This window comes from Choloepus didactylus, chromosome 10 (genome assembly GCF_015220235.1).
Source record: "Choloepus didactylus isolate mChoDid1 chromosome 10, mChoDid1.pri, whole genome shotgun sequence".
Taxonomy (NCBI): domain Eukaryota; kingdom Metazoa; phylum Chordata; class Mammalia; order Pilosa; family Megalonychidae; genus Choloepus; species Choloepus didactylus.
This window is the reverse complement of record NC_051316.1, coordinates 11,125,148-11,269,326: the sequence shown is the minus strand read 5'-3', so window position 1 is coordinate 11,269,326 and position 144,179 is coordinate 11,125,148. Positions and strand designations below refer to the sequence as shown.

Below are 144,179 nucleotides of genomic sequence, written 5' to 3'. Positions count from 1 at the left end.
CATCACTCTCCTGTCGGCATGTGAATGAGAACTCTGGCTAAGAATGATCCATTCTCTCCCAAAGGAAATCGACAATATCTACAAATTATGAGTCAGAAATTCCACAAGATGACCACTTAATTACTTCAACCCAATTTTCAGAAGAAACGATGGCCCACTTCCCAAGATTGGAAATGGATACTGTTTCAACAGTGACTTTTTAAATAAAATCTTAGAACTGTAAGCAAGCAGGAAATTGTAAAGTAGCCTTAAAATGTAACCTTTAGGAGGCAGGGCAAGATGGTGGCAATAGAAAAGTGTGGAATTTAGTTAGTCCTCTGGAGTAGTAAATAGCCAGGAACAATAAGTAAATAGTTTGGAACAACTGCTGGGGGACAACCATGGCTGTCCACACGTCATACACCAGCCTGGAATGGGTGCAGTCGCTGAGATTGCAGCATAAAAGCTGTAAGTAAAAATTGTGGAACTGATACCCCTCTCCCCATGGCATGCTAAGCTGCAAAACTTTGCTGTGGGAGAAAGAAGCAGTCCCTGCCAGAAGTAAGCAAGTATAGCTCAACCAAGTCCAAGTACGGTTTCAATTAACAAATGTGGGCTGCTGAATACAAGCTACAAACACAAACCCCTAATAAGCAGCAAAGTACCCTGAGGTCACTCCCACTGGAGAGGTGGTGGGGCTGATGGAAAAAAAAAAATACAGAGGCTACTGGAGATGAATGAGCTTAGAATACTGGAAAAGGGCTGTGTCCCAAGAAAAGGAGCACAGAGCACCAGGTATTATCTCTGGCCAACAGGCGAAACTAGGGGGCTGGGACTGGCTCTGAAAAGGGGCTTTCTCTCTTTCTCCTTTTTTTCCTCTCTCAATCTGAGCGGCTCAGTGGAGAACTCCTCAGGCATTTTCAGTTCTTGATGCATTGACCCAGGCAGGGGTGGAGTTAACAGAGTCAGAGAGACAAAGGGAATTCAATGACAACTTGAAGCACATGAATGTACATGTCATGGGTGTCCCAGAAGGAGAAGAGAAGGGAAAGGGGCAGAAGCAATAATGGAGGAAATAATCACTGAAAATTTCCCACCTCTTATGAAAGACATAAAATTACAGATCCAAGAAGCGCAGCATACCCCAGAGTAGATCTGAATAAGACCTATGCCAAGACATGTAATCAGTTTATCAAAAGTCAAAGACAAAGGGAGAATTCTGAAAGCAGCAAGAGAAAAGCGATCCATCACATACAAGGGAAGCTTGAAAGACTATATGCAGATTTCTCAGTAGAAACCATGGAGGCAAGAGGAACGTGGTGTGATATATTTAAGATACTGAAAGAGAAAAATTGCCAACCAAGAATTTTGTATCTGGCAAAACTGTTCTTCAAATATAAAGGCGAGCATCGTGGGACGGAGAACATCTTCTTGACCAAAAGGGGGATGTGAAAGGAAATGAAATAAGCTTCAGTGGCAGAGAGATTCCAAAACGAGCCGAGAGGTAACTCTGGAGGGCAGTCTTACGCACACTTTAGACAACCCTTTTTAGGTTCTAAAGAATTGGGGTAGCTGGTGGTGGATACCTGAAACTATCAAACTACAACCCAGAACCCATGAATCTCGAAGACAGTTGTATAAAAATGTAGCTTATGAGGGGTGACAATGGGATTGGGAAAGCCATAAGGACCACACTCCACTTTGTCTAGTTTATGGATGGATGAGTAGAAAAATAGGGGAAGGAAACAAACAGACAAAGGTACCCAGTGTTCTTTTTTACTTCAATTGCTCTTTTTCACTCTAATTATTATTCTTGTTATTTTTGTATGTGTGCTAATGAAGGTGTCAGGGATTGATTTAGGTGATGAATGTACAACTATGTAATGGTACTGTAAACAATCGAAAGTACGATTTGTTTTGTATGACTGCGTGGTATGTGAATATATCTCAATAAAATGATGATTTAAAAAAATATGAAGGCGAGTTTAAAATATTCTCTGAAAAACAGACAATGAATACTTGTGAACAAGATAACTGCTCTACAAGAAATACTAAAGGGAGCACTACAGACAGATAGGAAAAGACAGGAGTAAGAGGTTTGGAACACAATTTTGGGTGATGGCAGCACAACAATGTAAGTACAATGAACAAAGGTGACAGTGAGTATGGATGAAAGAGGATGGTTAGGGGCAAGTGGGACACCAGAAGGAAAAGGGAAGATAAAGACTGGGACTGTATAACTTAGTGAAACCTAGAGTGGTCAACGATTGTGATAAAATGTACAAATATTTTTTTACACGAAGGAGAACAAATGAATGGAAACCTTGCAAGGTGTTAAAAATGGGGTGGTATTGGGGAAAAAAAATACAACCAATGCAAACTGGAGTCTATAGTTAACAGAAACATTGTATTATGCTTCCTTTAATGTAACAAAGGCAATATACCAAAGCTAAATGTCTGTAAGAGGGGGATATAAGAGAGGGGTATGGGATTCTTGGCACTGGTGATGTTGTCTGCTTTGTTATTGTACTTTAATTTTATTTTTTCTTTTGTTGCTTTTTAGCTGCCATTTTTTTCTTTTATCTTTCTACTTTTTTTTTTCTTTTTTTTGACTCTTCCTCTTTCTTTGTGGAAGAAATGGAAATGTCCTTATATATATAGTGGTGGTGGTGGTGAATGCATAACTACATGATTATAAAGGGAACCATCAATTGTTTACTTAGGATGGAATGTATGATGCATGAACAAAACTGTATAAAAAAAAAGGTTGATGGATGAACCTTGAGGATAATATGTTGAGTTAAATAAGTCAGACACAAAAGGACAAATATTGTATGATCTCACTGATATGAACTACTTATAAGATGTAAACTCATAGACATGAAATATAAGTTACCAGGATACAGAATGAGGCTAAAGAATGGGGAGCAGATGCTTAATATGTGCAGAATCTTTAACTAAGTTGAACTTAAGCATTTGGAAATGGACTGACATGACGGTAGCACGTTATTGTGAAAATAACTAACAGCGCTTAATGGTGTGTAAATGTGGTGGAAAGGGGAAGTTTAGAGTTATGTATGTCACCAGAAAGAAAGTTGGAGGTTAAAACATGGGAATGTAAAACACAGTGAATCTTGTGGTGGACAATGTCTGCAATTAACTGTACAAATATTAGAAATTTCTTTCATGAACTAGAACAAATGTATGACACTATAACTAGAAGTTAATAATCGAGGGGCAAATGGGGAAAAAATGTACCTACTGCAAACTATGTACTACAGTTAGTAATATTTTCATATTCTGTCATCAACAGTAACAAATGTACTATACCAATACTATAAATCTGTAATGGAGTGGGGCAGTGTTTAGGGGTGTGGGAGGATTTGAGTTTTCTTTTTTCTATTTATTTTTTCTAGAGTAATGAAAATCTTCCAAAATTGGAAAACAAAATTGTGATGATAAATGCGCAACTATATAGTGGTACTATACAATTGATTGTATACTTTGGATGACTGTATGGTATGTGAATCTCAATAAAATTGAATTTAAAAAAAAAAAAAAACACTAGAGATGGATTGGCTTTTATAAAAGGGGGTTTATTTGGTTACACAGTTACAGTCTTAAGGCCATAAAGTGTCCCAAGGTAAAGCATCAACAATCGGGTACCTCCACTGAAGGATGGCTAATGGTGTCCAGAAAACCTCTGTTAGCTGGGAAGGCACGTGGCTGGCTTCGGCTCCTGAGTTCTGGTTTCAAAATGGCTTTCTCCCAGGACATTCCTCTCTAGGCTGCAGTTCCTCAAAAATGTCAGTCTCAGTTGCTTTTGGGGCATTTGTCCTTTCTTAGCTTCTCTGGAGCAAAAGTCTGCTTTCAAAGGCCATCTCCAAAATGTCTCTGTAAGTTGCAGCTTCTCTCTCAGCTCCTGTGCATTCTTCAAAGTGTCCCTCTTGGCTGTAGCAAGCTTGCTCCTTCTGTCTGAGCTTATATACTGCTCCAGTGAATTAATCAAGGCCCATGCTGAATGGGCGGGACCACACCTCCATGGAAATTATCCAATGAAAGATCTTGCCTATGGTTGAGTGACCACATCTCCATAGAAACAACCAATCAAATGTCTCCAACCCAATCAACACCAGTAAGTTTCCTGCCCACACAAGACTGCATCAAAGATAATAGTGTTTGGGGGGACATAATACATCCAAACCAGCACACTGTGTTTCAATAAAACTTTATTTACAATAGCAAGCAGCAGCAGCATATAGATGGCGTCACATGGGGTTTAAACAGCTGTACATGGGTATCAAAGGACTGACAACGGCCAAGAACAAACTAAGAGGGATGCATGTCACATAGCCAGACAACACAAACACAAACAAACAAACAAAAATGTTAAGGCTAAAAACAAAGCAAAACCAGCTACTACAGATCTTCAGAAGATAAACACCTGTGGATGATACAAAAGTTAAGAGCAAATAAAGCTTTCGTAGATACACAAAAGAAATGTATACACTTCTCAAAAGGCCTTTCCCTTGAAGCTCTGCAGAAACAGCTGATTCCTTAGCAGCCTCGTGAAAGCAAGCCAGTTAACATTGATGAGGCTACAAGATTAACAACTGAGTTGTAAAATAGTGCTGATGCATCAAATTTGAAAAAAACACCAAGAAATTATAAGCTTTATCCAAAAAACAACAGTGAAAAACAGGCAGCAGCTTGGATGTGGCCTGTGGGCTGGAGCTTGCCAAATCTTGCCATAGGACAATCCTCTGAACCAACAAGAGTGGACTAAGTTCCCAGAAGAGTCACCCTTTTCCATGCCCAACTCAGATGTGACCTGGAGATTCATGGATAGAAGAGAGCTTCCCAGGGAGCCAAAGCAGGGGCAGTGTATTAGTTAGCTACTGCTGCGTAACAAATCATCCCCCAAATCAGTGGATTAAAATGACAACCATTTATTTAGCCACATGTAGGTAAGTCAATTCAATGGTTCTGTTGATCTGGACCAAGCTGGGCTGACCTTGGCTCATTTGTTCCCATTTCTGGGTCTAGGATGACCTCACTCCTATGGCTGTCCATCTGTGTGGTGATGGGGATGATGGACCAGTGTTTATCATCATCTAGCACAGGCTTGACTTTATAAGGGCAGGGCCAGTTTCAGACAGAGTGCGAAAGCCTTCAAGGCATCTTGAGTCTCAAGCTTGAAACTAGCACAAAATCACTTTTGCCCCATCCTATTGACAAAAGCAAGTCAAGTGTCCAGCCTGGATTCAGGGGGTGGGGGAATGGACTCCACTGCTTGCTGGGAGGAGCTGCAAAGTCACATTGCAAAGGGCGTGGCTAGAGGTGGGGAGGGGGAGAGAGCTGTGAAGCATCGTGTCCATTTTTGAAGTCCATAAGCAGCCTGTTTGGGAAATTAAGAAAGGAGAAAGCCATGCTGACAGACAGGGAAGACTTGTGGCCACCAAGGCATTTCCTTTTCTTTCTTTTGCCAAATGGGATTTTTAAACAGATTTCTTGAGGTATAAAAACCCACCCATTGCAAGTGTGCATTTGCCTTTTTTTCTTTTTTTTTTTTTTTGGATATTTAATGTAAATAGAACCATGCAATAGGTAGTCTTTTGCATCTGGCTTCTTTCATACTTCATAATACTTTTTAGGTTCATACATGTTGTAGTTTTTGTTTGTTTGTTTGTTTGTTTTGGCAGAAGAGTATTCTGTTGTATGGACATACCACATTTTATTTTATCTATTCACCAGTTGACAGACCAACACCACAATCAAGACAATACAATTCAGGGGTGGGGGTTGGGGTTTAGAGAGGAATAGGTGTGACTATAAAGAAGTAGCACAATATGATGGGATAGAATTGTATTGTCTTGATTGTGGTGTTGGTCTGTCAACTGGTGAATAGATAGAATAAAATGTGGTATGTCCATACCATTTTATAAATACCATTTATAAAAGCCAAAAAATAAAGATGGTTATATAAAACAAATTAGACTATATGTAACCTTTGTAGATTGGATTTTTTCACTTAGCATAATGCCCTTGAGATCCACCCAGTTGTTGAATGTACCAACTCATTTGTTCCTTTTTATTTGAGTAGTATTCCACAGTGTTCCACTTTGCTAATGCTGCCAGAATGCAAAACACCAGAGATGGATTGGCTTTCATAAAAGGGGGTTTATTTGGTTACACAGTTATAGTCTTAAGGCCATAAAGTGTCCAAGGTAAGGCATCGACAATCAGGTACCTTCACTGGAGGATGGCCAATGGCATCCGGAAAACCTGTTAGCTGGGAAGGCATGTGGCTGGTGTCTGCTCCAGAGTTCTGGTTTCAAAATGGCTTTCTCCCAGGACATTCCTCTCCAGGCTGCAGTTCCTCAAAAAGGTCACTCTTAGTTGCTCTTGGGGTGTTTGTCCTCTCTTGGCTTCTCTGGAGCAAGAGTCTGCTTTCAACAGCCATCTCCAAAATGTCTCTCATCTGCAGCGCCTGTGCTTTCTTCAAAGGGTCCCTCTTGGCTGTAGCAAGCTCACTCCTTCTGTCTGAGCTTATATAGTGTTCCAGTGAACTAATCAAGGCCCGCGCTGAATGGATGGGGCCATACTTCCATGGAAATTATCCAATCAGAGTCATCACCCACAGCTGAGTGGGGCCCATCTCCATGGAAACAAAGAATTACAATCTAATCAACACCGATACATCTGCCCACACAAGATTGCATCAAAGATAATGGTGTTTTGGGGGACATAATACATTCAAACCAGCACACATGGTTTGAATGTACCACAGTTTGTTTAACCATTCACCTAATGAGGGGCATTTCAGCTGTTTCTATTTTGGGGCAAATATAAACAAAGCTGTGATAAACAAATGAAACAGTTGTTTGTGTAGACGTAAGTGTATGTTTAATTTTTTAAGAAATGCAAAACTATTTTCCAAAGTGGCTGTACCATCTTACATTCCACCAACAACAGATGAAAAATTCACTTTCTCTACGTCTTTGCCAGCATGTGGTATTGTCACTATAATTTTTAGTGAATGGTTTAATAGGGATGCACTCATATCTGTCCATGGTGTTAATTTGAATTTCCCTAATGGCTATTGACTAACATTTTTCACGTGCTTATCTGCCATTGGTATATACACATCAGTAAAATTTCATTTCTTTTGTCCACCTTCTAATTGAATTTTTTTTACTGTTGAGTTTTTGAGCATTTAGAAAATATTCTAGATATGAGTCCTTTGTCAGATATGTGGTTTGCAAATACTTTATTCTAGCCTTCAGCTTGGTTTTTTTTTTTATTCTCTTAATTTTTTAAAGAGCAAATTTTAAAATTTTGATGAAGTCCAATTTATCAATTTTTTCATTGATGGATAACATTTTTGGTGTTATGTCTAAGAACTAGAGCCTGAGGACTTTCATCTATGCTTTATTCTGAAAGGTTTATAACTTAACATTTAAATCTATAAGATTAACCATTTTCAACTGAACAATTCAGTGACATTTAAGACATTCACAATACTATGCAACCACCACCTCTATTTAGTTCCAAAATATTTTCATAGCTCCAAAAGAAAACCTGTCTTGGTTTCCTGGTTATTATGTCAAATACCACACAATGGGTTGCCTGAACCAATGGGAATTTATTGGCTCATGGTTTCAAAGGCTGGAAGGCTTGCATCCTCCAGGCATCAGTAGCTGTGATGGTTAGGTTCATGTGTCAACTTGGCCAGATGATGGTGTCCAGCTGTCTGGTCAAGCAAACACAGGCCTAACCATTGCTGTGAGAATGTTTGTTGCTGGTTAATAAACTAACAGGCTGGTTTATTAAATCATCAGTCAGTTGGACGCAGCTGTGACTGATGACTCAGTGGAGGGTGTGTCTTCCACAATGAGAGAATGCAGTCAGCTGGATTTAATCCAATCTGTTGAAGGCTTTTAAGCAAGACAGAGGATCTTCACTTCTTCCGCTGCCCAGCAAAGCATTTCCTGAGGAGTTCATCAAAGTTGCCAGTTTGTTTCCTGAGGAGTTCATTGAACATGTTTGTTGAAGATCCCAGTTCATTTCCTGAGGAGTGCGTCGAAGTTGCCAGTTTGTTTCCTGAGTTCATCGAACATCTTCATTGGAGTTGCCAGTTTGCTGATTGCCCTATGGAATTTGGACTCATGCATATGCACAGTTGCATGAGTCACTTTTATAAATCTTATATTCATAGATACCTCTCCTTGATTCTGTTTCCCTAGAGAACCCTAACTAATATAGTAGTGTTCTAGCTGCTGGAAATCCTTGGGTTCCTTGGCTTTCCCATCACATGGTGATGTCCTCTATTTCTCTTCTGGGTTCTGCTTACTTCCAGCTTCAAGCTCCTCCCCATGGCTTTTTCCAGTAATAGGATTAGACCCATCCTGATTCATTGGCCACACCTTCACCAAAAATAATATCCTCAAAAGGTCCTATTTACAATGGGCCCAGACTCACGGGATTGGGATTGAGATAAAGAACATGTTTTATTCTGAGGTACCTAACCTACCACAACCCTACACCCACTAAGCAGTTACTCCCCACTTCCCCCTCAACCCAGCCCCTAGCAACCATCATCTGTATGCTGTTTCTATGGATTTACCTATTCTGGATATTTCATATAAGTGAAACCATACAATATGTGAGCTTTTGGTCTGGCTTCTTTCACTTAGCCTAAAGTTTTGAGGATCATCCCTATTGTAGCATGCATCAGCATTTCATTCCTTTATATGGCTAAATGATATTCCATCATATGTTTACACCATAATTTGTTAATCCATTCCTCTATTGATGAATAGTTGGGTTGCTTCCAAACATTTGGCTATGGTGAATAATGCTACTATGAACATGTGTGTACATGTATTTTGGGGGTAATTGTTTACATTCTTTGTGGTATATATTTAGGAGTTGAATTGATGGGTCATGTGGTAATGTTCTAGTGAACATTTTGAGAACTGCCAAACTATATTCCACAGCAGCTAAACCATTTTACATTCCCACCAGCAATGTACAAGGATACCAATTTCTCTACATCTTTGCCATAATTTTTTAATTTTACATACACACACACATTCTAGTGGTTGTGAAGTGACACCTAATTGTGGATTTGACTTGCAATTACCTAATGACTAATGATGAGGAACATCTTTTCATGTCTTATTGGCCGCTTCTACATCTTCTTTGGAGAAATGCCTGTTCAAGTCCTTTGCCCATTTTTTGATTGGGTTGTCTTTTTGTTGTTGATGTGTAAGAGTTTTTTTTAATATATATATATATTCTGGATACCATATTCTTATCAGATGCAAGATTTGCAAATACTTGATGCAGAAAAGGATTTAACTTTAATGAAGTCTAATTTATCTTTTGTTTCTTTTGTTTGGTATCATATCTAGGAATCCATTCTGAGACCAAGTCTTGTTTTTGCTTTGTTTGTTTTTTGTTGAAGTCTGTCTCCCCTGTAATGGGTGGCTGCTGACACACCTGCTCAATAATTCTTACATTATTTTTAAGCCCAGTTTCCCAGCTTTACATTTGGGCAAAGATTAGTCAGAGACTATGTCAGCCACTGACTGAGTCAGCGAGGTATCCACTCTGCTGATGGATCTGCTGATGGCAGGGGAGCACATTCCAAACTCAGGGTTGTTGAAAATCTACATCCACTTTTACTTTCCACTAGGACCTCTTGTATCTTCTCTGCATGAGCACGCATACTCTATTGGCTAGGGACATGGGGGTGGTATGGGTTTGCTCCAGTCTTTGCACATATGTGCAAAACCCTCCAGTAAATCTGGGATATGTGGAGAACTTACCAAAGCTGCTACTGCTGTCTCACCTCCTGAAACTCCCTACGAAATCTCTGGCTAATCCACCAGTCTGTTACTTATCCCAAACAGGACCAGAAACTCAGGCTGGCAGAGCTGCTGGCTCTCTCTTTCAACTGGCCAATGAAATCTACTTTAACTGACAACACTCCATGTCAAGTGAGATCCCTCTGGCAGTGGAAGCAAAGATGAGAGTTTTCTCGGCATGCCCCACCATCACTGAACAGTGGAAGAGACAGCATTTGTCCCAGGAAACCATATTAAGGACTACTACTGTTGGTACCCAGAGTTCATTAGTTTTCATGTACAAACACTTCTCAGTTGGATGTATGCATTTAGTGAATTTCCAGAGGGCTCAAATGGTTGATTTTGACCATCTTCTCTAGTTTCCTAGCTAATTTTTAAGGGAGCAGATTTTTGCACCCACTCATTCCATTATGCCAAATGTAAATCTCTCCAAGTATGATTTTTTGTTGCAAGGATTGTCTTTCACTATTGCAGTGCTAGGGGTTGACTATTTCACTCACCATCCATTTCTATTACAATTAATTTCCTCACTCCCTAGGTTCCAAGGACCGAAGTCTAAAAACAACATTTCCCAGGGAACTATTCTGTTAGTGTTCTAGATGATTGACTTAGGTTCTGCTAATGAGATGTGATTGCATGAGATATGGAAGGCAGAAAGGAGGAGGACGCCAGTGTTCTGGAAGTGGTGGCAAGCGATACGCAGGCTCCGGCTGATGTAAATTTTTCAATGACCTGATTCCATTTTTCACTAACTTGTCATCCAGCTTCATGGGTGTGGGCAGCTGTGACCTTGGCAATGGTTTTCTGCAGCTTTTCTTCTTTTTATGTTAGAGAACTTGTGGATTTCATAACAATCATGCATAAAATGCAGGATTCCCATATACTACTCCATTAACAACTTGCATTGGTGGGGTACATTTGTTGCAATTCATGAAAGCACATTTTTATAATTGTACTACCATTTATAGTCCATGGTTTAACTTAGGTTCACCATTTATGTTATAAAGTTCCATGGATTTTTTTAAAAATTTTATTCTAGTAACATATATAAAACCTAAAATTTCCCCCTTTTAACCACACTCAAATATAATATTCTGTGTTGTTAATCACATTCACAAGATAGAGCTACCGTCAACAAAACTTTTCCATTATTCCAAATAAAAACTCTGTACATTTTAAAGCTTATTCCATATTTCCTACCACCATCTCGTCCCCTGGTAACCTAGATTCTGACTCCATGAGTTTGCTAATTATAATTATTTCATATCAGTGAGTTCATACTATACTTATCATTTTGTGTCTGCCTTATTTCATTCAACATGGCGTCTTCAAGGTTCATCCATGTTGTTGGATGTATCAGATTTTCATTCTTTCTTATGGCCAAATAATATTCCATTGTGTGTATATAGCATATTTTATTTATCCATTCAATGGTTGATGGTCCCATGAATTGCTTCCATTTTTGGCAACGGTGACTAATGCCATTATGAACATAGATATGCAAGGTATGTTCGAGTCCCTGCTTTCAGTTCTTTTGGTTATATACCTACAAGTAAATCTGGGCTAAAGTTTCTGAGGAACTGCCAAACTGTCGTCCACAGGGCCTGTACCATTTTACATTCCCACCAGCATGAATGAGGGTTCCTATTTCTCAATACCGTCTCCAACACTTGCAATTTTCTATTTTGTTTTTTAGTAGTAGCCATTTCTAGAGTGTGTGAAATGGTATCTCATGGTCTTTATTTGTATTTCCTTAATGGCTAATGATCTTCAGCATCTCTTCATATGTTTGTTTGCCATTTGGATATCTTTCTTGGAAAAATGTCTATTCAAGATTTTTGCCCATTTTTAAATTGGGTTGTCTTTTTATTGAGTTGAAGGATTTCTTAATCTATTCTGAGTATTAAACCATTATTGGAGGCGGGGCAAGATGGCAGACTGGTGAGCTGTATGTTTTAGTTACTCCTCCAGGAAAGTAGGTAAAAAGCCAGGAACTGCGTGGACTGGACACCACAGAGCAATCTGTCTTTGGGCATACTTCATACAACACTCATGAAAACGTGGAACTGCTGAGATCACCGAAATCTGTAAGTTTTTGCGGCCAGGGGACCCGCGCCCCTCCCTGCCAGGCTCAGTCCCGGGGGAGGAGGGGCTGTCAGCTCCAGGAAGGAGAAGGGAGAATTGCAGTGGCTGCTCTCATCGGAAACTCATTCTACTGATTCAAACTCCAACCATAGATAGACTGAGGCCAGACACCAGAGACTCTGAGAGCAGCCAGCCCAGCAGAGAGGAGACGGGCATAGAAGGAAAACAACACGAGAAGCTCCAAAGTAAAAGCAGAGGATTTTTGGAGTTCTGGTGAACACAGAAAGGGGAAGGGCGGAGATCAGGCCTTGAGGCGCATATGCAAATCCCGAAGCAAGGCTGATCTCTCTGCCCAGGGCACCTTTCCTTAATGGCCCTGGTTGCTTTGTCTATTAGCATTTCAATAACCCATTAGATCTCTGAGGAGGGCCGTTTTTTTTTTTTTTTTTTTTTTTTTTTTTTTTTTTTAAATCCTTTTTGCTTTTTCTAAAACAATTACTCTAAGAAGCTCAATACAGAAAGCTTCAAAGAATTGAAATTTGGGCACATCAAGTCAAGAGCAGAAATAAGAGAGCTCTGAGACAAAAGGCAATAATCCAGTGGCTGAGAAAATTCACTAAACAACACAACTTCCCAAGAAAAGGGGGGTGTCCGCTCACAGCCACCATCCTGGTGGACAGGAAACACTCCTGCCCATCGCCAGCCCCATAGCCCAGAGCTGCCCCAGACAACCCAGTGTGACGGAAGTGCTTCAAATAACAGGCACACACCACAAAACTGGGCGTGGACATTAGCCTTCCCTGCAACCTCAGCTGAATGTCCCAGAGCTGGGAAGGGGGAGCAGTGTGAATTAACAGAGCCCCATTCAGCCATCATTTGAGCAGACTGGGAGCCTCCCAACACAGCCCAGCAGCCCAGAACTGCCCTGGGGGGACGGCACTCACCTGTGACATAGCACAGTCATCCCTCAACAGAGGACCCGGGGTGCACAGCCTGGAAGAGGGGCCCACTTGCAAGTCTCAGGAGCCATACGCCAATACCAAAGACTTGTGGGTCAGTGGCAGAGACAAACTGTGGCAGGACTGAACTGAAGGATTAGACTATTGCAGTAGCTTTAAAAACTCTAGGATCATCAGGGAGATTTGATTGTTAGGGGCCACCCCCCCTCCCCGACTGCCCAGAAACACGCCCCACATACAGGGCAGGCAACACCAACTACACACGCAAGCTTGGGACACCAATTGGGCCCCACAAGACTCACTCCCCCACTCACCAAAAAGGCTAAGCAGGGGAGATCTGGCTTGTAGAGAACAGGTGGCTCGTGGACGCCACCTGCTGGTTAGTTAGAGAAAGTGTACTCCACGAAGCTGTAGATCTGATAAATTAGAGATAAGGACTTCAACTGGTCTACAAACCCTAAAAGAACCCTATCAAGTTCAGCAAATGCCACGAGGCCAAAAACAACAGAAAATTATAAAGCATATGAAAAAACCAGACGATATGGATAACCCAAGCCCAAGCACCCAAATCAAAAGACCAGAAGAGACACACCTAGAGCAGCTACTCAAAGAACTAAAGATGAACAATGAGACCCTAGTACGGGATATGAAGGAAATCAAGAAGACCCTAGAAGAGCATAAAGAAGACATTGCAAGACTAAATAAAAAAATGGATGATCTTATGGAAATTAAAGAAACTGTTGACCAAATTAAAAAGATTCTGGACACTCATAGTACAAGACTAGAGGAAGTTGAACAACGAATCAGTGACCTGGAAGATGACAGAATGGAAAATGAAAGCATAAAAGAAAGAATGGGGAAAAAAAATTGAAAAACTCGAAATGGACCTCAGGGATATGATAGATAATATGAAGCGTCCGAATATAAGACTCATTGGTGTCCCAGAAGGGGAAGAAAAGGGTAAAGGTCTAGGAAGAGTATTCAAAGAAATTGTTGGGGAAAACTTCCCAAATCTTCTAAACAACATAAATACACAAATCATAAATGCTCAGCGAACTCCAAATAGAATAAATCCAAAAAAACCCACTCCGAGACATATACTGATCACACTGTCAAACATAGAAGAGAAGGAGCAAGTTCTGAAAGCAGCAAGAGAAAAGCAATTCACCACATACAAAGGAAACAGCATAAGACTAAGTAGTGACTACTCAGCAGCCACCATGGAGGCGAGAAGGCAATGGCACGATATATTTAAAATTCTGAGAGAGAGGAATTTCCAGCCAAGAATACTTTATCCAGCAAAGCTCTCCTTCAAATTTGAGGGAGAGCTTAAATTTTCACAGACAAAGAAATGCTGAGAGAATTTGCTAACAAGAGACCTGCCCTACTGGAGATACTAAAGGGAGCCCTACAGACAGAGAAACAAAGACAGGACAGAGAGACTTGGAGAAAGGTTCAGTACTAAAGAGATTCGGTATGGGTACAATAAAGGATATTAATAGAGAGAGGGAAAAATATGGCAAACATAATCCAAAGGATAAGATGGCCGATTCAAGAAATGCCTTCACGGTTTTAACGTTGAATGTAAATGGATTAAACTCCCCAATTAAAAGATATAGATTCGCAGAATGGATCAAAAAAAATGAACCATCAATATGTTGCATACAAGAGACTCATCTTAGACACAGGGACACAAAGAAATTGAAAGTGAAAGGATGGAAAAAAATATTTCATGCAAGCTACAGCCAAAAGAAAGCAGGTGTAGCAATATTAATCTCAGATAAAATAGACTTCAAATGCAGGGATGTTTTGAGAGACAAAGAAGGCCACTACATACTAATAAAAGGGGCAATTCAGCAAGAAGAAATAACAATCGTAAATGTCTATGCACCCAATCAAGGTGCCACAAAATACATGAGAGAAACATTGGCAAAACTAAAGGAAGCAATTGATGTTTCCACAATAATTGTGGGAGACTTCAACACATCACTCTCTCCTATAGATAGATCAACCAGACAGAAGACCAATAAGGAAATTGAAAACCTAAACAATCTGATAAATGAATTAGATTTAACAGACATCTACAGGACATTACATCCCAAATCACCAGGATACACATACTTTTCTAGTGCTCACGGAACTTTCTCCAGAATAGATCATATGCTGGGACATAAAACAAGCCTCAATAAATTTAAAAAGATTGAAATTATTCAAAGCACATTCTCTGACCACAATGGAATACAATTAGAAGTCAATAACCATCAGAGACTTAGAAAATTCACAAATACCTGGAGGTTAAACAACACACTCCTAAACAATCAGTGGGTTAAAGAAGAAATAGCAAGAGAAATTGCTAAATATATAGAGACGAATGAAAATGAGAACACAACATACCAAAACCTATGGGATGCAGCAAAAGCAGTGCTAAGGGGGAAATTTATAGCACTAAACACATATATTAAAAAGGAAGAAAGAGCCAAAATCAAAGAACTAATGGATCAACTGAAGAAGCTAGAAAATGAACAGCAAACCAATCCTAAACCAAGTACAAGAAAAGAAATAACAAGGATTAAAGCAGAAATAAATGACATAGAGAACAAAAAAACAATAGAAAGGATAAATATCACCAAAAGTTGGTTCTTTGAGAAGATCAACAAGATTGACAAGCCCCTAGCTAGACTGACAAAATCAAAAAGAGAGAAGACCCATATAAACAAAATAATGAATGAAAAAGGTGACATAACTGCAGATCCTGAAGAAATTAAAAAAATTATAAGAGGATATTATGAACAACTGTATGGCAACAAACTGGATAATGTAGAAGAAATGGACAATTTCCTGGAAACATATGAACAACCTAGACTGACCAGAGAAGAAATAGAAGACCTCAACCAACCCATCACAAGCAAAGAGATCCAATCAGTCATCAAAAATCTTCCCACAAATAAATGCCCAGGGCCAGATGGCTTCACAGGGGAATTCTACCAAACTTTCCAGAAAGAACTGACACCAATCTTACTCAAACTCTTTCAAAACATTGAAAAAAATGGAACACTACCTAACTCATTTTATGAAGCTAACATCAATCTAATACCAAAACCAGGCAAAGATGCTACAAAAAAGGAAAACTACCGGCCAATCTCCCTAATGAATATAGATGCAAAAATCCTCAACAAAATACTTGCAAATCGAATCCAAAGACACATTAAAAAAATCATACACCATGACCAAGTGGGGTTCATTCCAGGCATGCAAGGATGGTTCAACATCAGAAAAACAATCAATGTATTACAACACATTAAAAACTCGAAAGGGAAAAATCAATTGATCATCTCAATAGATGCTGAAAAAGCATTTGACAAAATCCAACATCCCTTTTTGATAAAAACACTTCAAAAGGTAGGAATTGAAGGAAACTTCCTCAACATGATAAAGAGCATATATGAAAAACCCACAGCCAGCATAGTACTCAATGGTGAGAGACTGAAAGCCTTCCCTCTAAGATCAGGAACAAGACAAGGATGCCCGCTGTCACCACTGTTATTCAACATTGTGCTGGAAGTGCTAGCCAGGGCAATCCGGCAAGACAAAGAAATAAAAGGCATCCAAATTGGAAAAGAAGAAGTAAAACTGTCATTGTTTGCAGATGATATGATCTTATATCTAGAAAACCCTGAGAAATCAACGATACACCTACTAGAGCTAATAAACAAATTTAGCAAAGTAGCGGGATACAAGATTAATGCACATAAGTCAGTAATGTTTCTATATGCTAGAAATGAACAAACTGAAGAGACACTCAAGAAAAAGATACCATTTTCAATAGCAACTAAAAAAATCAAGTACCTAGGAATCAACTTAACCAAAGATGTAAAAGACCTATACAAAGAGAACTACATAACTCTACTAAAAGAAATAGAAGGGGACCTTAAAAGATGGAAAAATATTCCATGTTCATGGATAGGAAGGCTAAATGTCATTAAGATGTCAATTCTACCCAAACTCATCTACAGATTCAATGCAATCCCAATCAAAATTCCAACAACCTACTTTGCAGACTTGGAAAAGCTAGTTATCAAATTTATTTGGAAAGGGAAGATGCCTCGAATTGCTAAAGACACTCTAAAAAAGAAAAACGAAGTGGGAGGACTTACACTCCCTGACTTTGAAGCTTATTATAAAGCCACAGTTGCCAAGACAGCATGGTACTGGCACAAAGATAGACATATAGATCAATGGAATCGAATTGAGAATTCAGAGATAGACCCTCAGATCTATGGCCGACTGATCTTTGATAAGGCCCCCAAAGTCACCGAACTGAGCCATAATGGTCTTTTCAACAAATGGGGCTGGGAGAGTTGGATATCCATATCCAAAAGAATGAAAGAGGACCCCTACCTCACCCCCTACACAAAAATTAACTCAAAATGGACCAAAGATCTCAATATAAAAGAAAGTACCATAAAACTCCTAGAAGATAATGTAGGAAAACATCTTCAAGACCTTGTAGTAGGAGGCCACTTCCTAGACTTTACACCCAAAGCACAAGCAACAAAAGAGAAAATAGATAAATGGGAACTCCTCAAGCTTAGAAGTTTCTGCACCTCAAAGGAATTTCTCAAAAAGGTAAAGAGGCAGCCAACTCAATGGGAAAAAATTTTTGGAAACCATGTATCTGACAAAAGACTGATATCTTGCATATACAAAGAAATCCTACAACTCAATGACAATAGTACAGACAGCCCAATTATAAAATGGGCAAAAGATATGAAAAGACAGTTCTCTGAAGAGGAAATACAAATGACCAAGAAACACATGAAAAAATGTTCAGCTTCACTAGCTATTAGAGAGATGCAAATTAAGACCACAATGAGATACCATCTAACACCGGTTAGAATGGCTGCCATTAAACAAACAGGAAACTACAAATGCTGGAGGGGATGTGGAGAAATTGGAACTCTTATTCATTGTTGGTGGGACTGTATAATGGTTCAGCCACTCTGGAAGTCAGTCTGGCAGTTCCTTAGAAAACTAGATATAGAGCTACCATTCGATCCAGCGATTGCACTCCTCGGTATATACCCGGAAGATCGGAAAGCAGTGACACGAACAGATATCTGCACGCCAATGTTCATAGCAGCATTATTCACAATTGCCAAGAGATGGAAACAACCCAAATGTCCTTCAACAGATGAGTGGATAAATAAAATGTGGTATATACACACGATGGAATACTACGCGGCAGTAAGAAGGAACGATCTGGTGAAACATATGACAACATGGATGAACCTTGAAGACATAATGCTGAGCGAAATAAGCCAGGCACAAAAAGAGAAATATTATATGCTACCACTAATGTGAACTTTGAAAAATGTAAAACAAATGGTTTATAATGTAGAATGTAGGGGCACTAGCAGTAGAGAGCAATTAAGGAAGGGGGAACAATAATCCAGGAAGAACAGATAAGCTATTTAACGTTCTGGGGATGCCCAGAAATGACTATGGTCTGTTAATTTCTGATGGTTGTAGTAGGAACAAGTTCACTGAAATGTTGCTATATTATGTAACTTTCTTGGGGTAAAGTAGGAACATGTTGGAAGTTAAGCAGTTATCTTAGGTTAGTTGTCTTTTTCTTACTCCCTTGCTATGGTCTCTTTGAAATGCTCTTTTATTGTATGTTTGTTTTCTTTTTAACTTTTTTTTTTCATAGAGGTGATTTGAAAAAAGAAGGGAAAGTTAAAAAAAAAAAAAAAAAAAAAAAAAAGAAAAAAGACCAACAAGGGGAAAAAAAAAAAAAAAAAAAGATTTAGTGCCCCCTTGAGGAGCCTGTGGAGAATGCAGGGGTATTCGCCAACCCCACCACCATGGTTGCTAAAATGACCACAGACATAGGGGACTGGTGGTTTGATGGGTTGAGCCCTCTACCATAAGTTTACCCTTGGGAAGACGGTTGCTGCAAAGGAGAGGCTAGGCCTCCCTGTATTTGTGCCTAAGAGTCTCCTCCTGAATGCCTCTTTGTTGCTCAGATGTGGCCCTCTCTCTCTGGCTAAGCCAACTTGAAAGGTGAAATCACTGCCCTCCCCCCTACGTGGGATCAGACACCCAGGGAAGTGAATCTCCCTGGCAACGTGGAATATGACTCCCGGGGAGGAATGTAGACCTGGCACCGTGGGACGGAGAACATCTTCTTGACCAAAAGGGGGATGTGAAAGGAAATGAAATAAGCTTCAGTGGCAGAGAGATTCCAAAAGGAGCCGAGAGGTCACTCTGGTGGGCACTCTTATGCACACTTTAGACAACCCTTTTTAGGTTCTAAAGAATTGGGGTAGCTGGTGGTGGATACCTGAAACTATCAAACTACAACCCAGAACCCATGAATCTCGAAGACAGTTGTATAAAAATGTAGCTTATGAGGGGTGACAATGGGATTGGGAAAGCCATAAGGACCAAACACCACTTTGTCTAGTTTATGGATGGATGTGTAGAAAAGTAGGGGAGGGAAACAGACAGACAAAGGTACCCAGTGTTCTTTTTTACTTCAATTGCTCTTTTTCACTCTAATTATTATTCTTGTTATTTTTGTGTGTGTGCTAATGAAGGTGTCAGGGATTGATTTAGGTGATGAATGTACAACTATGTAATGGTACTGTAAACAATCGAAAGTACAATTTGTTTTGTATGACTGCGTGGTATGTGAATATATCTCAATAAAATGATGATTTAAAAAAAAAAAAAAAAAAAAAACCATTATTGGATACATGGTTTCCAATTATTTTCTCTCATTAGGTAGCTTGACATTTTGCTTTCATGATAAAGTCCTCTGATGCACAAAAGATTTTAATTTTGACAAGTTCCCATTTATCTATATTTTCTTTTGTTGCTTGTGCTTTAGGTGTAAAGTCTAAGAAACCACTGCCTAACACAAGGTACTGAAGAAGCTTCCCTATATTTTATTCCAGGAGTATGATGGTTTGGGCTTCTATATTAGGTCTTTGATCCATTTTGAGTTGATTCTTGCATATGGAGATCTCTTTTGCAAATGGAGAACCATTATTCCCAGCACTACTTATTGAAAAGACTGTTCTTTCCCAATTAAGTAGTCTTTGCCTCCTTGTCAAAATTCAGTTGACCATGAATGTAAGAGTTGATTTCAGTGCTCTCAACACAACTCTTTATGCCAGCATCATGCTGTTTTGATTACCATGGCTTTGTAGTAAGTTTAACATCAGGAAGTGTGAGCCTTCTAACTTTGTTTTCTTGTTTTTTGTTTTTTTCAAGATAGATTTGGCTATATGGGCCCTCTAAACTTTCCACATACATTTGAGGATTGGCTTTTCCATTTCTGCAGAGAAGGTTGTTGGAATTTTGATTGGAATTTCATTGAATCGCTAAATCGCTCTGGGTAGAACTGACATCTTAACAATATTTAGTCTTGCAATCCATGAACACTGAATATCTTTCCATTTATTTGGGTCTTCTTTGACTACTTTCAGCAATGTTTTGTAGTTTTCTGTATATAAGTCCTTTACATTCTGGGTTAGATTTATTCCTAGGTATTTAATTCTTTTAGTTGCTATGGTAGATGGATCTTTTTTCCCTTGATTTCTTCTTCTGATTGTTCATTGTTGGTGTATAGAAACACTACTGATTTTTGGGTGTTGCTCTTGTACCCTATCACTGTTCTGACTTCATTTACAAGCTCTAGGAGCTTTGTTGTGGATTTTTCAGGATTTTCTGTATACAGGATTGAGGGAGGCTAGAATAGGGCATCGGGGCATGGTCTCTGGTCTTCTATTCAGCTTCGCAAACCTCATAGGACAAAAATTTCCCCTAAGTCCCCAAAACCTCCTCAAACCATAAAATCTTGTAAAATCATGGGCCCAAAGCAAATTCTTAATTCACAGAAAGCATGGGGTCATAAAAGTTGCTAAACATCTGCCCAAAGACAAATTTTAGATATGTGAGGGCTGGTCACAAGTTCCGATAACTGTGATAACTATCTCCTTCTAGAACAAAGAAGACACCTGGTGTTCAAAGGCTGAGATAGTGTTATCTCTTTATAAATGTATTCTTTCTTTCTTTTTAAATAAACTTTACTACTTATTCCTACTGGCCCTTCTCATCTCTGAATTCCTTCCCTGGTGAGAGTCCCAAACCTGAAACTGGGTACTGCCCGGCACTGTTGCCAGCAGGGTATCAGTTACAGGATCATGTAATCTGCAAATAGGGTAAGTTTTACTTCCTTTCCAATAAGGATGCTTTTTATTTCTTTACCTTGCCTAACCATGCTAGCTAGAACTTCCAGTACAATGTTTAATAACAGTGGGCATCCTTTTCTTTTCTTTTTCTGGCTCTTCCAGTTTTGAGGTTAGTTCTTTGATTTGAAGTCTTTCTTCTTTTTTAATGTAAGTGTTTAGAGCTATACATTTTACTGCATCCCATACATTTTGGTATGTCATATTTTCATTTTCATTAACATCAAGATATTTCCTAATTTCCCTTATAATTTCCTCTTTAATCCATTGGTTGTTTAAAAATATGTTGTTTAATTTCTGTATTTTTTTATTTCTCCCACTGTTATTAAAAATTTTTTTTATTAGAGAAGCTGTGGGTTTACAGACCAATTATGGAAAAAATGCAGTGTTCCCATATACCCACTCCACCACCAATACCTTGAATTCATGTGGAATATTTGTTACAATTGATAACACTTTTATTGTAATTGTACTAATTTTTTAACACTAGTTACCTTTGCTACAATTGATGAAAAATAGTTAAAATACTACTATTAACTATTGTCCATACTTTACACTTGGTGTATGTTTTCCATATACCACCCTATTATTATCACCTTGTATTAGTGCCATATGTGTTTTGTGAAATATGATAGAACATCTTACACTTGTACCATAAACTATAGTCCATGCTCTACAATAGGGTTCACTGTGTTATACAGTCCTGTTTTACCTTTTAATTTTTATTCTAGTAACAGATACTCCTTTTAGCAACTTTAAACTATGTAATTCAGCTCTGCTAATTACACTAACAATAATGTGCTACCATCACCATCATCCAGTTCCAAAGCTTTACAACCAACCTAGAGATTCTTCACAAATTAGACATCAACTCCCCATTCTCTAACCCCAATCTATCCCCTGATAACCTTTACTCCAGATTCTAACACTATGAGTTTACTTATAATTTAGTTCACATCAGCAAGATCATATAACATGGTTTGTAGTTTTTGCTGATGTCTGGGCATCTGATTATTCTGACGTGTTATCTCTGAAAGTCAGTACCTCCCTTTTGCCTACAGTTTTATTGCTTGATTGGCTTTAAGTCTCTTCTGTGATGCTTGGATCAACTTATTCTGGACCTTCAGAGTAGCCTGTGTTTAACCATTCAGATTTTCTCAGCTTTTCTCTATGTGTTTCTTGCCCTGGATGTACAGTATAATTTTTAAGATTGCCTGTTTTGAGTGCAATTGTTTCACCTCCAAGAGAAAATTTCCTTTCCTCTGTTCCTTCTCTGGGAATCTTGATCTGTTCTGTTTTGTGGAGAATTTTCTCCCTAGTTCTTATGATTTGTTTCCATTCTCTCCCTCTCTCACTGTCCCCTTTTCATTACACTTTTCAGTTCAGGGACCCAGCTTGTTTCACAGTCGTTCAGTCCCTGATCCCCAACCCTGACCTTGAAAACTTTTTCTATGAGGCTTTTCTGTCTCGGGATTCTTCCCCATTAGGGTATCCCAACCCAGACAGTGTCAATCTAGAAGTGTCCGTTTTGCATTTAGGTGGTCCAGCAAACAGAGACTGGACTGAGTGTGTGCTGTCTTGCCAACAGTTCTTTGGTGGTTTCTTTCTTCCCCTGAGGACCCTTTTGCATGTGGCTCTCCTTAGTGGCTTGTGTTCCACCCTGGGTCTCTGCAGACTTGCCTCTCTGTGCCTGGATACGTGTGGGACTCTAACTCCCTGCTGTGGTGACTCTAGGGTCTGCATCCACAGCTGGAAGGTCCCAGGCTGTGCTGTCTCTGTGCAACGCCCAACTAGCACAGGACCCAGTGAGGGGAGAGGTTCGGACTGACAGGTCCTGGAGGCAAATCTCCTGATTTTGTAGTTTGTTTTTCCTTTTCTCCGGTTCTGTGTTTGTGGAGTCCTTCTCCAGTCTCTATTGTACTCCAGAGATCCAAGCAACTGGGATTTGCCCTTTTGGAGTAGGTTCTGAGGGGAGACTTCCAGGGGATGTCTTATATTGCCATGTTGAAGACATCACTCTTTCTTTTAGTTCATGTCCACGTTTCCTTTAGCCCTTTGAGAATATTTAGGACCATTTTTTAAAAAGTCTTTGGAATGTCACAGGTTGATGATCCTCCATGATGGGTTTCTAATGTTTTAATCTTCTCTGCCTGGACCATTGCTTCCTGTTTTGTAATCTTAAACCTGGACATTTTGATAATTAATTGTGTCATCACAGGAATTTTGACTCTGATGTGTCTTTTTCTTAAGAGTGTATAAAAAATGCACAGCTGTATGGTGGTGCTGTGGGCAACTGATTGTACACTTTGGATCTTTGGATAGTTGTATGGTATCTGAACAATCTCAATTAAAAAAAAAACTAAACCCATACATAAAAATACTCATTTGTGTAATTTCATTAGGTCTATCTTGATGAAAATCAAGTTTTATGAGGAATAAAGACATGTTTATGAATAAATTAAAAAAACAAAACAAAAAAGTGATTCAAAAAACAAGAAAAAATAAAAACAAAAAAAAAACAAAAAACAAAAAAACAAAAAAAGGAAAAAAAAAAAAACAAAAACAAACAAACAAAAAAAAAACAAAAAAATGAAAAGAAAAGGAAGAGGAGAAAATAAAGAAAGAAAACACTCCTTTCCCTCCTTTCCCAGTGTTTGCCAATTGACTGGGCAAGCCCTCTCCTTTGGGGCCACCCAGACGATGAATTTGGAGAATAGCTCCAGGTCAGAGAATCTCCACATTCTTTCTGCTCATGTATCTTGTCTTTGGTCTGTGCACGTGACCTCAGGAATTCCCCTACTTACACGGTTCTGAATGTCCTTCTTCCCTAGGAGACAGTTTCCTCAAGTTCCCGGCATGGCACTGTACATCCTATAGCTAGCAATCCCTTGTATCAGTTAGTACGACTTGACTGCCCAAGGATTCTGCAGGAGAGTTCCGTGAACTAACTTCTACACACAGGGCAAGTTCTGGGGAAGATGCCCTCAGGCCACCACCAGACATAGGGACCAGACATACATGCTCCCAGTATGTGCAGGAGGGTTATCTGCTCCCCGTGGAACCAGAACCAGGGATGCATGCTTGGAGCAAGCCAAGCTGATGAGATGATGCAGGAGACATCAACCAGGTGCCATGAGGGCTTACTGCTTTTAAGGGGCCCTTTCCTTTATCTGGTACTCACCCTGTAACTGCAGCCCCTTATTTCTTTGCACTTTTAGAAATTGTTTCTGCCAGTTCTTGCTGGTTGTTCAAAGCGTCTGTGGGAGAATGAGCCCTGAAGCATTTCATTCCATCAGCGTCATCAGGGTGGGGTCTGGCTGTCAGGATTTTAAAATAGTGAATCTTCCCCCCACCTTTTTTCTTGTAGGATTGTTCCTTCAGAACCTTTTATTTCTCCGAAAATTAGTATCTTTAAGTCTCTAACTGTAATGGGGCCAATTTTGGTCATCTGTATTTCCTTAGAAAATTATGTTTTTTTGTTCAGGTTTCCAAATTTTCTTGCATAGGACTCTGCAAAATGGTCACATAATTAAGAGACTTTCATTTCATAGCTACTTACTTCTTCTCATTTATTCTGTATTTGCACAGTTTCTCCCTTATTTTTAAGTTAGTTTTTTGTGTTCTGATAATTTTTTAAAAAATCAGAATTTTTAAAAAGCTTATTTAAAAAAATTATATATACTGTTTTTCTATTTTCTGCCTCATTATTTTCTGAATTTATCATTACTTTTCCCTTCCTTGTTGCTTACTTTGTCCTTTTTCAGACGTTTTTTTTTAAGGTTGGAGTGTAATCACTTCTCCCTATTCTATTGATTTGATTTTTTTTTGTACAATTTAGTGGTTTTCAGTCATTCACAATGTTATGCAACCACCACCGTTACTTAATTCCAGATTATTTTTATCATTTTATCACATACATTCTTTAAGTGGCCACTCCCTATTCCTCTTTTCCCCAGGCCCTGCCTACCACTGAGGTACTTTGTTTCTATAGATTTTCCTATTCTGGACATTCATATAAATGGAATCATACGTATCTGGCCATCTAAGATTGGCTTCTTCCACTCAACATAATGTTTTCAAGGTTCATCCAAGTTGTAGTATATATCAGTACTTTACTCCTTTTATTTTTTATTTTTTAAAGTTTTATTCACACACCATACACTTTTTGTTTTTTAATGTGATAATAGTCACATAAAATAAAATGCAATATTTTAGACATTTTGAAGTGTAAAACTAAGGGGTTTAGTATATTTGCAATGCTGTGCAACCATCACAATGATCTAATTCCAGAACATTTTTATCATCACCTCCGAAATAAATTGCCATACCCATTAAGTGGTCACTCCTCATTACCCCTCCTCAAACCCTAGGCAACTGTGCCTTAATCCCTTTGGATTTGTCTATTCATATATGAAAAGACAAATGTAAATGGAATCATATATGACTTTCAGCATCTGGCTTCTTTCCTTGAGAATGTTTTCAAGGTTGATCCATGATGTAGAATGTATCAATACTTCATTCTTTTATATGGTTGAAAAATATTCCATCATATGGGTATGCCATATTTATCCTCCCATTTGATGGATATTTGGATTGGCTAATAAGAATAATGCTGCTACAATTTTTCTTGTGTGAGTTTTTGTGTGAACATGCATTGCAATTCTCTTGAATATATATCTGGCAGTGGAATCGCTAGGTTATATGGCAACTTTCCAATTAATTTACTCTAATTTTTATGGAAAAGTGTTTATTGTACTGATATTCCCGTGATGCTGATATATATATATGTACACACCATAGTTTGACAAGTAGTTTTTTCATTCTCATTGCTTTTCAAATTCTGTATCTTTAGTTTGACCTTCTCCTTAAGCCCATGAGTTTTTTTAATAGGAGAGTTTTACATTTCCAGATGAAATCCCTTTATTGTTTTTATTTGTAAAATCTGATTTTATTGCATTGTGAACAGAGAGTCTTGTTTGAAATATTTCCACTTTATGGAGGGGACTGTTGTTTTCTTTGTGACTTAATATATGATCAACTTTGTGCATATGCCATGGCTATAAGAAGAATGTGTATTTTCTATTAGGGTGAATTCAGTACACAACCATAAGATTTACCCTACTCGTTCACCTTCTTTTCCTTTTTTTTTTTTTGTCCACTAGATTCATCATGTACTGAGAATGTATTAAAGCTTTCTATTATTACTGTGTTCCTATGTTTCCTTGCATCTCCTGTAGCTTTCTCTATATAAATTTACTTCCTATGTTATTTGGTGCATAAGTATTCATAAATTTTAAATAGTCATAAATTGTGGCTTTTAGCACTAAAGGGTCCTTCTTTGTCTTATTTAATGCTTTTAGACTTGACCTCTACTTTCTCTAGTACTGGGATCACTACTCTTTTTTTCTTTTTTTCTTATATAATTTTATCCATAGTTCTTAAAACTTTTTGTTTTTCCTTCATTTTATTGTGAAAATTTTGAAGCATCCAGCAAATTTAAAGGACACCCAGCATACAGTACCATTAAGATTTATATCTAATGGTTTTATTTAGTTTTAAGTGCCTAATGATGAGCTCTTGCCTCCTTAAAGATTTTAATCCTATATGTGTTGGTTTGAATCTATTATGTCCCCCACAAAAGCCATGTTCTTTAATGCAGTCTTGTGGGGGCAGACTTATTAGTTTTTTTGATTAAGGTGGGACCTTTTGATTAGGTTGTTTCGATGGAGATGTGACCCATCCAACTGTAGTGAGATCTTTTGATTAGATTATTTCCATGGAGGTGTGATCCCACCCACCCAGTGATTAGTTCGCTTGAGTACTTTAAAAGAGCTCTGGAGAGAAGGAGTGCAGAGAAGCTGAGAGAGACATTTTGGAGAGAAGCCAAGATATATACCCCAGAGTCTGCACTTGGGAGAAGCTAAGAGCTGACACAGACCCAAACGCTTGAAGACACTTAAGGCTTTCTGTAACCTTGAAATTTGAAGGCCAGCTGGACAGAACTTCCTTGTTCACACTTTATTTCATTGAGCATTTTAAAAAAATGTTGCAATGGGAGTGACGTCATCAACATGGTGATGTAAACCGCTACTGAAAACTTCTCTCCAGAGATTCAAAGAATTAAAGGACAATTCTGAACTGTCTGAAACTCTGGAGGAGGATATAGAATGGAGTAAGACCCTGCAAATGCCGAATTCAAGAGAGAGACTATCAGGTAGGAATTTTCCGTACGAGACCAGCCGGTCATCTCCTCTCCCCCTTACTTGGTATCCAGGTAGGAAAACCTCAGAAGCAACAAACAGACAGGACCCCTCCTACCAGGGACACAGATTTAAAAATCTCACAGTGAAAAATACCCTGTTTGAAGACCCAGTGGACAGGGGAACATCTCAAGGCTCAGATCAGTGAGGCACAAAGAGACTGAGAAAATGCAGACAGAGACACATTTCCAGCCCTGAGTGTGAAAGCCCTTCCCCCAATCATGAGGGAAGCAACAGCCAGCAGCCTTCTCCTTGCCTTGCAGACAGCTGTTATGCTGGACCAGCTGAAGGCATACTTTGTCACAGAGAGGCAGCAGCCAGCAGCCAGCTCCTTGCCTTGGGGGAAGGGCTGTGTTGGGGATAGAGCTTCACTTCGAGCCAGGCAAAATCTGAAGTAAACAGAGCCGTCTGCTGGACAGTCTGGAAAGTGCAAGGACTCTTTAAAACAGCATCCCTGGAAGCCAGTGGATTTGTATTACCACACACAGTGAACTTGCTGGGTGCCCAGTGCCTACCTCCCATCCCTGTGGCAGGCCACAGTGGGTGCCTAATTTGGGGGGGAAGACTAGGGGGCAGAGCCAATCTGACAACTGGCCAGGGAGAGAAACAAAGAAAAGATAGATATCAAAGTCAACCAACAAAAGAGACTTATGCAAAAGGGAGAAAACCTCCAGAGTAAACCAATCAAGAAAACCACATGCCAAGATAGCAGAAAATCATAAGCCACATCAGGAAACAGGAAGATATGGCTCAGTCAAAGGAAGAAACTAATATTTCAACTGAGATTCAGGAGTTAAAACAACTATAGCTGTCCAAACAAATCTTTTAAATCGAATCAACGAGGTAAGTGAAAATGTGACAAAAGAGATAAAGGATATAAAGAAAACACTGTGTGACCAGAAGGAAGAATCTGTAAGCTTTAAAAATCAAATGGCAGAACTCATGGGAATGAAAGGCACAATAGAAGAGATGAAAAACACAATGAGACATACAACAGCTGACTTGGAGAGGCAGAAGAAAACATCAGTGAGATAGAAGACAAGACATCTGAAATCCTGCACACAAAGGAACAGATAGGGAAAAGAACAGAAAAATATGAGCAGGGTCTCAGGGAACTGAAGGACAACATGAAGTACATGAATATATGTGTTACAGGTGTCCCAGAAGAAGGGAAAAGTGGCAGAAGGAATAATAGCGGAAATAATCAATGAAAATTTCCCAACTCTCATGAAAGACATAAAATTACAGATCCAAGAAAGCACAGTGTACCCCAAACAGAAATGATCCAAATAGACCTACTTCAAGACACTTACTAATCAGATTTTCAAATATCAAAGACAAAGAGAGAATTCTGAAAGCAGCAAGAGAAAAGCAATTTATCACACAGAAGGGAAGCTCAATTAAGACTAAGTGTGGATCTCTCAGCAGAAACCATGCAGTTGAGAAGGAAGTGGTATGACATATACACGATACCAAAAGAGAAAAACTGCCAACCAAGAATCCTATATCTGGCAAAACTGTCCTTCAAAAATGAGGGAGAGTTTAAAATATTTACAGATAAACAGACTGAAGAGAGTTTGTGAACAGGAGACCTCCTCTACAGGAAATACTAAAGGGAGTGCTACAGACAGAAAGACAGGAGAGAGAGTTTTGGAGAAGAGTGTAGAAATGAACATATCAGAACATAGTAGAGATTGGACATTTGATGTTGAAGGAGTATAAAATGCTCTAGAAGATTGTGTTGATCTAGAAATGGATAGCACACTACTGTGTGATGGTAGCACAATATTGTAAGCACACTGAAAAAAATGTCTGTGAAGACAGTTGAAAGAGGAAGGTTAGGGGCATGTAGGACACCAGAAGGAAAGACAGATAAAGGCTGGGACTGTATATCTTAGTGAAACTTAGCCAATGTGTGTGTGATTAGATGTACAAATATAGGAATGTTTTTGCATGAGGGAGCAGCAAGAAAGAATGAAGTTATGAGGTATGCAATGAAGTGAATGGACCACGAGGACAGTAGGTTGAGTGAAATAAACCAGAAATGAAACAATAATCATTATAATGCCTCACTAATATAGTCTAATAACAATGTATAAACTCTGAGAATTGAATCTGGGAGCATGGACTATAAGGGGAAGGCTTATGTAAAGGTTCCTAGATTGTAAACTCTTAGAGCAGTCACATTTATTCATGAGTTGTAAGTTATTTCTAAATTTTGAGATCCTGAGCTGTTTGTGTGTGACATGGTTGCTCCCTGAAGCTTTGGGTGTCTGTGTGGCACCTGGGACTCAGAGCCAGAGTTTGGCAGCTCTAAGTGTCAGCATTGCCCCATAAACCTAAAGAGGCTGAAAAGGAGATCAGATTTTGATGGGAGATATAAAACGAAATGGTTACGATTGGGGTAGATCAGACTAAAGGGTACAGGATGATACTGTGTTTTAAAACTTTGACTTCTGTGTGGGACCAAACTCTATATGAATGTTCATTTCTTGAACCTGACAACTGCACTTAAGGTTACATAATCGAATATGCTTGTTCTTAGGGAAGATACATGGCAGAAAAATGTGTTCAAGAAGCATGTACACAACCTGCATTCATGTGTTCAGAAAACGGGTTTACAAACAGGGAGTCACATGGACAGAGAGATGGACAGATACATGGCAAATGTGGCAAAATGTTAAAATTGGTGGATCCAGGTATCTGGGGGGATTGGGGTATGTTGGAATTCTCTGTACAGGGTTTCTATTATTTTTGGAACTGTCCTGTTATATTTGAAAGTGTTTCAAAATAAAAAGTTAAGAAAACAAATTTCTCATCCTGCCAACTACTGACCACTGCTGCCTTGTGGGCTGTCTCGAGGCCTCCTCACGTCTGGCCTGTGTGTGCAGGGACATTGCACACGTGCAGGTGCTAACTTAAGGCCGTGGAGGGCGGTGGGCAGCTGAGCACCCAGGCAGCCAGCCGTGGGCTGCCGAGATGGCGTGCAGGGTATCCACACCCAAACAAGCCCGGGGTGGGAGAGCTCCAGGGCCCGGGCCTCCTGCCGAGCCGCAGACAGAATCTGCAGGACAGAGGCCTCGCTGGTCTGAGAGAGCCCACATGCACCCAGCCTGCTGCCTCCTGTCCCTGGTTACAGACTCACGCATGGCTGCAAATGCTCAGGCCAGGGTTTCCAGTCCTGGAAGCCTGCCTCGGGTGGAGAGGACCCCAAGGCGAAGCCACTGTGGGGAGACGACAGAGGCCTCCCGTGGCTTCCCTCCCACAGGCTGCTGACACACGCTTGCTTGTCATCCAAGGGTGAGGTATGTGGGCTCTGGAGTTGCATGTGGACACACTCAGCGCCCAGGTTCTCTGGGCAAATCAAACTCGCCAGCAGGGCGGTGCTGAGGGGTCCCACAGCCCCCCTCCTCCACCTGGGGCTCCACCGGATTAGCCAGGCACCCTGACTATGTCCATCCACTCTCAGACACCTGCTGGGACAACATGGACCAACAGGCGGGGAGCTGACTTCTAGTGTCCCCCCTCCCTGCGAAGGGCGTCTGATGCCACATAGGACCCTGGGGCTGCACCCATGCCTCACCTCCCCACACCCCGCCCTGGACTCCAGGGTGCTTTCAGCCCCCACACCGAGACTCTCCAATATGGGAGTTTTGCTGTTGCGTTGTTCTTTTGTGTTTTTTCTTAGGCACTGAAATTCCTCGCCGCTGGGACCGCAGCCATCTGCAGGGGTCAGGGCAGCCACAGAGAACAAGATGTGTGTTTTTGTCTTTTTATTCTTCTTTTTTATTTACTGGTCCTACCACGTGACTCTTTACACAGGCCCACTGTTCCTATGCAGACATTCAAGTCATATTTATGTCCCAATTAATTTCTCTGTCCTATTCCTTTTCTGTGCTTTGCCCCATTTTTTCAGAAACCAAAGGCATTTGTTTATTATTATACTTTTGTTTGTTGGGTCTGTGTAAAGGTTCTTCGGCAGGAAAACATGCATATGACCTTAAAATAAAGACCAACATTCTAGGATAATGCACAGAAAAAAAAATACAGTACTCAGACATCATTGCAAATAAATACCCCATACAGATGAAGTTATCTCAAATGTAACAACATTTCTTATGAATCAATACTGTAAAAGAAGGTAAAAATAGGAGGCCCTTATAACTAGGAATAAGAAATGCTTATTCCAGGAAACAGAATTCTCTCATTCTTGTCATTTATATTATTATGATTTGTACTTGTTTTTTTCTTTTGGAGGTGGGAGGACCCTTTATTTGTGTTCCTCCTGAAATACCAATTTGCCTATTCACCGGAGCCTCGGCAACACAGCACGGGCGGGCTGGCCTGGTTTGCCGAGGAGCTCTGACGACTTCTGTTTCCTGAAATTAACAGTGATTAGTTTACACTAAGCAAGAGTGGGTATTAACGTCCCGTTTCCACATTTGCAAAGAATCCCAGGGCTCACCCTTGCCCACCTCCGCACAAAGAGAACATTCCTGACGCCTTCTCGGGCCCTCGCAAATGTGTTTTGATATCGCTTGCTCAGTCTGTCCCACAGAAGTCCATTTGGTTCCCAAAGCACACTCAGTGTTTCGTGTTTGCTTTCGTTTTCTAAGCCCCTGAATTTGCAAGGATCTGTGCAGGTAAAGAATCACTGACTAACAGAATTTTGTACAATCCCTGTCCTCCTCTCAGTGAAGAGCCTCTCACTTATTGCTCCATGCTGGCCTTAGAGATCCCAAACTAGCTCTTCACTGTCTGCTTTTGAGAATAAACTACTCAGGGACACATCCCTTAGACGATGAAGGCACTACTGGCAATGATTACTAACAAAAAAGGTGCTGAAATCAAACACCCTAAAAAATTGACGGCTGGAGAAATTTTCTAAGTGTACCACAATTTGGCACAACAACCAGAGTAACAAAACAATTCCAATTTGGAATTTCACTGGTACAGTTGTATAAAATTCTGTTAATCAGTCATGCCTCACAATGTCCTAAAACCCAGACAGTTCTGGAATTTGTAGGTTAATACTACTCATTCAATAATTTATCAGTTTTTTTTTTCAAGTGCCTATTACTGTTTTAACCAGAGCAAAGGTCAAGTTTTCTCCTTGTTACATTGAACTATTCCTAAGAATAATAATAATACAATATGAAAAACCCCAGAATCTGAATACCCTGGATTTCTTAATGAACATGGCATTTAAAATCTGTAATTTCAAACATGAGCTGTTAACGCCGTATCGTCTAAAAGACAGCTGAGCCACGCTTGGAAACATGTAACCCAGCTCCTGGTGGCGTCGAGGCCCTCCTCTGAAGCAGTCTAGAGCTAGACACGACAAAGAGGACACGTCTCTGCAACGTGCGGATATCAAACCGACAGGCCGAGGGCTAAGACGGAGGCTAACGCAACCATGACCACAAACCACAGCATCTGAGAACCGTCTCTACACAAGGAATTAAAGAAGCAAACGGGATATCAAAATATCAAAAGTGCACAGGTTGATCGGATAAAAAAGGAATCTCTGCAGTAAGAAGGATCCCCCAGTGGTGAGCAATTCTAGTAGGTTCATAAACAAGCGTGTGCATCACTGTGTGAAGCAGATTCTTCAGCACTTGTAAAAAGGTCTCGTCAAGCAGCAGCTCGCGGCATTTTCGACATTAAAGCTTTTCCTTTCTCCCAATAAACACTCGGGGAATGCGGTTTTGAAAAGAACTGCAGTGGCATTTCCAAAGAAGGTTCTAAGTGGAATTTTGGGTCGCCTTCTTTCCTCGGGTAGCGGTTGGCACTCCCTTCACCGCACCACGAGAGCGAGGAAAGGAGCCGCGACCCGACAGGGCCAGGGGCCCGAGTCCTCGGCAGCTACTCTACAGCTGGAAACGGGAGAAAACAAGACATCGTTAGAGAAGTGGTGGCTTGGTGCGTCCTGTCTTGAAAACTGCAGGCCTGGGCCGCGCTGCGAGTGCTGGGTGGGTTATGGGCAGCAGGTGGCGGCGTGTGGCAGAGGGTGGCTGTGCTTTCTGCAGGGGCCCTTCCGAGGGTCCAGAGCCTTTACAAGTACTGAGAGAAGCTGCGAGCTGGCAGTCGGGCCAGGAGGGCGCAGGGTGGCGTGCGGGGACGGCACGTGGGGCAGGCATGCGGGGCAGGCGAGACAGCAGCACCCTGCCAGGAAGGCCTGCTCGTACAGGCGGGGGACGGCACGGCCCCTTCTCGCAGGGGAGGACACCCAAGCCTGGATGTCCCCAGCGTGCCACACAGGCCCCTCAGCTCCCAGATACCTCCCACCTCAGGTGCAATCTGCCCACCGTGTCGGCAGCACTGGAAGATCGGTGGGGACCAAGACACACTGAAGAACCAAAAGAAACAGGGAGGGATGGAGGGGCAACTGGTAACGTGAATTTCCTTTCTCTGCAGCACCGGGATGCCTGGTGCCTCTTAAAAAGAGAAAAATGCAGCCTTCTGGCCCCACTGTGAGACACAGAGAAGAAATACTGGGAGAGGTTCTGCTTCAAGAAGTGTAAACGCAGACAGTGCCCGCTGCCAAAGCTCTCGTGCAGATAAAGCCTGTGATAACGGAAAACCTGCAGGCTCCCAATGCTGCCTGCTCTCCTTTTGTGTCATTGCTACTTCCCCCCACCCCACCCCAACCTCCAAATTGCACTAAATAAAGAAAACCTCACTCTTCCTACCTGGGAATCCCGGGACCCAGCCCTGGCTGAGCCTGCCAGTCCCAGCCAGACTCCTGCTAGCACTAATGTTTTCAGTTCAACTGAGCTGACGTGTGTTTCAGCTTCAGCGGGGGCTGCTAACGCTATGTGACCAAAGAGGAGGGGCAGACAGCAGGGAAATCTGCCAAGAAAGCCCGGGGAGACCCCAAATACAAAGGGAAGGGGCTGCCTACTGAACACAGAGGCTCTGGCTAGGCACTTGGAAAGCTCTGTTCATCGGAAAAGGAAACCCCAGGCCCGTGCGTTCCGATTTGCCACCCGCAGGCACCAGGCAAGCAGACACATCTCAGAAAGGAGAAACTGCGGCCACCAAGCTTGGTTCTGGGAGGTGTGGGCACCGGGGGCTCTTCTCTGGGCTTGGGGGAGTTCTCTGCACTTGTGTCCTGAATGTGACTTGCCATGCAATGCTGCACAAACTACGGGGTAACTGTTTCTGAGTCAGGGCCTGGGCAGAGCACCCTCAGAGGCAGGACGGACGGGCCGGGGGCAGCCACTGGACGCTCGCCAGGGACACGTGCCCTTCCACCTTGGGTTTGAGGTTCCTCAGGGGCAGCCATGGTCCCTGGGATGCCACGCTGTGCTCACGTGAGGACCTGCAGCCCGCCCCACCCCGGCTCCTGCCGGATGGAGCACATGGGCATGGCGGAGGCTCCTGCGCTGCAGAGGACGTAAGAAGCAGATAGAAGCCTGTCCAGTCTCCCCGCAGGGGCGGCGGCCCCCACGCAGCCTGCATGAGAAGCATTCCCTTTGTGGATTAGTCTCGGTTAGGACCCCGCGGCCAGGCCCCTCCGTGCTGGGTTAGTGGGAGGGGAGCAGACGGGCGGCGTGTTAGCTGTGGCGGGTGGCACCCGGTGGCCCTAGTCGCAGGAGATGTTGTACTTCTCGCTGCACAATACGTGGCTGGCGAGCCCGGGCACCTCGGCCCGGCCGCTGGCACAGGCGCAGGCGTGACTTACACTGGGGGGGGCGGGCTTGGCCTTGGGGGTGGCCTTGGAGCGGCCACGCCGCGCCTGCTCGTGGTCCAGCTCGAGCAGCTCCAGCCGCTGGGTCAGCGCCAGCTTCTGCTGGATGGCCATGCGTAGCAGTGAGTTGAGTGTCTTCTTCTCGTCCTCGGCGGCCGCCAGCTGCCGCTGCATCTCGTCCAGCTGCGTGATGTACTCATCGCACCTGCAGGGTGACACGGGGCACGGTTGGAGGGGTGCACAGGCCTGGGGTGGGGAGGGCCAACTCCAGGATGGGGGTCAGGCCGGGAGGAGGGGAGGTCTGAGCCGGGGGCAGGTCTAGGCTGGGTGGGGTCGGGACAGGCCCAAAGTGGGTGCTTCAACCAGTAGCTCCTGGGAAGTGGGTGAGGAAGCTCCTCAGACACCTGAGGAGCCTGGGCCTGGAGGGGAAGGCAGGTCTGGGCAGGGGGCATGGGGAAGGCCTGCCTGGGCCTGTCTGAATCTCTGAATGCAACCATGATGAGGAAGCCTCTTGGTGTGGTGCTGAGTGGGAGAGATTTGCTGCAATTTCCTTTAGCGAACGTGCTGGCAAGGTGCCCTGGCCGCGGGTGACAGCTCATGCCGGAAGCCTCTGGTGGTGCCCCCCACCCAATGCGCTGGCTGGATGGGTGGGGGGTGCCGCTTTGGCTGGCAGTGGTTTCCTATGAAGCGGTCGCTCCCCCCGGGGCTCTGCTTTCTCTGAGAGGCACCCCTGCGGTGGGTCTCCATAAGGGGATGTGGTGGCGGCCCCTGAAGGCCCTGCGGTGGCCCAGGGACAGCCGACTGGGGAGACTGGCTCCGTTAGGACCTGAACGCGTGAGGCTGCCTGGCTCTTGGTCTCAGGGTGCGGGGCACACACCGCCAGGGTGCAGGTGCAGCCCTGCCTGGGACAGCACATGCACACACTCAGTGCTTAGCAGAGCTGTGTGGCCACAACCGCCATGGCCTGAGAAGGGTGTGTGTAGACACTGGCCACAGACCGTCCCCGGAGGACACGGGGTCTTTGCTGGATCCGGGATGCATCAGCCCAGAGGAGAAGGAAACTTCACCCCGCCTCAGCTGCCCAAGAACCCAGGGTGCAGGTGAGTGGACAGGGCAGAGGTGGGGTGGATGCCCACCTGCCAGCTGCTCCCTAGCCTCGGGCCAGCCCTGCCCTGCCACCAGCCTCACAGAGACCGGACGCAACGTCAAGAAGGCACACCGGCCTGGGACCTCAGCTCCACATGAAAAGCCAGGGACACGTGTCTTCGGATAAAATAAGTTGTAAAAAAGTAAGGTTTGGTTGTCGGAGACTGAGGATCTGTGAAATCTCTCCCCAGGGTCTTGGCTAAGCCCCAGGAAGGGAAGTGAGCTTCCAGAGAACGCCGGAACATTCTTTCCTTGCCCTCTGCTCCTTCCTCACAGACTGGGCTCAGCATAAAATCCACAGGGGCTCTGGGAAAGTGGGAGTAGCTGGCCCCTGGGCATAAGGAGACGCTCCCACCCTGATTGAGCTCTCAGCCTCCGCCTCCGCAGCTGACAGGTGGGACAGAGGGCCCGGCTGTCTGTCCGTCCAGGGAGGGCCCCATGCACGTGCCTGGACACTGCCGGCCAGCAGATGGCGCCGTCCTTCTCCAGGTGATGAAAAGGGGGTGCCTGGCTGAAGCCCTGAATTAGGGTCTTTCCCAAAGAGCAGCTGACAACAGACGGAACACCCTGGGGGACTCCTCTCCCAGCCTCCGGGTCCACACGTCCCAGGGAGGCATCCCAGAAGAAATGCCCGTCAGCTGTGGGCTGGACTGCACAGGCCCGCACCCCCACCCCCGGCCTGGGTCCAGCACCCAGGGCTCCCCCACCAGGGAGCCAGGCCTCCAAGGGGAGGCCGACCCGGGGGCCCAGGGTCCAGGGTGAGAAGCTGCTCCTCTCTCAGCCTCCCCAGGAACCCTGCAGGCAGGTGGAGACGTGACATCTCCATCTCCGCTGGGCCCGGGCAACCCAACTGACAGCTGGGGACCGGGGGTCCTGCCATGATAGTGACTTAGCTGAGTGTCCCAACGCTGCTTTCAGGATCTACCAACCCCAGCCCAAAGGCACGGCTTCCTGGTCGAGTTCTCAGGAGGGAACAGGCCAGAGCTCATCACCAGCCAATGGACAGAAACCCCACTCTGCTATGCCACCTGCTCCCAACCTCCCGCAGGCCTCCGTGGCAGAAGCACAGCCGGGACAGCCTACTCCTCGGCCAGGATCCCTCCTTCAGGAGGAAGGAGAAAAGCTTGTGCTCCCCCAGCCCAGCCCAGCCCACCTGCAACACGGGGGCAAAGCTGGCCCAGCAGGCTTTCGCTGGCAGCTTCCGAGCTGGCCTTGAAACCGAGGGAAACTGCGCCCCACCGGCTGCCCCTGCAGAAGCACACCCAGGCCTGGGCCTGGCCTCGCTGCCCTCCTGCCACCCTCCACCAGCAGGCACTGGCATCGCCTCTGCCTGGGAGGAAGCCAAGGCAAGTCCTGGCCCTGGGAGGGGATGTGCTGACCAGAGCTGGGCCAGGGTCCCAAGCCCCACCACAGCCCCCTCCCGGTCACCAGCGGCTGGAGCTTGGGGAGCCCAGCAGGGACAGTGTTACCTGGTGGCGAACATGGCACGCAGTGAGGAAAAGGTGGCGGCGTCCTCCTTGAGCGCCTTGAGCTCATTGCGCAGCTTCATCATGGTCTCAGTCACCATGGCCTTCTCGTTCTCGTACTTGCTCTTCAAGTTGGCCAGGGCCACCTCGGCCGTCTGGGGGCAGGTGGGCAGGTTAGGGCAGCGGGCGAGGCCTGGGCATCTAGGGGTGCCATCAGCCTAGAGGCACCTGGGGCTCCCACCTGCACAGGTGGCAGCCATGACGGTGCCGGGGCCCCCCAAAAAGCCCCTTGGGAGATGCCGCTCCCCAGGTGCAGTCCTCTGAGCAAACTCCTACAGCACAAAGCCACAGGGCCCTGCCTGACAGAGCTGTTCTAACCATCTGAGACTGGATCTGCCAAGAAAGGCCTCATGGCCCCCAAACCTTGCCCTGGAGCCCCTCCCGAAGCACCCAGCCCCACTCTCCCCCAGCCATGAGGCTGAGGCTGACAAACCTGCCTTTGCTTCAACAGCAGGGTCCGTTTGTCTCACAGAACCCCAGAGAGGAACCACGCAAACAATAACCAACGTTCCTCGTTGGGCGCATGGCTTGGCTTCCAGTGGGGGCCCAGGGCCTGCCCCTCAGCCCCTCTCCAAAACCCCCACTCCTCCCTGGGACCCTGATGCAGCACAGAAGCCCCTGCACTGGGGCCTCAGGCCCAGAGGAGGGGGGCGTTCAAGCTGTGGCACGAGGGGGAAGTGTACGACAGGAGTCCCAATTTGCAGAGGGTGGGGGGACAGAGACTAAAGGCAGAGAGCAGCTACTCAGCCGGCTTGGACTCTCCCCCACCCCATATGCTCTGGGCCCAGAACCACCCTCCAACAAATGCTCCAGGCCCGGACCCTCACCCTCTCTCTGTCAGATTCTCTGGGTCCAGACCCCTCCTCCCTCTCCCCTCTCTAAATGCTCCAAGCCCAGACCCCCACACTATCCCTCCCTGGATGCCCTGGGCCGCACCCCCTGTCCCCCTGGCTGCCCACCTGCTTGTTGGCCTTGAGAACAGTGCGCAGGGTGGTGATCTGCTCGCGCTTGGTGCTCAGCAGCGACTTGAGCTTCAGGATCTCCTCCATCAGCGCCTCCTTGTCCTTGTCAGTGGCGGGGCCCAGCTCCTGAGAGGCAATGCGCTGCCGCGACAGCTCCGTGGTGCGGTCCACGGCTGCCTGCAGGTGCTTGATCTGGTCGCGGATGATGGCGATCAGGCTGTAGATGTTCATGGGCTCACGGCGCGGGTCGCTCAGGGGTGAGGGCAGCGAGGGGCTGGGTGAGGGGCTGCCATCCCCGGCCTCGGCCTTGCCCGCCTCGGCGGCCAGCAACCCCTTGGGCAGGAGGATGGGCGAGCGGCGACCACGGCCCTCGGGGCTGGCGCGGCCCGGCCCACCCTGGCCCTCACGGTAGTAGTCCAGCACGACGCGGGCGGGCGTCTCATTGTTGCACATGCACACGTGGTGGTACAGGCTGGCCAGCTCCTCACTGAAGGTCACTAGCTCATCCTGCGCTGCGCTCAGGCTGCCTTGAGTCTCGCCAGCCACATCACTCACCTTCTTCAGCTCCGTCTCCAGCCGGGTCAGCAGGTCGCGGTCCCGGTGGCCGGCCTGCTCCAGCAAGGAGACCTTCTCGCTGAGGGCCCGGCCCTCGGCCTCGTAGCGGCCCGTCTCCTCGGCGTGCTGGGCCATGCTGGCCTCGTGTGCGCTGCGCAGGGCCTTCAGCTGCTCCCGCAGCTCACCTGCCTCAGCCACGGCCACATGGTACTTGCAGGCCAAGATCTCCGGCCCGTCGATGTCCACTTCATAGTAGTCACCATCCTCGTGGCTGTCCCGCTCCTTCTCGCTGTCCAGGGCTGTCTGCCGCTCCTTGGTGGCCTGCAGGCGCCGCAGGGCATTCAGGTCCTCTGTGAGGCGGCCCACCTTCTCGTGCTGCTCCGACAGGATGCCCCGCGTGTGCTCCAGCTGCTTCTGTGTGTCCTGCAGCGACGCCAGCAGGCCCACCTTCTCCCGCTCCACCTGCACGGACACAGGGGCGGGGAAGGCATGTGAGGGTCCCCATGTGGCCTGAGGGGTGGGCCATGCTGCGACAGACCCTGTGGGGGGCTTCAGCCACTCTGCGTCAGTGAGTGGGGACAGAGCTGGCACCGGTGGTAGGTGTGGGAAGAGCGGATGCAGGAACACCTGCCGGCTCCAAGAACTGTTACGCAGCAACTGTGTTGCCCCTGCATGCCCCGGGCCTCCCGCAGGCTGGAGAGTCCCCTGCCTGCCACTTGCACCACCCCTGTCCCAGGGCTGGGGTGTTGGGAACATGTCCAGAGCCAGCGGCCAGGAGCAGGGCCAGGGCCCAGGACCCAGGGCCTGGCATGTGGCCGTTCAAGGCCAAGACATAGGTCTGCCGGGTGAGCCGGGGAAGGAAAGGCCTATGTCCTCTGGAGAGAAGCTCACCATGACCAGAGACAAAATGCTCCCTGGGCCCGTTTCCTCCTCTAAGAAAGGCCCATGTTGGGGTGTTACATGTGTCATTTCACCAGGGGGTGCTCTCCCTGGCCCTGGGGAGGTCAGGACGCCACTACCAATGCCCTCCTGGGGCTCCTGCCCGACCTCAGCGAGAAATCCTGACGGTCCAGCTTGGAGTCACTGCACATGAGCGACAAAGGACGCTGTGGGGCCGGCCGCCTTGGAGGGGCCCATGCCCCAGCCAAAAATGAGGAATGGACATTTCTGGGCATCTTCCGGTCCTGGGCAAAGTTAAAATGAACTTTGGGGTGAGTGTTGGGGAACACTGCCAGGGTGGCGAGTGGATATGCTGGCCCTGAGGAAGGACAGGGCAGGGGGCCAGCACGGCCCCTCCCAGCCAGCACGCCCCTCGCCCATCTCCCCCTGCCCCCCAGGCCCCCGTGGCATCCTCACCTGCATCAGCTGCTGCTTCAGCTTCTGGATCTCGGAGATGTTGAGCTCGCTAAGGAGGTCGGAGACCAGGCTGGGGGAGGGCGGTGGCAGGCTGTCCTCTTTGGGTGTGGAGACCTTGCTGTCTGGCGGCAGCTTGGCCAGGCTGCTGTGCTCAAAGCCGTTGACCAGGGCCTCAGCATCGCTGCTGGCTTCAGCGGCGGCATCGTCGCTGAACTTGAGGCCGTCCAGGGAGACGTGCAGGTGGCTGGTGTAGAGGGAGTCGTTGATGCTCATGTAGTGCGAGAGCTCCTTGCGCAGGCTGTTCTTCTGCTCCCGCTCCGTCTTGAGCGCCTCCAGCGACTCTTCCAGCTGCCGCTCGGCGATCTCCTTGAGCCGGATGGCATCCTCCAGCTGGCTATTGAGGTACTCGGTCTCCTCCTCCAGCCGCTTGATCTCATGCTTGAGGCCCTCGAACTCCACCTGGAGAGAGACACGAGGACGCTCAGGAGGAGAGGACACACAGAGGCCCTGCTCACACCCAACAAACCGGCACAGAGCGCCAAGGGCTGCTCCCTGGCTGGAAGCAGGAGCTGGGAAACCGGCCAGCAGGCAGGCAGAGGACACGGGGACCCGGCAGGGCGTGACTCACCGCCACACAGCACCTGCTGCACACCCAGACCCTCGGGAGCTCCAAGGGCAGGCGGGAAGTGGGCAGACTCAAAAATGGCAACTGCAGGACACTGTACTTGTAGGTGAGCAAACAGCAGAAAGGAAACGGATGTCTGACCGGGTGGGGGTAGGGGTGGAGCCAGGGTCCAGGGTAATTTTTAAAAACATTTGTTAAAATTTTGTAATATTTCTGCAAGAAATAAATACCCTTTCAAACATAGGAGACATAGCAATAAACAGCAGTACTGATCCTGGGATTATATAACTCAGTAAATCTTGTGGCGGACAATGTTTATGATTAACTGCACAAATAAATTCCTTCCATGGACTAGAACAAATAACACTACTACAAGGAGTTAGTAAAATAGTGGTATGTGGGGGAAAATGTGCCTATTGCAAACAATGGACTGGAGTTAACGATAATATCTTTTTTTTTTTTTTTTTGGGGGTGACGGGCTGCGTTTATTGCAACAAAATATGCCGCTGCCCACAGCCCCCTCCACCCGTCGCGTGCTTGTCACTGCTCAGGCCATCCCGCCACTTAACGATAATATCTTAATACTTTTTCATTGACAGTAACAAACGTACAGCACCAATGCTAGAGATCAACGATGGGGGGGCATAAGAAGCGTGGGACATTTTGGCGTTTTCTCTCTCTTTTTGTCTTTTTTCCTCGGAGTAATGAAAATCTTCTAAAATCGATTGTGGTGATGAATGCACAACTGTGTGACGATAACGTAAGCCAATGACTGTATACTTTGGTGTGTGAATATATCTCAATAAAAGGGCATTAAAAAAAGAATAGCAGCAGTGATCCTTAAGGACTGCAGCCTGGGGTGAAGGGTCCCTGACGCCAGCACCTGCTACACTTAGCAGGCCCCATTGGTCAGGGGCTGCGCGGCTGCCTCGGTGCCCGCCACACAGAATGGCAATGTGGGGCAGGGGTCCCAGATGGCGAGCATCAGCTCGGCAGGGGAGCAGACGCCACCGTGAGCCGAGCCCATGTGCCAGGGGTGGGTCTCCCTGAGCCTCAGTTTCCCCAGAGTGGCACGGGCAGGAAGGAGGCTCTGCCAACAGCCAGGCCCACCTCCCGAAGGTGCTCAGGCCTGGGGAGAGGTCTGTGGCCCTCCAGAGCTGCCGGCTCTTGCTCAAGTGGGTAAGAGAGCATTTCTGTTGCCAGAAATCCACGAGCCCAGGTTTTGTTATCCCAGATATTAAATACCCTGTTCTCTGGAGATGACACCAGCTGCTCTGCAGGAATTTTGACGGGAGAGGGTTTGTAAGGAAAGCGAAAGACAGCACTGAAGGCATGTGGGGGAAGGGCTTGGGGCTTCCTCGGGCACATCCCTGCAGGAGGGGGTACCCTGAGGCTCAGAGAGAAGCCACCCGCTCACGACCATGGCTGAGGAAGGCAGAGCCGGGCTGTGGCCCGTGTCTCTGCACCAGGTCTAAGGTGTGGAGGGCAGGGCGGGGGCCTTGGATGGTTCTGCGCTTCCACAGGAGGGTCAGAACCTGAAGGGGACAGAGCTGATGCCGGAAGCCCTGTCTCTGTGGTCCTCAGGGAGCCGGGCCCTGCTGAGACCTGTGGCGCCCTCCCTCCTCAGTGACAGGCCCAGGGCATGGCGGGATGTAGAAGGAGACAGGGTGCCCTCCCGCACCCAGGAAGACAGGAAGGGGGGGCGCGGGTGGGGCCCTGCCAAGGCCGGGAGACTCGCCTGGTTCTGCCTGAGCACGGACACTTGCTTCTGCAGGCAGATGTTCTCCTCCTCCAGCTCCGAATAGTCCTGCAGCAGGCGGGCCTCCCGGAACTTATATTCCTTGATGTCGTCACGCAGGCGGCCACGCTGCACCTCCACATTCTGGTTGATCTGCGGGGCACGTAGAGAGAGGCGGGCGTGAGAGCTCGGGGTCTGGGAGAAGGGAGGCCGCGGCGGCCGGGTGAGCTGCAGCCACCAGCCGGGACGTGGCTGCCCAGCCCCACAGGTGCCTGTGTGGCCCTCGGAAGGAGGGACGGAGCCCAGAGGTGGCGTGGTGGGGTGGGGTGGGCTCAGGGGGCCCGCAGAGCCTCTGGAGGCAGATGACCTCGGGCCAGTACCCTGAAGGCCCCTCTCGGCCGAGGCACTGCCCCTCAGCTTCCTCATCTGTACAGTGGGGTTTCAAACAGTTCCTCCTCCACAGCTGCTGGGAACATAAAATGGTGCAACCACTTTGGAAAGCAGTCTGGCAACTCCTCAAGAATGCAAAGAGCATTGCCACATGACCCAGCAATTCGACCTAGACATCTACCCGAGAGGAATGAAAATACACGGCCACGCAAAAAGTGTGTGCAAAGGGTCACGGCAAATTTATTCACGACAGCCAGAAGGTAGAAACAATCCAAGTGTCCACCAACCTGCGACTAAATGTACATGCACACAATGGAACACAATGCACCATAAAGAGGCATGAGGTGCAGCTGCATGCTCCACACGGAGCCCAGTGCAAGCAGCCAGGTACAGGAAATGTCCAGAACTGGCAAACCTAGAGACGGGAGCATGTGAGTGGGTGCTGGCGACTGGCGGGCTGGGGAGGGTGGGAGCGGCTGCCCCTGCTAACGGACACGAGACTTCTTTTTGGAGGGACCGAGGTGGTGGCACAACTCTGTGGATGGCTAAACCTGCAGTGAACTGCACCCTCTCAGGGAGATGCCCTGGCCTGTACCCCACCCCACGAGGCCTCAGAGGTGCCCGTGGAGGTGTCCCGCAGGGGTCTGCACAGAACCCGGGAGTACCGTGTGCACTGCGGGGTGTCCAGCAGCATCCCCAGCCTCTACCCGCCAGGGGTGTTCCTCTTCCCCAGTGGGGACAAAGATACCTCTGGAAATGCCAAGTGTCTCCCGGGAGACAAATCATCCCCTGGACAAACGCCCGCTTCCCCTGCCTGCCCCTGTGCCCGTGGCCTCGAATGGCCCCCCCGCATGGCTGCCAAGACCTCCTCGTGGCCACTGCCCTCTGTCTGCCCCCTCCCCCCCAGCACCCCGTCTGCCCACCCCCCTCCCAGCACCCCGTCCTCTGGGCAGCAGGACTTGATCACAACCACATCTCACACCTTGTCTGCACAGCATGTACTATGCTGACAAGATTCCAAAATACCACGCAAATGCACAGAGTGCTGGATTGATAAAAACAAGAGGACAAAAACATCCCAACAACCCAGGGTGGCTTACGAGCTGCCGAGCAGGGGGTGCCAGGTCCCCGGTGCAGCTGCCCATGCAGCTCTGCCCCGCCACTGCCCACCGTCCTCAGAAAGCTCCCCTCACTCCAGTGGGAGACCGTTCCTTCACAGCAGGGCCCTCTCGGAGAAAATGCACCGACACAGACCTGGCCCAGGGCTTGGGGCTGCACGGGGCTCTGCGAGTGCCCCGTGGGGGTCTTCCTGCATGGGGGGCCACCTTCAGTTTGTGCCGAGACCGGCTTGGTGGAGAGAGAAGTCACAGACCACATGAGCCACCGTTTACGGGAACAACTCAGCAGGGTTTAGTGTGTCCACCAGGCGGCTCATCTTGTCACCCCAGAAGAGACCCTGCACCCCCGGGCAGCCCCCATGTCCCCTCCCTGCGGCCCAGCCAGCCACACTCTCCTCCCCATCCCTCTGGAGCTGCCACTCCTGGGCATTTCATGTCATGGGGTCAGACCACACGTGGCCCCTGACTGGCTCAGGAATCCCTCCCAGGCCACCTTCTGTTCTGCACTTTCTCTTTACGACGTGCCTGGCCTCCTCCCCGAGGGCAGCATCCACTCTGTCACTCAACAAACCCTGCTGGCACCTCCTGGTGCTTCCCTGACATGCCATGGGGCCGTGGTCCTGCAGGAGGACAGCGAACCCCTTGCTCCATGAGTCCAGAAAAGGAGGGAGAGCAGGGGGAGCGACTCAGACCCAGTGGCCTTGCCCCGGGTCAGCAGGCACCAAATTGTTTGGTGAGTTCCACCTGCAAAGATGCCAAGAAAGGCAATGCTGGGCATCTGGGGCCTTCCTGGTACAAGGACGGCTGGTGCTGAGCAGCACCCCATGCGGAAGGCTTGGCACCGCCCAATCGGAAAGCAGGGGACAAAGGCAGGGAGGGAGAGTGCTTGGACACTGGAGGGGCACAGTGGTCTCGCCAGGGAGACCTGGGCAGATGGTGCTGACAGGGCTGTGAGCGCCAGGGATGGGTGATGGGGAGGCCCCGGCCCGCCCAGTGCCCGCCGGCCTCTCAGCCCGGGGCCAGGTGGGGTGGGGAGAGCCAGAGTGCCAGGACAGGAGTGGAGGGGCCACCCCCAGGCCAGGCCCTGTGGGGGATGCCATGAGGTGCTGCCCCTGCTAGGTCCACAGCTGCACGTTCGTTCCCCCGGACCCCACCCACACCCCAGCTAGCGGCGTCCCCGCACAGACTCAGACAGATCACTGCCTCTGGAGGCACCTTCCCCAGGTAACCCTGCCTGGAGTCAGCCCTATTAAGTCCAGAAACAAGCTCCTGTGCTGGGACAGGAGAGGCCAAAGACCCCACAAGAGCCTGCCATAGACACAGGGATGTGTGCTCAGTGCACAGAACAGTGGGCAGGAGGTGGCTGCCCTCCCCAGGGCTGCCCCCGCCACGGACTCTCCTCAAGCCCCCACCCCAAGACCCCATGCTGCGTCCTTGCTCCCTCCCACATCCAGCCACCCACAGCGTGTAGCCTCCAGCCCTCCCCAGTCTCCACCCATGCCATGTCCCCAAGCCCCACGTGTGGCCCCAGCTGACTGCATCACAGGGGCATGCCCACGCCTTGTCCCTCAGGTATAGGGAAGGAGGCCCACGTCCGGCACATGGCCCCCTGGGCCTCCACTCTCTGGGTGAGGAGACGGCCGCACACTCGGACAGGAGGAGAGCACGGCGCGAACAGTCCCGAGTGAAGACAACACAGGGGGCAGCCCAGGGGCTGGCCAGGTTGGGGTTGGCGATGGGTAGGGTTGCCGGGGAGAAGTGGGATGGGCTCCCAGAGAGGACCTCGCATGGAGGCAGGGTTCAGCCCCTCCGCTCTGCAAGCCAGGTGGGCACGCCAAGCCCCTGACCCCACCTGAGAGTACAGCCCTGACCGGGCCCCAGTCTCCCTGCCGCCTGCTCCTCCAGGGGAAACATCCTGCAGCGCGCTCCCTGACGCTCAGCCCCTGCCACTTCCCCAGGTCCTGGCATCCCCGCCCAGCTACCCCACACTGTGCAGCACCGTCCCCTGTCCCTGCCCGTCTGAGGGAGGAGGCACTGTCCCCACACGGCTTCCTTGGGCCCAGGCCCCACAGCTGTCCTGGGCCTGACCCAGCACCTGGACACAGGACCCCACCGACGGCCCTGGCCTCCCTTCGCCAGGTCGCCTTGAAGCTCCATCCTCCACTTTCCTGGCTCTCGGCCAGGGGAAAGGGCCACCCTGCTGGGGAGCACTGGGGTGGCCCAGCCGATGGCTCTGTGTGGTCCTGCCCTGACTCGGGGCTGCACAGGGGCTGCCCGCTGCCCCTCCCCACACAGAGGCCCGTCCCCTGGGCAGCTCTGCCCCTCACCCTCTCTCCCGTCTCAGGCCCGTCCTGACACAGCCTCAGCTGCATGTCCAGGGCCCTGGCCTCTTCCGAGACCACCAAGCCCACCCCCCAGGTCCTCAGAAGCTGGGCCCACCTGTGGGGGCTTGTTCCCCCAGAGAATAACTCCAGGACAGTCGGATAGGAGACAGGCTGTCACCACAAGGCCAGGCCAGCAGGTCTCTGGTTCAATAAATAGCTGTTGGGCTCAGACCCAGGACGGGCAGCTGGGAGCAAGTCCCACCCACCCCCACCATGGGGTGCCCAGGGCACCTTCCCTCAGGTGTAAAAAGAGGGAGACCACAGAGCACCCCTGGTAGGCTCCCCAGGAGGAGGGGAATAGAAGTGAAGAGGCGGTCAGAACTATACTTGGCTAAGGGCCAGGTGCTTGGGGCTTACTGACACACATGGACGCTGCAATGTGTCCGGGTGTGGAGGGAGAAGGACGCCTAAGTCGGTCGTCACAGCCCGAGGGACCCAGGGTCCCTGGGGGAAGGGCCAGGGGGGACAGGGGGGCTGCAGCCCTGGCTGTGGGGTGCCAGGTTCACTGACTTGGAGGGCAGGCAGCACAGCTGCGTGAGGGGTGCTGCGGGAAGGGGCACCAGGCTCAAGGTGACACCAGGGCAGGAGGGGCATCGCCTGGCAGCACCTGTGACCTGAGAGCTGCCCCAGAGATGGGAAAGGGAAGGCCAGGGCCGGCGTGGCCGTGATAGCGGGCAGCTGGGACGCCCAGAAGTCCGAGGATAGACGTGGGGACCAGGCAGGCCTGTGTGTGAGCAGATCTGAGTACCTGGAGGGCAGGGAGCCTCTCACCCCACCCAGCACATAGCGGGCGGGTCCCAGGAGGAGGAGAAGACGGGCAAGGGCTGGGCGGGGCCTCCAGGGCACCAGAACAAAGCTGCTCCGGTCCCCAGCTGAGCAGGGGGCACCCACATTCCCACCGAGGCACAAACAGGAAGAGGAGGCAGCCCCCCACCCCACTTTGTAATGCAGAGCTGGGTGGCCCAGCAGTCTCCATGCTCTGGGGACTGCACTGAGCTCATTTCTGGCTGCTGCCCAGCGTGACCTAGGACAGCCCCTCAGGAAGAGGGACGTGCTCGAGGGGCACCCAGGGCCTGGGGGAGCACTGGCTCTGGCCTCCGAGGAGACGCGGCCTGCACGGTGACCTCCACCCCACACACAGCCAGTGAAAACTGTCTCCCTAAGGGAACAAGGCCACACCACTCCCTGAGCCCCTGGGGGTCCCATCCCAGCTCCTTCCCAGGCCCACTGTGGCTATGGCAGCCCTGAGGCGCCTGCCCCTCCGCTGACCCCAGCGCCCGTCCACCCTGCACACCTGGCCATCAGCCCTGTGGGTGACGCCGGGGGCCATGGTGAGAGCCCAGTGGCGGCTGGGCCCACAGCATGCCCACACCAGGGGTCCCCGCTCTGCCTGCAGCCCTCCGGGGCCAGGGGTGATGTGAGAGGAAGGAGTGACCCATGGGGCAATCCCACAGCAAGGGGCTCCAGAAACCCTCATTTGCACATGGGGAAACAGGCTGGGGCCGAAGGCAGCGTGGTACCCAGGCCTCAGGGCGCATACACACACATGGCTCTCTAGCCTGCTGCCTGCACAAGTGCCTGTGGCCCAGAGGGCAGCAGGTATGGTTCAGCCACTGCCCAAACATGCCTGCAGGGGGACGCATGCCAGGGTGCCCCGACTCCCTCCTGTGCACAGCCTCCCCTCCAGATGAGAATCCAGGCCTCAGAAGATGGGGACCCTCCAGGCCACACCAAGAGGGGCAAAGCCAGGACTGCAGCTCTGAGGGGACACCAGCCCCCATGGCATCTGCCCCATGGCCTCTACTCCCCCTTCCAGTCACCAGCCCAAACCTCGACCTGGCCGCTGCCCTGGCCCACCCCTCCTGGGCCCCAGACCCTCAAAGAGAGGGCCCTGCAGGGTCCGGCTGGCCATCCTGCTCTAAGTTGACCACGTCACACCCCAACCAGCCTTGGTGTGCTCCTCTGCCCAACAGCTGCTCCTGCATGGGGGAGACATGCCTGCCGCAGCGACTGGACACAGGACCCCCTTCTCCTGGGTGGCCCAGCTTGGGCAGGCGCACCTGCTCTGCACACCAACGTGGACCCCTCAACCCACGATGTCTTCTGGGCATGATTCTCTCACATGGAATATGTGGGTTTGTTTTCTCATCCACAGCCGGGAAGGGCACAGGCCCCAGCAGGCCAGCATTCTCTCAGGAAGAACGCTGCCTGAAACCCCTACAGGCCCTCGACCGGCTCCCCACGAGGCTCCCTTTAGGCACCTTAGTCCTGGACCTTGTCCCCCACCTCCACTGCTTGGGCTTGCTTGGGTGACTTGCCTTGGCCAGTGAGCTGGAAGCAAAGCTGGCACAGGCAGAGGCTGCAGACAAAAACGTGCACGCCTTCCCCATCCTCCTCCGCCTGCACCCTCAGGACACATGGGGCAGAGAGGAACCACCCAGGATGCCTACTGACCTCGGACGCACAGGCCATGACACGCAGGGGTTCAGCCACCAAGTACAGGGGATGCTTGTTAACACAGCATTACCGCAGCAGGCTGACTGCCCTGCCCTGCGCCTCCCCTCTCACCTCCTTCAGCTCCTGGGCCACCGAGGCGAGACGCTCGTTCTCTGACTGCGTGTTGGTGAGGACGTTGCGCAGCTGCTTCAGCTCTGTCTGCAGCTCCAGCACCTTGCGCACATAGTACTGCTCCTTGGAGGCCGACTCCTGGATCAGACTCTCCTCCCGGCTCTCACCATCTGCGGCCACCTTCTTGTGGTTCGTGTGCGCCTGCCCAAATGCCTGGGGTTGGAGACATGGATTTCATGAGATGGGAGTCCCAGGGCCACCAGATAATCGAGACCCCACCATCTCCCTGAGAAATGGGGCCCCGCTGCATCGCCCATTCCACCCAGGGCCATGCCACGATCAAGAGGCAGAGGGGTCTGCTCTCACACCCACCCCCTCTGTGGCTGCTGATTCGAACCCTCTGCCCACACGTTCCTGGGAGTGGGAGGGGGCAGTAGTCTGGGATGGCAGGGTGCAGGCAGCAAGGTGAACGGGCAGGGTGGGGCGGAGGGGACTCTCCCATGTGGCCTGGGGTGGGCGACCAGGGTCCAGGCCCGGGGCCAGCAGCCCCCATCCTGGAACATGTGCCCCACTGGGAAGCCGGTAGCTACTCCGGGCAGGGGGCCGGGTCCACTGTTGGTCTCTTAGGGGACGTGGGCAGCCGCACCAAGGCAGGGGAGAGCCAGGGGTGGAGACCCCGTCTCTCTCCAAGGTTCCTGGTTCACAGAGGGAAAGTGAACCAAGAGGGGCCACTGGAGAGCACGGAAACAGGGTGCCTTTTACGTCGTGAGACATAGGACGTTTAAGCAGGACTGTTTATAAATCAACACATCAAAAATAGAAAAGGGCTGTTTCTCTGCCAATAGGGGACTGGCTAGATAAACAGGGGTCCTGTCCAACGAGAGAACTCGGGGGGCTGCGAGAGCCCTGGTGCCGGACCTGGGTGCCCGGGGAGAGGAAGGAGAAGAAAGCCAGGCTGCGTGGAGTGCCACGGCCAGGGGAGCACCATGCTCAGACGTGCGTGCACATCGGCATGTGTGCTGGTGTTGCTAGAGGGAGGCTCCTTGCACAGAGGAGCTCAGGAAATACCGGATGGGACAAGATTCCACAAGAGCAACCCCAATCTCTACCATGCTGACTGGATCTGAAACCCAGGAGGGAGAGGATGCCCAGACTAACGGGCACACTCCCCTGTAGGCGCTGGCCTGGGCTGCTCCCTGACCCACCAATGGCACCTGCTCCGTGCAAGAGACTGGGGAGACGCCAACCGGCTTGGCTGAATGCTCCTTGTGGCCCTCCTCCCTCCCCCTCCTCCATCCCGTGGAAAGACCATCGCATGAATCATCCAGAACAACTGGCACCTGCCCACTCTGGACCAGCCACCTCAAGATGCTGAGCCTGGCCACGCCCCAAGGGGCCACCCTGAGTCCTTGACTGGCAGGGGGAGATGGAGGCAAGCCCAGCCGCCCCTGCTCCTGGGCAACGCAGGGAGGGAGGAGGGGTGCGTGAGCCAGAGCCCACTGCCCCCCATGGCCACAGGGCCAGGACCACGGGCTTCCGCAGAGCGGCAGGCGCCTGCACGTGGAGCACGTGCAAACCCTGCAGCAGAGCCCATCCCAGTCTAACAGAGCAACCTCTCGAGCCTGGAGCTGGAGGCGCTCCACCCTGTTAGCTCGTGGCACCATCAGAGGCTTCCTCCAGGCATGACAGCCACAGGCCGGGACACGCCGTGGAAGTCCGGACGGCCAGACCCTGCCCGGCATCTTCCCCCGGCCCAGGCTCCCATCCCGGCAGCTTTTCAAGACTGCTGAGACGGGGACTCGCGCTTCTGGCCAAGGCGAGATGGTGACAGGGGTTCGGTTCACCTCCTGGGTGAAAACACCCGGGAGACCTGAAAATACTCCATAAGCGATGGGCTTCGAGGCAATGGACGCTGCGTAATGAGAGACAGCGAGCCTGAGAGTCAGGAGAAGGCCCACTCCACAGAGGACCTGCCAGTGCCGGCTCGAGGAGACCACCCCAGAGGAATCGGGCACCAGTCCGTCGTGGCCCGGGCCCACCAGCCAGCATGGAGAACCTTCTAGAGGAGGCAAGCACAGACCCAGGTGAAAGGTGCTCTCGTCATGCCTAACGGAGCAGGGCGGGAAAGGATCAACCTGCTCCCAAGGAGCTCAACTGATCCCAGAACAAAGCTCAAGGCTACACACAGGAGTTCAAAAACACCTAGCTCCCAACAAGGTAAAGCTCACCAAGTCCAGGGAAAAGAAAGAAAGAAAATCAACCGAGAGCAACAGTGATGGAATGTATTATCGTAACTGGATTCCTTATTTCAGGAAGCTGGCGGAAAAATCAATTGTGTTAAGCAGAAACAAGGAAGATAAAAAAAAAGACCCAATTCGAACTTCTGGTAATAGAAATTATAATGTATAAGACGAAAAAACACACAAGATAGGATTAACAACAAATCACAAAATGCAGAAGACTAATGAACTTGAAAACACAGCAATACAATTACTCAAAATAAAACAGAAAGAGAAAAAAGATTTTAAGCAAACAGAGCCTCTGTAAGGCGAGGGACTCTGAGTATCTAATACATGTGTAACTAAGTCCCTGACAGGGAGGAGAGAAGGGAGGATGGAAAAATATTGCAAGAAATAACGGCTGGAGATTTTCCAAAATTGATGAAAATTATAAACCCACGGATACCAACAGCTTATTGATTCTCAAGCAAAACAAGTATGAAGGTGTGCCAAGGCATAAAACTGTTTAAAACCAAGACCCGTCACTTAGAGGGGAGGAGACGGTGGAGCAACCTTTTTAAAAAGCAGAGCAAAAACCTATTAACCTAGAACTCTATGCCCAGTGAAAACTGTCCACAAAGGTGAAATAAAGCCTTTTCAGGCACACAAAAGTGAAAGAATTCATCACGAGCAGACCTGCGTTGCAATATTTGCTAAATGAAATCCTTCAGGCAGAAGAAAAAGACTGCAGGTGGGGACCAACAGGGGTAAGGGAAAGCACCAGAAGGGAACTATGTGTGAAATAGAAAAGACTTGTTTTTAAAAGATTAACTGTTGAGATTCAATGCAATCCCCATTGAAGTTCCTACAGCCACTTTTGCAGAAAGAGAAAAGCCAGTCCTCAAAGTCATACGGAATGGTGAGGTGCCCCAAGGAGCCAAAACAAACGTGAAAAGGAACAAAGTTGGAGGAAGACTTCCTGATACCAAAACTTACTACAAAGTCGTAGTAAAACAGCATGATGGTGGCGTAAGAATGGGGAAAATGTCTCTTCAACAAACAGTGCTGCAACAACTGGATATCCACATGCAAAGGAATAAGGCTGGACTTCTACTTCACATCATAAACAAAAACTAACTCAAAATGGATCAAAGACCTAAATATAAGAGCTAAAACCATAACACTCTCAGAGAACAACATGGGTAAATCTTGATGACCATGAATTTGATAGTGGATACTTAGATATGACACCAAAAGCATCAGCAACAAAAGAAAAATTTAATAAATTAGATATCATAAAAATTAAAAACTTTTGCATGTCAAAAGATATTATTAAGAAAGTGAAAAGATAGTCTTGAATAGCCATTTCTCCAAAGAAGATATACAAATATCCAATATGCACATGAAAAGATGCTCAACATCATTAGTCATTAGGGAAATGCAAGTCTAAATCACAATGAGATGCCACTTCACACCCACTAGGATGGCAATTAAAAAAAAAAAGACATTGAAAATAAGTGTTGATGAGGGTGTGGAGAAACTGGAACCCTTGTGTATTGCTGGCGGAAATGTAAAATGGTGCAGCCACTCTGGAAAACAGTTTGGTGGATCCTCACAAAGTTATACTAGCATCATGCAGCAATTCCACACCTAAGCATCTACTTAGAAGAATTGAAAATAGGGACTCAAATAAATACTTAGACACAACTGCTCGTAGCAGCACTATTTACAGCAACCAAAAGGCGGAAACAACCCAAGTGTCCATCAGTGGATTAACAAAATGTGGTCTATCCACAAAATAAGAGTATTATTCACCATAAAAAGGCATGATGATAATGTTTTCGGACTAGATGGAGGTGGCGGTCGTGTAACACTGTGAATGTATTAAATGCCACTGAATTGTAAACTCTGAAATGGTCATTTTTACGCTCTATGAATTTCACTGCAATTAAAAAAACAGATAAACTGTTGAAAGCAAAATATAAAATACAAAGAGATCAAATGCAGGGCATCAGCAAAACCAACACTGGGTGAGGAGAAACGGAAGTGGACTGCAAGGTTCTCAAGCTACGCAAGAAGTGGTATGATGTTGCTTGAAGGGTGACTGCAGACACTAAACCAGGCATTGGCAAACAAGTGGGCCAGATATCTGTTTTTATAGACTGCTTTAATAAATAACATTGCACTGGAACGCAGCCATGCTTGTTTATTTACATAGCCTATGGCTGTGTTCCTGTTTCTAGGCAGAACTGCACGGTTACAGCAGAGACTTCACAGCCCGTGAACCTAAAATATTCACTCTCTGGCTCCTGAAGAAAGTTTATTGAAAGCCACGACTAAAATAACAACAAACAATATGCCAGAGGAGATAAAAATAGAATCCTAAGTCAAAAACAATCTGAGTTGGAAATCAAGAAATCACGGATTGGAAGACTAAATAGTGTTAAGACGTCAATTCTACCTAAAGCGATTTACAGATTCCACACGATCCCTGTAAAATTCCAACAGCCTTCTTTGCAGACGTGGAAAGGCCAATCATCAAGTTTATATGGAATTGGGGAGTTAACTGGTACAGAATTCCCGCCAGGGATCATAGAAACATCTGGGTAATGAATAGTGTCGATGGGAGCACAACACTGTGAATGTGATTAACACTGCTGAATTATATACCTTGAGTGGGGTTAAAGGGGGAAATTTTAGGTCATATATGTGTTACTAAAATAAAAATAAAATTAAAAAATCCTCCCACCCAGGGTGGAAAGAGGACATTATTGGGACAACTGGGAAAACTGGAGTATGAACTGTAAGCTTTATACAAATGTTAAACTTCTTGAACTTGATAGTTGTACCTAAGGTGGTTAGAGTAAGGATCCTCCTCGGGAAATGTACCTGGCAGTGTTAAGTGTTAGAGCGTGATGTAGGCAACCTACTCTCAGATGTTTAGGGGAAAGATAGACAGGCAGTTAGAAATGCCAAAAGTTGGTAAATATGGGCATCTGGGTGAGGGGGTATATTTGGAGCTCTATGTATTGTTTTTGCATTATTTTTGCAACCTTCCAGTAAGTTTGAGGTTACTTCAAAATTAAAAAAAAAAAACCATGAATATGCATGTGTATATGCAAAAAAGTGTGTATATATATATACACATACACACTTTTTTATATATATCTATTTTATTTTAAATATATATCTATATATACATGGAAGATAAAGGGCCCCAAGTAGCCACAACCATCTTTATATAAACCAACTCTTTTTAGTTTTGGTTCATATGAAAAATGCCCTTTATTTCACCCTTGTTCATAATGATACTTAATCTTGATGTTACAATCTGTATCATTTATTAAGTAGATATTTATTATGTACCCATTTTGTGCCAGGTACTGTTGTGGAGATGGGGGTATGGCAGGGAACAAAACTTTTAAAATTCCCTATCTTACGAATATTTGAGGAAGACAGACAAGAAACAGGTAAAAAATAAAATATATACATAGCGCATATTAAAAGCTATAGAGGGGGATTGATTTAGGTGATGAATGTACAACTATGTAATGGTACTGTAAACAATTGAAAGTACGATTTGTTTTATATGACTGCGTGGTATGTGAATATATCTCAATAAAATGAAGATTTAAAAAAAAAAAAAAAAGCTATAGAGGAAGGTTTTCCTTTTTCAAAGGTGTTCTTTGTTGCTCTAAGCCCCCTGCATTTCCATATGAATTTTGGAATCAACCTGTCAATTTCTAGAAAGAAAGCCTGCTGGCATTTGACTGGCACTGAGATGAACCAGCAGATGAATCTGTGGTCCACAAACGAGGTATCTCTCTCCATTTATTTAGGTCCTTAATTTCTCTCGGCAGTATTTTGTGGGTTTCAGTGTATAGGTCTTGCACATCCTCTGTCAAATTTAAGCATAAGCATTTACTATTTTTGATGCTATTACAAATGCTATTTAAAAAAAAATCACTTTCTGAGTCTTCACTGCTAGAATAGAGAAATAAAACTGACTTTTGTATACTGATCTTGTATCTTGCAACTGAAACTCACTTATTAGTTTAGTGGCTTTTTTGTAGATTCCATTGGATTTTTTAAAATTGTGGCAAAATTTCCCACTGTAAGCACTTTTAGGATATAAATCAAGGGTGCTAATTACATTTAAAGTGTTATGCTACCATCGTCCCCAACAGAAACTCTGCACCTATGAAGCAATAACTTCCTGTTCCGCCTTCCCTGGTAACCTGTACTCCACTTTCTGTCTCTGAGAATTTGTATGTTCTAGCTACTGCATACATAAATGAAATCATACAATATCTGTCGTTTTGTGTCGGGCGTATTTTACTCAACGTGACGTCTTCAGGGTTCATCCACGTTGTGGCCTGTATGAGATCTTCACTCCTTTTCGGGGCTGAGCAATATTCCACTGTGTGTAGAAAGCGTGTTTTGCTCACCCCTTCGTCCACCTGGGTTGCTTCCGCCTTTTGGCCGTTGTGGATCCTGCTGCTCCAACACTGGATTTTCCACAGACTGCCATATAACATACAGATAAGAGTTTCACATCTTCATTTCTGAGTCTGGACGCCTCTTACTTTCTTGCCTCCTTGTACTGCAGGCTGGTGGCTGCGGTATGATGTTGGACTCAGGGTGAAGATCCCGTTTTCCACGACTAAGCCCTGTCAGCTGGAAGTCTGCCCTGCCAGGCTGAGAAAGCTCTCTTCTATTTTGCTTAGTCTTTTCTCCATCAGGCGTGGCTGCTGAGCCTTGTCAAACGCAATCCCTCTACCCTCTGAGGGCCATTCCCTCCCCCCAGGCCCTCAGCCCTGGAGATGCCCCTCGAGGCAGGTGCAGATCTGCTGAACTTGCCCTCTGACCTCCGGGGTCACCTGCCGTGCGTGTGCTGATGATTGCAGCTTTCCCCAGGCAGCACCGTTGCATCACGCAGCTGCCGCAGGGGGAGTGAGTCCCGGCCCTGCCCGCAGAAGGTGGGGTAGGGGCTTGCCGAGCTGGTTCAGCCAAGGCCTCGGGCTGGGTTTCCGGTAGGCCCTGTCTTCTGGATGGGGCCTGGGAAGGATGACCCCCGCTGCAGCCTTGCCCGCATACTTCCCCGTGTTTCTGGGGAAGAAGGTGGGCTGGGAAGGGGGGTGGGCCCCGAGGAGGGAGCTGGGGTGACGGGTCCCTGCAGGGCCGCCCTGGCTCCGGGTAGCACTGATGCTGTCCCTCCCCCGGCCCACACCCTGCACTCCACCCTGAAGCCGCCCAGGCCTGGCGAGACCAGACTCCGCTGAGAAATGAGGTCACAGGCTGGCTGGGTGTCTCGGGGAAGATTCTGGCCTGTGTGCGTCCCCGGCAACACTCACACTTATGTGGGCATCAGGCAACCATCTGTGCCCACTGGGTGCCAAGAACCTGCGCGGCTGGGGGAGGCCTGGCCCCTCAGAGGCCACTCGGGGTGGAAGCCGGGTCAGGAGAGAAGTGGCCCCAGCTGAGGGAGCAGCTTGCACAAAGACGGGGAGGCAGGAGAGCTCAAGGTATCTGTGGGCATGAGGAGTAGGCTCTGAGAGCGGGTGGGGAGGTAGAGGAGGACAGGAATGGTGGCCGGAGCTGGGCCCTGGGGGGCAGATCCCAGGGAGACAGGGCTGCATCAGAGGCAGGGAGGGGCAGGGAGGGCCTGGGCCATGGGTGCGATAAAGACAGCAGCGAGGCTGGGGGGTGTGGAGCCCCTGCCTGGGTTCAAATCCAGCTCTGCACCTCCCTACGGCCTTGGCAAGCTACTTTGTGGCCGTGGCCGTGACCTCCCCCTCCTCACCGTGAGGCAGGGGCAGTGACAGTGGGCACCACAGAGGGTTATGTAAGGGTTTGGCTGGAGGTGTGCCAGCCCCCTGCAAACAGACCAGGCAAATGGCTCCCCAGCCCCACAGTCCTCATTTCCTCAGGCTCCAGGGCCCTGGAAGGGCCTGAGTGGGCTCAGGGGCAGATGACGGGCCCTGGTGGGGCAGTTCAGGCTGAGCCCAGGGCCCCGTCCTTGCCTGTCTGCTTATTCTGCGAGGGCTCAGCCAAACCACCCAGGCCAGGCGCAGCGCCCTGCGGGAAAGCTCAGCTGAAATCCACCGATAACCATGGTGCCCACTGCTGTGGGAATGGCCACGGTGACGGGGGGTGACGCTGGTGGAGACTGAGGCCACCCAGTCAGTTGGGCTGCTGCACGCAAGGGGCCAGAGCTGAGCCAGCGTGCGGGGAGGGCAGTGAGCAGACACCCGGAGCAGGGGGCGGCCTGGGGGTTGCCAGGAGACGGAGACTGTTGGCAGAAGCCCAGGCGTGCCCAGTGTGCCCTGCTCACCTGCACCTGTCCGTCCCCTTTCTCCTTCCCTACCACAGGCACCCACCCCAGAGAAGACCCCTGCTGTCTTGGCTACCGACATCCTGCCCACGACGACAGCACGGCCAGGTGACCCTGGGGAGCCATCTCCAACAGCCTCAGTTTCTTCATCTGTAACACGCTCAGTGCCGCCGCCGAGCTCAGCCTCTGCTGGACGGCTGTGCAGCCCCCTGCGTACCCCCGCCCCACCCTTCCTGCTCTCAACTCCCCAGGCACCCTGCTCTGCCTTGGGGAAGCTGACCCTGGCCCCCCACGCACTGGGCCTCTCTGCCCAGCTAGCACCCCCGCTCGGCCTGCATAGATCCTGTATGCAGGAGGGACGGAGAAGATGGGGGAGAGAGCATGAGGGACAACGGCGCCCTGCCGGGCCCAGAAAACCAGCAGCAAGCCCCACTCCTGCCATCCGTCTGCGGGGGGCCGTCAGGGCCAAGCCCCTGCCCCTGTCCACCAGGTCCCCCAGCGGTCCCAGGGCTGTGCTGAGGGGCCTGGGAGCCATGCCAGGGGCTCTGCCTCCTCCCAGGCTTGTGGGGGACCTCAGGGTACACAAGCCCAGGTGGGAGAGGAAAGGGCCTGAGGCTGCAGCAATGGGCAGACGCAGCAGCCTGTGGCTCTAATGTGGCCAGATGGACCCCTACTTGCCTGGGCACCTGGCATGGACAGCAGGTGGGGGCTGGTGAGGGCACCTGGGTTCTGGCAGGGTGGCCCTCTGGTTTCCCAGCATGATGGGCGTGCAGTGAGTGCGACAAACTGCCGGCCCCAGGGCAGTGCCCCCCGTCCCACTCAGCTTTCAACAAGCCGGGACCTGCAGCGGCCCTCGGGGTGGAGACCAGCCACCCCTGCCGCCACATGGGTGCCCCAACACAGGCCAGGGGCAAGAAACAAGTGCAGGCATTGGAGGAGAACTGGCCCTGGCAGAGGGGAACTTGGGACCCACATGGGGGCCTCCTGGTGTTCTTAAAACCAGGGTTTTTCTGGCTTTGAAAGGCAGGTGCAGAGGCGGGGCAAGATGGCAGACTGGTGAGCTGTAAGTTTTAGTTACTCCTCCAGGAAAGTAGGTAAAAAGCCAGGAACTGCGTGGACTGGACACCACAGAGCAATCTGTCTTTGGGCATACTTCATACAACACTCATGAAAACGTGGAACTGCTGAGATCAGCGAAATCTGTAAGTTTTTGCGGCCAGGGGACCTGCGCCCCTCCCTGCCAGGCTCAGTCCCGGGGGAGGAGGGGCTGTCAGCTCCGGGAAGGAGAAGGGAGAATTGCAGTGGCTGCTCTTATCGGAAACTCATTCTACTGATTCAGACTCCAACCATAGATAGACTGAGACCAGACACCAGAGACTCTGAGAGCAGCCAGCCCAGCAGAGAGGAGACAGGCATAGAGAAAAAACAACACGAAAAACTCCAAAATAAAAGCGGAGGATTTTTGGAGTTCTGGTGAACGCAGAGGGGGGAAGGGCGGAGCTCAGGCCTTGAGGCGCATATGCAAATCCCGAAGCAAAGCTGATCTCTCTGCCCTGTGCACCTTTCCTTAATGGCCCTGGTTGCTTTGTCTATTAGCATTTCAATAACCCATTAGATCTCTGAGGGGGCCGTTTTTTTTTGTTTTTTTTTTTTTTAATCCTTTTTGCTTTTTCTAAAACAATTACTCTAAGAAGCTCAATACAGAAAGCTTCAAAGAATTGCAATTTGGGCACGTCAAGTCAAGAGCAGAACTAAGAGAGCTCTGAGACAAAGGCAATAATCCAGTGGCTGAGAAAATTCACTAAACAACACAACTTCCCAAGAAAAGGGGGGTGTCCGCTCACAGCCACCATCCTGGTGGACAGGAAACACTCATGCCCATCGCCAGCCCCATAGCCCAGAGCTGCCCCAGACAACCCAGTGTGACGGAAGTGCTTCAAATAACAGGCACACACCACAAAACTGGGCGTGGACATTAGCCTTCCCTGCAACCTCAGCTGAATGTCCCAGAGCTGGGAAGGTGGAGCAGTGTGAATTAACAAAGCCCCATTCAGCCATCATTTCAGCAGACTAGGAGCCTCCCTACACAGCCCAGCAGCCCAGAACTGCCCTGGGGGGACGGCACTCACCTGTGACATAGCACAGTCATCCCTCAACAGAGGACCCAGGGTGCACAGCCTGGAAGAGGGGCCCACTTGCTAGTATCAGGAGCCATACGCCAATACCAAAGACTAGTGGGTCAGTGGCAGAGACAAACTGTGGCAGGACTGAACTGAAGGATTAGACTATTGCAGCAGCTTTAAAAATCTAGGATCATCAGGGAGATTTGATTGTTAGGGCCACCCCCCCTCCCCGACTGCCCAGAAACACGCCCCACATACAGGGCAGGCAACACCAACTACACACGCAAGCTTGGGACACCAATTGGGCCCCACAAGACTCACTCCCCCACTCACCAAAAAGGCTAAGCAGGGGAGATCTGGCTTGTGGAGAACAGGTGGCTCGTGGACGCCACCTGCTGGTTAGTTAGAGAAAGTGTACTCCACGAAGCTGTAGATCTGATAAATTAGAGATAAGGACTTCAACTGGTCTACAAACCCTAAAAGAACCCTATCAAGTTCAGCAAATGCCACGAGGCCAAAAACAACAGAAAATTATAAAGCATATGAAAAAACCAGACGATATGGATAACCCAAGCCCAAGCACCCAAATCAAAAGACCAGAAGAGACACAGCACCTAGAGCAGCTACTCAAAGAACTAAAGATGAACAATGAGACCATAGTACGGGATATGAAGGAAATCAAGAAGACCCTAGAAGAGCATAAAGAAGACACTGCAAGACTAAATAAAAAAATGGATGATCTTATGGAAATTAAAGAAACTGTTGACCAAATTAAAAAGATTCTGGACACTCATAGTACAAGACTAGAGGAGGTTGAACAACGAATCAGTGACCTGGAAGATGACAGAATGGAAAATGAAAGCATAAAAGAAAGAATGGGGAAAAAAATTGAAAAACTCGAAATGGACCTCAGGGATATGATAGATAATACGAAACATCCGAATATAAGACTCATTGGTGTCCCAGAAGGGGAAGAAAAGGGTAAAGGTCTAGGAAGAGTATTCAAAGAAATTGTTGGGGAAAACTTCCCAAATCTTCTAAACAACATAAATACACAAATCATAAATGCTCAGCGAACTCCAAATAGAATAAATCCAAAAAAACCCACTCCGAGACATATACTGATCACACTGTCAAACATAGAAGAGAAGGAGCAAGTTCTGAAAGCAGCAAGAGAAAAGCAATTCACCACATACAAAGGAAACAGCATAAGACTAAGTAGTGACTACTCAGCAGCCACCATGGAGGCAAGAAAGCAGTGGCACGATATATTTAAAATTCTGACTGAGAGGAATTTCCAGCCAAGAATACTTTATCCAGCAAAGCTCTCCTTCAAATTTGAGGGAGAGCTTAAATTTTTCACAGACAAACAAATGCTGAGAGAATTTGCTAACAAGAGACCTGCCCTACTGGAGATACTAAAGGGAGCCCTACAGACAGAGAAACAAAGACAGGACAGAGAGACTTGGAGAAAGGTTCAGTACTAAAGAGATTCGGTATGGGTACAATAAAGGATATTAATAGAGAGAGGGAAAAATATGGCAAACATAATCCAAAGGATAAGATGGCCGATTCAAGAAATGCCTTCACGGTTTTAACGTTGAATGTAAATGGATTAAACTCCCCAATTAAAAGATATAGATTCGCAGAACGGATCAAAAAAAATGAACCATCAATATGTTGCATACAAGAGACTCATCTTAGACACAGGGACACAAAGAAACTGAAAGTGAAAGGATGGAAAAAAATATTTCATGCAAGCTACAGCCAAAAGAAAGCAGGTGTAGCAATATTAATCTCAGATAAAATAGACTTCAAATGCAGGGATGTTTTGAGAGACAAAGAAGGCCACTACATACTAATAAAAGGGGCAATTCAGCAAGAAGAAATAACAATCGTAAATGTCTATGCACCCAATCAAGGTGCCACAAAATACATGAAAGAAACACTGGCAAAACTAAAGGAAGCAATTGATGTTTCCACAATAATTGTGGGAGACTTCAACACATCACTCTCTCCTATAGATAGATCAACCAGACAGAAGACCAGTAAGGAAATTGAAAACCTAAACAATCTGATAAATGAATTAGATTTAACAGACATATACAGAACATTACATCCCAAATCACCAGGATACACATACTTTTCTAGTGCTCACGGAACTTTCTCCAGAATAGATCATATGCTGGGACATAAACAAGCCTCAATAAATTTAAAAAGATTGAAATTATTCAAAGCACATTCTCTGACCACAATGGAATACAATTAGAAGTCAATAACCATCAGAGACTTAGAAAATTCACAAATACCTGGAGGTTAAACAACACACTCCTAAACAATCAGTGGGTTAAAGAAGAAATAGCAAGAGAAATTGCTAAATATATAGAGACGAATGAAAATGAGAACACAACATACCAAAACCTATGGGATGCAGCAAAAGCAGTGCGAAGGGGGAAATTTATAGCACTAAACGCATATATTAAAAAGGAAGAAAGAGCCAAAATCAAAGAACTAATGGATCAACTGAAGAAGCTAGAAAATGAACAGCAAACCAATCCTAAACCAAGTACAAGAAAAGAAATAACAAGGATTAAAGCAGAAATAAATGACATAGAGAACAAAAAAACAATAGAAAGGATAAATATCACCAAAAGTTGGTTCTTTGAGAAGATCAACAAGATTGACAAGCCCCTAGCTAGACTGACAAAATCAAAAAGAGAGAAGACCCATATAAACAAAATAATGAATGAAAAAGGTGACATAACTGCAGATCCTGAAGAAATTAAAAAAATTATAAGAGGATATTATGAACAACTGTATGGCAACAAACTGGATAATGTAGAAGAAATGGACAATTTCCTGGAAACATATGAACAACCTAGACTGACCAGAGAAGAAATAGAAGACCTCAACCAACCCATCACAAGCAAAGAGATCCAATCAGTCATCAAAAATCTTCCCACAAATAAATGCCCAGGGCCAGATGGCTTCACAGGGGAATTCTACCAAACGTTCCAGAAAGAACTGACACCAATCTTACTCAAACTCTTTCAAAACATTGAAAAAAATGGAACACTACCTAACTCATTTTATGAAGCTAACATCAATCTAATACCAAAACCAGGCAAAGATGCTATAAAAAAGGAAAACTACCGGCCAATCTCCCTAATGAATATAGATGCAAAAATCCTCAACAAAATACTTGCAAATCGAATCCAAAGACACATTAAAAAAATCATACACCATGACCAAGTGGGGTTCATTCCAGGCATGCAAGGATGGTTCAACATCAGAAAAACAATCAATGTATTACAACACATTAAAAACTCGAAAGGGAAAAATCAATTGATCATCTCAATAGATGCTGAAAAAGCATTTGACAAAATCCAACATCCCTTTTTGATAAAAACACTTCAAAAGGTAGGAATTGAAGGAAACTTCCTCAACATGATAAAGAGCATATATGAAAAACCCACAGCCAGCATAGTACTCAATGGTGAGAGACTGAAAGCCTTCCCTCTAAGATCAGGAACAAGACAAGGATGCCCGCTGTCACCACTGTTATTCAACATTGTGCTGGAAGTGCTAGCCAGGGCAATCCGGCAAGACAAAGAAATAAAAGGCATCCAAATTGGAAAAGAAGAAGTAAAACTGTCATTGTTTGCAGATGATATGATCTTATATCTAGAAAACCCTGAGAAATCAACGATACACCTACTAGAGCTAATAAACAAATTTAGCAAAGTAGCGGGATACAAGATTAATGCACATAAGTCAGTAATGTTTCTATATGCTAGAAATGAACAAACTGAAGAGACACTCAAGAAAAAGATACCATTTTCAATAGCAACTAAAAAATCAAGTACCTAGGAATAAACTTAACCAAAGATGTAAAAGACCTATACAAGAAAACTACATAACTCTACTAAAAGAAATAGAAGGGGACCTTAAAAGATGGAAAAATATTCCATGTTCATGGATAGGAAGGCTAAATGTCATTAAGATGTCAATTCTACCCAAACTCATCTACAGATTCAATGCAATCCCAATCAAAATTCCAACAACCTACTTTGCAGACTTGGAAAAGCTAGTGATCAAATTTATTTGGAAAGGGAAGATGCCTCGAATTGCTAAAGACACTCTAAAAAAGAAAAACGAAGTGGGAGGACTTACACTTCCTGACTTTGAAGCTTATTATAAAGCCACAGTTGCCAAAACAGCATGGTACTGGCACAAAGATAGACATATAGATCAATGGAATCGAATTGAGAATTCAGAGATAGACCCTCAGATCTATGGCCGACTGATCTTTGATAAGGCCCCCAAAGTCACCGAACTGAGCCATAATGGTCTTTCAACAAATGGGGCTGGGAGAGTTGGATATCCATATCCAAAAGAATGAAAGAGGACCCCTACCTCACCCCGTACACAAAATTAACTCAAAATGGACCAAAGATCTCAATATAAAAGAAAGTACCATAAAACTCCTAGAAGATAATGTAGGAAAACATCTTCAAGACCTTGTATTAGGAGGCCACTTCCTAGACTTTACACCCAAAGCACAAGCAACAAAAGAGAAAATAGATAAATGGGAACTCCTCAAGCTTAGAAGTTTCTGCACCTCAAAGGAATTTCTCAAAAAGGTAAAGAGGCAGCCGACTCAATGGGAAAAAATTTTTGGAAACCATGTATCTGACAAAAGACTGATATCTTGCATATACAAAGAAATCCTACAACTCAATGACAATAGTACAGACAGCCCAATTATAAAATGGGCAAAAGATATGAAAGACAGTTCTCTGAAGAGGAAATACAAATGGCCAAGAAACACATGAAAAATGTTCAGCTTCACTAGCTATTAGAGAGATGCAAATTAAGACCACAATGAGATACCATCTAACACCGGTTAGAATGGCTGCCATTAAACAAACAGGAAACTACAAATGCTGGAGGGGATGTGGAGAAATTGGAACTCTTATTCATTGTTGGTGGGACTGTATAATGGTTCAGCCACTCTGGAAGTCAGTCTGGCAGTTCCTTAGAAAACTAGATATAGAGTTACCATTCGATCCAGCGATTGCACTTCTCGGTATATACCCGGAAGATCGGAAAGCAGTGACACGAACAGATATCTGCACGCCAATGTTCATAGCAGCATTATTCACAATTGCCAAGAGATGGAAACAACCCAAATGTCCTTCAACAGATGAGTGGATAAATAAAATGTGGTATATACACACGATGGAATAGTACGCGGCAGTAAGAAGGAACGATCTGGTGAAACATATGACAACATGGATGAACCTTGAAGACATAATGCTGAGCGAAATAAGCCAGGCACAAAAAGAGAAATATTATATGCTACCACTAATGTGAACTTTGAAAAATGTAAAACAAATGGTTTATAATGTAGAATGTAGGGGAACTAGCAGTAGAGAGCAATTAAGGAAGGGGGAACAATAATCCAAGAAGAACAGATAAGCTATTTAACGTTCTGGGGATGCCCAGAAATGACTATGGTCTGTTAATTTCTGATGGATGTAGTAGGAACAAGTTCACTGAAATGTTGCTATATTATGTAACTTTCTTGGGGTAAAGTAGGAACATGTTGGAAGTTAAGCAGTTATCTTAGGTTAGTTGTCTTTTTCTTACTCCCTTGCTATGGTCTCTTTGAAATGTTCTTTTATTGTATGTTTGTTTTCTTTTTAACTTTTTTTTTCATACAGTTGATTTAAAAAAGAAGGGAAAGTTAAAAAAAAAAAAAAAAGAAAAAAGACAAACAAGGAAGAAAAAAAAAAAAGATGTAGTGCCCCCTTGAGGAGCCTGTGGAGAATGCAGGGGTATTCGCCTACCCCACCTCCATGGTTGCTAACATGACCACAGACATAGGGGACTGGTGGTTTGATGGGTTGAGCCCTCTACCATAAGTTTTACCCTTGGGAAGACGGTTGCTGCAAAGGAGAGGCTAGGCCTCCCTATATTTGTGCCTAAGAGTCTCCTCCTGAATGCCTCTTTGTTGCTCAGATGTGGCCCTGTCTCTCTGGCTAAGCCAACTTGAAAGGTGAAATCACTGCCCTCCCCCCTACGTGGGATCAGACACCCAGGGAAGTGAATCTCCCTGGCAACGTGGAATATGACTCCCGGGGAGGAATGTAGACCCGGCATCGTGGGATGGAGAACATCTTCTTGACCAAAAGGGGGATGTGAAAGGAAATGAAATAAGCTTCAGTGGCAGAGAGATTCCAAAACGAGCCGAGAGATCACTCTGGTGGGCACTCTTACGCACACTTTAGACAACCTTTTTTAGGTTCTAAAGAATTGGGGTAGCTGGTGGTGGATACCTGAAACTATTAAACTACAACCCAGAACCCATGAATCTCGAAGACAGTTGTATAAAAATGTAGCTTATGAGGGGTGACAGTGGGATTGGGAATGCCATAAGGACCAAACTCCACTTTGTCTAGTTTATGGATGGATGTGTAGAAAAGTAGGGGAAGCAAACAAACAGATAAAGGTACCCAGTGTTCTTTTTTACTTCAATTGCTCTTTTTCACTCTAATTATTATTCTTGTTATTTTTGTGTGTGTGCTAATGAAGGTGTCAGGGATTGATTTAGGTGATGAATGTACAACTATGTAATGGTACTGTAAACAATCGAAAGTACAATTTGTTTTGTATGACTGCGTGGTATGTGAATATATCTCAATAAAATGATGATTAAAAAAAAAAAAAAAAAAAAAAAAAGAAAGGCAGGTGCAACTCGAATGCTGCAGCCTGATGTGCAGCCGTCGCTGACAAGCAAGGCAGGAAGACGAAATGCGTGGCGTGGTGCCAGGGCTACCTGCCCTGAGTCCCTGGGGCGAGGCCAGGGTATGCTCCAGAGCTAGACCCTGCACACCCAACCCGGGACACGGAGGGGGCCCACCACCACCCTCAGGGGGTTCAGCCTGGAAGCCAAGGGCAGTGCGGGAACTTCCCAGGCACAGGGCAGCTCACCACTCAGGGACAGCGGCCCCTGCCCCCCGCTGCTCCAAAGGGAGGGGAGCCAGGGCAAGGGGGTGCAGCCAGAGGGGGTGGGTGGGACACGGCTCCGTGCCTGGGGGCGTCCGCAGTCTGGGGCCCTCCTGATGGGCTCCCACCCCCACAAGCTGGCCCAGGCCGGGGCAGACCCCTCGCCCCACAGCCACATCTGCGGGTTCTCTGGACACCCAGGCTTGGTGTCCAGCACAGGACCCTTGCCTTTGGGTCCGGGTTCCCAGGACCCAAAGGCAAGGTCCTGTGCTGGCGAGAGGTGCAGCTGGGCCCACCTGCTGAAACCCAGTGGACTGCAGGTTCCTGCCCATGCATCCCTCCCCTCCCTACAAGGCAGCAGGGTACTTCCAGGGTTCAGGGCGGATCTGACACACCACCTAACACAGCCCCAGAAACAAATTCTCACACCCCTGCCCTGCAGGACACACACAGAGGACACGGGCAAATGATCAACCTCACAGGACAGATAAAGAGACCGAGGGTCAGGGAGGCAGCCGTGTGCCTTAGGGGCCAACCCAGACTACCCCACACATAGCTCCTTCCGCCCCGCCCCCCATCCAGCCCCTGGGATCCAAACAGACACACTCAGCCCGGCCACTGCAGCCACTGTGGCCACTGCGCCTCACAGGCCTGCAGGGGACCGATCAGGCCAACTTCGTGCAGTGCAAGGCAGAGACTAGTAAGCACAGGCCTAGTGTGTCCACTGCTCCTACCCAACACTGCCCCATGGCAGGCAGGCTCCTTTCCTGTCTCAGCAGAGGCTGGGACTGACCCAGCTCTGGGTGCCCACGGCCTCACCTCCGCCTGCGAGCCATGTGCAGAAGAGGAAAAGGCAACATCTGGAGACTGGGAGGGAGGGAAGGGCCCCAGGTGGAGGGGACAGTGTGGCTAAAGCACAGAGGCAGGATGCCATGGGGCAGGCCTGGAGTGCTGGTCTCCACAGCAAGCTCTCTGATCCCCTGGAAAAAAGCCCTCTCCTTCCCCACCTTCCACCCAGGAAGGCCCCTGCTGCTCTGTGCACATCTCGGAGGCCACGGCAGGAGAGATGGCTGTGCAGAGCCGCACCCTGGGCTCGAGCCCCTCCACCTGCCCGGGCAGGTCTGTGAACGGGGCCCCGAGGCCATGGGCCGAGCTCTGGCAGTGTAGGGAGGAGTGAGCTGGTACTTGTGAAACACCCAGCCAGGTGCCAAGGGACTTAAAAGGCACCTGTCAGCACAGCGAGGGTGCCGCAGACAACACCAACCCACAACAAAGCAGTTCAAAGGGTAGGGCCCTCTCCCGCATGCCCCATGGTTCTGCCAGCTGAGCCCATCTGGCTCTGTGACAACCGCCCCAATCAACCCATTTCCTCCCCAGCGAAGGCCTTTTCCCCATTCTCCAAAGGAAAGTCAGCCCCCACCCATACCACCACTGAGAGGACAATCCAGACACCACGTATTTTCTTCTCTGGGGTTTCCACAATGGAAGCTGAACCCCTGAGGGCATGGTCTCGTCTGCAGCCGTCACCCCTGCAGCCTCTGGGATTCCCTGTGCAAGGCCTGGCAGCAGCCTTCATCAAGGAGAACTCAGAACCTTCCAGAACACGGGCTGAGCACTAGGGCCTGCCTTCCATCAACAGGGCAACAGTAGCAGTTGGGAACCGAGCCTGAGGCAGGGCTGTTCCGGGGAATTCTCTCTTCTTCCTAAATCAATCTGTTCATCTGACCTGGCAAGCACAACACATGTGGAACCACGGGAACCAGCCTCAGTCCTCACACAAGGCGAGGAAACTGTTCCGGGAAGCAGTTACCAGCATGGAGCCAGGACACCTAACTCCTTTGCCTTGGCCAAAATTCCTGGGCTGGCCCCACACCGCCCACTGGAGCCGGAGCCGGGCTGGGCCTGTGCCCTTCCCTTCCCGGCCATCCCCCACACCACCCAGGACTCCCCTAACCTCAACCTCTGCCACCAGCGGGGCCAGGCTCCCTGTCGATCGGCCAGCCGAGCGGGAAAGGCCCCCAAGCCCCGGCCAGCTGCTCTGGAGGCAGAGGGCAGAGGCAGCTGTTGGACGCCCCGTGCACTGCACCAGCCTTTCTGCCCAGGCTGGACGGAAGACCCAGCTGGCTAGCCCGGGCGAGGACCTTTCCAGATGCTTCCAGCGCACACCCAACCTCCGCCCATGGCTCTTGTGTGCACCCTTTCTGCCAAGCTGCATTTATTCACGCTCACGTGGTCACCAGACGCTGTGAGGGCCCCAAGACCTACGTCTGGGGGGCTGGCAGCCCACACAGCTGGCTGAGACTCAGAAGCCCTGCGTTCTGGGAGAGCCACAGAATCACGAGATTCACCACCTCCCTCGGCACATGGTGATCTGACTACTGAGTGCCACCCCTTCCCCACAGAGAGGAACCCCGAAATGTCCACGTATGCACCTCACTTCCAAATCAAAGTGGCTCCTGTGAGAGCCACGCATTCGGGGAGCACAGCTTTATGGAGTAGCCCTCACTGGGCCTGAGGCCTCAAGAGCACTGGGGGTTCCTCGCACCCTATGAGGGCCCACTGATGGCGGCTGCCTGCACCCCGCAGTGCTCTCTTCTAGAAAGGGGGTGGAGCAGCCTTCGGAGCAAGGCCAGCCTCTCCCTCCCAGTTCCACTCCGGGGAGGCTGGCACACAAATGGTGACCTAAGGCCAGCCCAGCCGGCTTCCCAGCCATAAGTGCTCAATAAATGTTCCTGTGACTAATGGAGTCCCCTTGGTGAGCAGAACACACAAGCCAAAGGGCTTCAACATGCAGTCGTGCCCGAGGGGGCCTGGGTGCACCCGTGCTGGCTGGGAGGAAGGCATGTAGGGAGGGGGCAGCGGGCTCCCCGCACACAGCTTTCAATGCCATCTATTCTGGCCCACTCCAACTGGCGCTGTTCACGGGGACACACAGGAAACCAGATGCGTGAAATCTTATTAGAGCCAAGACCAGGCTCAGGCCTGCCAAGCTGAGAAATACAAGCTCAATCGTGGTGCTATGAGGGGAAGACGCTACAGAGAGATTAAGCTCTCCATGAAAGGTTGATCAAGCCCGTCAGTACTGACTCCCCAGGACTTGACCCAGCGAAGTACATGGTAATGGTGGGAATAGGTGGAATGTGTCAACCAGGTGAAGAATTGGCAATCAGCTAGTTTAGGAACTCCCAATAAATACAATAAAAATACAATATGTCACCATAAAATAATCACATTTCATTTAGCAAACAGCAATTAGCATGCATACAGAGAAAGTGTTAACGGCAGGAATAAGAGCATGACTTTCTTTTGCAGATATACAGATCTTTTCCATCACACGATGCCATCTCAGTGGGATCTGGTGGTGCTGAACCGTCTGAAAAAGGAAGAAAGTCCACATCCATGCACACCATGGTAAAACAAAATTTAAAAAAAAGAAAAAAAAAATTTCACATTTTTTTTCTGTGAAGCTAAAACTGTCCCAAAACATAAAGAGCATTTTAAAAAAATTAGCATGCACCCAAACATGTAAGAATTGAAAGATGACCTTAAATAATGTCTCTTTCAGACAGGACATACAGAACAAAACAACAGGAAACCAAATCAACAAAAAAATAGAAACGTAAGATATCAAAACTTAGGGACCACTGCCAAAGCAGTACTGTACTTACCGGGAGGGGGGGGGTGTGATACACTAAAAATATGTACTAATGATAAAAATAAACAGCTCCTGCTCCAGATTCAGAAACTGAACAAAGTAGCAAGGCCTACGTCACCCAAAGGGGAAATGATAAAACAAGAAGCTAAAAACAAAAGAGCCAAAGCAACTAAATCCATGCGTTTTTAGACCTGCCAATGGTTTCATTCAGAATGACAACTGTACAAAGAAGGTAGGTCGCCCCACACTGGGGGACCTGCCCAAGCTCCCAACTCCTGGGTAAGGGCCGAGCGCCCGCCAGGGAGACTGATGAACACGACCACACCACATGAACACAGTGGAGAGAAGTAGGGGGTACACGGATCATCACTTGGCGGGAACAGGTAAAAAAGATAACATAACCAACAACACATGCACTCGGCAAGCCTTCCCTTCCAATGGCCCATCCCGAGCAGGAGTGCAACTGCTGGGAGGAAACACAAATTCACAGACAGAAACCAAGAATTGGGGGGTAGGGGGAGGGAGACTTGGTACCACTTGGTGGGTATAACAGAGTATGAATTTTGGAAATTTTTAAATAAGAAATAAAAATAAACACACATGTGCACACATACACGCAAAACTTGGGTAAAATCTCAGCAAACAGAAGCAACGATTCACTTTATTAAGAATTATTTGGAATTTACCAGTTCCAGCTCTACGAGCAGGCCTACAAACTGCACTGAAAGATCCAGGCAAGCAACAACTTCCTAAGGAAGAACTGTGAAAAATCCTCGAATTGGGAGGAATTGAAGGTAACAAAGAATTGGAGAGAAAGGTAAAGGAAGACATGCAAGGCAACCGGAAGACAAGCAAAGAGAATTATGGAAGAAACAAGAATGCGAAGAAAATTGACAAAAGGATTCATAGAATAAGATGGAAATAAACCAGGCATTGCACCCAGATTTTCCAACTGGTTTCTGTTAGCACATTCAGCAAGTGACTGAACCAAAACACACTGTCTTTAAATATTTCTTCTGAGCAGCCTTCATTTCCTGGTCCATTAGGTTGTAGATATTGAGGATCAGGTTTGGGGAACTACTGTATAGAACACAGGCACCAACAGGTAAAGAGAGTGCATGACACTGTAGCAGAACTTAGACAAACAGTAATGACCAACAGGTGAGGGATACAGGTGGAAAGTCTTTGAACTTACCTAAAGTGGATGGAATCTTCAGTATCACAGAGAACATGCAAAATGTGAGGGAGCAAAAGAGACAAAGTAGAGAAAGTTCCATGAGGAGGTGACAGCAACTGCTCCGACTTCAGCCAAGTCCTCATCTGACCAAGAGAGTCTGAGCAGATGAGGATCTCACTGAAGAACTGAGGCACTGGATTGGATGTTCAGAGGGGCAAGGAAAAGATTAGCTCTCTGCAGGATTCCCGACACTCCACCACTGAACCCCTCTTCATGGTGAATTCACAGGGCAGAGGGTGGCAGATGGCCACACAGTGACCACAAGACGTCACCATCTCTGAGCAGGACAAGGAATCTGTGAGGAAGATCTCATGGATGCCTCCCTGGAGAGAGAGATGGGGCTACTCTGGCCAAGTTGACTGAACTGGCTTTGGGAAGGGTAACCAAGATCTAGCAGAGGTCTAAGAAGTACAAATATTCAACAAAGAATTACATGGGAGTTTGGAGATGCTGGTGAAAAGTGGAAAGCATAATTTAAGGAGATTGCCAATAAAAGCCACCAAAAAATTACTGAAAACCCCATTCCCAGAGAGGCTCTGCTGCTACCTAATCTTGGAAAATACAATGAATTGAAATGGTTTCACGTGTTGCAGGACCACATACTTAGCTTCTTGTGGAACAACCACACTGTCCTCCAGAAAGGCTACACCATTCTACTTCCTCACCAACAGTAAATAGGTACAACCCTCTGTCCACGTTTTCTCCAGCATCTGTATCCCTCTGTAGTTCTCCCTGCAATTTTGTGGAGACATGTTCACATGCTATGTGGTCATCCATGGTGGAAAGTCAACTGTTCGCAGCATCATCAAGTAAATGTGCATTCATCACCACAATTGGCACTTGAACATGTCTGTTACTCCAAAAATAATTTTTTTAAAAATAATAATAAAAAAGATAAAAGGAATGAAAATACGATACAGTATAATAATGTCAGACAGCAACACCACTTCCAAGATCCCATATCCCTCCCTTATATCTCCCTCGCAGACATTTAGCTTTGGTATACTGCCTTTGTTAGATTTAATGGAAGCTTATTACAATGTTACTGTTAAAAAAAATTATTAACTGTGATTCTAGAAAAGTTTTGCCTTGGGAACAAAAAATCGAGCTGACCAATGCAATTCTCTTTGAAAAACAATTATTCAGCATCTGCTACGGATCGGGATAAACAAGCAAAATAAGGAAATTACATCGTTTGTCAGAAGATGAACTGCCAACATTTCCTCTAGCAGACAAGCTAATTTTTAAGCCATTTACTGGGAGAAGCTTCTGTGATAATCTGGCCTCTCCTCATGATGGAAGCACTCAAAAACAGATGTGGTGATTTTATTAAGGTCATGAAAAGAGCCACTCTAGCTATACTAAATCTATACAGACAGATTGAAAACTGAGAGCAGACATTAAAAAATAATGGGAAGATCAATAAGCCACAGGAAAGCATCTACAGATGGAGAAGTGTTTGCATTACCCCCCTAAGATCAGGCAAGGCAACAGTGCCCCCTCCCCCCTCACATTTAACAGGGGGCTGGAGAAAGGAAGCGGACAGCAAAAGGGATAAGTTAATTACATGTCTTTTGCAGGTGATGATTTTGGCTAGAAAATTCACTAGGAAAAGGTCAATCACAGATCTCAAATTTACCAAGGTAAGTTATTTTAGGAATGCATAATTTAAAACGGTGCTATATTTATAAGCTTGATTTCAAAAGCAAAAGCAGAACAACCAAGAGCCCCCTGGGTGTTGATTTAACTGGAAACACAAGATTGACTCAAAGAAAAGTGTCAATACTCTAAGGCTAATTACAAGCAGGAAGGGTTTTGTTCAGATGTAATGCCACGTGGGCACCACGTCTAAGCCCCCTGGGGTAAGCTGCCACAAACCCTTCTGGGTACAGAAATGCCCAGTGAGGGGTCCTCAGAAGAACTGCCAAGCCAAAAGACTGCCCCCCTGCCCTGCACTAAAAAAAATTTCAGATATAATTCACATACCTTACAGTTTACCTTAAGGCATACAATTCAGCGGTTCTCGTATACTCACAGGGGTGTGCAGCCATCACCACTGTCCATCCCTCCACATTCCCATCACAACGGAGAGGCCCACACCCGTCAGCAGTCGCTGCCCAGGCCACCCTCCCCCCAGACCCTGGCAGCCAGCGGTCTGCTTTCTGTCCCCAGGGGTGCCTCCTCTGGGCACGTGTCCTTCTGACTCACTGTTTTCACTTGGCACACAGCATCCACTGTTGGCTCGGCCACATTTGTCTCTCCATTCATCACGTGGTGGACATCTGGGTCGCACCCTCTTTTTGGATATGATGAATAAAGCTGCTGTGAATATTTGTGCACAAGTGTCTATGTGAACGTGTCTTAGTTCACGAAAGAATATACCTTGGAGCGGAGCTGCTGGGGCAGATGGGAACTGCGAGGAAGTTACAGCAGCTGAGCCACCTCCTCACCAGCACGTGTCACTGTCCGCCTGTTTGGTCGCAGCCATCCTAGCAGGTGGGAAGTCTCCTCTCATTTCTTAAAAAATTGATATTAGTAACAATAATGGCTACCATTTACTAAGCAGAGCATAAGCCAAACACTTGGTAAGTCTCCTTAAATACATTATTTCACTTGATGCCCATCTCACAGCTCCACATGACTGTCACTCAGCTAGCCAGGGACAGAAGCATACAGCCCCCTTCATGTACCTCCTTTCATTACGCTGCTTTAAAACTACTGCCTAATGGCAAAAAGGAGTCGTAGCCAGAATATATAAAGAACTCCCACATATCAATAAGAAAAAGACAACCCAACAAAAAAAATGGGCAAAGGTCTTGAACAGGCTCTCCACAAATTGGCCGAGCCTTTAAAAAGGTACGGCAGGGAAACGCAAATTCACATCAGGATGAGATATTACAGCACGCTGGTCGGAACGCCCAGAAGTTAAAACAATGGCACTGGTTGGTGGGGAGGACGGAGAGCTTCGGGCAGCCTCCATGCTCCCACCCGGCAATCCCTGCCCTGGGTCCACATCCAGCAGGAAAGCATGCTCACACCTGGAAACCAGGAGAATGGAGAAATAAGCTGTGGCCTAGCCATACCTGGGAAGCCTTAAGACAACGAGTGCAACAATCTACAAAGACAGGCAGCCAGACACACAAATACGTACTATGGGACTGGGCTTATAGTAAGGTCCAGAGCGGGCAGGATGCATGGATGGATCCAGAAGGACTAGCTCGAGGAGGGCTGGGGGGCAGCCATGGGACACTGCCGATGCACTATTTCTCTCTCCATCACCAGTGGCCACATGGCTGTGTGCATTTGATCGTTACTAAGCTGCGCAATGATGCTGAATGTCATCTCCAGATTTATCTTACATCTCAGCAAAAGTTCATTTTAGTTTAAAAAAAAAAAAGCTAGTGCAATATGACAATTATCAAAATTACTGTGAAGAGGGCTTAAAAATAAAATATATATGGTAACAGAATAAAATTAAAAATCTGTGGACCTGCACACTGCACAGTGAACCCTAAGTTAAACCATGAACTTTAATTAATAGTACAAATATAAAATGTGTTATCATCAATTGTGACAAATGTTCCGTATCAATGCAAGGTGGGGTTTGGGAATCCTGTATTCTACACATGGTTGCTCTGTAAAGCCACAACTTCTCAAACAAAGAAAACAACAACAAAAAAAAGTGAATTATATTGTCAACAAAAAAATAAACAGGAAAAAACCACCCTCCCTGAAACTGAATATTGAAATAGAACCAAATCATTAAAAAAAATCCAGAAGTAGTATTTGAAATGTTATCCAAATGCACAACACTGGAGACAAAAAGCTCAGAGCCTTAGTGTCTACCACCCGTGGTGATTGAAAATGAAAGCAGAATAGCAAGCCTGCCCCAGGGCTGACGTATATATTTGTCAAAATATATACTTACATATGCTTAAAGTCTGTGCATTTTACCATATGTGATTATGTTCTGAAAGATAAATGAAACCCAAAACAAAACCTACCCGAGATCTGAATTATCATGGACTCAATTATTCATTAATGATGAAATAAGAACGGTTGCATTTCAGTAAATGCACTTCAGCTAAAACCTGATAGAAGAATGCACAGTCCACTAAGTGGACGCTCAAAAGAAACCAAGGCCACAGGTCAGCTTCATATCATCTCACAGCCAGGCTAGCAATCAAGGAAACACAAATTAAAACCGCTCCAAAGCACCAGAAAGGGACACTCAGTCAAGCCTGGCCCTGGGGACCATCATGGGGGACTGGGCATCTGGAGTCTGTGTGACGACAGCTGCAACCTGCGCCTGCTGCTTAGCCCGACACTGAGCCTGGGACCGTGTCCCAGACAGAAAGCCAAAGGAAGGATGTGTGATGGCAGCCGAGGGGCTCGTAGCCGCCCTACCCAAAGCAGGCCAGCACCTGCCTGCTTGCAGCAGAGGCGGCCTGCGGTCAGGGTGTAGCCCGGGGTAGCCTCGGCCCCCCGCATCCAGGCTGGGACCCCTTCGAGCTCTGTGGCAGGTGTCATCAGCACTGACAGAGTCAGAGGGAGGAGGAGGAGGGAAGATCAACAAGATGAAAAGCAAAGCAAACGGATTCGTGGTGCCTCAGGGAGGCGGGGTTAAGAATCCCTGGAAGGTTTAGCACTTTACAGTTTGCTCCAAGGTGAGTTCCTGAGCTTCTTTCCAGGTGAGGGATCGACCTGGGAACAAGGAACCCCGTAAGCGCGTGCCCAAAGGAGCCGCTGAGCCAGAGCCACTGGCCCCATGCCTGCCTGCTCCTCCGTGGAACCAGAAACCTGGATTCCCAGGTCCTGTGGGTACCTACAAAGCCAGCCCTCCCCTGGCATCTGGAAGGGTCACACTAAGGTGAGTTCTGCCTGGAGCCCGAATTCACTTCCCCAGATGCTCTGCTGGTGGGAGAAGCACCACTGGGCTGCCAGGGGGCAGGGTGGCCCTCTGCGTGTCACTGCCTGGCTTCCGTACATAGTGGAAGGCAGAGGCCCCTCCAAGGAACCACCGAGAAAGAGGAAAGCAGCTGCCCACACTCGGCCTTGTTCGGGGATGTTCACGCAGCTGTGTGCCTGCCTGCCTGCCAGAAACGGGCCACAGCCCAGATGCCCTGTGACAGGGACATGGACAAACCACAGCACTCTCTCACCAAGGCAGAGAAAAGCAACCACCGACACGTGCAGCTTTGATGACTCTTAAAACATGATGCTGCACAGCAGCTGCTTTTACCAGACTCAAAACTGCACACTGCATAACTCCATCTGTATGAAACTCCAGAAGAGAACCCAAATCCACAGGGGCAGAAAGCAGATTGGCAGGGGCCTTGGCTGGGCAACGGCTTGGGAAAGGGCAGGAGGGCACTGTGGGGAAATGGACAGGCAATGTCCTTACACTACCCAAGTGTATGCAACTGTGCAAGTCACTGCATGCCGGTTATACCTGAATTTCTAAAAATGAGAGCTGTTACAAAGCAGAATTATCTGGGCAGTGGCCAGAGTTGTTCTGGAAATGTCTGCTCCTCAAAGTCAGAGGCCACCCTACAAACTGCAACTGGAAAGAGCCTCAGAGGCAGGCTCTCCTCTGCCTCAGTGTATCGCCCCGACCAGTGGGGAGCAGCTGCAGGGTCTCCCCAGGCCAGCAGGGCAGCTCCCCAGAAACTCCTGGGGGAGGGAGGGCTTATGGAGGGTGTGGAAGGCAAAGAAGCAGGGCTATGTGCCCGCCCCACACTCCTGCTGACAAAGAAAGAACCTTTTGGAGGGGTGGACACAGCTCTGTGACATCTCAAGCTGTCCTGGGAGGCCCAGTGGGAGGAGCTGCTAGGAAGCAGAAGGTGAGATGTGCTGGACACCTCCCTCCGGAGGACAGGGACAGCCCTGCCCACCTGCTACATGTGTGTGCCGCACACTGGGGAGCCTGACACACGGGGAAGGTCAGGGAGCCCCTGCACCGACCTTGGCTGCTCTGAGGCAGGGGTTTGCATGCTGCTCTGACCCTTTCCGAAGCCCTCCGTCAGACTCCCTGGGCAGGGTCCCAGCCTCCACCCCGCCACGGCCAGGCCCTGGGTGGGCCCCAATCAGCCAGCCCGCTGGGTGGGATGACAGCACAGAGAGGGCTCCCACAGGCCTGGCCAGTGGAAAGCACTCAGCACACACATGTGAGAGGGCAGAAGGAGGGCAAACTGGAGAAGGGCAGGGCGGAAGCGGGGACACCTTTTGGGAGGTGCCTGCCCACCCAGGGGACCAAGGTGCCCAGGTGCCCAGAGTGGGCAGGTCTTGCTGGGTGCCTGTGGGGTGGCTCCTCTTTTATATCCCCCACCCCCAGCCAGGGCAGGGGTTCCACGCTAGGACCCAGAAGGCAGGAATCACTCCCGGGGTTAATCCCTCTCGAGCCCAAGCAGTCGGACACTGCTAAGCTTCCACAGGCAGCAGGCAGGCTGGGGCTGTCACTGAAGGCCCAGGGTGGAGAGGTGACGACACAGCATGTCACCTCAGAGTTAAATGCAGCCACCCAGCCACTGGCAAGCTAATCCTCTCAGCCTTGGGAGGGGCCCTCCCCAAAGAGGAGGCTCAGATTCCTCAATGGCTAAACTGCAACTGCGGGAACAGTGGTTCCCAGACTGGTCTGCCCACGGAATCTTTCACGAAGCTTAGGACACTCCTGACTCCAGCGTCCCACCCCTGACATTCAGTTGGTCTGGGGTGTGACCTGGGCTTCGGAATTTTTGCAAGATCCCAGGCGATCCTGGCATGCAGACTAGCAGGCTAGCTGGCTTCCCACGCACTTCTTCTTAAACCGGCATGGGCTAAGAGACCCGAGATGCACCTGCTGCAATCTGCCCCCTCTCCGTGGACCCCCGTGGACACGGCAGGACAAACCTCAATGGACCATCCCCTCGGCCAGCTCTCCCACCCACCCCAACTCCCTCCTCCCTCTGTTCAAAGGGCTTTACCCGGCAGGCCCTGGGTGTCTGGAGACGGGAAAACCTCAGCCACTACCCTCAGGAGGAGACAGCCCTGCCAAGGAGAACATTTTTATCAACCCCAGGCTCAGCCAGGTCCGATAATTCACCCAAGTGGCACCACAGACTCCACAATCATTCTTTCTTCTTGCAGCTAGGTGGTTCCCAGAGAAAGGTGCATCCAAGGAGGGGCCAGGGGTACGCTAGGGAAGGGGCAGGAGGGAGCCCCGAGAAGGCTGCGGAGCAAGTCCTTGCTCTCTCCGTACCCTGCCGGGGGCTCAGAGCCCCTCTGGGGCAGGCCCCAGGCTGCAAGGGAGGGAGAGTGGGAAGTCCCCTCAGCAAGAGCTGGGCACAATCCACTGGGCGGCGTGAGCTGCCAGGGCCTTCTAGCCCTGCTGGCTCCCTGGAGCTGTGGTCACAGCACTGACAGGTGCCACAGAGAAGGCATGTGGGGTGGTCTCCAGGCCCCCACCCAGGCCCCAGCTGCGGCCCAGCATCCTCCCCACCAACTGTGCACCCAGCTGCCCGGGCAGCATCCCAAACCCTAAGCTGCCTTTAGAGAGGAGGGAATCCATCCCTGGGCGGGCGGGATTTAACCAGAATTGAGCGCCATTTAGGAAAGATTACCCCTAATTGCCCTGGTGGGTGTCGGGAGACAGGCTCCTGGCCAGCAGAGCCCTGAGCTGGCGGAGGTCCCCGCAGCCCCTGGCTCCTGCAGTCGGGGACACAGGCCAGCAGGGGCAACCCTTGTCTCCTTGGCAGATGCCCAGCCTGCATGGGTCCCAGGCAGGGGCAGCCCGGCAGGGTCCCAGACAACAAACAGGAGAGCGGCCGCAGCTACCAGTGCTCTCTTCCCGCACCGCAAACTTCCTCCCAGGTGGGACGCCCAGCAAGGAGCAGGAGCCCTGAACTCAGGTCTGTCTCCCTCCAAGGCCGCCGTCCCTTTGTGCCATGTTGCCTCCTCCTAGGGAGGCCTGTACCACATGCCATGAGCACGGGGCCATGGAGAGAAAGGTGGTCACTCGGCTGTATACATGCCCACATGTCCCTGGAAAGTTCTGGAAGGCAGACGAGACCTGCCAGAGAGTGAGAGAGAGGGGGGAGGGGGAGGCCCTTCTGAACGGTCTCCATGTTTTACCGGGAGCAAGCCATGCTCTGACACTATAAAGAAAACTGAGAGAGACTACTGGGCATTGTCCCTGGCCTCAGACTGCAAAATGCACAGGGACATGCAGGGTTTAAATCAGACAGCATTTCCCCAGACACTGGTGTGACAGTTTTAATGGTACAGGGATGGGCATTTTCCTTTTAATAGTGAGGCACTGATTTTTATACTTAGTATCAATTTGCCACAAATTTAAACAGTGGAAAAATATATTCTTTTTAAACAAGTTAATGTCTGAAAGTCAGAATAAAGAAAAATAGTAACATAAGTGGGAGTTTGCAAACATGGCAAACACTGGCAGGTGACACAAGGAAGAAAGACATGTCAGCCCCTGGTCCCAGTGGGGCCACGTGTCCGTCCACCCCACAGCCCCTGGTCCCAGTGGAGCCGCGTGTCCATCCACCCCACAGCCCCTGGGGCCCAGCAGGGCCGCGTGCACCCCCACTCTGGCATTCAGTGACAGTCCCCTGAGCCCACAGGGTCATTGGCTACATGGCTGCAGGAACACTTCTGAGGGACTGCGGGCTTTATGGTGCCCATGTACAGGGATGTGATGGCTGAGCTGGGAGAAGTGAGGCCCCACCCCGACTGTTGCATAAGAGGCAAAGCGCAGCCTGACCTCACTCTCCAAGCCTTGCTCCACATCCATCCACCCAGGGCTTCCAGCCTGGACTGCATGAGCTGGGGCAGGCGCCAATGGGAGCAGGCCCGCCGGCTCCTTCCTGAGCCATAACGTGTCCCTGCATGCACGCTGTCCAGCTTGTCCAGCAGGGATAGCCCCAGGCCCGTGGGGTGGATCGACCCTTCTCATGTGGGGAGGAGGCAAGCCACTCACTCTGAAGTCATCCCCGATATCCTCTTTCGGAGACTAACCCGGGGCCATTTAATAATCCAATCATAACAACCCAGCTAGTTAAGTGGCATAAACCACTCAGAGCTGGGCCAAGCCAGCTGCCACCCGGGCCACGGCTGGTGACCGTGGCCCACGTCCAGCCAGGATGGGTGTTCGGTTAATTCTGTCCACTGTGGTGGGGGGAGGAAGAAGCAAACGCTCGTGCCAGCCTGCAGCTTGGGGGGTATCTGTGGGGTTCCCACCAGGGTGAGCCTACAGCGGAAGGTGACAGAGACAAGCACAGGGCCGTCACGGGGCTCAGCGCACCTGGGACCGAGGCAATGAAGAGTGAAGCGGGTGCGTGTCGGCCCTGGCCTGGCCACCACAGGATGCCGGGCAAGGCCTTTACCCTCCTTGAGCCTCACTCCCTCACCAATTCCTGAAAATAAACAGGCACATCAGATTTCAGCCAGGGTGGATAAGGAGGGACAACGGCATGCCAGAAGGAGAGACCATGAGAGACACCCACACCCACCCCCCCCACCCAAATCCCAGGAACGGGAAAAGAAGGTGTGGCTGGCAAGTGGTTGTGTAGGGGAGGCCTGGTTGCAGTTTAAGGCTAAGACATGGGGAAGGAGGCAGGGCGGTGGGAGATCCCAAATCCAGGCCGGCCTGGAGTTCGGAGCACCCTCTGGAACCACCACAAACCCACACGGGGGATTCCTGTAAACACTCCCAGAGCCAGCGAAGAAGGGGAGCCAGTTCTGGGAAGGGAGGTGGCATCCGGCCCTGGGAACCAGGGAGAGGCAGGAGGACAGGCAGGTGAGGGCTCCGGAGGGACGGCGGCAGCAGGCACCCAGCAGTTGCCAGGCAAGGGGGAGTTTTTGAAACCTGGAGGAGCCAGGTGTCACACCCTGGGAGGGATCTCATCAGCCAGTCCCCGCCTGGAGAGTGTGTCACCTCCAACAGGCTCCAGCACCGTCTTCCAGGAACCACCACCGGACCCGAGGCATCTCAGGTCATCCCACAAAAATCCCGGAACCTGGCTGCCTCCTAGACTGACCAGGTAGAGACAGGGTGGTGACACCACTCACCATGATTCTGTAATAGTGAGCGCAAGACATTACACATTTACACACCGTCCCAACCAACAGAACTTCACGACACAGGGTGAACCTTAACGCATGCAAGTTTTTTAAAAATCCTGTAGCAGGCTGAGGATCCCAGAAAGGAATGCAGGCTGTGACAAGAGAACTGAACTGCATTACAGACATAGGAAACAGCCTGATGAAGGGGGGAAGGAAAAGGTGCTACCCTAAGTAACTCCGGAGATAAGAGGAATCTGAGAGATCGGAGGCAAAAGGAACTGTACACAAGCAAAGCGCTCTAGCTGATAATGTTGTTTTCCACTGGGGTTAACAGTTCTGAAACCACCGTAAGTCATCCTGGGATTGAACGGTTACGTGGCTGTGAGGAGGATGGGGAGAGCTGGCCCCTCACGTTGGATGGAGACCATGGCCCAGCAGGGAGGGCAAAGAGAGTGAGCGCCGTGGTGAGGGGCCAGGGCTGGAGGCACCGTGATGGCCTCATGTCGAGCCTGATATAGACACCGACATGTGTGCACTTGGGGCCACTGTCCGCACAGAGACCTGCTGGCCCTGTCAGCTGAAGGGCCCTGGAGCAACAGCACACGGATTCGTGTTCTAATCTCACTCCCCAACATAAAGAACCCGGGCTCTGGGGAGAGACGACTGATCTTAGGAGTGAGGCAGGAAATACACAGGTTGAGGCTGACGCATCTTGAAATGCCAGAAGAAAGGGAATGCTCCCCAAACAAAAAACCCCAATGACAGGTGATGGGGTATTCAGAGGGGGACACCAGCGCCAGCTAGAATATGAGCCTCAAAAGAAGCAAAGTAGGATGGGATTATACCCAGGGCACAAATAAATTATCCAGGAGTCAGTACTGAGGGAAATAAATGTAGAATAAATAAATGAGGGAGAAGAGACAACTCCCCCAGGCAGAAAAATTCTAAATACCTTAAGTAGATACTCTGCCCAGGAGGAGGAGAGTATGACTCTCCACTCCAGGGCTCGGAACAGAAAGGGGAAAAAAAGGAGAAACTTTCAGGTGGAGGAACCCAGCTCGCTGCCTCAACCAGAAGGCCAAAGTTGACATCAACAATAAAAAATCATGCTGCCAGTGTGTGGCTCTGATATGATGTGGGGAGAGGGCACCTGACCTGAAGTGTCCTCCCAAACCCCCAGTCTAGTCACAAGAAAACACCAGGAAAGTCCCGGCTGAAGGGATTTCTGCTGTCTACACAAAAGTCAAAACAAGGAAACCAAGGCCTGCAGAAGGGAATGCCCTGCTCAGGGCCCACAGCAAGTCAAGCCAAGGGCTGCTGAGTCAGCCGCCCTGCTCCCTGCTGGGCAGTGACATGGGTGAGTCCCTGCCCTGTGCCTCAGTGTCCCCACCGGAGGTCCTCCCTCCTCAGCACCTGCCTGACATCAAGGACACACCCCATAGGTGACAGTGCACCCCAGGCGGGCATGGAGCAGGCGCCAGTAAGGGCTGGTTTAACACGAGCGGGGGACGGGGGATGACGCTGTGGCCAACGTGAGAGCCAAGTGACTCTCCCATCATCTGAAGGAGTGGCTGCAGCCAAGCTTTAAGAGAAGGAAAACGAAAGACAAGATGGGAGGCGGGTAGCTGGCTGGGCAGATACAGGAGCTGCAACCTCAGCGGGGACCAAGGGGGCAGCATGGGGTCTCCAGCCAGGAGGGCAGGGTCACAGGACAGAGCCCTCAGCCAGATGCAATGTGTGGACCCGGTTGGTCCCAGTGCAGACAAAGCAACTGTAAAATGACATTTTGGAGACAAATTGGGGAAATCTGACCATATCAGATGATATTACAGAATTATTGTTTTTTTAAAGCATGAAAATTCAATTGTGGATATGTTTTATAAGAAGGAATCCTTATTTCCCAGCAACACACGTGGATATACGCACAGAAACGGTGGAGTAATGCTGGACTGCAGTGTTACAGCGTGACAAGGTATGACACGGCACTGGTGATGTATTGCAGTAACAGCACCAGCTGCTGAGGCTGGAGGCTGGGGACAAAAGGGTTCACCCTATCATTCTCTCTACTTCTGGTTATGCTTAAAACTCCCAATAATAAGATGCTTTTAAAATACTGTAAAGCCCTTTAGGAAGGGAACCATGCAAAAACAACAACAAAAACTACCTTGAAAAAGACAAACTAAACCTATAAAATGCAAACCATGACAATTATTTTATCTAATAGAACGATCAAGAATGGGAAGCACACCAACAGCCCCTACGGAACCGCCATGGAAATCTTCCATGTCTTCACCCACTTTACTTAAACCTGCTTTTCTACCAGGCAATGGGCAACACCAAATGCTCTACCCTCTGTTTAAAAACGGATGCAGACACACAGAGCACTTTGTTGGTTTGTGGTCTCTGGTGTATGTCACCCACCTAGACATGATGGAAGGCCTGATAAGCAGAAATCCCAAGTTGTCACCCCTGCCAGTCTGGAGGGTGTGGCTCCATTTAGGAGGGAAGGTGGTGCTCAGCTCTACCTTCTGAGGTTTCTCAAACGAATGCGTAATTTCTTAAACACGTAAGTTCTGGAAAGGAAGCCGCCCTCTGTCTTCCTGTGCCTGCCTGCCGCGCCCAGCCTGCCCCAGGCCCACTGTGCACCCCGGGGTGGGAGCTGAGGGCGCCCAGTGAAGAGCCTGTCCAGGACAGCAGGGTCTGACCCTGAGGATGGGGGCCGGGCGCCCCTTGTCCTCTGTGCCGCCACCCCATGACGAGGGACTACTGTTAGCCTCCTCTTACGGGGTGGAAATGGAGGCCCAGAGAGGCAGAGTGGTTTGTCCAGGGCCACACAACTCCCGAGAACCCTCCTGCCTGAGGCTCACCCCCCGCAGTCCACCCTCTGTGTTATGAGGCACCAGCCCAGCTGGCTACGGGGCGGGCTCTCCTCCCAGGGCCCTGGGCCTGGGGTGGCACTCCTTAGCAGGGCTGGCTGTCAACTGGCTGTTGTCTGCGTTTCCCTCCGGCTCCTTCCCACTAAGCCACAAAGCATGCCTGGCATGCCTCAAAGACGAGCCAGCTCAGTCACAGCCCGCTCCAGCCCTGCACCCAGCAGACGATGGCTAGGTCAGCAGGGCTGCCTAGAACACACCATCCGGTGGCTGGACGCGGGGTCTCCGACAATCTCCCCAGCAGATGGGCCCTTTGTGACGCCTTCTCGGCTGCCTGTCCCACCATGTACACTTTGCAGCAGAGATGGCTCGCCCAGCCATTGAGTGACAAGAACGGGAGCACGAGGCCATCATCTTTGGACATTGGTCACCACCTGTCCCTGATTGTAAGACCCTGGGGATGGCGGCACCTTCAACACCCCAAGGATTCATCAGGACCCCAGCTCCCAGCATGAGTCAGGCTTCTTCATGCCCAGAGCAGCCCCCTGCCACAGTCCCAGCCCCCCTAAAAGGGCCTCGGGTCTTCCGGAGCCTCCCCGGCCCCCCAACGGTTCTCTGCTTCAGACACAGGCTTCTGTAATGCTGGATTTCCCCCAAGGATGCAAGGATGCAAGGGTGGCATCAGAAGAGCAGGAGGCACCCTACATGTTTAAACCACTATCCATGTTTTCCTTCCCAGACAGCAAACCCTCACACTCCAGTTAACTTTCAAAGACCCCCGAGCAGTGGAGCACACAAGGGGTTCACCCCAGCCACCCTCTCACTTCAGGGAGGCATGCCTGGTGGTAAGAGCAGGGGCCGAGCTGAACACACAGCTTGGACAACTACTCGGCTTCTCTGGGCCTCGGTTTCCCTGGCTGTAAAGTGGACAGAGAGCAATGGTGAGAACTGGGCTGGTGTGAGGACTGCAGGGCAAGTGGGGCATGGCAAGGCTGCAAGGGCGCCTGGGTGAGGCACTCAGCCTCGCCCAAGCACTCTCACCCAGAGGCCCCCACCGGTCCCTGGCAGCCCCTCTTCTGTGCAGCAACCCTCACCCAGGCTCAGACCCTCTGATATCATCACATATGAGATTAAACTGGGGCATCGGTGGGCCTTCCAGAAGGAAATGCGAGCTTGCGCGCAGGTGGAGCAGCAGGGGCGAGGACCCATCCTTGTTTGCACCAGCTCAGGGGAGGTGAAAGAAGGGAGAACAAGAAATCCAAATGCAGGCCCCATTCAGCCTGTGAAGGCCCCAGGCATCGAGCTGAGAGACCAGGCCCTCAGGGAGGCAGCTGCAGGGGTCACTGAAGGCTGAGTAGGGGACAAAGGGCAGGAGCTGTGCAGAAGGGAACAAATGAGGCTACAGGTGCAGCAGTGAGGCTCGGGGAGAGAGCCAGACCCCCGAGCTACCAACGCGTCATTAAGCACTTATGTGTCTAGCTGCACCCAGCCCTTGCCACGTCACCCTTCACCTAATTCTACCCACAGCTCCTCTGGGAGGTAACACCTCACCCTGCCTCACCTCACAGAGAAGGAACTCAATGCTCCAAAAGCTTGGCCATGTCCCGAGGTGACATGGGAAGGCACCGAGGGGTAAGACCCAAACTCTCAGGGCCCGAGCACAGTTAAGGCTAAGACTGTACCAGACCCTGCCCCCAAAGGCAGGCCTAAGAGGGCAGGCAGGGGCTCCGTACCCTCACCAAGCCTGATCCACAGAGACCCCAAGGATCCAGGCCTGGTCCCCACCACACCCTCCTACCTCATCCCAGACTCTGTCCCCTGCTCAGGCACCTGCCCCACCCAGAAGATGGGCCCCGGCAGCCCCCACACACTGTCCCTTGGAAGCTGCAGCTGAGGAGACTGAGTGAGACTTGCCTGGCCTCAAGTCACATGGCCACCCAGGACTGGACACCCCATTTGCCTGACCCTCTTAAATGTCAAGGGTAGGCATGGGGCAGGTGGCACAGCTGGACTCAGGACAGATGTTCCCCTTTGCAAAACAGGCCAGTGGGCACCCTCCTGCGCCCCAGCCAATGCCCATGCTGTCACGGGGACACCCCTGAAGACACCCCCCCCAAAGAGAAAGGCTATGGTGGGAGCACTAACCCCCACTCACCCACCACAGGGCCCGCTTCAGCTCTGCACCTAACTCCAACCCCAAGACCAGTCAACCAGCTTCTGTCCCTCAAAAACTGCATTACCTGCAAATGCTGGCTAGAAGAAGCAATTCCGCTGGACAATGATTTGTTAATATCCTAAACTCATGTTAACTCTAGAAATAAGCTTTTAAAAATTAAGATGGTTCACTTCTCTACGGGAAGTGAAAATAAAAGGCCTCACAACACTGTCTCCTCAAATCTTGACTTTCAAAATAAGAGTTAAGATTTTCAACCACAGCACTGGCCAAAGCTGAGTTGGCAGTACACTGTGCTGGCCGGGAATGAGTAAGCAGGGCCCTTCTGTACTGCTGAGGGAGGGGGAGCTGGGCAAACTTTCTAGCAATATTCTCTGAAACTTTCATGCACAAATTTCTCAGAGGCCGGCAGGGACTTCCAGCGGAAGCATTTCTAAGCCCCACCTTGCCCAGGCGGAAACTGATGTTCAGAATGGGGAAGCAATTTGTCCAGCGTCACGTGGCCAGTCAGCGGGGAAGCCAGGCGGCGAGATTCAAACCCAAGCAGGCGGGCGAAGGACACGAATACCTGCACACCCTCCTCCTGAGTGCTAGGGACTTAACCTCTAATAAAATGTTTGTGTTTACGATATCAAAGAGCTGACGGCGACTAAAACGTCCAGAAGTGAGAACTAGTTCAGTCATGACAGCATGTTCTTACAGCGGACATCGAATGCGAGTACTTCATGCGTGTGTGTGTCTGCCCGGGAGGGGCTCTGTCACGCACTTCAGGGAAGGGCAGCTGGCTTGGACACCTCCAGGCCTACCCCCGGGCACATCGAGGGAAGACATCAGGCACCAGGAAGAGACTCCTAACAGCTGTGTGCCAGAAGCAGGGGCAGCCCCATCACTGGGAGAGCAGAAACGCAGGCAGAGAGCATCCCCACAGTCCCGGCCTCTCTCGGTGTTTCTCTCCCTCTCTCCCGGGGCTCTTGCAGGGGGGACCACATCTCACGTGCCAGCCCAGATGGCTTGACGGAGGGGCCAACAACCTGCTGACAGATGACCAAGGGCTGCCCCAGCCAGCCTGGCAAATCTGGGATGGATGGAGGGGTGGCAGGAGCCTTGCTCCCAGGATGCCCCTCAGTCAATCATTCGCTAGTGCTAACTGGTATATTCAGCCTGGCAGTGCTTTAAGCCCTTGGCTTGGGTTCATGTGTTTACTTCTGTCCACAGTCACAGAGCTCCTCCTGGGTAGTGAGGCAAGGGAGGCTCCAAGCGGTCAAGGCACCTGCCCAAGGCCGGCTGGTAGCGGAGGAGCAGGGAGGTGGGCTGTTGGGGAAGCAGCAAGCACGGGAGATCCCTGGGACCTGGGAGCCAGTAGCCAAGAGCCCATGTGGGTAAGGGGGAGTAGTCCGGTGGGGAAGGCAGCAAGGAGCCCAGAGAAACCGACAGGCTATGGAAGCACCCCACTCCATGCCTGAGCCCCCTGCCAGGCCTTTCCAATTCTACAATCTTCTCAACAACCCTTTCCAAGTGGGCAATATTGCAACCCCCATTTTGCAGAGACGGAAACCAAGGCTTACGGAGGGCCCGGCCCACAAGCCACATCACTAGCTGGACCCTGGGTCCAAATCTCCGTGCATCCACCCAGATTAGGGTTTAAGAGCTGGGGAGGCATGGGATAGAAACTAGCATTTAAATTGCCCCAGGAGAATTCTGCAAGCGACAGGTTGCCTGGTTCAACAGAACTGCCTTTCCCAGAAGCTCCCGGAGGCTCTCCCTCAATGAGAAAACCTCAGGCAGCTTGGGGGCCTGATCTCCTACCGCCCAAAGTGAAAACCCAATGGGAAACAGAAGTCTCTGTCCACGAGGAACTCAGTCCCACGAAAGCACCCATGGACCTGCCAGCACGTCGTTAGAGGCCTCCTGGGTGGCACAGCACAGAAGGGTAGGAGGGAAGCGGAGGACAGGAAGTGGGCGAGGGAGGCAAAACATCCCAGTTGACAGCAGAAGCAATCACCGCCATGAGGACACAGCCCCTGGTTACAGAGCTGGGCTTGGGGAAGGGACACTGGGTGGACCCCAGGTGACAGCCCACAGCCCCATGCAAAACCAAGTCCCTGACTTCCTCAGGTCTCTGTCTAGGGCCTTTCCCAGACTCACGACTGGAAAAGAGGGAAAGTGATCTGCCCACAACAGCGACACAGACCCAGGCCTGGCCTTTCTCAGCTGGTCATCCAAAAACTGCAGAAGCTATCACCCCCGCCTTATAAAACGGACACCAGGAGAAAGGCAGGTTGGCAGATGGCCATCTCCCCTGTCTCTGCTTGCAGAGATCAAGACTCACTCCCACATGTCGTGTCTAGGACGCGGTGGGACCCGCCTGATGGCTCCCAGGAAACCCCTGGGCATGCATCCTTCTGGGAGTGGGCCAGTTACAGCACGGTGGCTCCCCTGTCACTTGGCCAGGGTCCCTGTCCTTCCTCACGGGCATGGGAGGAGGGTGGAGGTGCAAAGGAGCCCAGAAGCCGGGGTCCCCGGGATCCCACCCGCAGGGGTCGCCCCAGTTGGGGAGGGAGCGAGACTCCCCCACCGGCATCTCCCTCTGCTGGGCGAAGGGTGACCTTGGGCGCTGTCGCCTCCCTCTCCGCCCCAGGGCAGCCGGCCCTGCAGAGCCCGAGACCCCCCCACCCAACCCGCAGCCCGCAGGGTGGGTACGGGGGGTCCGGGCCCGGGGTCAGCGGGGTCGCCCACCTCTTTGAGCTGCTCCATCTCGCCGCGGATGGCCTCGTAGTCCACCTCGAGCTCCTCGAACTGCAGCTTGAGCTGGTGCTTCTCCTCGAGCACCGCCAGCCCGTACTCGGCCGCCTGGATCTTCTCGCGCGTGGTCTCGGCCAGCTCGTGGGCGAGCCGCTTCACCTCGGCGCGCAGCCATTCGGGCTGCGCCTCCATCACCAGCCGCGCGTACTCCTCCTCCTCCGACGGCGCCGACATGGCGCGGGCTGGGGCAGGCCAGGGGCCGTCGCTCACGCCGCGCTCTGCAGCCGCCGCCGCCCAGCCCCGACGGCCGCCCCGGGCCGCGGACGCGCCGCCGCACTGCTCACCGCCGCCGCCGCCCGGGGAACTGTGGGAGCTGGAGTCCCGCCGCGCACCCCCCACAAGCCCCGGCGTGCCCCGCGCCGCCTCGCCACGCCCCCTCCTCCCCCTGCCGCGATTGGCCCGCGCCGCCGCCGACGTCACAGAGGCGGAGACGCCGGAGCGTTCCCGGCGGCCTTCGCGCGCATTTCTTTCGCTGCGCGCAGGGCGGCCGGAAGCTACCCGGGGCGGGTCCAGGGACCCCCCCCCCCCGGAACGAGCGCTCGCCGCCTAATCCCGGCGGACGGCGAGACTGTGGCCTCCGCGCCGGCTGTGCATCTGCAGGCAGATGGTTCAGCCTCCCTGAGCCTGGGTTTTCCCGTCTGGTCTCGGTAGGAGTGAATGAGCTCCACCAACAGGGGACGGTGTGTCCGTACCCGCCCCGGGTCGGGAGAGCAGCTACCGGCTCTGGTGTTCCAGAAAAATCGTGGAGAGCGCCTTGGGCCCTCTTGGAGGAGCTGCTCCTCGCGGTGCTTGGACGTCCGACTCGGGAGCCCGCGTCGGTGCACGGCGGCAGGGACTGGCTACCAAAACAGGAGTAGCCGTGCTGTTAAAGTGAGTGAGCTGGACAGAGCCCCGAGACATTGTGGGGTGATAAGTGGGAAAGGGTCCCCTTCTAGTAAAGACTTAGAAACGATGTTAGACATGCTCGGTGGGGACGTAGATGGATATAACTGTAGATGGATATAAATGTTGAGGATGGCAAGAGGGCACAGCAAAATCACAGGTTAGCAGAGGGAACTGTAGGGATTGGAGGGGTCTGTTGCCCCAACCACTTTCTTTTATAACTCGTAAACATTTCAGGATGTATTTCCTAAGCATAAAGGCATAACCACAGTTATACAGATATCAAATTCAGGATATTTACCTTTAATCAACACCATCATCTTATCTACAGTCTATATTCCGATTTCATTGGTGTCCCAGTACTGTCCTTTATGGCTACTTTTTTTCTGGCCCAGGTTTAGTCTGGGATCATGGATGACACTCATTTGGCATGTCTCTTTAAACTCCTTGAATCTGGGGGGCTTTCTCAGTTTTCATCTTTAATGATCTTGACCATTCTGGGGAATATGGGCCAGCTATTTGCACAGTGTGCCTCAATTTGGGTTTGTCTGATATATCCTGTGCCAGTTTGGATGTAGTGTGTCCCCCAAAACACCATTATCTTTGATGTAATTTTGTGTGGGCAGACATATTAGGGTTGATTAGATTGTAATTCTTTGAGTGTTTCCATGGAGATGCGACCTACCCAACTGTGGGTGATGACTCGACTGGATAATTTCCATGGAGGTGTGGCCCCGCCCATTCCATGTGGGCCTTGATTAGTTCACTGGAGCACTAGATAAGCTCAGACAGAAGGAGCGAGCTTGCTACAGCCAAGAGTGACACTTTGAAGAATGTACAGGAGCTGAAAGAGGAGCTGCAGCTTACAGAGACATTTTGGAGATGGCCTTTGAAAGCCAACTTTTGCTCCAGAGAAGCTAAGAGAGGACAAATGCTCCAAGAGCAACTGAGAGTGACATTTTTCAGGAGCTGAAGCCTAGGGAGGAACGTCCTGGGAGAAAGCCATTTTGAAACCAGAACTCTGGAGCAGACACCAGCCACGTGCCTGCCCAGCTAACAGAGGTTTTCTGGACCCCATTGGCCATCCTCCAGTGAAGGTACCCAGTTGCTGATATGTTACCTTGGACACTTATGGCCTTAGGAATGTAACTGTGTAACCAAATAAATCCCCTTTTATAAAAGCCAATCCATTTCTGGTGTTTTGCATTCTGGCATCATTAGCAAACTGGAACATATCCCCATGAATAGATATATGTCTATCATGTCCAGCAGGAATATCACAGAAGTGAGAATGAGTCCTCGGTACATCATATCTGGACATATATAATGTTGATTTTGTCCCATTGGTTGTTGGTGGTTTTACGATCACCTTAGTTAAGATGGTATCTGCTGGGTTTCTTCCCTGTCAAGTTACATCTTAGGAGAAGACACTTTCAGGCTATGCAAATATCCTGTTACTCCTCACTCTTTTACCGTCTGGTTTTACCATTAGTTGATATTTTTTGCCTGAATTATTGCCATACTAGTTGCTTTTCTATTTCCATCATTCCATCTCCATTTATTAGTTGGTTTTGTCCTATAAGGAAGATATTTCCCTTCTTATCCATTCATCATCAATATGGACTCAAGGATTCTTATTTTAGTCAATGGGATGTAAGCCACTACTCTCCTTATTTACTTTTATGCTCCAGTCATCCCAGATGTAGCCATCAGGGGCCCCTACAAGCTGGCCACTGTATCCTTTCAATACATCACCTCTTTTGAACTTTCTTTTCTGGCACAACAGGTTCTAAGATCCTATACTTTCCATGTCCCAGACCTGGAATCAACCATTTCTTAAAGGGGACCTGATTTCTTTTAGTGGTTTAAACATGTTTTTTTTTTGTTTTTTTTTTTGAGAAGAATATGCCATATTATTACTTGTGAAATTAAAAATAATGATTAAGGAGTTCAACCATGGTAGAAGTAGGATGACCAAAGGTCCCGATTTGCTGGGACTACCCTGGGTTTAGCACTTCAGTCCTATATCCCAGGAAACCAGAATTGTTGTTCACCCTAAGTTGGGGAGATCCTAGGGAAAAGAAAGGGAGAAGGAACAAGACTTGTTTGAACAAAGTCCTGGTGTAGGAGGGACTGAAACTCCAAGAATCAGTGACTGGCCCAAGTCACAGCTTCAGTGGCAACACCCAGATCTGACCGACTCTGGCCTGACTTGGGTCCCCCTCCCCACCCCCTGCCTTTATACAGAGCAGATGGTGCAGGCTCAGACCTTGGAGCTTTGACATTGGAGACAGGGTGATGGTGGAAGGGGGTGGGGAAGGCTTCACAGTCAACAGACAGGGACTCTTCTGCTAGGGACACACAAGACCTGTCACTGCGTTCTGGGACTTCCTTCCAGCAGAAGAGAAAGCTGCTCTGCTGCCAGAAGAGGGGGACTTGCAGGGACTGGAAGCAGAGCGGCTCCACACCATCACGCCATGGATAAGCCCTCCCACTTCCTGAGCTCCTGCCAGATACCCAATGTTACCAGGCATTCAACATACATCATCTCATTTCATCCTCCCCACCCTTGCAAGGGTGGGAATTAGTCCATCTTATTTCACAAAGGAGAAAACTGAGACTCAGGGCAAAACCTTGGTATCACCCTCAACTTCCCACTGCTCACAGCCCTCACCCAATCTGTCAGCAAGGTCTGTCCGCTGGGTTCCAGAGCAGACCTCCGCTCAGACCCTTCTCCTCTGCTCCAAGCCCTATAACCTCCTGCCCAGACTAACACAGTCACCTCCTCACTGGCCACCCTGCCCTGACATCCCCACCCAAGTCTATCCTCTGGACAGCAGTAGAGGGGCCCTTTAGACCGAAGTCAGGTCATGACCCTCCTCTGCTCAAAACCTTCCCAGAGTCAAAGCTGAATCTTTGCAAAGGCCTCCAAGGCCCTGGGCAGTCGGCTGACTCACCCTCTGACCTCCTCTCACTACCCTCCGGCCTCCAGCAAGGACCGTTATTCTCTCTGCCTGAAAGCTCTTCCCTGAGATGCCCATGGGGCTCACTCCCTTACCATCTCGGCTTTCTGCTCCAGTGTCCTCATAATCAGACTGGCTTTGTGCCTTTGGCAGCCCCTAGCTCCCTCCCTGCTTGTTTTTTCTCCAGAGCATACTGCATGTTCTTACTCATTTACCTTTTCATTGTTTGTCTCCCCACTAGCATGTCAGCTCCATGAGGACAGGGACCTTGGCGAGGCCAAAAAAGATCTCCTGGGCCATAGCAGAGGCTCCAGTACTTGTGGGAGGAGTGAGTGAGTGAAGAAACATTAAGTGGCCCAGCCAGGAACTGGAGGTGAACTGGGACCCAACTGGATGGAGACAAGGGCCTGACCCCAAAGCCCAAGTTGTCCTCCCCACCCACTAGTCCCCGGAAACTTTCTGACTGGTGGGAAAGTGAGGAACACACAAGAGAACAGAAGTAGCCTTGGCAGAGCAGAGAAGAGGGAGAGCAAGCTGTGGTGGAGACTTGAAAAGTGCTAAGGGACACCAGCAGGGGCCTCATCTCACCAACAACTGGACAAAGGGAAGTGACATTCGTTCCAGGCAATGACACTCTGCCTTTGTAAGCCAATGTTTCCTGGGTCCTCCAACTCCTCTCTGTCCCAAGTGAAGGTGGCAAAGTACCTGTGCTCCCAGATGCCGCAGCCTTGGGCTCGGCCTGCGTGTGGCTGTCTTGGTAGCCTCTGCCCACTTCCCTTGCTTCCTCTTCCCTCAGAGCTCTGCCTGCCCATGTGAATACCTCCTTTCTCTCGGGGTCCTGTCTCCTGTCTGCCTGTGCCCATGCCTTGCAAACTGAGCTAAAAAGAAAGGCCTTCACCACAGCAGCTCCCCTTCAATAGACTGAGGCCCACCACCCTGACGGTGGGGCCAAGAAGCAAAACCTTCCTTGTCCATGATGTCCTGCCCAGGTGTACTTAGCTCAGCTGCCTGCAAGGTGGAGAACTTGGCATCCTTTCATATTCATGACATGTAATGTCAGATGGGTCTTGGGCCAAAATGCCATTCATCCAATAAACTCTTCCTCTGTGCCAGGTTCAGGGGTTTGAACCCTGTAATGACAGCGATGGTGAAGACACCAACATATCCATTGACCATTAACCCTGTTCCAAGTGCGATGCCAAGCTTTTTGCGTACATTCACCATGCCTGTCAAGCCTCACAAACAAGTTACAAGGTTGGTACCGCCATCTTCATTTTATAGGTCAGGAAACCGGGGCTCACAGAGGTTAAATGACTTGCCCAAGATCCAAACCTAGATCTGACCCTGGATGTCAGCCTCCCAACCTTCCCTCAGGAGAAGTAGCACCCAGCCCCACCATCAAGGAGCTCCCATTATCAGAGGTGGACAGATGAAAGTGACTAAGTCTGCCACCGTGGGCTGACAGTGTCTGAACATGGCATGCGGGAGCTGGCGAGGGGGCGATGCTGGGTCTGGAGGACTGAGGAAGACATCATGGGGTTGGTCACAAGTGGGCTGGCTCCTGAGGGGTGAGCAGCTGTTTGCCTGGTGTGGAAGATGGAGAAGCTCATTCCAGAAAGAAGGCTGCAGAGATGCAAAGATGTGGGATCTTGGATGAGTATGGCCTTGGAGGGGGAGAGGGAGGACTGATGAATTCAGCATGGCCAAGCATGACAGAATGTGTGTATGTGTGTGTGTGTGTGTGTGCGTGCACGCACACGTGCATTTGGAGGCGAGGAGACGGCTCTGGGTTGCATCAGGTCGTAAAATTCTATCAGAGCAAAACATGTGAATCATCAGTTTCCAAGCTGGTGTTGACCCAATCACTTGGGCTTGTCCAAACCCAGGTCTGCCTCCTGACCTCGGGAGAAGCAGCACCCAGCCCTGCCCTTGGGAGCTCCCGTGACAGAGGAAGACAGAGGGATGTGGCCAACTGCCATGATGAGCTAATGGTGCCTGACTCACAGGCCCTGTTCTCCAGAAGTGGGAAGCAGCTGCCAAGAGACAGTTTGGGGAGAAGCATGTTTCTTAGGGATCAAGACCAGTGAAAGGAAAGGGGAAGCAGCAAGAAGGGGCGTGGAAGACGTTGAGCCACCCTGCAAGCCTGACCAGGCCCCTGCCAGGCTACCAGGAGCCCGGTGCCATGGGTGGGTCCAGCTGGCTCAGCTCAACAGGTTCAGGAGTAGCCCTCTGTGTTGGTTTGGATGTATTATGTCCCCTGAAATGCCAGTCTTGTGTAGGCAGGAAATATATTGGTGTTGATTGGGTTGGAGACTATTGATTGGATGTTTCTGTGGAGATGTGATCACTCAACTGTGGGTGAGATCTTTCATTGGATAATTTCCATGGAAGTATGGCCCTGCCCATTCAGCATGGGCCTAGATTAGTTCACTGGAGTGCTATATAAGCTCAGACAGAAGGAACAAGCTTGCTACAGCCAAGAAGGACACTGAAGAATGCACAGGAGCTGAGAGAGGAGCCACAGATGAGAGACAGTTTGAAGACAACCATTGAAAGCAGACTCTTGCTCCAGAGAAGCTAAGAGAGGACAAACACCTGAAGAGCAACTAAGAGTGACATTTTTGAGGAACTGCAGCCTAGAGAGGAACGTTCTGGGAGAAAGCCATTCTGAAACCAGAACTCCAGAGCAGACACCAGCCACGTGCCTGCCCAGCTAACAGAGGTTTTCTGGATGCCATTGGCCATTCTCCAGTTTAGGTACCTGATTGCTGATGTGTTACCTTGGATGCTTTATAGCCTTAAGACTGTAACTTTGTAACCAAATAAACCCCCTTTATAAAGGCTGATCCATTTCTGGTGTTTGCATTCCCGCAGCATTAGCAAACTAGAACACCCTCGTTACATCTTCAGGAATTCTGCCAGCTGGTTGCTAAACCATTGAAAACTTGAAATCAGCTACAGTGGAGAGAATATTTACACCACAGGAATCAGCAAACATTACAAACAAGCTTTGCATATTTTGGGTTTTTTCTCTAAGAGCCAGTTTGCTGACAAACCACTGCTCTGGACTGAAATCTTGCCTATCAGAGTGTGATGGTTTGTATCTATTATGTCCCCCAGAAAAAGCCATATTCTTTAATGCAGTTTTGTGGGGGCAGACTTATTAGTGTGGATTAAGTTGGAACCTATTGGTTCAGTATTTCCATGGAGGTGTGGCCCTGCCCATTCAGCTTGGGCCTTGATTCGTTTAACTAGGGCCTTATATAAGCTCAGACATAAGGAGCTCACAACAGTTGCTGAGACAGACATTTTGAAGACATCCGTTGGAAGCTGATGCAGACATTTTGGAAAATACCATTTTGAAACGCAACCTGGGAGCGAGCAGACTCCAGCCACATGCCTTCCCAACTAACAGAGATTTTTCCGGACACCATTGGCCATCCTCCAGTGAAGGTACCCAGTTGTTGATATGTTACCTTGGACAATTTATGGCCTTAAGACTGTAACTGTGTAACCAAATAAACCCCCTTTTTGTAAAAGCCAATCCATTTCTGGTATTTTGCATCCCGGCAGCATTAGCAAACCAGAACACAGAGGGTCCCACATCAGTCGAATAGCCAAGTCTTTTACCCCAGGCTATATCATATATCATACTTATATCTGGGCCATCAGGAAGAGCATGTTCTCAGACAGGGCAGCTCTGAGGGAGCTGACAGCTGGAGGCCACTGTCCACCACACTCCTGGCAACAGGGCAGGAGCCCTTCCTTGATAGGGGACGTGGACAGTATCTCTGCATCCACCAAGGTGCTCTCATCAAAAACACAGCTTCCCAAGCCCCTGCCCAAATTGAAACAGAATCTCCAGAGGTGAGGCCTGAGGAAGTTTTATTTTTTATAAACATTCCAGAAGATTCTGAAGTATTCAAGCAAGAAGAAAAGCCACTCAAGGGCATGGTGCGGGTGTCTGAGCTTGTACCTCAACTTACCAGGCCTGGGCCAGGGGACCTGATATCACCCCCTGGGGAGGGTAGTAGGTACGGGCGTGAGTGCCCTCTGCAGCCCCCCCGAGCCTGGGGAGCGAGGTCAAGGCAGCTCCCTTTTCCTCACCCAAAATGTCACTGGCAGGGGAGGCTTGCCGGAGGAAACCGCCTTTCTCCCAACTGCCCTTTCCCCACTTCCTTATCTTACCCACACACTCCCTGGTGCCAAGGCCACTCCTGCCACCGCCAGCGCGCATGCCCGTGGCCAGAACTACCCCCGCCCCGCCGCAACGGTTCCGGCGTTCTCTCAGAACCAATCCTAGCCCCTATCCCTTCAGTATTGCCATTTAAGGCTGCTTCACCTCCTTTCCAGCCCTGCCCTTCTTACCAGCCTATATAACCTGTAATCACCCCTGAATAAATCTCTTTGGTGCATACTCCTACTGGATGAAGAGTGTCTTGTCCCTATCGCCGCCCTCCTTGCACGCCTCTCGCCGAGGACCCTGGCCACGTCCTCCGCCTCGCCCTCGCCTCCGGGAAAGAGCCCCCGCCGCCGGTACCCCTTGAGCAGCCCCGAGAGCTGAGGGCTCGGCTACCGGCCGCCTCTCCCCCTAGAAGTAGCAACCGCGACCGCACATGGCAGACACTACTGGCTGCCCACTCCTCAGTGCCCCACTCTTTGCTAAGGGAAGCTGACCTACCAGTTGTTGGTGGCCTTCCTGGTCCCAGAGGCTGAATCTTCCTTAGTCTAAGGAGCCAGTTGCACATACCTAGTCTCCTTGCCATCTACCAGTTTCAGGGAGGGGCAGGCGATGCAATTCCGGTCAGCAGAAGTCAACTGGCTCTCCCATGGGAGTGGGTCAAGGTTGGCCTGGAAGCAGGAGGCAAGTTGGAGGTTGTGGTCACGTCTGGCAAGAACCACGAGGTCTGACCACAGACAGCGGCCATGGGGTGGAGGCGAGGAGATAGACTCTAATGGTAAGCACGGCAAAATCTGCTGACTGGTGGAGAGCAGGGTCAGTCAGGACCCTCTAGAATTGAGGGACAGCACCTGACTCACATCTCACCAAAAAAGCAGGAAGAGTTCACCGAGTCACACAGCTGGAAAGTCTGGAGGACAGCTGATTCAGGCCTGCTGGATCCAGGAGCCAAGTGATGCTATCAAGACACAGTCCCTCTCTGCCTTTTCTTGGCCCTTCTCTCTTTACTGGTTTCTTCCTGGGTTTCTTCCCACCAAACCATTTTCCATAAAGCTCTACCCTCACACTGGCAATGTGATCCCAGCACTCCAGGCCGACATTCCATCAGCTAGCAACCCCAGAAGGAAGAGAGCGCCTCTTTCCTGCTCCTTTCAGCAGAAGGCTATAGTGGATCATTTGACCATGTCTGAAGGAGTCACTGTCTCGGTTGGCTAGACCTGGAGCAGGCGGTGGGTCAGTCCCACCCATAAGGACCAAGAGTGAGGGGACGAAGATCCACTGGAGGAAAATTGAGGGAGATATACTGTTATAAGAAAGGGAGCAGATGCTGAGATGGCCATGGGTGGGGACAGGGAAGTATAGAGAATGGCAGCCCGGCTTTTGGTTGGGCTGTTGGCCACTAAGGGGTTCGGCAGATGGAAGAGGAGGTCTGAGACCTACCTTAGACTTCTTGAGTCTGGGAGTCACCCAGGAGCCATCCAGGCAGCAGCTAGGTAGGACAGTGCAGAGCTCAGGTGGAGGCATTGCCCTAAAGGTGTCAACAGAGAAATCATTGTTGTCCGTAGATGGTGGTAGTGAGAATGAGCTGGCTAGGATGGAGGGAGAAGAATGAGGACTGAAGGCACAAACCATGGGAAATTCCAACATGTAAAGAGCAAACATGCCTTCTTTACTGATTCACACATCCCTCTGGAGATGAACAAGACAAGGCAGCTTCCCTCAGGTTCACATTCTCATTGGATAAAGTGTCAATAGACAGTCCAAAAATAAAAATAAGATAATTTCATGTGTTTAATAGCTGCTATGAAGAATGAGCAAGACAAGGAGGAATCTGAAGAGAACTGGGAAAAAGGCCAAGAGAAGACTATCCCCATATGCTTTAGTGTGAACTTCCTACAAATAAGGTCATTCTGCGTAGGCACAAAAACACCCATCAAAACCAGCAGATTGCAGATTGATAAATTGCCACCATCCAGTCCCCAGGAGCAGTCAAGTTTTGTCAATTATTCCATTAATGAGCTTTACTGCAAAAGGATCCAGTTCAGAATCTCACATGGATTTTAGACTCTCAGTCTGGAATAGTGCCTTAGTCTTTAACTTTCATGAACTTGGCATTTTTGATGATTGCAAGTCAGTTATTTTCTAGAATGCCCTTCAGTTGGGTTGTTTTCTGATGATTCCTCATGGTTCCATTTAGATTATGCATCTTTGATGGGAATAATATGGAGAGATGATGTTTTCCTCTCAGTGCATCTTAGCAGGAGGCACATTATATCAATTTGTCTTGTCTCTGGTGATGTTAACTTTGATCACTTAAGTCTGACCAGCTTCTCCATTGTAAAGTGACTCTCCTTCCCTTCTTAATTTAGTGTTTTGTGGGGCAGTACTTTGAGATTATGTAAATATCCATTCATCATTACCCTTTCACCCATTAGTTTTAGCATTCATTGATGTTTCTTGGTTGAATTATCATGCTAGATGCCAAATGGTAATTTTTTAATTTCGTCATGTATTAATTGGCATTTTAGCTGTAAGGAAAAGTTTTCTCTTCTCCCATTTATTTATATTAGTATGGGGCAAGAGTTCCTATTTTATTTTATGTGTTATAATCTGTTGCTTATTATTATTTTTAAATAATTTACTTTATTTTTACCTAACATAAAAATCATTTTAAGCAGACCATTCTTTGATTTTAAGTACATTGACAATCATGTGTAGCTTTCACTGCCATCTATTCCAGACCATTTCCATCATCCCAAGCCAAAACTCATTCGCATTCAACAATGTCTCCTCATTCCGCCTTCCCCTCCCCCCTCATAACCACTCTTCTGCTTTCTGTCTCTAGGAATTTGCTCATTCTAATTACTCCATATAAGATAAGCCATACAATATTTTGTCCTTTTGTGTCTGGCTTATTTCACTCAAAATGATGTCTTCAAGATTCATCGATGTTGTAACATGTACCTGTACTTCACTTTTTATGGCTGAATAATATTCCATTTTATGGATATACCACAGTTCATCCATTCCTCTGTTGATGGACACTTAGGTTGCTTCCATCTTTGGGCTATTGTGAAGAAAGCTGCTATGAATATCAGTGTGCAAATGTCTGCTTGAGTCCCTGTTTTCAGTTCATTTGAGTATATACCTAGGAGCAGAATTTCTGAATCATGCATTCCAAGGAACCACCAAACTATTTTCCACAATGGCAATATTTTACATTCTCTCCAATAATGTGCAAGGGTTCCTATTTCTCTGTATCCTTGACAACACTTGTTACTTTCAGTTTTTTTTATTAATATTCATGTGGTGGCCCAGGCTCCAGGTCCCCTCCTAAACGGAAATGAAGCCCCAATCATGTTGTCCTGTGTGACCAGGACAAAAGTGAAGAAAGAAAACAACCTCCTCAGAGGGAAAAGAATGGAATCACAGATGTAAAGGGTTGGGAGTGGAATGGCACTGATTGATTGTATCTTAGTCTTAAACACTGATCTTAGTAGAACAGGTCTTAAGACTCTTTAATGATTTCTACTACAGGCCTGATATCCTCATACTATAGGGGATGTCTTTGTTCTAAAGCCACATACATATTGCCCTTTGTACTCCTGCCTTTTTGCGTAGTGCTACCCCTCCACACCGCCACCACCAGAGACTTCCTTCTGTTCATAAGTCCTAATAAATCTGTGTTTACTTCAGTGCCTGGCATGTTTTTCAGTTTCACAGCAGCACTGACTCATGCATTTCGCAAACTTGATTTGGACCCAAACAAGCCACCCTAGTAGGCTGTCGTTTTAATTTGCATTTCTCTAATGGCTAATGATGACCAAAATCTTTTCATGTTCTTATTGGCCATTTGAATATCTTTTTTGGAGAAATGTCTATTCAAGTCTTTTGCCCATTTTTTTCCTTTTTTTAAAATTCATTTTTATTGAGATATATTCACATACCATGCATTCATACAAAGCATACATTCAATTGTTCATGGTACCATTATATAGTTGTGTGTTCATCCCCCAAATTAATTTGTGAACATTTTCATTACCACACACATAAAAATAATAAGAATAAAAATTAAAGTGAAAAAGAACAATTAAAGTAAAAAAGAACACTGGTGCCTTTTTTTTTCCCCCCACATTTTTCTACTCATCCATCCATACACTGGACAAAGGGGAGTGTGGTCCATATGGCTTTCCCAATCACATTGTCAGTCCTCACAAGCTACATTTGTATACAATCATCTCCAAGATTCATGGGTTCTGGGTTGTAGTTTGATAGTCTCAGGTATTTACTGCTAGCTATTCCAATTGATTAGTACCTAAAAAGGGTTGTCTATATTGTGCGTAAGAGTGCCCACCAGAGTGACCTTTCAGCTCCTTTTGGAATCTCTCAGCCACTGAAGCTTATTTCATTTCCTTTCACATCCCCCTTCTGGTCAAGAAGATGTTCTCCATCCTACAATGCCAGGTCTAGATTTCTCCCTGGGAGTCATATTCCAAGTTGCCAGGGAGATTTACACCCCTGCTTTGCCCAATTTTTAATTGGGTTGTCTTTTTGTTGTTGAGTTGTAATTCTTCATATATTCTGCATATTAAGCCCTTATCAGATATATGGTTTCCAGATATTTTCTCAATTCAGTAGGTTGTCTTTTCACTTCCTTGATAATATCCCTTGGTGCTCAAAAGTTTTTTATTTTGATAAAGTCCATTTTCTCTATTTTCTTAGGTAGTTCATACTTTTGGTATAAAATCTAAAAATCCATTGCCTACTACAAGGTTCTGAAGATATTTCTCTAATGTTTTCCTGTAAGAGTTTTATAGTTTTAGGTCTTTGAACTATTTTGAATGAATTTGTGTATATGGTTGAGAGGTAGGGGTCTGCATTTTTTTTTTGCACGTGGATTTCTGTATTACTTTCATGCTCAAACTGTAACCAGTGCCCTGCTGACAACTGTGATAGGCAGAACCCATCCAGGTTAGAGACTCTCACTACAGAAAGAATTCAGAGATGAGAGGGGCCACTAGGAATTAGTACTTAAGTTTATTACAGAAAAAGAGAAAGAAGACACATTGAAGAGATAATGTGGGCATGTTTGAGGAGTAGCATGCACTGAGTGGGAGGGGGCTGCCTTATATATAGGAAAGTTTTACTCTGATCTTCTTATCTCAACCTTTAAATACCTGATGTCTTCTTTGTCCTAGGAGGAGACGGTTATCACAATGATCAGAACGTATGACCTGCCCTTGCATATCTAAGATTTGACTTTGGGCAGATGTTTAACACCCTTTAGGACCCCATGCTTTCTGTCGTGAAGAACTTGCTTGGAGCCCATGATTTTAAAAGTGTTGATGGTTTGGGGAGGCTTCAGAGCTTTAGGGGAAATTTTGGCTCCATGAAGTCTGCAGTTGGAGCTTTGCAGGTTTGCGTTAACTCTTTTGAAGCAGAACAGAAGACCAGATGCCTTATTCTGTCCTGCCTCAATTGTGTCCCAGATTTGGACAATAGGACCCTTTAAACTGCCTCCTATTTCCTCTTGACAAGTCCCCCGTTATTTTGTGAGCATTTCCTCTCTTTTTTGTCATAAGATATTCCAGTCTCCTCTTGTACTTTCCTTGACCCTCTTCTGGAATCAGCCATTTTCTCAAGGAGCCCTGGTTCCTTTTACTGGGGAAGGTAAGTAAAAACTGCGATCTGGGGCTATAGGTGAGCTCTTTGCTAATGGGGTGTCACTAGTCCATGGGAGAATATTTTTTTAAAGGACCATATCTGGGAAAAATAGACAGCCTTGTATCAATCCCCTCCTTTTTTTTTTTTTTTTTTTTTTTTGTATTACTAGCCTGAAATCTAGAAAACATAATTCTAGAGCGATGTCATCCAAACAGTAGCCATTAGCCTCGTATAACCATATAAATCTAAATTAAAATCAAATTAAACTAACAATTCAGTTCCTTAGTCACAGCCACATTTCAAATGTTCAGTCACCACATATGGCTACCATAATGGACTTTGCAGGTATAGAGTATGTCCATGGCCACACAATGTTCTATTGGACAGTACTGGTACAGTTTCCCAATCTAGGTTCTTCAGGTCCCTAGGGGTTCACTTAAAATAATGACAGGTACTTGTGAACTAGTTTTAATGTTTCTAAAGTCGTAAAAATTAAAGAAAAAGGACTCGGGCAAGATGGCGGCATAGAGCGGAGTGGAAGCTAAGTAGTCCCTCTGGAACAACTACAAAAAAACCAGAAACAACTAGTAAATAATCCAGAATAACTGCGGGGGGACAAACGAGACCATCCACTCATCATACACCAACCTGAATTGGGAGGAATGCCCGAGAACACAGCATAAAATCTGTAAGTAAAACCTGCAGATCCAAGTCGTGAGACCCCCTCCCCCATAGCCCGAGCTGCAAAGCCTCGTGGTGCCAGAGAGAAGCTCTCTCCCAGCAAGCGAATACAGCTCAGCTGAGCTCCAACTGGGGTTTTAAGTAGCGAGTGTGAACTGCTCACTACAGGTACACATCCCCCAAAAACAGAGGCTTTGGGTGACGACTGATCTGGGAGAGCCGGAGGGTCGCCTTGGACTGGGTCTGAAAGGGACTATCTGTTTCTTTTTTGGCTCAGTGGAGAAAGCCCCAGTCATTTTCAGTTTCCAGGGCTGTGCCTCTGGGAAGGGTGGAGACAGCACAAGCAGAGAGCAAGACCGTTGAAATGCTAATGACCTCCACCCGGGGGGTCTGTCTTCTCTAGGAGGAATGGGGTGGGGCCCTTTCCATTCAGAACCAGACCCCAGAGCCTGGGGGAACACGGCCATATCTCCTCACACCAGTCAAGAATTATAGGCTAACAGGCATCACCTGCTGGGCAGAAAAGCACAGTGACCCAAGGCATCAAAGGGTGGAGCAATTTTCTAAGTCACACCCACAGGGAAACCAGATACTGAATATTTCTTCCCTCTGGGACCTGAGCCTGTTCTGGTCTGGGAAAACCTGATTTGGATAACCAAGGAAACCATTCCTAGACAACAGAAAATTACAATCTACACTAAGAAAAACAAAGTTATGGCCTAGTCAAAGGAACAAACGTACACTTCAACTGAGATACAGGAATTTAAACAACTAATGCTAAATCAATTCAAAAAGTTTAGAGAAGATATTGCAAAAGAGATAGAGGCTGTAAAGGAAGCACTGGACATGTATATGGCAGAAATCAAAAGTTCAAAAAAACAACTAGTAGAATCTATGGAAATGAAAGGCACAACACAAGAGATGAAAAACACAATGGAAACATACAACAGCAGATCTCAAGAGGCAGAAGAAAACACTCAGGAACTGGAGAACAAAACACCTGAAAGCCTACACGCAAAGGAGCAGATGGAGAAAGGAATGAAAAAATATGAGCAACATCTCTGGGAACTCAAGGATGAAACAAAGTACAATAATGTACGTATCATTGGTGTCCCAGAAGAAGAAGAGAAGGGAAAGGGGGCAGACGCAATAATAGAGGAAATAATTAATGAAAATTTCCCATCTCTTATGAAAGACATAAAATTACAGATCCAAGAAGCGCAGCGTACTCCAAACAGAAAACAGATGAATAGGCTTACGCCAAGACACTTAATAATCAGATTATCAAATGTCAAAGACAGAGAGAATCCTGAAAGCAGCAAGAGAAAAGCGATCCGTTACATACAAAGGAAGCTTAATAAGACTATGTGCAGATCTCTCAGCAGAAACCATGGAGGCAAGAAGGAAGTGGTGTGATATATTTAAGATACTGAAAGAGAAAAACCGCCAACCAAGAATCCTGTATCCAGCAAAGCTGTCCTTCAAATATGAGGGAGAGCTCAAAATATTTTCTGACAAACAGACATGAGAGACTTTGTGAACAAGACACCTGCCCTACAGGAAATACTAAAGAGAGCACTACAGGGTGATAGAAGACAGGAGTGCGTGGTTTGGAACACAATTTTGGGAGATGGTAGCACAACAATGTAAGTACACTGAAAAAAGGTAACTATGAATATGGTTGAGAGAGGAAGGTGGGGAGCATGTGAGACACCACAAGAAAGGAGGAAAGATAAAGACTGGGACTGTGTAACTTGGTGAAATCTAGAGTATTCAACAATTGTGATAAAATGTACAAATATGTTCTTTTACGAGGGAGAACAAGCAGATGTCAACCTTGCAAGGTGTTACAAATGGGGAGGCATTGGGGGAGGGATGTAATCAGCATAAACTAGAGGCTGTAACTAATAGAATCATTGTATTATGCTTCCTTTAATGTAACAAAGGTGATATACCAAGGTGAATGCAGATAAGAGGTGGGGATAGGGGAGGCATGTTAGACACTTGACATTGGTGGTATTGTCTGATTCTTTATTCTACTTTGATTTAAGGTTATTTTTCCTTTTGCTGCTTCCTAGCTGTCATTTTTTTGTTTCCTCTTTCTTTTGCCTCTCTACCTTCTTTGACTCTCCCTCCTGCCTTGTGGAAGAAATGTAGGATGCTCTTATATAGATAGTGGTGAAGGTGGTGAACACATAAATGTATGACCATGCAGAAAACCATCGATTATTTACTTGGGATGGAATGTATGGTGAGTGAACAAAACCATATTAAAAAAAAATGGGTTGATGACAAAACCTCGAGGGCAATATACTGAGTGAAATAAGCCAGACACATAAGGACAATTATTACAGGGTCTCACTGATAGCAACTAATTATAATATGTAAACTCATAGACATGAAATATAAGGTACCAAGATATAGGACAAGGCTTAAGAATGGGGAGTGGTTGCTTAGTATGAGCAGAATGTTCAATTAGGATGAACTTAAATGTTTGGAAATGAACAGGGGTGTTGGTAGCAAGATGTGAGAATAATTAACAGCGCTGAATGGTGTGTGAATGAGGTGGAAAAGGGAAGCTCAGAGTCATATATGTCACCAGAAGGAAAGTTGGAGGTCAAAAGATGGGAATGTATAAAACTGAATCCTATGGTGGGCAATGTCCATGATCAACTGTACAAATACTAGAAATCACTTCCATGAACCAGAACAAATGTATGACAATACAATTAGAAGTTAATAATAGAGGGGCATATAAGGAAGAACTATATACTTATTACAAACTATATACTACAGTTAGTAGTATTTCAACATTTTTTCATAAACAGTAACAAATGTACTATATCAATACTACGAGTCAACAATTGAGAGGGGTTGGTTAGGGATAGGGGAGAATTAGAGTTTCCTTTTCTTTTTTTCTTTTTTCATCTTTCACTTTATTTCTTGTCTGGAGTAATGAAAAGTTTCTAAAAATTGAACAAAAATTAAGTGTGATGGATGCACAGCTGTATGAGGGTACCCAGGGGCAAGTGATTGTACACTTTGGATCTTTGGATAATTGTATGGTATCTGAAAAATCTCAATAAAAATAAAAAAAAAAAACTAAAGAAAAAAATCACACTTCAAATATCCTTGCTTTTAGCTAAAATAGAGTATGGTCACCTGGTTGTATCTTACAGTGATCTCAACTCCAGTGGAAAATTACATCTATCTTTGGTTGATAGAAGATGACAAAGAGAATTATTAATGAATGCATTATTAACTACCAGAATGGCAAATTTTCTTTTAAAAAATGTATAGTGGCAAGTGTTGGAAATAAAGTAGAACAACTAAAAAGCTCATGCCCCCGGCAGGAGTGTGAATTAGTACAACCACTTTGGAAAATTGCTTGGCAGTTTCTACCAAAGCTAAATATATATACATTTACCCTGGGATCCATCAGTTTTACTCCTGCACATATATCCAAGAGAAATGAATGCATGTGTTCACCAAAAGAACTGTACAGGATAATTCCTAGTATCTTTATTCATAATAACCCAAATCTGGAAACAACCCAAATGTCCATCAGCAGGAGAATGTCTACATAAATTGTATATTTATTCAAAGGGATATTTCACAGCAACAATAAAGAAACCATCTTGGTTTCTAATACCATTCTCTAATAAAAGGACTGATTCTGGGACTGGGAAATATAAAAGCCTGGAGCATCTTTCCGTGCCTGAAAGTAAGGAAAATAAGGAAAAGTGCCCCCTGCTCAAAATAAATCCTCAGTGATGGGGGTATATCAAAGAGGCACAGGAACCAACTGTAAAAGTTCCCAGTGGCAAAGCTGGAACAATTTGAGCAACAAAATAAAGTGATATTGGATTGTAATCCAAAGCATAAAATAAATATCCTTGAGTCCGCACACAGGGTGGGCTGTGAATATTGACTTCCTTCCATAGAGTATAGTATGGAAAGGAGGAACTATAAGAGTAAATTTACAGTGGAGAAACTTGGCAAACACTACCTCAGTCAGGTGATCAAGATCAACATTGGCAGTGATGCAGTCATGTTAGTGTGTATCCTTGATGCATACGATGTGATGAGAATGGCAGTTCACCTCTGTAGTCTTCCTCCTCCAAACCCATAACCCCTGTCTAATCATGAAAACCGCATCAGACACATGCTGACCTTCTACAACATCTGTGACCTGTGTTCTTCAAAAGTGTCAAGGTCATCAAAAACAAGGAAAGTTGAGAATCTATCACAGTCAGGAAGAGCCCAAGGAGACATGACAACTAAATGTGTTTCATGCCAAGCCAATGAGATTTTTGAGAGAACTGTATATCCAGAGCCATGGCTGGTCTGGACTGGAGGGGACAGAGGAACAAATTGAAGGAAAAATTTCTTCAAAGACAGAGTCATGGAGATTGAGGTCTGGAGTCAAGAAGTCTCGGGCTGGGAGAGCAGAGCAGCCCATGCACGTAGAATAGGTGAGTTTGCCCCGGAGGTTGAGGGAGGACCTTCTGCCTAGATGTTCAGGAAGAGTGCTGCCACCCCAGGCCCCAGAGAGGGTGGAGCACATTCCCTGGGGATTGGGGGAGCCTGGCCACCACCCCACTGTTTGGAGAGGGGAGAGCCTTTGCCCCAGAGAGGCAGAGTCTGAGTGGCACCTGGATGTTTGAGGAGGGTGGGGCCGAGAAGAAGGTGATCTCCCCAATGTGTGGATATGTTGGAGCACTCACCCCAGTGTTTGGAGAGAAAAGGGCTGCTGCAAAAGCCTTTGGAAAGGGTTGGACTCCCGCTCTCTCAAGTCCCAAGGATAAAATGTCATTCTATAAATGACTCTCAGACTTTGAATCCAAAGGAGTTTGCTCTATGGGTTTTAGGAACTGTTTTGGTCCTGTTAACCCTGTTTTCCTTTCAGTTTCTCCTTATGGCAATGGGAATGTTTATCCTATGATTGTCCTTTGTATATTGGAAGCAGATTACTTGTTCTAAGTTTCAGAGGTTCACAGCCAGAGGACAATTATGTCTTAGGACAGACCACGCCTGTAACTGATTTTGATAGGATCTTGTACCTACCTATTGTTACTGAAATGATGTAAGTTTCTGTGATATTGTGATGGGATGAATGTATTTTGTATTTGGAAAGAATATGTTTTTCTGGGCCCCAGGGGGTGGAATGTGCCAGTTTGTATACATTACGTGCCCCAGAAAAAGCCATATTCTTTGATGCAATCTTGTGGGGGCAGATGTATTAGTGTTGATTAGGTTGGAACCTGTTGGTTCAGTGTTTCCGTGGATATGTGACTCAATCAACTGTGGGTGAGACCTTTCACTGGATAATTTCCATGGAGGTGTTGCCCCACCCATTCAGGGTGAGCCTTTATTGAATCACTAGAGTACTTTAAAAAGAGCCACACAGGCCCAGATGCAGAGCAGCTAAGAGTGACATTTTGGAGAGCAACTGAGAGTGACATTTTGAAGAGGTGCTACAGCCAAGAAAGGACAAAACACCCCAAGAGCAACATTTTGGAGAATGCCATTTTGAAACATAACCTTGGAGCAAGCAGATGCCAGCCACGTGCGTTCCCAGCTAACAGAGGTTTATTGGATGCCTATGGCTGTCCTCCAGGGAAGGTACCCTAGTGTTGATGCCTTACCTTGGATACTTTATGGCCTTAAGACTTTAACTGTGAACCAAATATCCCCCCTTTATAAAAGCTCAATAAATATTTATTGACTAGGTGAATTAATGAATGCATTATACATTTAAAGGAAAAAAAAAAACCCAGGGACCCAGGCTTGGGGGTACCCCCATACTTTAGTGAGTTTTAGGTCCAGGGGCCCCACCATGTTCTCACAGTGAAGATCTGAGAATCCCCCCCATGCTTCTGGCAGGGGGAGGGGGAAAGTAACTATTTTGAGATAAGCTCAGAACATTCTTATCTTCCTTTTGTTCTCTTTACAGAAGGTCACCTATCAAGGGAAACTGCAAATGCCTTATCTCACTTGGGGAAGGGCAATTAGCAGACTCCAGCCCCCTCAGCCTTCCTGTCTCAAAGGTTGGGGGGGAGGCTAAGAAACTCTTCTGCAGATCACAGCCCTGGGACTCTGACCCACCAAAAGCAACACAAGACCAAAATGGAGATTTAATCATAAGATGATAGCATTCTTCTCCTCCCCAATACCTTACCACCACATCAACCGGGCTCCAAGATAATAACAGTGGATTAGAGCTGAGACAGTGTGTGCCAGTTTGAGTGTATTGTGTCCCCCAAATGCCATTATCTTTGTAGTCTTGTGTGGGGCAGAAGTTTTGGTGTTGGTTAGATTTGCTTGGAGTGTGCCCCACCCAGCTGTGGGAGATAATTTTGATGAGATGTTCCCATGGAGGCGTGGCCCCGCCCATTCGGGGTGGGCCTTGATCGGTGGAGCTATATAAATGAGCTGACTTGGGGGGAAGAAAAAGAGTGCAGCTGGGAGTGATGTTTTGAAGAGGAGCAAGCTTGCTAGAGAGGAACGTCCTGGGAGAAAGCCGTTTTGAGGCCGGAGCTTTGGAGCAGATGCCAGCTGCCTTCCTAGCTAACAGAGGTTTTCTGGAGGCCATTGGCCATCCTCCGGTGAGGGTACCCGATTGCTGATGTGTTACCTTGGATGCTTTGTGGCCTTAAGACTGTAATTGTGTAGTGAAATAAACCCCCATTTTATAAAAGCCTATCCATCTCTGGTGTTTTGCATTCTGCAGCATTAGCAAACTAGGACACAGTGGCAAAGCACAGACTCTACTTCAGAAGGGGTTTCCTGTGAAATGAAACCCAAAGACAAGAGGTGGACACTAGGAAACAAGGACATCAGAGGAAGTGGAAGCCTCTGATACCTACAGCTAGAGCAAGTGTTAAACACATCCTAACTTCTAGCCAGATGAACACAAAAGGCAAGAGAAAAAACACATTCTGAAGAGACAAAACAGGCATCAGAACCAGACTCAGATGTGGCAGAGATTTGGGAATTATTGTACAGGGAATTTAGAATACCTATGATTCATATGCCAAGGGCTCTAATGGAAGGAGTGGGCAACATGCAAAAACAGACTGTAAATGTAAACAGAAAGATGGAACCTCTAAGAAATAATCAAATGGAAATTAGAAATCAAACACACAAAGAGAAATGAATACTGTTGATAGGTTTACTAGTAGACTGGGAAGAATCAATAAGTTTGAAGGTGGGTCAGTAGAAACTTCCCAAACTAAAATGCAAAGAGAAAAGAATAAATGAAAAAAAAAAAAAAAGATGGGGGGAACAGAATATCCAAAAACTGTGCAGCAATTACAAAGGATATAACAAACATATAATGGGAATATCAGAAGAAGAAAGAAAGGAGCATAAGAAATATTTGAAGTAATAATGGCTGAGAATTTTCCAGAATTAATTACAGACATCAAACCACAGATTTAGGAATGTCAGAGAACTCCAAACAGGATAAATACCAAAAAACTATACCTAGGCATATCATATTCAATCTGCAGAAAACCAAAAACAAAGAGAAAATCTTGAAAGAAACCAGCAGCAAGAAGAAAAACACCTTACCTTACCTATAGAGGAAGAAGAATAAAAATTACATCGAACTTCTCTTCACAAACCATGCAAGCAAGAAGAGAGTGGAGCAAATATTTTAAATGTTGTTTAAAAAAACAACACAATAACAACAACAAAAACCCTAGAATTCTGTGAAATTATCCTTCACAAGTAAAGGAAAAATACTTTCTCAGACAACCTGTGCCAGTTTGAATGTATTATGTGCCCCCAAACTCTATTATCTTTGATGTGATCTTGTGTGGGCAGACCTAGCAGTGTTAATTAGATTGTCATTATTTGAGTGTTTCCATGGAGATATGCACCACCCAACTGTGGGTGATGACTCTGATTGGATAATTTCCATGGAGGTGTTGCCCCACCCATTCAGGATGGGTTAAATTAAATCACTGGAGCCATATAAATGAGATGACAAACAGAAGGAACTCAGTGCAGCTGAGAGTGACATTTAGAAGAGGAGCTATAGCCAAGAGGGACAAGAAAGCACAGGAGCTGCAGATGAGAGACAGTTTGAAGACAGCTGTTGAAGGCAGACTCTTGCTCTGGAGAAGCTAAGAGAGGACAAACAACCCAAGAGCAACTAAGAGTGACATTTTTGAGGAACTGCAGCCTAGAGAGGAACTTCCTGGGAGAAAGCCATTTTGAAACCAGAACTTTTGGAGCAGACGCCAGCCATGTGCCTTCCCAGCTAACAGAGGTTTTCCGGACACCATTGGCCATCCTCCAGTGAAGGTACCCAACTGTTGATGCATTACCTTGGAAACTTTATGGCCTTAAGACTGTAACTATGTAACCAAATAAACCCCCTTTAATAAAAGCCAATCCATTTCTGGTCTTTTGCATTCCGGCAGCATTAGCAAACTAGAACACAACCAAAAAAAAAAAAAAGAGGGAATTTGTTGCCAGCACACCTGCTTTGCCAGAAATGTTTTAAAAAGTTCTTCAGAGAGAAGGTAAATGATATAGATCAACAATACAAATCTAAATAAAGAAAGGAAGAATGTTAGAGAAGGAATAAACAAAGGTAAAATAAAAACTTTGATATTTCTTGTTCTTATTGATCTAACAGATAACTGCTTATTCAAAATAATAATAGCCAGAAATAAGAAAACAATTCCATTTACAATAGAATCTAAAAGAATAAAATATTGAAGAATAAATTTAACCAAGGTGGTGGATGACTTGTACCCCGAAAACTACAAAACACTGCTGAAAGAAGTTAAAGAAGATCTAAATAAATGGAAAGACATCCTTTTTCATCACATTATTAAGATGTCAATAAAACCAATCTACATAAATTTCCAACAGCCTTTTTTCCCCAAAAATGGAAAAGGCAATTCTCAAACCCATAAGGAACTTCAAGAGGCCCCAGAATAGCCAAAACAATCTTTAAAAAGAATGAAATGGGAGGACTCATACTTTCTAATTTCAAAACTTACTACAAAGCCATAGTAAGCAAAATATTGTGACACTGGCATAAAGATCAGTATAGACCAATGGAATAGAATTGAGAGTTCAGATATAAACCCACACATCGATGGGCAACTGATTTTTGACAAGGGTGCCAAGTCAACTCAATGAGGAAAGAAAAGTCCCTTCAGCAAACAGTGCTGGGAAGACTAGATTTCTACATGCAAAGAATAAATTTGGACCCTACCTCATACCATATGCAAAATGAACTCAAAATGGATCAACAACCTAAATATAAGAGCTAAAACCATAAAACTCTTCGGAGGAAACAGCGGAGAAACTTCATGACCTTGTATTTGGCAATGGGTTCCAAGATATGATACTAAAAGCACAAGAAACAAAAGAAAAATAAATTGGACCTTGTCAAAATTAAAAACACTTGTGCATCTAAGGACATTAAGAAAGCGAAAGTCATATGTCTTAGTTTCACAGGGCTATTATGATTCCTGCAATATTTTTGGTGAGCAAAGTGTATCAAAATGGGGTCCATGGGAACTAACCAAGGCCATTAAAATTGGTGGTGCCTGACTCCCAGGGGTTTAAATCTCCCTGGCAACACAGGATATGACTCCCGAGGATGAATCTGGACCTGGCATCGTGAGATTGAGAACATCTTGACCGAAAGAGGGAAGAGAAATGAAATGAAATAAAGCTTCAGTGGCTGAGAGATTTCATATGGAGTCAAGGGGTCACTCCGGTGGACATTCTTACGCACTATATAGATAACACTTTTTAGGTTTTAATTCATTGGAATAGCTAGAAGTAAATACCTGAAACTACCAAACTCCAACCCAGTAGCCTTGACTCTTGAAGATGATTGTATAAAATGTAGATTACAAGGGGTGACAATGTGATTGTAAAAACCTTGTGGATCACACTCCCTTTATCCAAGGTATGGATGGATGATGTTCTAGTTTGCTAATGCTACCAGAATGCAAAACACCAGAAATGGATTGGATTTTATAAAGGGGGTTTATTTGGTTACACAGTTGCAGTCGTAAGGCCATAAAGTGTCCAAGGTAATGCATCAACAGTTGGGTGCCTTCACTGGAGGATGGCCAATGGCATCCGGAAAACCTCTATTAGCTGGGAAGGCACGTGGCTGGCGACTGCTCCAAAGTTCTGGATTCAAAATGGCTTTCTCCCAGGATGCTCCTTTCTAGGCTTCAGTGTCTCTCCACATTGTCACTCTCAGTTGCTCTTGAGGCATTTGTCCTCTCTTGGTTTCTCCAGAGCAAAAGTCTGCTTTCAAAGGCCATCTCCAAAATGTCTCTGTAAGCTGTGGTTCCTCTCTCAGCTCCTGTGCATTTTTCAGTGTCCCTCTTGGCTATAGCTCCTCTTCAAAATGTCACTCTCAGCAGCACTGAGTTCCTTCTGTTTGTCAGCTCATTTATATGGCTCCAGTGTTTTAATTTAGACCCACCCTGAATGGGTGGAGTAACATGTCCATGGAAATTATCCAATCAGATTCATCACCCACAGTTGGGTGGGGCGCATCTCCATGGAAACACTCAAAGGATTCCAAAATCTAATCAACACTAATATGTCTGTCCGCACAAGATTGTGTCAAAGATAATGGAATTTGGGGGCACATAATACATCCAAACTGGCACAGATGAGTAGAAAAATGGGGACAAAAACTAAATGAAAAATAGGGTGGAATGGGGGGGTGATTTGGGTGTTCTTTTCTTATTTTTATTTTTTATTCTTATCTGATTCTTTCTGGTATAAGGAAATGTTCAAAATAGATTGGGGTGATGAATGCATGACTATATGATGGTGCTGTGAACAGTTGCTTGTACACCATAGATGACTGTTTGGTATGTGAACATATCTCAGTAAAACTGAATTTAAAAACAATTGGTGGTTGTCCCTCTCCCTAGCATGGCTTCAAACACCACCATCCCTGCCATCCCATGCCCAAGTGATTCAGACACAAAACGTGTGTAAAAAGCTCAACAAAGTTCTGATTTCCACCATGATTTTTTTTCAGGCCTTATGGATTCATCATCACATTAACAGATAAAGTTTGATACAGCTTTATGGTTAAAGCTTTCTTCACATCTACCTTTCACAATTAGTATCATCACTGTTTTTTTTTTTTTCCATTTAATTTTTAGATTGGCGGTGTTTCTACATGGATCAAAAATACTAAGTATAAACAATGCACGCTGTGGGAAGTTTCACTTCTTCCTGTCTCCGCTGCAGCTATGCCTTGCCTGCAGCTAACTCTGGAATTGTTTCAGCCGAGTCCTTCCAGCATTTATTTTGCATGTACAAATAATGAAGTGAATTTTTTTAAAATTCATTTTATTGAGATATAGTCACATATCTTACAGTCATTCATGGTGTACAATCAACTGTTCACAGCACCATCATATAGTTATGCATTCATCACCCTAATCCATTTTTGAACATTTTCCTTATACCAGAAAGAATCCAAATAAGAATAAAAAATAAAAATAAGAAAAGAACACCCAAATCACCCCCCCTTCCCACCCTTTTTTTCATTTAGGTTTTGTCCTCATTTTTCTACTCATCCGTCCATACACTGGATAAAGGGAGTGTGATCCACAAGGTTTTCTCAATCACACTGTCACCCCTTGTAAGCAACACTGTTATATAATCGTCTTCAAGAGTCAAGGCTACTGGGTTGGAGTTTGGTAGTTTTCAGATATTTACTTCTAGTTATTCCAGTACATTAAAACCTAAAAAGTGTTATCTGTATAGTGCGTAAGAATGTCCACCAGAGTGACCTGTCGACTCCATTTGAAATCTCTCAGCCACTGAAGCTTTATTTCATTTCATTTTGCATCCCCCTTTTAGCCAAGAAGATGTTCTCGGTCCCACGATGCTGGGTCCAGATTCATCCCCGGGAGTCATATGTGCATTGCCAGGGAGATTTACACCCCTGGGAGTCAGGTCCCCTGTAGGGGGGAGGGCAGTGAGTTCACCTGTCTAGTTGGCTTAGCTAGAGAGAGAGAGAGAGGCTACATCTGAGCAACAGAGAGGCACTCAGGGGGAGACTCTTAGACACAATTATAAGCAGGTTTAGCCTCTCCTTTGGAGTAACAAGTGAAGTGGATTTTTAATTACTTTTTTTCTACAAAAGATAGCATACCATACAGCTAATGACAGATTTTTAGACATTTTTTATTATGATATAACACACCACAGATCAGTGGATTTTACGTATGGGTGGGACTTGTACTTGCTACTCAAGCTCCCCCAAGCATTGTAGAAGCTTCTAACACTTCCAAGGGCTGGGGCTCCCTGGTGCCCCTTCCCAACCCCAGACCCTCTTCTGGTTTCTAGCAGCATCAATGAGTTTTGCCACTTTACACCTTTAAATTGTGATCTGTGTTTTAGCATCAAACAGACTCTTTTCCAGATATGCTTTGGTCCCCTGTGTTGTCCTTTATGCATTTCCCTCCATAATCCAGCCATAGGGGAAGTGGCCTGGTGATTGCTGGGGAAGGTAGAAAGGGAAGGGAGATGGAGCAAAGGGCAGGAAAGGAGAAATGGAGCAGGGAAGGAGTGGGGCGGGATCCATCCTCCCTGAACCCCCCTTCCCCTTCCATTCCAGGGCCACTGTGCAGTGAGCCCACTGACCCCACCCCAAGCCCCTCCCTGGGGCCTCCCATCATGACAGTGGCCCATTTTAGCAGCCACCAAAGGCCCACATTTCACATCCTTGGCTGCAGAAGAGGACCACGAGGTGTTTAAAAGAGACCTTCCAGCAGAGTGGACAAGACCCGCCTGTACCACAGGCTCCCTGGGCTGGGGAAAGGGGCCAAGAAAGGGGGGCCCCTACAATTCTGCCAGGCCACAGAGCCTGCAGGGCCTCCGGGTGGAGCCCCAGGCAAGCCAGGGCGGGGACAGACCAGGGCAAGGCTAGGATGTCACAGCCACCCAGGGCACACTGCCCTGCCTCAGCGTCTTTTCCTGATATGGTCTTATTGATTAAGCAAACACAAATCAGGTGGGAACTTGTAACACCCACGTCCTCCTATGACAACAAGATTTACCTGGTGGCATGTGACCAGTTGAAAGATAAGACAGTTCTTCAGAGTAAGGCAGGAGGGGAAGGAGAGAAAGGGAGGGGCTTTGGGCAAAGGAAAGAGTGCATGGGGAGGGGCAACTTGGGGGCAAATGGCTGACTTGAGGGGCAGAGTGAGACCGGGGTCATCGGAGATGTCAGATGGGAGAGACTCCCTTCCAATCTCATCTCTCTACTTTCTTCTGTCGTATGGTTTGCTTTTTTTTTTTTCTTCCCCTTTTTATCATTTCAACAGTAAAATAGCAGACTATCCACAGAAATTATTGTGGAACCATGGGGGAGATTTGTTTTCTACATAAAACATATCTTCAGTGTTAATTTGTTACAGGACTTGTGTGTGTCAATTTGAAATCGGGGGAGACAACCCATTTATAAAAACAAAAGCAGTATGTGGCCATCCTAACTACAAAAATGACCAAAAAATGTTGCCAGTAATAATGGAATACTTATTCCCTGTTCCCAAACTACGGTTTAACAGTTTGGTGCCTCTATTTCCAGATTTCTTCTCTGCTTTTTATATAAACGTACATACACACCCACAGCCACTGTCTTTTTAAAAAAAAACAAAAAACAAAAACAGTGTTATTCCTTACAAATTGTTCTGCAAAGTTAAACAGTCACAGTCCCTGCCCCCGAATACAGATGACCTTAATGTTTTCCAACACCTATATAAAAGTCTGCTGTATCTGTATCTGAGAAATTAAGAATTAACACCATTATGAATACTGAAAAACTATATGGATGTTTTTCTTTCTATCGAGTAGAATAAGAAGTCAATACTTGAAATTACTGAAACTCAACCAGTCTCAGCCCTGTTTGTACTTATTATTGTAACAATAATTGTTTGAATCCATAAAAAGTGTGCATTCGTTAGACTTGAGGACATACATGCTTGGGCCGCCAGGCCATCTGCTCTCCTGCTTCGCATGTAGCAATAAACTCTTTCTCTCTTTGATGCCTCTGTGGCATGGACTGGCTGTTATGCACATTGGGCAGAGAACCCCACATTTGTTTGGTATCAAATCTGTTCTGGTTTGCTGATGCTTCCAGAATGCAAAATACCAGAAATGGATGGGCTTTAATAAAGGGGGTTTATTTGGTTACAAGTTACAGTCTGAAGACCATAAAGTGTCAACGGTAAAGCATCAACAATAGGTACCTTTGGAGAAAGGCCATTGGCATCTGGAAAACCTGTTAGCTCAGAAGGCACATAGCTGGTGTCTGATTGCTCCTGGCTTGGGTTTCAAATGGCGTTCTCCACAATGTTGCTCTTGGGGTGTTTTGTCCTCTCTTAGCTGCAGCTTCTCTTCAAAATGTCACTCTCAGTTGCTCTCCAAAATGTCATCACAGCTACACTGCATCTGGGCCTGTGTAGCTTTTTTTAAAGTACTCCAGTGATCCAATAAAACCCACCCTGAGTGGGTAGGGCAACACCTCCATGGAAATAACCCAATCAAAGGTCTTGCCCACAGTTGATTGAGTCACATCTTCATGAAAACACTGAACCAATAGGGTCCAATCTAATCAATGCTAATAAGCCTGCCCCCACAAGATTGCATCAAAGATAATGGCGTTTTGGGGGGCATAGTACATCCAAACCAGCACACTACGCATGAACAACCCTTTGTTTAATCAGTCCCTTATTAACCAACATTGAGATTACTTCCTTATTAATTGCTTTGCTATCTCACATGATGCTACAGTGAATATATTATCTTGGTATATCTAGAGGTCCCCGGATGATTTCATTATTTTGGTTTTTCTGGGCGTTACCAACATACCCTTGACAACATTTATATCCATGTCATTTCCAGAAACACTAGGGGGAGGCCACCGGCTCTAATGACCTGTTCAACCCTCACCTTTGGGGTCAGGAATGACCCCCGTTTCCCTCCACCCACCCTCTTGATCTGAAGATCAAATCAGAAAAAAAAATGCCCAAGATATCATCAGGTTCAATCCTACACAAACAGGTGCAATGGGGTGGTTTTGTGGAACCCAAAGGTGCCCACAGTCAAAGATGGTGAGCTGACCTCTACCTAACAGGTGTGACGTAAAATAAAATGGTCCCCTGCATTGCGCATTGCCAGGTAGGAGCCTTTCAGAGATGGATTTCTGCAGAAGACAAAAACAATTGACTAGCCACAGCTTCCTGAGAAAATGGAATGAACCCTACAGGATTGCAGATAAGTGAGTCCTAGAGTTTAGGTCAGCAGAGAGTGCTTATCAGATTGGATAACACCCCATACTAATCAACATATATCTGCTCCCCACTTTTTAAGATCCCACTGTTTGAATGGAACCTTACTTGCCCTTGGGAAGACTGTTGCTGCAAAGGAGAGGCTAGGCCTGCATATAATTATGCCTAAGAGTCTCCCCCTGAGTGCCTCTCTGTTGCTCAGATGTGGCCCTCTCTCTCTAGCTAAGCCAACGTGGCAGGTGAAATCACTGCCCTTCCCCCTACGTGGAACCTGACTCCTAGGGGAGTAAATTTCCCTGGCAATGTGGAATATGACTCACAGGAAGGAATCTAGATGCAGCATTGTGGGATAGAGAACATCTTCTTGACCAAAAGGGGGATGTGAAATGAAATGAAATAAGCTTCAGTGGCTGAGAGATTCCAAAAGGAGCTGAGACGTCACTCTGGTGGGCACTCTTATGCACAATATAGACAACCCTTTTTAGGTTCTAATGAATTGGAATAGTTAGCAGTAAATACCTGAAACTGTCAAACTACAACCCAGAACCCTTGAATCTGGAAGATGTTTGTATAAAAATGTAGCTTATGAGGGGTGACAATGTGATTGGGAAAGTCATATGGACCACACTCTCCTTTGTCCAGTGTATGGATGGTTGAGTTGAAAAATGGGGGCAAAAGAAAAACAAAAACAAAAACAAAAAAAAAACAGTATTCTTTTTTACTTTTAATTGTTCTTTTTCACTTTAATTTTTATTATTATTTTTGTGTCTGTGGTAATGAAAATGTTCAAAAATTAATTTTGGGGATGAATGCACAACTGTATAATGGTACTGTGAACAACTGAATGTACACTTTGTATGATTGCATGGTATGTGGATATATCTCAATAAAATTGAATTTAAAAAAATGGAGCCTTAAGTTCAGCCAGTCAGAACACTTGCTCACTTATTTCTGCATTTGCCCTATATGGGCTCCCACTTCCCACCTCTTCTGTAGAGCTCCCTTCTACTTTCTGAGTGGGATGCTGCCCGATTCATGAATTGCTCAATAAAGCCGTGAGACCCTAAATTGCATGAAAAGTTTTCCTGTTAACAGGGGTGGACCTGGAGGAAGCTGTGACCCCATCTACCGTGGGAAGCATGTGGCAAGCCAAGGTGGCATCTGCAGGGCATAGACAAAGGGGAACGAGCCACACCCGTCAGCATCCCCAGCACTGGCCTGGCTGGCCTGAACCCTGCAGGTAGACCCTGAACGCATGTTTGAAGAATGCACATATGTCCACTGGTCTGGCTCAGTACCGCCCACACCAGGAGCCATATTTCAGACTCTGTTCCAGGAATCCACAAAGGCCGGGAGTAGTGGACCACAGAGGAGTCAAGGGGGAGTCCCTGCAGCCACCAAAGAGGAGCCCTATCACAGAGGCATGTCCGAGACTTTTTAGTTTAATGACCAATGTGAAAGCCAGTAGGTTCAGTGAAACCCTGTCATTTGAAATAAGAAAAAAAGTCAAAATAACAACCTCAGGAGAGGAACCATCTGTGGGAATATTTGCAAATGGCAAATCATGGCTATCTTTAGGGGTGGATAACAGGTAACTTTCACCATCCATGTTATATGTTTCTATAATTTAAATTTTAATAATTTTATCATTTTTGTTAGACGGTGTTATGTTTTTAAAAAAGGTATATGTATAGTAAAGGATTTGGCCTTCAGAAGAGGTCTGGACTTTGTTCCCTGTTCCTTGGAATTTCCAGTGATAGGATTGTCTTTTGTCATTCAGGGCCCCAGACCACACCTGATAATTTATGCTAATGAGATAACTCAGGTGGGGGCAGCCACACAGGTGCTAACCACCTGGCCAGGAGACTGGGGCTTTGAGCCAGGTGGTATCAATCTGACCTCAGGAGATTGAGTTCACCCATAATCAGGACTGTGTAATGAGACCCCTTATAAACTTTGGACACCAAAGATCAGGTGAGCTTACCTGATTGGAAGTACACATCAATGTGCCAGCAGGGTGTCATAACTCCACAGGGAGAGGACATTGAAGCTTTGCATTTGAGACCCTCCCACAACCCACCCTATGGGTCTCTTCCTTTATCTTCTTCTTATATGTATCCCTTTCATTATAATTTTAATGTTGCAATAACATCTTTGTAAAGCATGAGAAGACGGAAAAAAACAAACCATTATTCAACTGCCTCTGCTCTAAATGTGTCCAGGCTGCCATCTGGGAGTCCCCTGACTTCTGAGTGGCTTCCCTGCTGGGGACAGGGGTCCTGGCCAGTGGACGTGAACTCTGACCTCATGCCATGACCTATTTCTTATTTTAAATGGCTATGTTGATATCCAGTGTATTCAGCTGCTCTCATGTGCTTGATTGTATGACTTTATTTTTTGAAATACTGTTATAAATTTTAGTTAATATGCACTTGTTTAAGGATTTCATTTTAAAAGATTATGCCACTACATACCTATCAGAATGGCTAAAATAAAATAATCACAGCAAAGAATACTGGTAAGAATGCAGAGAAAATAGGTCACTGATATATATTGCTGTAAGAATATAAAATGGAGCAGCCCTTCTAGAAAAGAGTTTGGCAGTTTCATATAAAAATCCAACATACAATTACAATAGGACCCAGCAATTTTACTCCTGGGCATTTATCACAGAGAATGAGAACCTGTACTCACACAAAATCAAGTACATGCATGTTCAAAGCAGCTTTATTCATAAAAGTTCAAAACTGGAAACAACCCAAGATTGCCTTTGATGGACTAATGGTTAAATGAAGTATGGTATGTCCATCCCATGGAATTCTACCAGAAAAATGGAATATAAAATATAAAAGTTGATGCATTCAACAACTTGGGTCAATCTCAAAAGAATTATGGTGAGTGAAAAAAAAAAAAGCCAGTCCCAAAAGTTTGCATGCTGTATGAGTTCATATAACATTTATGAAAGGACAAAATTAGAGAGGTGGAAGCAAATTAGTGGTTATCATGGGTTAGGGTTTGGGCATGGGAGGTGCATGTGGTTTATAAAAAGGCAGCACTAGGGATTCTTGTGGTGATGGAAATGTTTTATATATTGACTGTGGTCTGGTTTCATGAATCAACACATGATAAAAGTATAGAGAACTAAACACACACACATGCACACACAAATGAATTCATGTGAAACTGGTGAAATCTGAATAAGATCAGTGGATTGTATCAATGTCAATTTCCTGGTTTTGATATTGTACTTCAATTATACAAAATTTACCATTGGGGGATTTTGGGTGAAGGATATTTAGGACATTTCTGTATTATTTCTTACAGCTGGATGTGAATCCACAATTATCTCAGAATAAAAATTTTTATAATTAAAAAGTGAAATATATATATATATAAGTGAAATATATATATATGCAATGTGTGAACTAAAAGCAATGTGATTTGGAGTTTTAACTTTTCCAGTGTCCACCTATTTCATTGAGTTTAATAAACTTAGAAAATATGGTGACAAGGCTTTTATTTTGATGAGCAGGGACCTGATCCAAAAATGTTCATTTCTTTCTGAGATAAACTGATATTAAAGTTTATACCAGTTTGTATATATTATGTCCCCCAGAAAAAACCATGTTCTTTGATGCAATCTAGTGGGGGGCAGATGTATTAGTGGGGATTAAGCTGGTATGTTTGGATTAGGTTGTTTCCATGGAAATGCACCCCACCCAACTGTAGGTGATAACTTTGGATAGTTTCCATGGAGGTGTGGCCCTACCCATTCAGCGTGGGCCTTGATTAGTTTACTAGAGTACCATATAAGCTCAGACAGAAGGAGCGAGCTTGCTACAGCCAAGAGGGACCCTCTGAAGAATGCCTGAGAGCTGAGAGAGGAGCTGCAGATGAGAGACAGTTTGAAGACAGCCATTGAAAGCAGACTCTTGCTCCAGAGAAGATAAGAGAAGACAAATGCCCCAAGAGCAACTGAGAGTGACATTTTGGAGAGAAGCTGCAGCCTAGAGAGGAACACCCTGGGAAAAAGCCATTTTGAAACCAGAATGTGAGCAGACACCAGCCATGTGCCTTCCCAGCTAACAGAGGTTTTCTGGACACCACCGGCTATCCCCCAGTGAAGGTACCTGATTGTTGATGCATTACCTTGGACACTTTATGGCCTTAAGACTGTAACTTTGTAACCAAATAAGTCCCCTTTTATAAAAGCCAATCCATTTCTGGTGTTTTGTGAAAAGGCAATATTAGCAAACTAGAACACAGCCTGTCCTTGGTCAGGCACCACCAGACCATTGTTTCAAATACATTAGAGGTGGAACAGAAAAGGCCACAAGAACCTGCCTTCCTGGGGCTGATGGGAATAGGTAGCCAAAGATCACCATCTGCTGGGCAGGCCAGGAAAGTGCAATATTGGGAAATGGAAGGAAAAAAGAGGCTTTTTGGAGTCTTCCCTGACCCTCTCCCAAGGGCCCTTTGGATCTGATCTGTGACCCCTGTGCAGGTACCTGGCCCTGTTTTGGCTGGGAAATACAGATGAACAAACTGTCAAAGAAGAGCCTTAACACAAACCTAATCAACAACATAATCCTAGACAAGAGAAAGAAAGCAACCTTCAGAATAAACAGATAAGGATAATCAGATGCCCAGACATCAGCAAAAAATTACAAGTATAGTAAGAAACAGGAAGATATGGTCCAGCCAAAGGAACAGATTAAGCAGTTGGAGGAGATATAGAATTTGGAACAACTAATTGAAGATGTTCAAACAAATCTCCTAAATCAATTCAAGGACATGGCTAAAGAGATAAAGGATAGTAAGAAGATGCTGGGTGAGCATAAAGAAGAATTTGAAAGCATTCAAAGAAAAGTAACACACATTATGGGAATGAAAGGCACAATAGATGAAATTTAAAATTCATTAGAGGCATACAACAACAGATTTGGAGAGACGGAAGAAAGGATCAGTGAGCTAGAAGACAGAGCATCCAAATTAGAACAGACAAAAAGACAGATAGAGAAAATAATGGAAAAATTTGAGCAAGGGCTCAGGGAAATGATTGACAACATGAAGTGCATGGGTGTCCCAGAAGGAAAAGAGAAAGGAAATTGGGCAAAAAGAATATTTGAGGAAATAATGGCTGAAAAATTCCCAACTCTTAAAAAAGACATAAATACACATATCCAAGAATTGCAATGCACTCCAATCAGAATGAATATGAAGAGACCCATTCCAAGACACATACAAATCAGATCACCAAATTCCAAAGATAAAGAGAGAATTTTGAAAGCAGTGAGAAAAATGATTTCCTACAAACAAGCTATGCAAAATAAGACTAAGTGCTGATTTCTCACTTGGAGGTGAGAAGGCACTGATATGATATATTTAAGATAATGGAAGAGAAAAACTGCCAACCAAGAATTATTTATCCAGCAAAACTATGCTTCAAAAATGAGGATAATTTAAACCATTCACAGATAAACATAAGCTGAGAGAATTCATCACCAAGAGATCTGCCCTACAAGAAATACTGAAGGGAGTTCTGCAGTTTGAAAAGAAAAGACAAGAGAGAAAGGCTTGGAGGAGAGTGTAGAAATGAAGATTATCAGTAAGCATAAATAAAGGGGAGGGGGGAAGGGAGGGAGGGAGGGAGAGAGGGAAGAGGAGGAGAAGAAGAAGTAGAAGAAGAAGAGGAGAGAAGGGAAGAGGAGGGAAGGGAAGAGAAGGGAAGATATGATAAATAAAAGCTAAAAGATAAAATGTTTGAATTACTGCCTTTGCAGTAATAGCATTAATTTTAATGGATTAAACTCCCAATCAAAAGACACACATTGGCAAAATGGATACAAAAATATAATCCAAATATATGCTGTTAATCAAGACATTCATTTTAGACCTAAAGATTTAAATAGACTGAAAGTGAAAGGCTGGAAAAATATATTTCATGCAAGCAGTAACCAAAAAATAGCTGAAGTAGTGATACTACTATCAGACAAAATAGACTTTAAATACAAAAATGTTACGAGACAAAGAAGGACATAACATTAATATAAGGGGCAATTCACCAAGAAGAAATAACAATTATAAATATCTGCATTGAGCCAAGGTACCACAATGTACATGAAGTGAACACTGACAAAACTTAAGGGAGTAATGCACATCTCTACAATAATGGTTGGAGACTTCAACACAGCACTATCATCAGTAGATAGAAAATATGAACAAAGGATAAATAAGGAAAGGGAGAAAACTAAATAATATAATAAATGAACTAGACCTAACAGACATAGACACAACATTTCACCCCCAAATGGCAGGATATACATTCTTCTCAAGTGCTTATGGATAATTCTCCAGGATAGACCACATATCAGGCCACAAAAACAGGTGTTAATAAATTTAAAAATATTAAAATTATACGAAGCACTTTCTCTGATCATAACGGAGTGACTGGAAATCAATAACAGGTGGAGACTGGAAAATCCACAAATAAACAGAAGTTAAACAACACACTCTTAAACAATTGTGAGTCATAGAAGAAATTGCAAGAGATATCAGTAAATATTTCAAGATGAATGAAATGAGAACACAACCTATCAAAACATATGGGATGCAGCAAATGCAGAGCTGAGAGGGAAATTTCTAGCCCTAAGCACTTACATTAAAGAGGAAGAAAGAGCTAAAATCAAAGACCTAAATGAACACCTGGATAAACAAGGGAAAAAAACAACAAACAAATCCCAAAGGAAGCATAAGGAAAGAAATGACAAAGATTGAAGCAAAACAAATGAAATTGAAAACAAAAAAATTTGAGAAAATCAATAAAACCAAAACTTGGTTCTATAAGAAGATCAATAAAATTGACAAACACTTAGCTAGACTGACAAAGAACAAAGAGAGAAGATGCAAATAAATAACACAAGAAATGAGAGTGGGGTCAATATCATGGAAAAAAAAAAGATCATAAAATGATACTATGAACAACTGTATATCAACAAATTAGATAACTTAGATGAAACAGGCAACGTCCTAGAAACACACAATCTACACTGACTCTAGAAGAAGTAGAAGACCTCAACAGAGTGATTACAAGTAAAGAGATTGAATCAGTCATCAAAAACCTCCCAATAAAGAAAAACCCAGAACCAGATGGCTTCACAGGTGAATTCTACCTATCATTCCAAGAATAATTAACACCAATCCTACTCAAACTCTTCCAAAAAATTGAAGAGGAGGAAACATTACCTAACTCATTATATGAAACCAACATCACCCTAATACCAAAGCCAGATAAAGATACTACAAGAAAAGAAAATTACAGACCAATCTCTCTAATGAATATAGATGCAAAAATCCTCACCAGGACAGTATGTTGAGTGAAATAAGCCAGAAACAAAAGGACAAATAGTATATGGTCTTACTAATATGAACTAACTATAATGAGCAAATTCTGAGCATTAAATTTGAGAGTATAGATTATCAGGAGACAGAAAGTGGGCAGAGATTGGGCAATCAATGCTTAAGGAGTACAGAATGTTCAACAAGATTGATCATGAAGGTTCAGATATGGATAGCACAATACTATGTGATGGTAGCACAGTATTGTAAGTGTAATTAACAAAGCTGAGTGTGAGTACAGTTGAAAGAGAAAGGCTAGAGTCATGTATGTCACCAGAAGGAAAGCTAGAGGATAAAAACTGGGACTATATAACTTAGTGAAACCCAAAGTGGACAATGATGGTGGTTTGTTATATAAATATAAGAAAGTCCTTACATGAACTAGAACAAATGTACATCACTATTACAAGGTGTTAATAATAGGGTGTTATATGGGGAAAATACAATTATTGTAACTAAGGTCTATAGTTAAAAGGGACATTGTAATATTCTTGCATAAACAAAGGCACTATACCTAAGGTAAATGTCAACAATAGGGGGATATAAGGGATATTGGAATTTTTTCTTCAGAAGAAATGCAAATGTTCTCATATTGACTGTAGTGGTGAATTCGTAGCTATGTGATTATACCAAGAGCCATTGATTGTACACTTAGGATGGATTGTATGGTATGTGAATAAAACTGTTATTAAAAAACCCTCAACAAAATGCTTGCTAATGGAATCGACCAGCACATTAAAAGAATATACACCTACAGGAACAGAAAATTACAAACCAATCTCTCTAATGAATACAGATGCAAAAATCCTCAAAAAAATAATTGCCAATCAATTCCAAAAGCACATTAAAAATACACCATGACCAAGTGGGTTTCATTCCAGGTCTGCAAGGGTGGTTCAACACAAGAAAATTAAATAATATAATACACCACATTAACAAATAGAGAAAAACCACATGATCATGTCAATCAATGCAAAACAGCATTTGACAAAATCCAGCATTCTTTCTTGATAAAAACACTTCAAAAGATAGGAATCAAAGGAAACTTCCCCAACATGAACAAGGACATATATGAAAAACCCACAGCTAACATTGTACTCATAATGAGCAACCTGAGGAGGAAATCAAGAAAAAAAAATTCCGTTTACAATAGCAACTAAAATAAATAAATATCTGAGAATACACTTAACCTAGTATGTAAATGACCTATGTTCAGAAAACTACAAAATATTGCTAAAAGAAATCAAAGAAGACCTAAATGAATGGAAGGACATTTTGTGTTCATGGATTGGAAGGTTAAATGAATCTACAGATTCAATGCAATACCAATCAAAATTCCAACAGCCTACTTTGCAGAAATGGAAAACCCAATTAAATTTATTTAGAAGGGCAAAGGGCCCTGAATAGCAAAAACATCTTGAAAAGTAGTGAAGTTGGAGGACTCCAACTTCCTGACTTAACAGTATATTACAAAGCTACAGTGGTCAAAACAGCATGGCACTGGCATAAAGATAGACATATTGATCAATGAAATCAAACTAAGAGTTCAGAAATAGACCCTCACATCTATAGTCAATTGATTTGACAAAGCTGCCAAGTCCACTAAACTAGGACAGAACAGTTTCTTCAACAAATGGGGCTGGGAGAACTGGATATCCATATCCAAAAGAATGAAAGAAGACCCCTATCTATCTCACACCTTATACAAAAATTAACTCAAAATGTATCAAAGACCTAAATATAAGAGCAAGTACCATAAAACTCCTAAAAGAAAATGTAACAAAGCATCTTAAGGTCTTGTGGTGGGCAATGGTTTCTTAGACTTGACACCTAAAGCACAAGTAACAAAAGAAAAAGTAAGTGGGACAACCACAAAACTAAATATTTTTTGCTTCAAAGGACTTTTTTAAGAAGGTGAAAAGGCAACATACTAAATGGGAGAAAATATTTGGAAACCACATATCTACTAAGGGTTTAATATCCGGAATATATAAAGAAACTCTACAACTCAACAATAAAAAGACACACACAAAAAAACTAATTTTAAAATGGGCAAAAGACATGAATAGACAAAGAGGAAATACAAAATAGCTAAAAAGCACATGAAAAGGTGTTCAACATCACTAGCTATTAGGCAAATGCAAATCAATACCACAATGGGATGTCATTTCACACCTACTAGAATAGCATGGCCAGTATTAAACAAACAAAATTACAATGCTGGAGAGGATGTGGAGGATGTTCGTGGGAATGTAAAATTGTAAAGCTGCTATAGAAGAGAGTTTGGTCGTTCCTCAGGAAGCTAAATATAGAACTGTCATATGATTGGGCAATCCTCCTTTTAGGTATATATCCAGAATAACTGAAAGCAGGGTGTGCCAGTTTGAATGTATTGTGTCCCCCAAAACACCATTATCTTTGATGTAATCTTGTGTGGGCAGACGTATTAGTGTTGATTAGATTGTAATACTTTCAGTGTTTTCGTGGAGATGCGACCCACCCAACTATAGGTGATAACTCTGGATAATTTCCATAGAGGTGTGGCCCTGCCCATTCAGTGTGGGCCTTGATTAGTTTACTAGAGCACTGTATAAGCTCAGATAGAAGGAGTGAGCTTGCTACAGCCAAGAGGGACACTTTGAAGAATGCACAGGATCTGAGAGAGGACCTGAAGTTTACAGAGACATTTTGGAGATGGCCTTTGAAAGCAGACTTTTGCTCCAGAGAAGCTAAGAGAGGAAAACTGCCCTAAGAGCAACTGAGAGTGACATTTTAGAAAGAAGTTGAAGCCTAGAAGGAAAATCCTGTGAGAAAACCATTTTGAAACCAGAACTTGGAGCAGACGCCAGCCACATGCCTTCCCAGCTAACAGAGGTTTTCCAGATGCCATTGGCCATCTTCCAGTGAAGGTACTTGATTGTTGATGCATTACCTTGGACGCTTTATGGCCTTAAGACTGTAACTGTGTAACCAAATAAACCCCCTTTTATAAAAGCCAATCCATTTCTGGTATTTTGCATCCTGGCAGCATTAGCAAACCAGAACACAGGAACTGAAACAAACATTTGTACACTGCTGTTCATAGTAGCATTGTTCACAATTGCCAAAAATGTAAGCAACCCAAATGTCCATCAACCTGTGAATCAATAAATAAAATGTGGCATATACATATAATGGAATATTATTCAGCTTTGAGAAGGAATAAAGTCCTGATGCATGTGAGAACGTGGATGAAACTGGAAGACATTATGTTGACTGAAATAAAGCAGACACAAAAGGATAAATATTGTATAATATCACTAATATGAACTTAATATAATGAGCAAATTCATGAAGTTTTAATCTGGAATATAGATTACCAGAAGATATAATAAGGTAGATGGGGAATTAATACTTAATTTGTGGAGAATTTTTTTCTTAAATTCAATTTTATTGAGATTGTTCACATACCAGTCATCCAAAGTGCACAATCAATTGCCCATGGTACCATCTTAGAGCTGTGCATCCATCACCACATTATTTTTTTTTTAATTTTTAGAACATTTTCATTACTCCAGAAAAGAAATAAAAACAAAAAAGAAAACTCAAATCCTCTCATACCCTTAACTACCCCCCTCCATTGTTGACTCATAGTATGGTATAGTACATTTGTTACTGTTGATGAAAGAATGTTAAAATACTACTAACTGTATTTCATAGTTTGCAATGGGTATATTTTCCCTATATACCCCTCTATTATTAACTTCTAGTTACTGTGTCATACATTTGTTCTAGTTCATGAAAGAGATTTCTAGTATTTGTACAGTTAATCATGGACATTGTCCATCACAAGATTCACTGTTTTATACATTCCCATATTTTAACCTCCAACTTTCCTTCTGGTGACATACGTGACTCTAAGCTTCCCCTTTCCACCACATTCACACACCATTCAGCACTGTTAGTTTTTCTTACAATAATGTGCTACTGTCACTTCTGTCCATTTCCAAAGACTTAAGTTCACCCTAATTGAACATTCTGCTAATAATAAGCAACTGCTCCCCATTCTTTAGCCTTGTTCTATATCCTGGTAACTTATATTTCATGTCTATGGATTTAAGTATTATAATTAATTCATATCAGTGAGACCATACAATGTTTGTCCTTTTGTGTCTGACTTATTTCACTCAATATAGTGCCCTCAAGATTTTTTCATCAACCCATTTCTTTAAAGATGTTTTGTTCACCCACCATACATTCCATCCTAAGTGAACAATGGATGATTCCCTGTATAATCATATATTTATGCATTCACCACCATCACCACTATCTATATAAGGATATCTCCATGTCTTCCACAAAGAAGGAGGAAGAATCAAAGAAGGTAGAGACAAAAGAAAAAGAAAAAGAAAGAAAAAAATGATAGCTAAAAAGCAACATAAGGAAAGATAGAATTAAGCTAAAGTATATTAAGAGTCAGACAGCATTACCAAAGCCAAGAGTCCCATACCTCTCCCTTATATCCCCCTCTTATGGGCATTTAGCTTTGGTATATTGTCTCTGTTACATTAAAGGAAGCATAATGCAATGTTTCTGTCAACTGTATTTTTTCCCAATACCACCCCATTTTTAACACCTTGCAAGGCTGAGACTCATTTGTTCCCCCTCATGTAAAAACATATTTGTACATTTTATCACAGTTGTTGAGTACTCTAGGTTTCACTGAGTTATGCAGTCCCAGTCTTTATCTTTTCTCTTTCTTTCTGGTGTCCCACATGCTCCTAACTTTCCTTTTTCAACCATACTCATGGTCATCTTTGTTCAGTGTACTTATGTTGTTGGGCTACCATCATCCAAAATTGTGTTCCAAACCTCTCACTCCTGTCTTTTCCTATCTGTCTGTAGTGCCCCCTTTAGTATTTCCTGTAGAGCAGGTATCTTGTTCACAAACTCTCTCATTGCTTGTCAGAGAATATATTCAGTTCTCACTCATATCTGAAGGACAGTTTTGCCAGATAAAGGATTCTTGGTTGGCAGTTTTTCTCTTTCAGTATCTTAAGTATCTCAGACCACTTCCTTCTTGCCTCCATGGTTTCTACTGAGAAATTCACACATAGTCTTATCAAGCTATCTTTTTATGTGATGGATCACTTTTCTCTCGCTGCTTTCAGGATTCTCTCTTTTATCTTTGATATTTGATAATCTGATTAAGTGTCTTGTCATAGGTCTATTCAGATCTATTCTGTTTGGGGTATGCTGTGCTTCCTGGATCTGTAACTTTATGTCTTTCATAAGACATGTGAAATTTTCATTGATTATTTCCTCTATTATTGCTTCTGCCCCTTTTCCCTTCTCTTCTCCTTCTGGGACACCCATTACATGTGTATTTGTGTGCTTCATGTTGTCATTCAATTCCCTGACATGTTGCTCATATTTTCCCATTCTTTTCCTTATCCATTCTTTTGTGTGTAGGATTTCAGGTGTCTTTGTCTCCAGTTCCTGAATATTTTCTTCTGCCTCTTGAAATCTGCTGCTGTATGTCTCTATTCTGTTTTTCATCTCTTGTGTGTGCTTTTCATTTCCATAGATTATGCCAATTGTTTTTTCAAACTTTTGATTTCTACCTTATGTTCACCCAGTGTTTTCTTTATATCCTTCATCTCTTTTGCCATATCTTCTTAAACTTGTTGACTTTGTTTTTGAATTGATTTAGCATATTTCTTTGAAAATCTTTAACTGATTGTTTCATTAAAGTGAAACAGTATCTCAACTGTATCTTAATTGAGGTGTAAGTTTGTTCCTTTGACTGGGCCATATCTTCATTTTTTCTACTGTAGATTGTAGTTTTCTGTTTTCTAGGTGTCTGGTTTCCTTGGTTACCCCAATAAGATTTTCCCAGATTATAATGGGTTCAGGTCTCAGAATGGGGCTATATTCAGTATCAGGTTTCCATGAGCATTTGTCTTAGAAGATTGACAGACTTTGCTGTGAGGTCTCTAGCCTCTGTGCTTTTCCTAATCTGCCCAGAAGGTGGTGCCTATCAGCCTGTCACTCCTGACTGGTGTAAGGAGGTGTGGCCCCTTTAGTTCTCAGCTTAGGTTGTTTCTGTTTTGGTTGTTTTCTCCCAGGCACTGGGGTCTGAGTTCTGAAGGGAGGGCCACATCACTAGAGCTGAGTCCTACCTCCTTCCTCTTAGGGAAGATACCCCTAGGGAGCTGTCTTTTGCATTTGAATAGCTCTTTTGTCTCTCTGACTCTGTTAACTCCACCTCTGTCTGGGTCAGAGCACTGCAAACTGAAAATGGCTGAGGCTCTCTCCATTGAGCCACTCAGGATGAGAGAGAGAAAATAAAGGAAAGAAAGCCCCCTTTCAGAGCTAGTCCATAGCCCCCCAGTTTCTCCCGATGGTCAGAGAGAGCACCTGGTCTTCTGGGTTCCCTTTCCCAGGGCACTGGTGTTTTCTGACTCTCTAAGGTCAGTCATCTTTAAAAGTCTCTATATTTTTCCTTCTTTTTTTCAATTAATTTTTTTCCATCAGCCCCATCTCCTCTCCACTTGGAGTGACCTCAAAGTATTTTGCTGCTTGTTAGGGTTTTGTCTATATTTATAGCCTGTATTCAGCAGTCCACATTTGTTAATTAAAATCCCAGTTGGAGCTGGGCTGAGCTATATTTGCTTGCTCCAGGAATGCTGCTTTCTCCCTCAGTGAAGTCTTGCAGCTCAGCCTGCCATGGGGGGAGGGGGATCCCAGCACAGTTCCACAGTTTTTACTTACAGATTTTATGCTGTGATCTCAGCTATTCCACACAATCCAGGTTGGTGTATAATGTGTGGACAGTCACAGTTGTCCCCCAGCAGTTGTTCCAGATTATTTATGAGTTGTTCCTGGTTGTTTGTTAGTTGCTCTAGGGGACTAACTAAATTCCACACCTCTCTATGCTGCCATCTTGCCCCTCCTCCCTGCAGAATTTTAAAATAAGGGTGACAGTGAATGTTTGAAATGGATATGGGTGACAGTAGCATGTCATCATTTACGTAAATAACAATGCTGAATTTTGGGTTTGAATGTGTCTGACAGGGGAAATTTAGAGACATGTAGTATCACCAGAAGGAAAGCTAGAGGATGAAACATGGAACTGTGTAACATAGTGACCTTGTTTTGAATGATGAAGGTGGTTAACATTACAAATACAAGAATCTTCTTCCATGAATTAGAACAAAGTTAAGTCACAACTATGAAGTGTTAATAATAGGGTGATATATGGGAAAGATGCAACTAAGGCAAACTTTAGACCATAGTTAACAGTCAACAAATGTTGCTGGGACAACTCAATATACACACAAAAAGGGATGAAGCTGGAACCCTACCTCAAACAAGATGTAAAAAATTAACTCAAAACGGATTAAAAATCTACATGGAAAAGCTAAAACTATAATATTCCTCTCTTGAAGGCTGCATGAAAGAAGCAGCATGTGACATACAGGGGAGCCTCAGTAAGACAGATTGGCAATTTCTCATCAGAAACCATGGAGGCAAGATGGCAGTGAGATGACATATTTAAAGTGCTGAAAGCAGAAAATTATCAAACAAGAATTCTACATCCAGCAAAACTATCTTTAAAAATGAGGAACATTCCCACAGAAACAAAAGCTGAGAAAGTTCATCACCACTAGATCCATTCTACAAGAGATACTAAAGGAAGTTTCTCAGGTTGAAAGTAAAGGACACTAAACAATAGATCAAAATAAGACATAAGTATCTGTGGTAAGGGTAAAAACATGGGTAGATATAAATGCCAGTACAATTATATTTTTGGTTTGTTATTCCATATTTTATTTTCTATAGGATCTAAAAGGCAAATGCACAAAATGTGATGATAACTCAGTGGTTTTGGACTCATAATGTATAAACATGCAATTTGTGACAAGAATTACATACATGTGGGGGAACACTGTTTGTGTATACCATCGAAGTTAAATTGGTAATTAAGTGAATGAGAGTGCTATAAATTAATCATGTTAAATTTTAGCCCCAAGTTTACTACAAAGAAAATATTGGACAATATGTAAGCTCATAGAGCAATTCAAGTACAGTATGCTGGGGATAGGCTGGGGACAGGAGGGTAGGGGGAATGGTAAATGCAAAATGGGAGTAGGGTTTCTATTTGTGGAGATGTGAAAGTTTTAGTAAGGTAAGGGGTGATGATACTATGCATTAAGATGATTAATCCCAGTGAATGGTATGCTAGAGAGTGGCTGAGATGGGAAATTTTATGTTGTGTATATGTTTCCACAATTAAAATAAAAAGTATGAGAAATTAAAGAGACAATGACAATTAGATGCAATAAGTGATCCTGGATGTGAGCTATCAAGGGAGGAAAGAAGACTCAAAGGAACATTATTGGGGCATATGAAAAAATTGGAATATAGACTCTGAGCTTTATATCAATGTTAAATTTCTTGAACTTGATAACTGCTCTTAAGATGGTTTTATGAGTGAATAGCCTTGTTCTTAGGAAATGTACATGGGGGTATTAGGTGTATGAGGAGCATAATGCATACGATCTACACTCAAGTGTTCAGTAAATGATTGATAAACAGACAGTCAGATACACAGATGGATAGTAGAATGATAAGGTAAATGGGGCAAAATGTTAAAATTGGTGGATCTTGGTAACTGGAGGGATAGGGCCATGTTGGGGTTCTCTGTATGGGTTTTGTATTATTTTTGTAAATTTCCTTTAAATTTGAAAGTGTTTCAAAATAAAAAGTGGAAAACCACTAATATTCTTAGAAGAAAGTATATGTGTAAACATGTGTGACCTTCAATTAAGTAATAGTTTCTTAGGCATGAACCAAAAGCACAGGCAAGAAAAGAAATAAATTGGACTTCATCAAATTAAAATCATTTGTGCTTTAAAGCCCATTGTTAAGAAAGTGAAAGGAGAATTTACAGAATGAAAGAAAATATTTCTCATTATCTATGTGACAAGGATCTAGCATCTGGAAAATATAAAGAACTCTTACAAGTCAACAATAAGAAGACAAATATTCCATTTTAAAAATGACCAAAGGATTTTTTGGAATTTCTCCAAGATGATAATACAAATGGCCAACATGAAAAGATGCTGATCATCATTAGTTATCAAAGAAATTCAAATCAAGACCACAATGAGTACCACTTCCCACCTACCAGGGTGGTTATAAAATTTAAAGAAAGGACAATAGCAAATTTTGGTGAGGATGTGGAGAAATGGAACTCTGAAACACTGCTGGTGAGAATGTGAATGTGTAGCTACTTTATAAAACAATCTGACAGCTCCTCAAAACTTTAAGTATAGAGTTATCATATGACCCAGCAATTCATTCCTAGGCATACACCCAAGAGACTCAGACACATAGAAACATATGTTCACATGAAAATTTGTACATGAAAGTTCATAACAGCATTATCCAAAACAGCCAAAAACTGGACACAGCCCAAATGTCCATCAATTGATGAATGGATAAATAAACTGTACAGTCATACAATGGAATATTATTCAACCATAAAAAGGAATGGAGCACCAATACATGCTACAACATGGTTGAATCTTGAAAACACTAGGGTAAATTAAAGAAGCCAGACACAAATGGCCATGTAGTGCATGAATTTCTTGGTCCAGAATAGACAAATCCATAGAGGCAGAAAGCAGATTAGGGGTTGCCTGGGACTAAGTGTAGGGGAAATAGGAAGTAACTGCTTAATTGGTTCAGAGATTTCTTTTTGGTGTGAAGAAAACATTCTGGAATTAGTGATGAATGGTGGTGAATGGTTGCACAACCTTGTTATACTAAAACCCATTAAAATGTATACTTAAAGGGGGGAGGTGAATTGATCTAAAAAATAGTTCTGAAGTATCTTAGATACAAACCCCATTTGCTTGTTTCCTTTCCAGGTGACATCTTCTAGGTGACACCTTCAAGGGCTCACCAAACACCCAAAATGAAGAAGAAAGGGAAGGACCTAAGAAGTCTAAGCACAGTGAAAATTAAGTGCCCAGAACTCTTCCTTGACACTGAGGTCCTAGTCCCTGTCATCAGTCCCCAGGCCATGATATGCCTTTATGGAATTAGTTGCTTGTGAAGCCATGGAAAGTACCCAAAGACTGGCAGTCAGTGGGCTATGGCTGGGTTTCAAAGTCTTGCAACAGCAGCTGTGATGCAAAGGTCAAGAAGCAGCAAACAAAACAAAACAAAACAACAACATCAACAAAATCCTCCACTCATTGCCAAGATTATAGCTGTCTACATACTTTAAGCTAGGTGACACATTGTAGGACATGGAATTGGGCCATTGAAAAATTTACATCACACAGAGTCAGCACATCACTTGCCACCACTGCCAGAGGACATTACCATATCTGTGACGGTTTGAACAGAAAAATGTTCTTCAAGTTAAACTATTCTTGTGGGTGTGGACCCATTGTAAGTAGGACATTTTGATGAGGCAACTTCAGTTAGGGTGTGATCCATCTCAGACAGGATGGTTCTTAATACTTTTACTGGAGTCCTTTATAAACATAATAAATTCAGAGAGAGAGAGAGAGAGAGCCATGGAAGCAAGAAGCTGAGAGCCATGAAACCTGGAAGAGAAGGGAGATGCCAGCAGACTCCACCATGTGCCTTGCCATGTGGCAGAGGAGACAAGGATCTCTGGCAGTCGGTCTTCAGGATGAAATCATCTCCCTGATGATGCCTTGATTTTGGACATTTTCTTGGCCTGAAAACTGTAAGCTAATAAATCCCCATTATTTAAGCCAAACCATTTCATGGTATTTTCTTGGAGCAGCCTAGGAAACTAAAACAAATTTTGGTACCAGGAGAGTGGGGTGCTGCTATTGCAAATACCAAAATGGGGCCAGCTCTGCTAGCCTGAGATTTGGAGACTGTTTGGAGCAGTCTGGAGAGATAGCTGGGGGGTTAATAGAGCGTTCTGGGGGGGGGGGTGTGAGACAGCACTGGGTGCCTTGATATGCTCTCCACATATCCCAGGTTGACCAGATGTGTACATATGTGGCAGAGACTTGAGTGGGCCCAAGCCACTCACACACCCCCAAAAGAGTATGTGAGCACATGCAGAGAAGATACATGAGGTCCCATTAGAAAGTAAAAGCCAGGAAAGATTTGAAAATAGCCTGAGGGTAGAGTGTGTTGCCCATACACAGGTCCATCAGCACAGTTGGAGTCTCACTGTTCCAATCTCTGACTGAGCATAGTTTCTGATGAAGCTGTGGTTGAATGTTAAGCTGTGCCAAGACAGGGGCAAAACCTTAGAAGCCAAGCTTAAAAATAAGAATTAGAACAAGCAGTTGGGCAGATGCACCACCAACCACACATGGCAGGGGAGACAGACTTCACAAGCAAACAAACAAACAAAACAACAACAGCAATAATGCAGAAGGGAGTGGCACTGGAATCCAGAGGTGCTGCATACATTATTGAAAATGCCCAGTAGTCAACAAAACAATGTGTGACATGCAAAATTACAAGAAGGGTGGCCCAAACTTGAAAAAAAAAAAAAAAACAAACAAACATAAAAACAAACAAAAGCAGTCAATAGACATGGTCTCTGACTGTCCCCAGATACTGGATTTAGCAGATAAAGACTTCAAAGCAGCCACTGAAAATATGTTCAAAGAGCTACAGGAAACCATATTTAAAGAACCAAAGGAAAACATGGCAGCAATGACTTAGCAAATAGAGACTCTCCATAAAGACAAGGAAGTTAAACAAAAGAACTAAATGGCTATTCTGGAAGTACTATAACTGAAATGCAACATTTATTAAAGGGTCTCAAAGGTAGAATTGAGATTAAAGAAGGAAGAAACAGAAAAAGTATGGTAGATCAATAAAACATGTTCAATCTGGAAACACAGAGAAAAAAGAATGAACAAAAAGAATGAAGAAAAATGACAGCATCAGTCAACTGTGGGACAACATCAAGGATATCTACATAACTATACTGGGAATCCCTGAAGGAGACAAGAAAGAGAATGCAGAAGAAAAATATCAGCAGATATAATGGCCCCCTTTTCATGAATTTTATGAAAGGCATTGATCTACAGATCCAAAAAGGAAAAAACAAGGAGAGCCACGTGATGGTTTGGAGCGTGTACCCAAGAAAAACATGTTCTTAATAATCCATTCCTGTGGGTGTGAACCCAGGGTAAGTAGGACCTTTTGATGAGGTGACTTCAGTTAAGGTGTGTCACACTTCAATTAGGATGGGTGTTAATCCTATGACTGGAGTAATGGAATGCAAGAAGCTCAAAGTCAGTGGAATCCAGAAGACAATGGAGAGGCCAGGAGAGGCGCCATGTCCATTGCCATGTGATAGAGGAGCCCAGAAGCAAGGATCACCGACAGCCAGCCCCATAATGCTGGTCTTCGGGACAAAGCATCACCTTGATGATGCCTTGATTTGGACCTTCTCTTATCTTCAAAACCATGAGCCAATAAATTCCCATTGAACCACCCATTTCACGGTATTTGCTTGAGCAGCCTAGGAAACAAAAAATGCACACCTCTTCACTTCGTACTGAAACTGTTGAAAGTGAAATACAAACAAAATCTTGAAGGCAAGAGCAAAATGGCACTTCTTGGTCACCTCTCTTTGTTTTCTTGTCTCCTTTTAAAATCTTCTAAATCCCAATAGTATCCAGCTGAACCAAAAAGGAAATTTTGGTATGAAATCAGAAAAGCCCCCCAGAATTGCCAGGAAATCAAATCTGAAACTGTACCTTCTGGGTGGAAGCAGCCATGGCTTCTCCATCTCAGCATCAGGCAAGAGTTAATAGGTTCAAACGAGAAGCTCCTAAAAGCCAAGCCATGTCTGTACACATGCCGTACCAGGTCTCAGTGTTCCATGGAGAAGACAACTTTTCATTTCAGAAGCCATCACTGGTGTTTGAAAATAGAAGTGGCAGAGCTGTTTCCTGCTATAGAAAGGGATGTTTTGTTTTTTTTACAATTGAGGGCAGAACCGAGTTTCAAAGGAAGTTGGTTGCCTTGGAAACCACAGAGGCTACCCTCAATTCCCTGGCCTCCTCTCTGTCCTGCCCTGCTTCTTCTGGGCTGTCTCTCCGACTCCCTCACCATCGTGGCCTTCGTGGCCAGCATCACAGCACATCTAGTCTTCTGATGAATGACAGAGTGATTGGAGCCTGAGAGGAATGGGAGGAGAGTCAACAGAACTTGACCTTCCCTGCAGTTTAGGGAGGCTTTGGGAGAGAGGACAGAAGAGTGCACTTGGAGTAGAAGTCTTGCTTTGTCACTGCCCCCTTACAAATAGCCATTTGCATGGGAAGATGGTTCTGAGGATTTAGAGCCCCAGGTCCTGGCCTGAGCAGGGCCACCTCTTCCTTCCGTCCATCCATCTATATGTCCATCTATCAGTCCATCTGTCCATCCATCCATCCATCCATCCACCTGCCCACCTGTTCATCCATCTGTCCACCCATCCATCCATCCATCTTTCCATCCATCCATCCATCCATCCATCCACCTGTCCATCCATCTTTCCATCCATCCATCCATCCATCCATCCATCCAACCATCCATCCATCCATCCAACCATCCATCCATCCACCTGTCCATCCATCTGTCCATCCATCCATCCGTCCATTCCATACACACACTTGTCACTCCCTGCTCTGTGCCAGGCACCATCTTGCACTTGGGAAACATCAATGAATAAGATGTGTCTCCATGTTTAAGGCACTCTCGTGTCTCCAGAAGGAAGATGCTTGAAAATATTCATTGCCCTAAGGCTGGGGGTGGACCTTCCTCATAGCAGTCCCATGAGAGCAAAATTGTTCCCATTCTGCAGATGCAAACCTGGAGGCTCAGAGTGAAGTCACTTGTCTGAAGTTACACAGTGAATCAATGGCTGACCATAGAGAGGAATATAGCTCATGCACTTCTACTTCTCTGAATAGCCCTCAAGTTGCTGGTTGAACCCCAAACCCCACATCCAGCAGGCAGGGCTGCATGAAATTTCCTAAAGCTTAGAGTTTCCTAAAGTTGTCAACATCACTCATTCATTCAACAAACATACTGTCTACCATGTGCCACATTCTAGAGAAGAAACATGGTTGAGTGGAAAGAACTTGGGGTTAGAAAGCTTGTCTAGGATTTATCCCTTAATAGCAAGCAGGTTTTACTCTCTGAGCCAAAGCTTCCTCATCTGTAAAATGAGGATCAAAGGGATTTATGAGGTTTCAAAGAAATAGCATGAGTAACCTGCTGTGCACGTGTGTGCAATAATAAATGTTAGCTTCCTTCCCCTTTTCTTAGGTAGCAGAGCTTCAAAATAAATACAGCCCCTGCCCTGAGGGTCTTGTTGGTTGAATTCTCCACTCCCAGGATGCGTGCAGAAGCCTCTGAAAGTTGAGATGGTTGTTGCAGATGTGTCTCAGTGGAAAGGGGGTGGTGGAGCAGGTGGCTTATTGAGGACAGATCATCAGGGATGTTGTTGTGCAAGGATGTTGTCTCCTTCCTGTAGGGTGGAGCCTCAGCCTGGTTCCACAGGAAGAGAGGGTTGAGATTGTGAATGGCGTGACAGGGTTGTCCCTGTCTGGCCAAGGCCTGAGGAGATGAAGTGTCTCAGGCAGCTGTGAGCTGCTGGCACCAGCCCTGGAGGATGTGGGGAGCATGCTGGCTGGGGAAGGGGATCTGTGTGGGGTCCCGTCCTAGCTCCTAACTTGTGACAACACCCTAGTTTGTATCTTTCCTTCCAGAAAAGTGGCTACTGATCAATGGTATATAATCTATACAGATGTATAATGAATTACTCCAAAATGTAGTGGCTTAAAAAAACAATAAACATTTCTTATCCACCTCCCCAACCCACCCCCAGTTTCTATGGGTTGAGAATTCCAGAGTGGCTCAGCTGGGTGATTCTGTCTTGGGGTTTCTCATGAGGATCTGGCACAGCAGACATAAGAAGGCTTGATGGGGCCTGGGGACCCCCTTCCAAAGTGACTCACTCAGTGGCTGGCAAGCTGGTGCTGGCTGGAGGCTGGGGGCATTTTGTCCTATCTTAGCTGCAGCTCCTCTTCAAAATATCACTCTCAGCTGCTCTGCATCTGGGCCTGTGTGGCTCTTTTTAAAGTACTCCGGTGATCCAATAAAGACCCACCCTGAATGGGTGGGGCAACACCTCCATGGAAATAATCCAATGAAAGGTCTTTCCCAGAGTTGACTGAGTCACATCTCCACGGAAACATTCAATTAAAAGTTCCAACCTAATCAACACTAATACATTTGCCCCACAAAATTGCTTCAAAAATAATGGCATTTGGGGGGATACAATACATTCAAACTGGCACAAGGACTAATCTTCATTAAATTGGGAGACATATGTGGGGCCTCAATGCCTCTTGTCCAGGGTTGGCAGAGACCACAGCCTCTGCTCTGGGTGTCCACAGCATGGCATACACTCAGCGCCACACTGCCCTCTCTATTTGGGGGTCTATGTGGATTTCCTGGGCAGGTGCAGAGCAGGTACTCGGTATGTACTTGGTGAACATGTACTTCCCCCTGGGATGGGGTCCCTTCTTGGTAAGCAGACTGACTGTGAATGAATCCAAGAAGAGAAATGCCATTTATTAAACACCTACTGTGTACCATGTGCTTTAAGAAGTGTTGCACATTGGATCCCCAGGGGTTCAAGAAGGCATATGGTCCCCATTTAGAGATGAGGATCGAGGCTGGGTGTGGGGATTGATGGGGTGGTGGGATGCATCAGAAAAGGCAGGGCAGCCACCATGGAGAGCTCACAGTGTATGAGGCACTTTCCAAATGCTCCTGGCAGCACGAGGTGGGCTCACTGCCCAGAGCAGGGAAACAACTCTGGGCTCCACAGCAAGTGGCAGGGCCAAGGCATGTGCACTGGGACCCAGCCTTGGGACTTTCTTTCTGACTCAAACTCATGAAACTGGGGTTTTTCCATACTGGATTCTCCATGGGCCTGTCTGAGGAGCCGGGGGTGGGGGGGGAGACAAGATCTGCTGTTTGAGGGTTTCGTTTCCCAATACTACCCTTTTCCTATTCTTACTTATGCCTCCCTCCCTTTTTCTCATTTCCTCTCATTTCTTGGCCTCTCAATCCTTCCACAGTGCCATGTATGATCTGGAAAGTGCAATCTTTTTTTTTCCCTTTAATTTTGAAACACCTCCAAATGTACAGGACAGTTGCAAAAATAATAAAGAACCCATACAGAGAACTCGAACTTATCCCCACCCATAAATTTTGACCTTTTGCCACATTTGCTCTTTTCTTCCATTTATCCATCCATCAATCCATCTATCAATCTATCTATATATTTATCAATTTTCTAACCATCTGAGAGCAGGTTGCATAACTCATGCTCCTTGAACACATACTTCCATGTACCTTTCCTAAGAACAAGGATATCTGCTTATGTAACCACCTTAAGTGCAGTTATCAAGTTCAAGAAATTTAACATTGATGTAAAGCTTACAGGCAATATTCCAATCTTTTCCTATGTCCCTTCTGCACTCTTCTTCTGCATTGTGAGACCCCATCAGGGTCATGTATTGCACTTAATTGTCATCATCTCTTGAGTTGCTGTTTCTTTCTTTTCTCTTTTTAATTGTGGAAACATATACAGCCTAAACTTCCCTGTATCAGCCACTCCCAGGCACTGGAAGACTCCATCTTGGTGTGAAGGAAGCTGTCTCCTTCCCAGTGTGCCTGCCTTAATTACACCAGTCCCACATATTTTCTCTCTGATTGTTCATGGCAGTTCCTGGAATCAGGGGGCAGACCAATTTCACAGATGGCAAAACTGAGGCTTTGCACAAAGAAGAGTCTTTGCTAAGCCTGAAATCTCGGTTGTTGTTGAAGGGACATGACTCTAGCCCAGGGGCCTTTCTGACTGCTCAGCAGTGAGTCTTCAACTCAGGCTTGGTGCTGGGAGCCAGGGTGCAAGTAGGGCAATCTGTGTCTTCTGCTTGGAGAGTTTAATCCATTAATATTCTGTGCTGTATTGTAAAAGCCATCCTTACTTTGACCATTTTATCCTTTAGCTTTTATTTGTAAGATCTATTATTTTTCTTTTTATCCTTTTAGTTACCCTTACTGATAACCATCATTTCTATAC

General features: G+C 46.4%; 1 protein-coding gene across 2 annotated transcripts; it reads right to left on the bottom strand.

Annotated features, from left to right (window-relative positions):
• Positions 1-31,172: 31,172 nt before the first annotated feature.
• Positions 31,173-90,232, bottom strand: BICD2 (BICD cargo adaptor 2). 2 transcript variants are annotated; one of them, XM_037797478.1, is made up of 8 exons: positions 89,889-90,232; positions 49,472-49,684; positions 43,012-43,164; positions 40,649-41,107; positions 38,735-39,754; positions 37,719-37,870; positions 35,098-35,308; positions 31,173-33,286 (listed from the first exon to the last, which is right to left on the bottom strand). In XM_037797478.1, the coding sequence occupies exons 1-8, from the start codon at positions 90,126-90,128 to the stop codon at positions 33,281-33,283; spliced, it is 2,454 nt and encodes an 817-aa protein (XP_037653406.1). In that variant the 5' UTR covers positions 90,129-90,232; the 3' UTR covers positions 31,173-33,280. The 2 variants fall into 2 exon arrangements, with proteins under 2 accessions (XP_037653406.1, XP_037653405.1); XM_037797477.1 differs by having other exon boundaries at positions 31,173-35,308.
• Positions 90,233-144,179: the final 53,947 nt, after the last annotated feature.

Coding starts and splice junctions, on each gene's coding strand:
- BICD2 (XM_037797477.1), bottom strand. CDS start 90,128: ATGTCGGCGCCGTCGGAGGAGGAGGAGTACGCGCGGCTGGTGATGGAG. Junction 49,685..89,888: donor AGATGGAGCAGCTCAAAGAG/GTGGGCGACCCC, acceptor CTCCAACCCCAG/GCATTTGGGCAGGCGCACAC. Junction 43,165..49,471: donor TGGCCCAGGAGCTGAAGGAG/GTGAGAGGGGAG, acceptor CGTGCCCCGCAG/ATCAACCAGAATGTGGAGGT.